The sequence below is a fragment of the Copadichromis virginalis genome, linkage group LG23 (assembly GCF_057382275.1).
Source record: "Copadichromis virginalis isolate Kocher_CV1m ecotype Utaka linkage group LG23, C_Virginalis_male_GT1.1, whole genome shotgun sequence".
Taxonomy (NCBI): domain Eukaryota; kingdom Metazoa; phylum Chordata; class Actinopteri; order Cichliformes; family Cichlidae; genus Copadichromis; species Copadichromis virginalis.
In genome coordinates this window covers 46,956,742-47,074,096 of record NC_140639.1, presented here as the reverse complement: position 1 = coordinate 47,074,096, position 117,355 = coordinate 46,956,742, and the positions used below count along the sequence as shown (strand labels likewise).

The 117,355-nt window shown below is 41.2% G+C and overlaps 1 protein-coding gene across 1 annotated transcript; it reads right to left on the bottom strand.

Annotated features, from left to right (window-relative positions):
• Positions 1-41,491: 41,491 nt before the first annotated feature.
• ptgfrnb (prostaglandin F2 receptor inhibitor b) lies at positions 41,492-116,755 on the bottom strand. Its single transcript, XM_085449468.1, has 15 exons — positions 116,489-116,755; positions 109,979-110,091; positions 109,275-109,533; positions 99,817-100,224; positions 94,477-94,887; positions 80,054-80,200; positions 79,815-79,975; positions 79,498-79,618; positions 78,352-78,571; positions 78,076-78,263; positions 70,343-70,450; positions 47,217-47,403; positions 46,992-47,110; positions 46,815-46,865; positions 41,492-44,747 (listed from the first exon to the last, which is right to left on the bottom strand). The coding sequence occupies exons 1-15, from the start codon at positions 116,532-116,534 to the stop codon at positions 44,635-44,637; spliced, it is 2,652 nt and encodes an 883-aa protein (XP_085305594.1). The 5' UTR covers positions 116,535-116,755; the 3' UTR covers positions 41,492-44,634.
• Between the last annotated feature and the right edge of the window lie 600 nt (positions 116,756-117,355).

The window sequence follows — 117,355 nt, the reverse complement described above, 5'->3', positions numbered from 1 at the left end:
TTACTTGGAAGAACCAACAAGCAGCTGTGTAATGGTCTATCAAAGATCTCGAGTGCACTCTTGCTGGCCATGTGATGCTAACTTTATAGTACAGCAGAGGTATTTGCCTACAGAGAGAGTACAGAGAGGGGTTTTCAATCTGTGCACAGGTGTTCCTGTGGAGTTCACAAAACCACTGGAACAGTGAAGGGACCAACAATAAGGTTCTCCAGGACAGAGAGAAGTGCAAAAAACCCATCAAAGATAAAATATACAGTGGACACTTCTCTTTTTTTTTTCACTTCAACTTGTATGTTAGAACTTGATAAATGGATCAATGGATGAACAGCAGCACATGCAAGAGTGACCCACAGACCAGTGTACCACATATTTTTGACTGCCAACAGAATGCCAGCGCCCTACCACATCTGAACCATAATTTTCCCATCATCTTTCAAGGTGAGATAACTTTAAAGGTCTTACTGTAAGATGAAGACAAATGAGCGAGTCACTACATCGTGCATGTCTGCATGTATATTGTTTTGTGCATATTTGTGTATGTGTGTGGTTTGCAGATACTCGTTCAACTTTGCATTTGTACCTACATTTTTAAATTTTATTTTCCGTGCATGCAAAGTATTTCAGTCGCACCATTATCTCTGTGTTTGTGTGTGCATGGGTGAGGTGAGGTGTAAGGCTACTTGTCGGATCGCATGACGATAAAGTTATTGCAGGTAAAATCAGCAACACTGATGGGAATTTGATGCTTGTGTCAAAATCTCCTCCTATAACTACTATTCTAAATGATCCATTGATACACTGGAAATCTCAACCACTGTGTTGTTTTCTCATGATCTGCGCATAAGAATCACCATCGCTCCCAAGATCTACACACTTGACTGAAGTTTTTGATTTCAATTTCATCACAAATTATATATTACCGGTACATGAATATGATAATTCTATATTCCCAACTTTTTTATGTTATCCATGGTTCCCAAAGGTTCTGCCATCCCACAAAAAGTCCGGTCCATAACTGACAGTTGCAAATCAGCTCTATAAACCCACTGATATTCAGCTGTTTTTTGTTAGGTCTGCATATGCTTTTTCCCACGTTTACTGTAAACCTTCTTAACTTAGTTGCTTTTAGTTAGTCACTTCATTAGGTACATAGTGCAGGACCTTGGCTGAATCCCCTTTCAGCATCAGAACTGCCTCCATTCTTCATATTATAGATTCATCAATTGCTGGAAAAACTCAGTATCTGCAGATGTGAGTCTTCCATTCTATCACATCCCAGAGGTGCTCTACTGAGTTGCGATCTGGTGATTGTGGAGTAAACTGAACTCATTGTCATTTTCAAAAAAAAACAGTTGGAGATGACATTGTGCTTTGTGACATGTTGTGTTGTCCAGCTGTAAGCAGCTATCACAAGATGTGGACACTTTCGGTATAAAGGAATAGACATGTTCAGCAGCAGGTAGGCTGGCAGGCTGTGGTATTTAAACGATGCTCAGATGGTACTAAGGAGCCAAAATGAAATCCCCAACACCATTACACCACCAGCACCCTGAGCTTTAAATACAAGACAAATTCTGATCCCAGCTGCTGCAAAAATCAGACCAGACAACACATTTTTCCAATCTTCTGTTATCCAGTTTTGGTAAGACTATGATAATTGTAGCCTCAGATTCCAGTTCTTACCTGCAGCACCTGTTGTGATCTTCTGCTGCTGCAGCCCATGCTACAGAGATGCTCTGAAGCACCGTAAATAACCTTTTCTTCCTCATTTTGACACTTGGTTTGAACTTCAGCCGGTCATCTTGACCATGTCTACATGTTTGAATGAACTGATTTGCTGCCATGTGATTGGCTGATTAGATATTTGTGTTAAGGAGCAGCTGAACATTTGTATCTAATGAGTGCATTTATATCTTCAGCATTATTTATGAAGCTTCACTCTTTTACCTCCACCATCTTTTAAATATATTTTCAGCACTGCCACAGTCAATTATGTATATTTTAGCATACTATTATACTTTTCCATAATAGATGATTAGAAAGCACTTCTGTCATCTCCAGTGTTTTTTAATGTGCTATATAAATAAAATATATTTTTTAACAAAACGACTGTCACTGATTTGTCAGTATTGTAGTTTCTTCCTCCTAGATCCAATCATAAATGTGAGTCTGTAAACCATTTACTGGATTTTTAGCCAGCATTTTTCCTATTAATGTTTTTATCCCTGATGTTTTCTGACCACAGAAATTACTTGGGAGAAATAGCTAATGGTTGAAACACAATTTGAATATGATGTCTGTAATAACTGTAGTTCAGGTTGGCTCTACTGTAATGTATTTGTGGCACATTATACAGCTGGGAGGCCTTAAAGCTCAGTAGGCAATACTCAGAAGTTGAGCCTTCCTCTCCTTTATTTAATTCTCTTTAGACAGACTAAAGAGGCTTCAAATCACAAGGATCCCAACCTCTGAAATGCTGATATGTTTGATTCTGTGGGAAAATGCAATATGTAACCAAATCCTATGGTACATGTGAGAGAAATGTGTTGATCGTGCAGCTATTCAAGACTTATAGCAAAAGCAAAATGTATTTTATGGTTGCCCCCGAAAGTTCAAACACACTGCAACCTAAATAAACCCACCAGTCAATAGAAAAATACTGCAAAAGTTATCAAAAAATAACAAATAAGCCCACAAAACAACAGTTGTGGAAGTAACAAGAGAACAGTAGCAAAGATTTATCTACATTATTGTATGAATCATGTGATTAAAACATATGCTGCCTTTCATCTTTTTCTCCCTCACAACACGTGAATTCTTCGCTTCTTTTCATGGCGCCTCAGTGCAACACTTCACATCAGTTCCTGTCACATTATAGTCTCATAAAAAACAACTTCTGTTGTGTTTTGTGAAGTGTTTTTGGTTTTAGGTGTTGGGGTTTTTGTGCCTTTTTGCAGCATTTTTCTGTTTGCCGTCGTTTTCTCAGGTTGCTGTGTGTAGCATTTTTACTCTGAATAAACGTCCTTATAGTCTTCAAAATACAACAAAAGAAATATAAAATGTAACAAACTGATAAACCTTATGATATAATTATAATTATAAATTTTATTAGAGTGCATTGCTGCTGTCGCTCATCACATAGTGCTAATTTACTGCAGACTCAGCAGCATTACAAAAGCCCATGTACTGGCTGTGCAGGTCACTGAACAAGGAGGGCAGTATAATAAGCAAATCCCCACGTCTTAGTTTCATTTAGAAATATAACAATGCAAAAAAAGAGATACTTCTCTATTTCTCGTCAACACGTTGAAAATGGTTTGAACGCTCATTTGTTTTGCAAATTTACATGCAAACAATACAGGACTGCAAGGTATGCAAAATCTGCACATTTTGTCTCTGTTTGAAAGCAGCTCCTGGAAAAAAACCCCCACGTGTGACAAGAAACTGATGCAGAGTCGAAGCTGTGATGCTTTGATCACAATTTGGAAAGGTAATCTGTGGTTGCAGCCAAAGCAGAAGGCTATGTTAAAAAGCTCTCTCTGTCACACACACAGAGGACACAGAACAGAGCTTGCATGATAGTAATCTGCTTAAATGAAGAAAGTTGTTAAAATGTAGAATGATAAGTAGTCATTTTTAATTAAGTCATAAGGAAGTGCAGCTGCCCCCCCCAGTTAATTAAAAAAGTCCACATTACTTTCTAATAATATCTGCTAAATGTGACACATAACACCTTTTACTTCACAGACCAGTGAGCATCGTCCTCCGAAGGGCACAAAGTGCAACATGTAATCTGAACATCATCCACGATGCATGTGTCTGTGGACACACAAATCCTGAGCCCAACACAAACAGCCACTTTCAAGGACATAAAGCACATCACATGTTGCCACTTACCAGCACAACCAGAGAAGCAGAGCTACATGCACAGAGATGAGGAGGTGAGGTGTGTTGGACTCACTTAATCTGCTATTATGAAGCTGCTGTACATGGGATCAAAGTACTGAATAACCTCATAGAACAATTTTTTGTTTGCTTTGTTTGCTTTGTTTTACTCTTTGCTTCGAGCGCTATGTACATGAGCTGCATGCTAAAAGCTCTTTTGTTAAAAGGGTTGGCATAACAAGCATATTCAGCCAATACCCTTTGATTAGCCTTGTCTCGTGCTCTCTTGCTTTGTGGTAAATCTTTATTCTGTATTCACTGAGATATTTGATTGCTAATCAATAAAATCTATCAATCACTCAATCAAAGATGCCACCTTTACTTGGCTTGTCACACAATCACCTGATGTCCATCAACATGTATCCAGTCAGACCTTGATGTGAAGCATTTGTGCTTGCACTATCCAGGTAGGAAAGAGGTTTTACAAGCTGACATTTAACACATTACAATCCACACTAATTTATTTGATGCACAGAAAGGCTGATCTGTAGGCACTGACTTATTTACATTAAAAACTTTTGATCCATTTTTGATAAAGTGGGTCCTCAATTTTAGAAGAAAAAATAAGCAGGCCTCGAATTTGTAATTATCTCCAGTTTTTGCAATTAAAACAATGATTGTAAGAAGATTTCCTGAGCTGCAATCTAATTGCTGCTGCTTTGTGTGAGTTGGTTGAAAACTCCTCAAATGACTTTTTGATGACCTTATTTTAACACATAACATGAGTCTTCATTAGAGTCGCACTATTAGACTGAGGCGAAAGCAAATAGCCATAGCTATTACTGAATATCAATATTTGGGGTTTTTTTTTTAAGTATTATGAATTTATAAAAAGAATAATAATTGAAGTAGAAAGAAAGATAATATTATTTGTTCTAGCATCACTGTTGTTGAGATTTTCTGGGTGATGTTTATACAGCTGTCTTTAAGGATAATGCTTCTGATGCTCCTACCACTGATTGCTTTGTAACAGAGAAAAAGAGCCTCAAAATGAGACCAATCAATTATCTGAATACACAAAACTCTTCACTGCACTTGCTCAGATCCCAGATAACACAACCACTAAATTTGGTTGTTGAGGTCAGTGAAGGTAAGCTTCACAGGTGTGGTCTTCTACTAAGACTCTTATTTACACAATAAGTGCAATGTGGGTCCTCGTGGCTTTGTTATAATAGCAGGCTTGTGGAGGCTGGGTTGATTTCTTTTATTTTGTATTGAAACAATCTGACTGATGTAAAATAAATAAATAAATAAATAAATAAATAAATAAATAAATAAGAAGAAAAATCTGATTATTTGTTTTTACAAGTATATGTTCAGCCACACTCCTTACACACCCTATGAAACAACAACAATTCTGAGTAAAATGCAACAAAAATGTATAAAATCAAAGGTTTTATTTAAATTCTTAAATATTACTGTCACGGTTTGGCAGGGCAGACCGTGGGGATGTGGGGAAAGGAGGACCCAGTCGCGGTACTCTGTGTCTAAGCAGTGCGTTTATTTATAGTGAATGAAACAATAACAGTAAATCCCCGTGACTCCCGTGTTGTGTCTTCTCAAAAAGTCCGTGCTCCGTGTTCTCCACTCTCGTGTGTCCACACACACCCCGTGCCTGCTGCCCTCTGATGCTCCACGATCCTCCTGAGGGGAAAATAACAGAGGCAGCCGTCAAGACACTGTATTCCAGTAGGCATACACTCACAGACTTTAACTGAGCTAAGACTGCCGTGAAGTCTCACGCAATGATCCCGCACCGGTGGGCGCTCCATCGGTCTCCTAAATAGCTCCCCCGACGAGCCTGATCAGCAGCAGGTGTGTGTGTGGCTTCAGGCGTGGCCAATCCTCTAACAGGACCACGCCCATCAGGTCTGCAGGTGCTTGGCATCCACACACACATATATACGCACACATACCTACACATACAATAAGTGGAACACCGAACAGAAGCATAGACTTACAAATACATATCACAATAACAAGTCCATAACTGTTCAGGGGTCCTGGGTTACAATTACGAAAGTTTTGGTTTTATACATTCAGTTTACACCAATAAACTGAATTTCATTTGACCAGATTCCATTTAATTTAATATTTTACATCGTACTCAAATGAAAAGAAAAATTACATGCAAGACTTACATGTAATTAAATCGGTTAAAGCCAGCGTTTTGTTTTTGAGTGCAGCTTTAGTAACACTGGTTTTAATTGGATTAGATTGTTGAGCATGTGTTTTGTATTTAACTGTTGTTTTTCACTGAAGGAAAAAAAACTTACTTCTTAAAGTCAATATTATGTCTGCTGTAAGTTATGAGATAAATACAACCGGGAAAAAGTTTTGCTTATTTTTTTTATTGTCCTTTACTTAGATAATTTTTAATACTTTGCATTAAGATATTGACATTAGATAATGTACAATTATGAGAGTATGCAAGAGAAACAAACAAACAAGAATAAATACATTAATATTGTTACAACATCTGGAAAAATGTAAAACATGGAACTAAAACAATCAGGACACCAGATGCAAAATAAGGAAAATAAACTTGGACTGTGACACCTCTCTGTGTTTCCTGTACTACACTGTGTTGCTGGAAGAAAGTTTGGAATAAAACCTGGAAGTAAAATATTTTGGATATTTTGGATTTTTTAATGACGGGTCTAAAGATTTGAATAGTCAATACAAAGAAGAACTGCAGCTGTTCTAGAGGCGCCTTTTATGGAGCTGTCAAACACTCGATCAACATGAAGAGTCTTGATACTTATTTATTTATTTACCTTTTTATGTTGGGTGTTATTTGCAGTCCATTTGCACATAATGTGTTCAATTTTAGACTGTAGATGGCGCCATGCTCACACTGGATAAACAGCACAGCCGGCTCTCTGCGTTCAGCTCTCTTCTTTTATTTATCTGAGCTCTCTTTGCTGCCTGTTTTAGTGTCACAGTCACTGTTATAAAAGAGCCACGAAGCCACCGTTTTAGGGTTATTTCAGTTTTTCTTCTGGGATAGGACGCAAACTGGAAATTATTACCAGATTTACAGCAGAATGAAATTTGTGAATTCTTCATCTCGGTCTCCTTAAAATGTTTTTCTGTTTTTCCACTTTGGTTCAGACTCAAACACACTCTTCAAAAAGACTAAGAAAGAGATGAGCGGCTCTTTTCTTCAGCCATCAAATATTAATAGGCCACTTTTTGTGGTGAAATACTGACTTGAAATTTAAAAAAAAAAAACACACACTGTCAGTCAAAGACACACAAACAGGGATCCCTGCTGTGGAAAACCAAAACATCATATAAAAGACAGCTTTTTTACAGACTATATTTAATCGCGTCCTCCAGCGTTCCCATGAGTCCACGACAGTTCTGCCTTCCAGTGTTTAGCTAACTGGCAGACGGAGACAAACAGCTAAAAGACTTTCTTGGCTTCAGTTCAGCAGCTATACAATTTGCTGTTCAGGTTAAACAAAGATTGTAAATTCAAAAGCAATTCTAACACCACAGATGTTAAATACTGATACGAAAACAATATATGCTCTAATCAACCAATCGTATGGCAGCGATCCGTGCATTTAGAGATGTAGACACGGTCAAGACGACCTGCTGAAGTTCAAGCTGAGCATCAGAATGGTGAAGAAACATGATGTAAGTGACTCTGAACCTGACATGGCTGTTGGTGCAAGACAGGATTTACATACAACCAGCTCAGGTCAGACCAGATCAGAGGTCAGCTAAGAACAGAAAAGCACACTTGGGGTCACCAAAATTGCACTACACATAATTTGAAAAGCATTGCCTGGTCTCATGAGTCCCGAGTCCCGCTGTGACATTTGGGTGGAGTAAATAACATCACAGCATTGATCCATCCTGCCTTCTATCAACAGGTCAGACTGGTGGTGCTGTAATGGTGTGAAGGATATTTTCCTGGCACACTTTGAGACCTTCAAATGCCACAACATACTTGATTATTGTTGTAGGCCATGCCCATCCCTTTACAACAACAGTGCACGCATCTTCTGGTGGATGCCTTCAGTAGTATAACACCATGTCACAAAGCTCAGATAATCTAAATCTGGATCCTTGAATGATCGCATGGCCCCCACATCCACCAGATCTCAAACCATCAGAGCACATTTGGTATGTGGTGGAACAGCATTAAGGCAGTCCCGAAGGTCAAAGCAGGGCCAACACAGTACCAAGCCTACAGTGTACTTAACAAGTGAGTATATGTTTTTCCTTTTTATTCAACAAGAGGCTGAATTTTATTAGTTCCCACTGAATTTCATATTCCACAAGGGATCATCTATCAGACACTGGCTTGACCAGATAATCATCAGAAAATATTTTTGGCAAAGGAACCAGAGTTAACAGAGTTAAATGACGACAGAAAGACTTTAAAGGTACCCCACAATCCCCTAAAGATAAAGAGGCATTGTATGAATAGTCATAACAGTGGTCATGCTAACAGGCTTTCTACCTTGATCTCACCTTCTGAAGATCAAGGTGACTGCAGATTTAATCTTATAGCAATTTGTTCAAGTTATCAGCTAACCAGGTAGCTTCTTTAGCAAAGAAGATAAACAGACAACTGGTAATTAGTGTTGTTATTACAATTAAGCACAAAGCATGCTATTATTCACATAGTTTAACTGAAAGTACAAACACAGCCAAGAGATCTAGTTCTGTTGCTCAAATTAGCCGAGGTAAAGCTAACAGACAGCTAGCAGCTTAGCTGGCATGCATCTGTCAATTCAAACCACCACACCCTTAATCATATAATTTTTTAGGCTTAATAAGTTTTAAATGGGTGAGTTACAATTAACCACCTATACATGCTGTAGACATGTTTATTTCTACTACAATGGTAGCATGCTAAGACTGCTAACACTGAAGCTAACAGGAGAATTAGCCTCAAGTGGCAAAACAAGGAACAGCTGGGATTTTTTTTCCGCTTTGTTATGTTGCATGCATTTGTTTGTTCAATTCTGCATTGGCTTTATTTCAGCCCTGAGGTTTCTGAAGTTGGACTCCAGGGTAGTATTTATTTTATTGTCACAATTTCAGTATTTAAAAGCTAATTTAGGGACACAGAATTTAGGGGCGGATCCAGAGTGGTGGAATGGGGTGGCATGTGCCATCCTAGCTTTGCATATGACAATGTTGTTTATTAAAATAAGCTAGCATTTGAGCCTAGGTACAATAACATGGAATATAATTTTTAAAACAAAATATATTGTACAGTCTATCTCCCCCACATTAAAAAATGGGGCAGCACATAGCATCCAAAATTATTTTATTTCTTGTTTTCAGTAGCAACTGACACCAATGATTATTCGAGAGTATATTTTGAATCAATACCAACTCAGCTTTCAACAATGGTGGTTGATTGTTACACTCTGGAAAAGCCATGAAGTGTTATTAACTCAATAAATGTTTAAATGTTTGGTGAAAAACACATTCATTTGTTTATGACGGTGCAGATTTCTGATATTTTGTGTAAATTTCAGCATGTGCCAATGTGATTAGTTCTAAAACTAAAAAAAAAGATCTGAAACTCAATTGTTGCTACTGCCAGACATCGTCTGTTGCAAACTCAATTATATTATTAATTATTTTATAGGCTATACAGTACTTAAAATAGAAATTTACATTTTTTTATGTAACTGAAATGTTTAATTATTTGGACTAAAGCCAATAAGAAAGTTACATACTATGTTTATACAAAATGTGTATACTTGCTGCATTTTAACCAATCATACATATTACAGAATGTACCACCTGCATATGTGTAAAGAAAGCGCTCTAATTTTGCCACCCCATCTGATTTCCATGCCATCCTAGGAAAAAGTCTCTAGATCCACCCCCGAGGGGATTCAAACTGTACCCTTGCTCCTGGACAAATATACATAAAAAATATACTCATATAAACACACTAAACATGTGTGTATTATCAAATATGTCAAATAATTTAGCTGTTGTTAGCATGACCAGCTGTGACATTTCTGAAGATCATATCAAGAACACTTAGAGATAATATTTAGATAGAGCCTTTAAGGCTCTATCATTCTCAAGCATGTTGTCTCCGGCAGCTGGACAGCAAAAGGGAACCTGTGTCATTATATCAGATGATATAATGATATCACTCTGGAGGGTGAAAGTAGATATGTTTCTACAGTGAAGCTCGAGGATGAGGACGATGAGGAGGAGGAGAGGAGGAGAGCACTATTCTTCTAACACAAACAGAGCTGAAGCCTTCAGAGTTGCTGGCGATGGCAGATGGCAGATGGAATGAAAGGCAGATGGAAAAATCACTTCCAACATGTTTATCATCATCAAGAAGTGTGCATGTGTGTATGCATGTGTGGGCGGGGGAGGATTCCCCGAGGGTTAATGAAAAATGTGATTGAATTTGAAAAACGCTGGAGCTAACAGTCACGGTGGTGCAGGAGGAGGCTTTAAATTTTGTGTGTATGGCGATGGTGCATCTTGTGTATGTTTTTTCGTAGATAAAGTCTTTACAGGCACCCATGAACAGGGCGGAGGACCTGACAGCAGGAGAGTGCACTGTTGTGTTACAGCCTCTTTGCTTTAACACTATAGGGCACTTTTGTATAAGCATAGTACTTTTGTTATTAATTTAAGGGAATATGATTAAACTGAGATTATAATTTCTTGCATAAAGAAAACATGTTTCCAGCTAAAACCAGTCATTGCATGAGAGTGAATCTGCAGCTCTATAAAAGTTTAGAAGGCACTATAGAGTGCTCATTACAGCTTTGCAGGGGGCTAAGCCCCCAAATATTCAACTGGGTGAGAGAAACAACAACAAAAGCTATTAATAACTGGTGTGAAACCGCATTTCTATTTATTTTCTTTCTTTGTAATTTGCAGTAAAGCACTTATTACTTTAATTTCCTGTTCATTTCTTCACGAATAGTTGCTCCTTCCATAAAATATCTGCACAGCAATCAATTCAACCCACTTGAAAAAATACTCACCAATGTCAAAAACAGATTTTATCCAGTCATTAAATATTGATGTGGTTTTTCTCTGACCTATAGCGCCATTTATCCACCCAGATGGTTTTGGTGTGAACTTCTCAGTTTTGATGGCAGCTGTGAAAACTGACTTTTGTTTTGTGTTCAAATGAACAAAAAAGACGAAATGTGATTTAAAAAAAAACCCAACTAATACTCAGCAGAAATGTCTCATTCCACGAATCACTGACTCAGAAATACACATAGACATTTTTGTGTATGATATGAGCTTCACCCACCCTGGGCATGTGATAGCGTGCGTGACACGGAGAAAGAGAGACGACTGAGAAACTTGAGAAACTCAAATGACTTTGCGACCTCAGCAAACACACCCCTGACAGCAGGAAGCTGACAGTGTCAGAGTCTCATGTTGTGTGTCTGTCAGAAAGAGAATTAAAGAGCAAAAAAAGCCATTTCACTGCTGTTAGCGAACACGCTTATTAGCTGTAAATTCAGCTGCGCTCTACCATCTGTTGCCGTCATCCAGATATTGATACCGTGGAGCATATCCTAAGTTAGGTCAACTTTCTTCTACCTTAACTAACTCAGCATGAGATTGAGTGCTGATTTCCCTCTTATGAACACATACTGCTCGCCATAAAAGCTTATAAATCTTCTCATGAATCTAGAAACATTTGTTAAAAATCCCAGAACGCTGCTAAAAGCCTGCTAATATATCAGAAGTTAAATATTACAACATCTCATCAAACACAGCAGAAGTGTTTTGGGGGATCAACGTGAAAGAACAGCTGTGGAAGTGATGCAGGTGCAGGTAATATGTGTGTTATTTAAATCATACTATTGATACATGTTTGCTATTAGCCGTTTATTGTTAGCTTGGCGCTCCTGCACCTGCGCTGTCACATGATTGTCTCACCAGGAACTTTTTTGTGAGGATTTTTGTTTTGTGAGCTTTTGGATTTCATCCAGATAGACCTTGATTACCACCCAAACAGATAAGATGGAATGAAATTTAATATGATCTAAAGATCTAACCTGTATCTTTATGACCTATCCAGAACTTTTCTTGTTCCTTTTGAACCAAATGCCCTGATATGAAAACCCGTGCACAGACTGGATGACATGCACAGTGGAAACCTGCTTGCGTAGGAATGCTTTAAGTACATAACTCCAAATAGGGAATGCTGTAAGAAAAGGATTTCAAGGAAGCACTCTGAAAGTTACCGGTAGTGCTTTGGTCATATAAACAGGGGAAAGTATAGGCTACAAATGAAAGTTTGCACAAAGAAACCCTTAATCTTCATCTGTCTGGACACAGAAACCGTGATTGCGGGCAAATATTTAGCTGAGTGTGGGCGAGGGAGTACCATGTGAATAAAAATGCTTTAAGCATTCAGTAGTGTACCAGCTAGCCCTGCCAGTAGCCACCATTTCAAAGAAGTGAACAGAAAAAGGAGGGCAGTATTTTGGCATTATTTTGACTTTGTAGTTGGGGTAGGAAAAAAATGTGATCAGTTGTGAAAATGCATTTCTTTCAAATATTTTTCAGTCATTTGCCCAGAATTTGGAGGAGAGAGCCAGAGAAAGCGAGAGGCGGACTTCATTCCAACATTTCTTTCTCTATTTCCACTCTGTTTTATTCCTTAGTTGTCCCCCCCACACCCCCCTTTCTCTCAGTTATTTTAAATAAGGGCGTCTTATTGTCTGGGGGACATCTGATCCCCTCACACACACATACATATTGGCCCTCTCACACATAACTCGAAAATATGCTGACACCAAATGCTTGCTCAGCTTTTTTTAGGTTACAGAGAGAAGCAGAGAGAACTTGACAGATGAATGAGGAGGTATAAACCCAATCCTCTCCCTGCCTCGTTCTTTTGTTTTTCCCCCCATTCTTTGAAGTAACTGATGCAGTGAACCAGCACTCAGAGCTGTTATGTAACTTGTGAGACTGTGTGTGCGTGCTTACATGTATTTGACTTGGTAATATTTTTCTTGGAGGGCTTTGTGATTCATTAAAAGCAGATTATAAATCCAATTGAATAAGAAATAAACGCTTCCAGCATCGGTCATACTATTTGAAGATAAGTGTTGCATTCTGAGCTTCATGTTTGTGCTATACCAAAAAAAAAAAGAAAGAAAAGAAAAAAGCAATGCAGCTGGAGTGGAGTTTTAAAATTTGCAGCAAAGTGTGATAGCAGGGCCAGAACTTCTTTTTCAAGAGGCTTAACTAGAAGGAAGAAGCCTTAACCCAGAAAAAAACAGTGAGAATTGTCCGACATGGATGTAATTCCAAGGGATTGAGGCAGATCTGGACTAGTTACATTGTTGGACACGACATCTCCAGAGAGCATCCAGTAGCCCAGATAAGAGGGCGCAAACATCTGGATAAGAATCACAGCTACCCACAGCACAATGGATATTTGCAACATCTCACATGTAAGCTTGTCTTGAATATCACATGAGAGGGAGCCAAAACTAACTCAGTGTCATCAGCATAGCAGAGATAGATGTATGATAGTATGATACCACCAGGTTTCCTGGGGGCCTTATGTAGAGAAATGTAACTACAAATGGAGGGATGTCTTACTCCTCTAAGAGTCCGTAGTTTACATCCTCAATTTACGACACCTGCCTTGCAAATCCCCATTTTCCATAATGCAGCACGACTGATGAGTTAGTCAAGTACAGACGTAGATCAGCAGATAAGATTTTTTAGAAAATACAGTTATGATAATAGGCAAACAAGCCAGGCAACACAAATTATTCCGATGACTAATAAGTGGGAAGTCAAATGTAGTCAAATATTCAGCTTAAGAGCATGCCACTGCTAGAGGGAAGGAAGGTGGAGCAGAAATGCAGAAATGTGGCTCCATCCCTGACACCAATACTCTTTCATAACTAGAAGAAACTCACTTCTGTCAAATCTACTCATTTCTAAGTCAAAGTAGAGTTTTGTAAATAATTAGATAATGCAGAATCTGGAGATTGTTGCTACTGCCAGACATCGTCTGTTGCATATTCTATCGTGGTTTGGGGTTTAAAAAATAGTCATTGTTATGGTCTTTGCATTGTTGTTTGTTGAACTTGTCTGTTGTTTGTCTTTGAAAAGTTGAACCAATTGGCTAAAAAAGTAAAAACATTTGTATGGTAAAAAACACTGTTCTTATTTTGGAAATCTGCCACCTTAAGGATAAGAAAGCTTTTGAAAATCAGAGGGATTTCTGAGCATCATGTTTTTCATTTTCAAAAAATAACTCTGTATTTTTATCTTGAAAGTTTCACAGGATTAAGGCATCTTCATAAAATTTAATAAGTAATCTGAGGATTTTATTTTTGGAAAAAGTTAGAAAAGAAAAATTTTCCAAAAATAAAAGAAATTATGTTAAATTAAATTAAATGTTACATTAAAGTGATCCGCAGAATAACTTCGTGTGGAACTGAGGGTTTTATATGGAATAGTTATACAAAATTTGAAAACATATTAATCTTCCCGTTAAGAAAGTAATAGCTTTTACTTTGAAAATCTGACCTTTCACCAGATGTGTCTAATGTTTGGTGCAGGTTGTGTGAACTACAACAACAAAGTTCAGCAGGGCTGCTTAATAATGAGTTCAAATGTAAGCTACAGAGTGAACCATATGTTCATATCCAGTTTAAGTCCATCCTCAGAATGTTGGTTATGTGTGTGTCCACGCATGGATTAATATTATGGCAATTTAATTAGAAATGAAAACCTAAACTAATAAAATAAAACTCAATGACATTTCTACACAGCAGTTCTCATTTGCTCCCTGCTTCTGTGCCTGCTGGAAACAAATTTGGTTGTATAAACTATCGTTTTAATGACTCAGGAGCTCAAATTTTTAGGATATAAAATCACCCAGAGGGAAAATTAATAGAGAGATACTAAAAAATAGTTAGTTCATCCTTATTAATATGGGAATATTATGAGTATAGTTCAATGAATTCAGAGAAATTGGAAAAGGAATAAGTGAAATTATAGTTGTTGCTATAAAATTGCAATTAAGTTTGAACTTTTAAAACTTAAATAACTTTTAATATTTGGTAAATATTTGAAATTAAAAATCAATCAAAGTTGTGGGTAGTTGTGTCCTCATTCAGCTGTCCTCAGCTCATTGTTTTAGTTTCAAAACTTCTAAATTCATAATTTCAGGCATGAAAATCTGACTAGATGCTACAACGTTACCCTACATTTATCTGAGACAGAAACATGCTTGGCAGTACATTCTTTTCTCTGTGGACTTGATGTTAAAACATGCAACAGTGCAGCAAAATGGTAAGTGGACTAGCACTTTTGTATTCAGAGCACTCAAAGCACTTTTGTACTACAAGCCTCATTCACACAGTCACACACATGTTCATAAAAGGGCTTTTTTCTATATCTTATCGCCCCTCCCCATACACAGCATACATATTATGTCATATTATGCTCTTTTCTGTGCACCCAAGTACCCAAAAAGCTAAATCATCTCAAAAAAGAAAAGTTCAAATGAAAATATAAAGCTGTGCTTTTGTATCTCTAGAGCAGATTATTAGCTGTGAATGAGCTTAGTGGTAAAGAAACAGAAAACAGTGCTTGGTGGCTCGACAGCAGTGAATCCGCTTGCTCTTTGGAGACGGTCCATGGGAGGATCGGAGCTGAACTGCACCCCCAGCAGCCCTCCATCTCACTCTCTGTGTGAGTCTAATCCTGGGTGCAGACAGTCATTCGGACCATCTGAGTGATGAAGGGCAGTCAGCTGCTAAATGCAGAGAACCTGACCTCAGTTACCCTGAATGCTTGTGGACTTGAAGAGCCTCGTGGTTCAGTCACACTTGTGCTCTGGATGCATGTACCACGACACGAAGAGGAAGTGAAACCTGAAGGCTGCAAATCAGAGCAGAATTGATTTTTTTCACAGCTTAACACACACACACACACACACACACACACACACACACACACACACACACACACACACAATGGCATTACTATCTATAATATGAATGTCATTAAAGGGGAACATTGTGACATGAATACATCATTTATTACTTTCAGTGACTTCCCCAGAACCTGATTTAGACGCCACTGTAAATGCAATAACGTTAGACAAATAAATAAGGGAAAAGTTGTAAATAATGAAACATCTTAAAGTTAACCACTTTAGTTTAATCCAAAACCTTAAATATTAAAATGTATTTCTTAAATATTATCTTAACCATCTTCATTGTTGTTGTGCTGAATAAAAACTAACAAATGAATGAATGATTTCAAAATTAAAGGTGTTTTCCTCTGCCCGTGGTCCACCTCTCCACCACTTTGGTGGTTTTGCGTAATTGGAAGAATATGTAAGTATATTCAAAGACATTATAAAAAGGTCTTTGATATGATCTTGGAGTAAAGTGTTTGCATCTTGTTCTGTTGCAAATCATAAATTTTAAAGAGCTAATGATAGTTCGAAACATCGCTGTAACCTGTGAATGAACGACTATCTCAGAAGTTACAGAATTCTGCTGGAAACCAAACTCAATGTTGGAATTTTTTTCTCCATTGCATTTATTTAAAAGCTATGTTTGCATTTCACATTAAGATTCTACATTTTTGACGACACAAAAACCACTCCTATATATTTTATTCTGCATTGCAACATTATTCTGCAAAATCAAAATGCTGTCTGCAAGTTATTACATTAGTAATCAGAACCAATACCAACAATGAGCTAACTTGGGTATTCATCCTTTTCAAACATGTATGTCTCAAAAGATCCATCACTGATGTAACCTGGGATCATTGGTTGTTTCGGGTGTTTTGGGTGTGTCAGCATCAAAAACCCTTTCTGAGGCAACCCAGCCAGGGTTGATCAGACCTCATTTTGCTTTCCAGTGGTAGCTATTCGTGGCTTTCACTGCAGCATCAGTACTTGATCTAATGGCCCTCTGTTGATCCAAGCACTTTGCATAGTGAATGTCCAGCAAATCCTCAGCAGCACATCTCGACCCTTTCCTTCTGCCTGGGTTCTCAATTTTTTAAAAACATTCAAAGTCATTTTACACAGTCATTGGTCCTGATACTTGGCACACTTTTTTGTTTTTACCTCATCTATGTGCTCTTTCCAGAGCACAGTTTATTCCAGCACCATCAATTTCTGGTATAGTGATCATGTCAGGCAGCAGCCATGATGGTTTTGTCTGGGCTGGAAACTTTAGTTGCTTGCTAGAGTCCTCCTCTGAGTTGATGCAGTGATGAGGAGGCCATCCTTTGCTTTAGCTTGGTTTCTCTCCAGCAATTGCAAGTCTTTGGGTGATGGCACTCATTGATGTTTTTAATGGCTGCCATCAGCCATTGCCTTGAGTGCCTGATCATGGGGCCAACAACAGCACAGTCTTTGTTGCTAAGAAGGTGATCCAAGGACTCTTTTCCACAGCAAAGAGGGCAGAGATCTGATTTCCTTCAGCCCCAAATGTGGAAGTTTGCTGGACTGGGTATGACACTGTATACAGCTTGGACCAAGAACATTATACATTGGTATTTTGTTACCAGATGTTAGACACTAGATTTCTCATCTCATCCAAGGTCCTTGTTGTCCCATTCCCTACATCCAGCTAGTTCCTAATAAGCCATTCACAGTCTTTGCCCTTCGTTTACGCTGGTCTTACTGAAGTCGTTGGTGAAGTCGTTGGTGTACCCCACCAACGACTTCTGCTGTAGACGTGACTTCGACTACCTCCGACTCCGACTACCTGTGTTTGCCATTTTGGGTCTGTGGATTCCCTGTGCTGCAAATATTCCTGTTTCTGTGACTCTGTGAACTCATCAGTGAGGCTGCTGACTGGAAAAATATGTTTGCTCCATAATTAAAAATGTGAATGTACTTTGTGGCATTTCTACCTTTGTTTTGACATTCTTTTGTTTCTGAGGAACCTTTCAGTGCACGACCTGGAGGGTAATTGTTAATGATTCATACCACAGGGAGGGAGATATAAAAAAAACAGCTTTTAGCGTCTGAATGATTCATAACCAGTAAAAAGCTGCAGCTGGTGGGAATTCTTTTAGAAAACTGCTCAGGTTTGATCCCTGAAGTTACAGTTGTATTTACAGCATATCCTCTGGTCATTTAAGCAACTGGTTGAATTGCAGCAAACCTCCAACTCAATCCAGACTGGTTACACTGGGGAGACTGTGTGCTTCTATTGCCCCAGGATATTGCTGTAAATACACGCCTGGTTAAAGAGGGTCAGAAAAAAAGGAACTAGAGATGTGTATCTGGCTCTTTTTATTGTGAACCGCATGTAGAATTTGAACGGAGAGCAGAACAGAAGGTACTGGATGTACCTACAGTGTGTGTACCTATACCTTTGTCCGTACCAGTAAAAATTCCCCATGTCCCTCCAGCAACACAGACCTGGTGGATCTGTTCATAGTGGGAATGAGCATTGTGGCGTCTCACTATCAGTAATCAGAAAGTGTCAGTGCTGAGGTAATGGAAGGATGGTGCGACTAGTTACAACAGGCAGCAGTATCATCAACCATGTCTGATCAAAGTAAAAAAAAAAAAAAGTGAACTTAATTAACACCGCTCCGAAACACTGCCCACATGTGTGATGTTGCTACAACAGGAAACTGAAAAGCAGAAAAATATTGCCAGAAATGGCGCTTACCTTACACGGTTTTGTGCGTCAAGAAATAAAAAATAATCCGGTCTTCAGCAGGTCTTAAAATTAGGCATCAGATGAAAAACAGCACGTGCTTAACTAACTGAAGCCTTTCATTGAACTACCAAATAAACAAATTGATACTCTCTTTCCGCCCAGACACGTGGCAGCACTTCTGCTAGAAATTTTTTCTTATTAAAAAAAATAAAAATCCAGACATACGAATCCTACCTAACAAAAAATGTAACTTCAAGGGCCAAACTTCATTATATTTCTTCACATCAAGTAGAGGTGACTTGGGCCGCAAGTGGCCCCCGGGCCGCGAGTTTGAGACCCCTGGGTTATAAGACTATTTCTAAACAATCTGAAGACCATCATTCTTGAGTGGGAGAAGTAATTTTCCCACTCAAGAATCTACACGCCTGCAGGCATCACTCACAATGTTAAATGTTAAAGTTCATGACAGCACAATGAGAAAAACACTGAACAAGTTTGGCTCGTTTGGAAGATTTGCCAAGAGTAAGACTTGTCTTCATCAAGACTAAGACTCGTCTTTAAAAAGTTGCATCTGAACAAACCAAGACTTCGGGAACAATGTCCTTTGGACAGATGAGATTAAAGTGGAGATGTTTGGTCATAATGATCGGCAGCACATTAAGATCAAAACCTAGCACAGCATATCAGCACAAACACCTCATGCACGCTGTGAAGCACGGTGGTGGAGGAGTGATGATTTTGGCTTGTTTTGCAGCCAGGACCTGGGGACCCTGCAGTCATTAAGTCAACCATGAACTCCTCTATTTACCAAAGTATCCAACAGCTAAAGCCTGGGCCAAACTGGGTCACACAACAGGACAAAGATCCCAAACACAGCAGAAAGTTAACAACAGAGTTGCTGCAAAAGAAAAGGTCTTACAATGATCTCAATCTGATTAAAAGGATGTGGAGAGTTTTGTATAAACAAATGGAACAAATCTCAATGGACTGAAACAGCATAAAGAAGAGTGGCCCAAAAATCCTCCACAATGATGTGAGAGACTGATAAAGTCACACAGAAAACAATAACTTCAAATCATTGTTCTTAGAAGTGATTCTACAAGTTATTGAATTGTGGGGTGCACTTAGTTTTCCACACTGAAATTTTAGAAGAGACCTAGGACACAGTTGTCATGTTTCCCTGTTTAAGAAACCAATATGTGCACAAACTGGAAGACAAGGGAGAGACTGACATACTGAACAGGCTGGTGGAAAAGCTGTTGCACTGAAGCAAGGGGCAGCTTTTATTTACAGACCAAAAATCAGTATCGGGTATAGTCAGGTTATACTCATGTAGACACAAATTTTTAGGAGAATAGCATAGCATCTCCCAAAAAACAAACAAAACAACAATTATAAGTGTCCTGCATTAATGAATAGGGTGTTTGAAAATCATTTGTAGGCATTGTTGGTGCAGAGCTGGAGGGAATGACCGGGGAGAAGTGGAAAACATCAAGCAGCACAGACAAAGAGAGCACGTACTGTGCGCTGGCAGAAGAGAAGAGGTCGATCTAGCTTACACCCTAAGGCATAATCTGACTTTTATTTTGATATGAGCAGTGGCCCAAGGCAAAGCAAAATTACTCAGTCAGTTACCATAGATGCAATGCAATACAAGAGGATTTAATACAATCACTTGTAATTTTGTCAAGCTTTATATTTATCAGCGTGCATAATATTAACACACATATAGCAGCACTTACATACCGACAGGAGAGTTCTTTTGTAATATTTAACGTGCATTCTCATCACACATTCCCCAGAAAAGGGAAAAATCTAGACCATAAGCACATACAGTTCTTCAAACGCCCCTTTGGAGCGATTCAGCAGAGGATGACTGCAAGCTGTGCTATTAAAATGTAATATCACCCAGCTGCCATCTAATGTCTCTGAGGTTATTTTAATGGAAGATTCTAAATTGCTCACTGCTTTTTGGTTTGTCAGAGGAGAAAGTGAGAACATTTTGAATTCCCGTTTTTTGTTTTTTTTTAGACTCTTTAATTCCGACCTTTGGCTTTCGTTGAGCTAACGTTATTGAACCGTTGTAACCTTCCTCTTTGCAGAGAGAGGAGTGCGAAACTGCAACTCCAAAATGTGCTTATTGATTTGTGCAGCAGATACTCCAGCTCACAGAACAAGTGCTCTCAGTTACTTTCACACATGGGCAAAGTGCATCTTAGGCAGCCAAAAAAAAGTTTAAGGTTTACACCACTCACCTTAGCTGGTCACGTGAAGGCTAAAAATGCTGAAGAAGTTTGATGTTTTGGGCACTGCTGTGTCTCAGCAAGCTATAAAAGATTGCTTTCTCCAGTATTACATGAATGTTGATGTGATGCCTGCTTACAATACATGTGATGCACACTGGGAAAAAACTGTAAAGATATTTCCATTTAACATTTTTGAAATGCAGGATTTTTCCATCCATCTCAACTCTATTTGTGAGTTTTTGAAACCTCATCAGTGTGATTTTCTTCCACTCAAAAAATGTAAATAAATTGCACAACTTCCACTGAAAAAACAGATGATGTACTAGCAGAAAATAACCAGGACATTTTAAGTTTTTTTTTTTTTAAAAAGGGGTTTTTGTGGGTAAAGTCAGCGGCTTCACTTAGAATCACTGGTGAAATTATGGTTCAGCGGTGAAAACATGTTGGTCTTCCATTGGCAGCTTTGGGTTCCACATCTGCCTGCAGAGAAATTCATATAGTTAGTTTTGTATTTTTTACTTAACTTGTATTTTTTTTATTTATTTCATTTTCACCTTTTGCTTTTTTTGTCAGTTTAGTTTTAGTTAGTTTCCAGACTGGTGGATGGATGGATGGATGGATGGATGGATGGATGGATAGTTTTAGTTAGTTTCCAGACTGGTGGATGGATGGATGGATGGATGGATGGATGGATGGATAGTTTCCACACTGGATTTTCTTGTTTCGTTTTAGTTTTTTTCTATTTGAAAATGTTTAGTTTTAATCTAGTTTTATTTAGTTTTAGTAAGCCTATTCTATAATTATATTTAGTAGTACTCTATACAAGTAATACAATAAAAACACAGTACTTTTGAATCACAGTGTTATTCTTGTAGACATGCAGAGTTTCAATAAACATGTCCATCAACTTTTACCGAACAAACAAATACTAAAACTAAAGACATTTATTTTATTTTATTTTTCCAATTTCCCAAAATCATTTCAATTGGTTTAAATTTTTTAAGTCTGGTTTTTGTCTTCATTTAATTCAAATGTTTTCAGTTTAGTGTTAGTTAAATATAATATCCTTGCAGAAAGTGTCTGTTGCCAGAAGGGGGCAGTGTCAAAAATATGTGGTACAACAGGTCTGTGGGCCATGCTTGCTCCAGTTAGCATTCGAGTGACACACACTGTTATCCAACAACTCGAGCGACGTGTAGTAGGAATTTGAGAACTTCACGGGGACACATTCAGTGGACAAAAACCTTTCTTTGTTGGCAAGTACCTCCATAACTGGACACAAAAATTGTGGCGTATATTTATCATAATACAACACTCGCGGAATAAATCTTCACTTAAGTTTTTATTTAAATTTCACTAAATCATCTTTAATGATAATTTGGGACGACTTAGATGTCATGGTGCACTTTACAGAGAGCTGTATCTGTTATGAGCCGACTATCATTGATATAAATGGGATGGGCAAAACAACAAAAATAGCTGTGGGTGTAAAACAATACGATTCATTATGCTTTACGATGACTGAAAACCTAATGTGCTACTAAACGTGCAAGCCAATAACAGGGTTAATGATCACTGTGCAGCTTGATAGCATGCTACCTTTATTTTGAAAACATACATAAACAGGAAGATGGCTGCACTCAAGCGCGGCACGCTGATATTCACTGTTAACCACACTCTTCATTATGTGAAGGCCAAAGACCGGGTCAGACTCTGAAGCCGTCCTTTTCTCCCAGTGGAAAAGAGGTTAATGTAAGAAGGCCTCGGGAAGTGTGTGAGCACTCACAGAGCATCATAACAGGCGGAGTAATGAAGGGTCAGCGTGGTAATGATGAGCTCTGACACTTTATGTGTATAATAGATTTACACTGGCTGTTCTGTGAGATGTAAAATGGAGCGGATGAAGGAAGTGGCTGAGCTGCCTTGTTAAATATTCACAAGAGAATGATAATAAGATCAGTGCTCTGTATACACGCACACACCATATATGTATATAGTTATAATCAGCCTGTATCAGCCGATTCATAAAAAGAATAGAAAGTAACTCCAATAATATGACACGTCACTTAAATTCAGCCAAGCTTCCACACTCACTCACCTGCCTGCCTACCTTTTTCAAGGTCCAGTCTATTTAACATTCACTTGTTTTGTGCCGTTTAATTTAGAGGAATAATAAAAGCACAAAGATCAAAGACTCTTATAATCAGTCATAATCATAATTAGTCTGCTCCACTGTAAAATTCCCTTTACTCCAATTAGGACCATCTTCTTTCCTGATCTAAACAAACACGCTCCATTTGCTTGCTTAGTAGGAACCGTACATGTAAAAAATACTCAGTTAATCTTTCAGAAAAAGAGCTCAGTGGTTCCACACGGCTTAAATATTGCACAATCGTCATAAAATGAAGTAAAGACCTACTGAAATGAATTTTGCAATAAACACCAGGGGCTCAGTTTAACTAGTTGCGACAATAAAATTACTTGAATGTTATGTTTTCCTCCATGCTTGGATCCATTACAGCGAGCAGCGAGTGTGTGTATTTTCTGTAATGAGATGCATTATTTAAAGATTGGTGACCGCGAAGTGTGACAAGTTTTCTCCTCGCTCACCATCAGGGTTTGTGTGACTGTGAACTCGCTGATGACGCGTCGACTAACTTTGCACACAAGCACCGCATCACATTTTAAAGATGACTTGACCCACATCCTCGCTGTGCTGCCTCAACCTGGCAGGAGAAGCAGAGTTACGGAGTGTTACGTATCGCGTTACTGGGCGTTAATCTGCAGAACAGCAGACGTCATTGTCTGACATCAACCATTCAGCCCTCGTTGAAAGTCACACTGGTAGTCGCAGCTTTTATGTAATGCCACATCATGGCTGGTTCAGTTCACCAAAATGACCACGAGAAGAAATTTTAAAACTCATGAAAATTTGGGTTATAAATTTCAAACAGCCCTGTGCAAAAGTCCCGAGCCACGCCGCATTTCATTATATTTGGTTCCAGTGAGCAGAACTTTTTTCTTACTCCTTACAATGTCTAGAACAACAGTTCTCCAGGCTGAAGTCACTCTAAAGGTTTTCTTTGGACACTGGCTTTCGCTCATTTTCAATCCAATCCTTGCACCTGACCATTTTTTGATCTTCTCTTTGTTAAAGCACTGAACTCTGACCTATGAATCATTCAAGCATTAAAAAGGCGCCTAACTCAAGTAATGAACCTGTGTTGTGTCTACAAAGACAACTTAGCAAAGAACTAATTTATGATTATATCTTTAGGCACTTTGCTACTAGCAGCCTGTTGCAAAAACACATCATTTTTTTCAATTTCTTAAGTTAGTTTTTAGAATAAATTGTGTTTTTGTTGCAACAAAGTGATTCCAAAGAGCTATTAGCTGAAAACTTTGCATATCTCAGCATGGTGTGCAGTCTCTCCTTAAAAAAAGGGGAAAAAAGAGGAAGTGTCAGACCTAAAAATTAATCTACAGCAGATAAACAGTATCTAAAAGTCATGTTCTTAAGAAACAAACAAAAAAAAGAAAACCCAGTGAAGACCTGGTTCATTGAAGCCTCATCAGAAATGGCGGAAATAATCTCAGTGGAAGGGTGACTATCAAGAAGTCATTGTTAAAGAAGAGAAATGGAGAAAATGCTGAGGTATACCACATTGCACAAGAACTGGACTGAAAATCAGTGGCAACAGGTTTCAAGGAATAATGAATCCAGAATTGTGGTTCATATGATCATCAACAGGTACAGAGGAGGTCAGGAGAAAGATATGACACGTTTCAAAGCAATCTGTAGAACGTGGTGGATGCTGTGTAATGTTATGGGGCTACAAAACACACTGTCAGTGCAGTGAAAGCAAACAGTGGAACATTATCGGTCATGGACTGGCCTCCCCACAGCTCAGACCTCAACGTTACTGAAGCAGCATGTTGAAGGAGAACAGAACAAAAGGCAGAAACATCCAAAGAAGAGCTTCGAATGTCCTTCAAGAAGCCTGGAGAACTATTCCTGAAGACTGCTTAAAGACATGACAAGACAGCTGCTTAAGAGAGTTCAGACTATGATGAAGAATAAAGGTGGTCATACTAAATATTCACTTTCAAGCTCATTAGAATTGTACAAACTCTGTTTTTACCTTATATACTGTATTTCTATCTGTGTTTGCACATATTTTAATAAATTGCTACACATATTTCCCAGTTTCTTAGCAAAATAGGTAATTAATGGTACTGTATATGAACTTAAGGCTAATTCTGAAAATGATCAAACACCATACCAATAATGTAAAAGTCCCACAGTCATCATTTGCTTCCCCTCACTTGTGAGCAGTGCTGGTATTTTGAAGCTGTAAGGCCCAAAGCAGCCAATGGTGTCTTGAGTTTAAGCCCACATGCTTAACTAAGTGCAGCAGTTCTGCCTTTACCCTCATGGACAAGATCCAGTAAAGCAGAGAATTTCCCGTAAAAAAATAAAGTTAAAATAAAAAATCCAACCTTCTGTGTAAATCCTTGCGAAGACGTGCTGTTCGATGGACTGTGAGCCTTTTAAAGTAGCTATGTCTGAGAGAGGGATTACAGAGCTCACTTTTATGAGGACGTTTACTACTCAGTAAGATGATACAGACGCAGTTTCCCTTTGAGCTTCCTCATTTAATTTGCTTATACTGCTTTCATTTTCTGCTTCGTTGATCTTAAAAACAGGAGTGATGGATACGATGATAGGATGTGACGATCTAACTCGATTCAGCCTGAGGTTACGTCCCAGCGATCAAATTATCATCGTACTTGAAATTCACTTGTAGCTATTTTTAAACAGCGTACATATTTTTTCTATTAATTCCTGTAAATTAACATTAGAACCTGAGATTATGTTTGTTATGTTCACGCTCTGGAACGTGAACTTCACGGGCTCATAAGTTGATCAGGAGCAACCAGAGTCTGCAGAAAACAGCAGTTGCAGAGTCGCAGCGGCTTCAGACGACTTCAAACAGACATGTCGAAGTCGGTCTGACTCCCCTCATCACTTCTGCCTTAATGCCTTCTTCATGGAGCATTAGCTTACATCCCTGCAGCCGTGGAATTACAGCTATGATGTCAATACACATTGTGCACCATCATCAGTGTCTGTGTGTGTCCACAGTGCTCTGTATTCACCATTTTGTGGCTATTTTTAAGAAATGTAATCGTTGATTCTTGAGTCCATTTCTGGGAAGACTGGAGATGATGTTTAGGGTTTAACCCTTTAAGACCTACCATAGAACCAAGTCTGCCAGAGCTTATATTATATTTTTACATGTTGTAGAGCCATTTCTGGGAGCATTTCAAGTTGATATACATCAATACAACCATTATATCCCAAATTTTAATAATATGTCTGCATTAAGTGCATAGTAATTACATAAATTGCAAAAAAGTGCAATAAACTACAAAAAAATTGAAAATCGTTTTGTTTTTTAAACATATATTTCTAGTTAGAGAAATTTAAGAGGCTTATCCCTCAAAACTGTAAATACAAAAAAGTTGCACAAACTAGTTTCCCATCACAGGAAATTTATTTTGAGTGTCTTCATAGTTTTATTTTTTGAAATACACCAATTTTTATATACTGCAGGAAAAACGAAAATAAATATTATAATGCAAATTTGCAAAAAAACAGCATATGCATCAAAATAAACTATTTCCAGCAGTGCAATATGACTTCTAAGCATCCCAGAAACGACACAGAAAGTTAGAAAGTCAAACATAACTTTTAAAAACACCAGTACAGGCTCATAAGGCCCTGATGGTAAAAAACTACATTTGACGTCACTTCCGGTTTCGGGCAGGTCATGGCGAACATGCGATAGTTCGTGCTGATGGATGTAGGAAGTGTTACAAACAGCTGATCGGATCGGCAAAGCGTGTTTCTGGAATATTATGTTTTTGTTGCTGCAAGTGCTTTTTATGCAGTTTTTGCAAAGCTTTATGTGGAAGGAAACCGTGACCTAGGACAAGCTGATGGCCGGTTTCATATGCAAAAAAAATTATTGCGCTAGCTCACATGGTTGCAGTGCTACCGGGATTTTAAAAAAGTTACGCAAAACGGAGCGTGCCCGCTCCGACCAGCTTTAAAGGGTTAAAGCAGACACGGGGCCATTCTTCGAGGTTAATGGCTCTTCTCTTAAGTTGTTTGTTATGGATTGTGCCAGTTATACTGTAACTGTATCACCTGCAGTTCCTGGATCCATAGATGGTAGAGGTTAAATACCAGACAAGATAAACAAAGTTATCAGTTTACAATACATCCAGTTTAACCATGAACAGAGAGAAGGTTCACTGGATCAAATCATTTGCAAGAGTTGTCGAGGCTTTCCAACACGTAAGTGAGTCTAAGGGAAGACTGCTGTACAAGACTGAGATACACAACATTGGTGTTGAAATCTGTATGTGCACCAGCTTCACATCTTATCCAACAGTAATTCCAAATATGGAGAGAAATTTAAATGAAGGCAGGGATTACAGTGGGGCAAAAAAGTATTTAGTCAGCCCCCGATTGTGCAAGTTCCCCCACCTAAAATGATGACAGAGGTCAGTAATTTGCACCAGAGGTACACTTCAACTGTGAGAGACAGAATGTGAAAAAAAAATCCATGAATTCACATGGTAGGATTTGTAAAGAATTTATTCGTAAATCAGGGTGGAAAATAAGTATTTGGTCACCTCAAACAAGGAAAATCTCTGGCTCTCACAGACCTGTAACGTCTTCTGTAAGAAGCTTTTCTGTCCCCCACTCGTTACCTGTATGAATGGCACCTGTTTGAACTCATCATCTGTATAAAAGACACCTGTCCACAGCCTCAAACAGTCAGACTCCAAACTCCGCCATGGCCAAGACCAAAGAGCTTTCGAAGGACACCAGGAAAAGTATTGTAGACCTGCACCAGACTGGGAAGAGTGAATCTACAATAGGCAAGCAGCTTGGTGTGAAAAAATCAACTGTGGGAGCAATCATCAGAAAATGGAAGACATACAAGACCACTGATAATCTCCCTCGATCTGGGGCTCCACGCAAGATCTCATCCCGTGGGGTCAAAATGATCATGAGAACGGTGAGCAAAGATCCCAGAACCACACGGGGGGACCTGGTGAATGACCTGCAGAGAGCTGGGACCAAAGTAACAAAGGTCACCATCAGTAACACACTACAACGGCAGGGAATCAAATCCCGCAGTGCCAGACGTGTTCCGCTGCTGAAGCCAGTGCATGTCCAGGCCCGTCTGAAGTTTGCCAGAGAGCACATGGATGATACAGCAGAGGATTGGGAGAATGTCATGTGGTCAGATGAAACCAAAGTAGAACTTTTTGGTATAAACTCAACTCGTCGTGTTTGGAGGAAGAAGAATACTGAGTTGCATCCCAAGAACACCATACCTACTGTGAAGCATGGGGGTGGAAACATCATGCTATGGGGCTGTTTTTCTGCCAAGGGGACAGGACGACTGATCCGTGTTAAGGACAGAATGAATGGGGCCATGTATCGTGAGATTTTGAGCCAAAACCTTCTTCCATCAGTGAGAACTTTGAAGATGAAACGAGGCTGGGTCTTCCAACATGACAATGATCCAAAACACACCGCCCGGGCAACAAAGGAGTGGCTCCGTAAGAAGCATTTGAAAGTCCTGGAGTGGCCTAGCCAGTCTCCAGACCTCAACCCCATAGGAAATCTGTGGCGGGAGTTGAAAGTCCGTGTTGCTCGGCGACAGCCCCAAAACATCACTGCTCTCGAGAAGATCTGCATGGAGGAATGGGCCAAAATACCAGCTACTGTGTGTGCAAACCTGGTAAAGACCTATAGTAAACGTTTGACCTCTGTTATTGCCAACAAAGGTTATGTTACAAAGTATTGAGTTGTATTTTTGTTATTGACCAAATACTTATTTTCCACCCTGATTTACGAATAAATTCTTTACAAATCCTACCATGTGGATTCATGGATTTTTTTTTTCACATTCTGTCTCTCACAGTTGAAGTGTACCTCTGGTGCAAATTACTGACCTCTGTCATCATTTTAGGTGGGGGAACTTGCACAATCGGTGGCTGACTAAATACTTTTTTGCCCCACTGTATGTTCAAGTGAGTATCTTCAGGTAAGTAACTAGGCCCAGTCACTATAATGCAGGCAGAGTTAGAATGGGTCAGGCAGGCTTTCCAGCAGGTTTCCCAAGAAGAGGGAGGAGACAGGTGAGCAAGTGCAAGACACAAGGAAATTCAAGCAAGGTGGTAAGTGAATGAAGTGGTGCAAAAGGCCTGCGCTATAGCCCCACAGGTAGAACAACCACCTGGCAAAGAATGGAGGTCAGCACAAGGTTTAACTATAACTAATTGTAGATCGAGAGCAGATACACCTGCAGGAGACTTCCTTAGACCACCCACAGCCACTGAAGAAGTCTGATTAGTAACACTCACATTCTAACAGAGAGGAAGGGAGGAAGCAGATCTACCACTGGTACAATAACACAAGTAAGAATCATTCAACGTTAAAACCAACTGTTTATATTCTGACCCATTAAGACTTCGTGGTAAGAGGTCTTGGTGACTGTGGTATCCAGTGTTGGGTATAACACATTCAAAGAAATGACTGTACATTAATGTACTAAATTCAGTAATTGTATTACAATATATTATAGTTATGTTGTTACTTGCATTACAAAGTTATTCACACAGTGAGTGGATAGAAAAGAGAAAAAATCAAACGTGGCTTTTTCCTTCGCACGTTGCAGCTGACGTCACTTTGTGTGCAGGAGGAGGAAAATGGTGGCGCAGTCTACAGCTGTTGTTCAGGAGTGGAAAGATGAACGTTACATTTATTTTGAATGCACAAAAGAACAAGAGCATGATAGTGGAGTGCAACCTGCCTCCAAGACAAAAACAATTGCATTAAACCTCGACTCTTTGCAAGCATCTGCACAGATAGCATGCTAACATAAAGCTAGCCAAGATCCTAGATGATGTTACAGCTGAGTGTATGCTGACCCCAGCCCAGCACCCAGAGCCTGAACTTCACCAGGTAACAAAGGCAACTTGCAGTAGCCTTCATTTCTACCTGTAGAAACAGCTACAGTAGAATCACTTGCGCTCACTAGGATAGGGATTTGTGTTGGTGTGTGTTTCAGGTCCTTTACAGAGTAAAAGTGAAAGTAATGTAACAAGTAGTGTAACAAATTAATTTCTCTACTGAGTAATTAAGTAAAATACTGTGTTACTTTCCTATAATAAGTAATAAGCATCATGTAATGCACTACTTTTTTTAATAACAAATCCAACGCTGGTTGTGTCAGCACCGAGGCAGCAGATCATGATCATGTCCTAGAAGTTCTGTTTTGGCTCACACCTGTTACTCCTGCTTTGTTTTTTTTTACTTCTTATCTCTGAAATGTTCTCCACTATAATTACAACCATTGTTTAGAACAGGGGTGCCCAATCCCGGTCCTCGAGAGCTACCGTCCTGCAGCTTTTAGATGCATCCCTACTCCAACACAGCTGAATCAAATGAATGGCTTGTTATCAGGCCTTTGCCAAACATGATGGCATGCTGAAGAGGTAATCAAACCATTTGATTCAGCTGTGTTGGAGTAGGGATGCATCTAAAAGCTGCAGGACGGTAGCTCTCGAGGACCGGGATTGGGCACCCCTGGTTTAGAACAACACATTGCCTCTGGAGGCTTTCCATGGTTCAGCCTGCTGCCCGTGCACCTGGCTGCCCACCTAATGTAAAAGAAAATGGGAGTCATCAGAGGAGATATTCATGCATATACATGTGTGTTCTCACAGCTTTCTATAGTAGTGAGCATTATGTTTGAGCAGTTTGGACCAAATGCACCAGATTATCCAGATTTCCTTCCCACATACAACTCCAGGTGTCCAGTCATAAATCTTTGGACCACTTTTGAGCCCTGTCATCTTGGAGATACTTTGACCAAGCCCTTGTTACTTACTTACCGTTGCTAATTTTTTCTGCCTGTAACACATAAATCAAGGGCTGCTTCCTCACATGCTTCCTAATATAGCCCACCCCTTGACAGGTGCCATTATAATGAGGCAATCAATCTTATTCAATTCACCTGTCAGCTGGCTGCTAATGTCGCGGTACATCGAAGTATTCTAACTTGTACATTACTGGAATATTTCTTTTCCATGATACTTTATGCTTCAACTTATGAGGGAAATATTGTCGTTTTCACCCCACCACATGTACCGGTCATCTAATTGCTGTGGGTTATTATACAGTTTTAGTCGTTGATCATTCACAAGATAATTTCAGATCTTTTTTCCTTCTAGTTTTTTCTAAAGCTTTGCAGGGATTTATGTGTAGGTCACTAACCTCCATAGTCAAATCTTTTAGCTTCATCTACAAAAGGGATGTCGAACTCATTTTACATCATGGGCTGCATACTGACCATAAGTGTGCTGGAGCACTGACAGTGTAAGGAAATGTAACCATGCAGTTATCTATATAAGAAAAAGTACAATTTCAACTGTATGTCTCAGTTTTTCTACAAGAAATGCTACATATGCTATGTATTAAATATAAGACATTTGCCAGCACAACTATTTGGGACTAAATTATAAGTAACAGGGGTGTAAAATTACTAAAATGAATCATCGCACAAACTGTCCTGTTGTAATAAAACTGTTGTGGTTTTTTTTGTTTGCTTGTTTTTGGTTGTTTTTTTTTTTATTGTGGACTCATAAGGACATTTTTTTTAATAGTGAAAATTTAATTGTTTAACTATTAGTTACCTTGGTGCAGTGTGAATGGCCATGGAGGTCAAATGAAAGCTGGAATACTGTTAAAAATCCCATATTTATGCCCTCATTCACATTTTTTTTCCAAACCAGTTCAGTGGGCCGGATTGTTGTCATCAGTGGGCCATTTCTGATCCCCGGGCCACATGTTTGAAACCCCTGATCTATAATTAAATTAATGGGAGAGTAAGAGAAATGTCAAACCCAGTCTGAAAATCTGCATGTAGTGAACCATCCTACATTAGCTGCAGCTCACACATTAAAATGCTCGTTAATATTTAGCTGTCGACCTGTCGCTGATGCACAGCTCATTGTGGATGGGGAATGTGGAGGACATATTTAGCACATCTTATTGATATTTTTACAAGACCCTCTTAGTGACTCTTGGTTTTTGGCAGCCTAAGATGGTTTCCTACCTTTCCCTCAAAGCCATCATCAAACCCTGAGTTTTATTTACCATCTGGGCACTGAGGTAAACAGTATTTGCAGCATCGGAGCAGTTGCTGCAGCCCTGTCTTTCAGCGAGATATTAGCTGGCCTCACGCCACGGAGAGAGAGAGAAAAGGAGAGACAATGTGGAGTCATACTTATAGTACTTGTGGCATTTATTTGTGTATACTTGGATGTGTATGCATTATGAGGATGTGTGCCTGGTGACGAGCTGGAGCTGTGCCAGGCTGAAGACACAACGCCATACAAGGACAAGTCATGCTGGAGGTTCAGGCTGCCTGCAGGGTGGTACTCCTGCAGGGTGAGAGTACCGCAGCTCTGAGAGCTCCAACCAGATGGAGTTCAGAAGCCTGATGTTTTAGAATGACAGATATTTGCTGGCATCGGATGCACTGGAAAATACATTTGCTTTCTTCAAAGCTTAACCAGCATAAAAAGACACACAACTAATTACACGTTGCCATCTCAAATAACAGATTTGAGATTTTTCCTCTATCTGACAGCTCAATCAGCAGCCTATCAACACCTCTGTAAATGCCCTGTAGATTAAACTACTCGCTCAAGGTTAGGGCGAGATGGAGCGATGTGAACAGCAGTGCCCTGCATCAAAGACAAAAGATTCTGATGTCTTCATGGTGCAAATTGTGTTTTTTTGTTATCTTAAAAACATTTAAAAAAATTAAAATAATCAATAGAAAATGAAAAACTAACAGGTGGTGGTGGTTCCAGAGCTATTGACTGGTTGCTGATGAGTTAGCATAATGTAAATGTTGCATCATGGCTTGGAAGAATTAGCCCTCCGAAAAGATCTGGGTTTTCTTCTGAGAGGTTTCTTTGCATAGCGCTTGCAATATTACATGCTCAGCCTTGGTATCATGGATATTTTTATGGTGTATAGCAGCGTCTGGCAATAGTTGGTACGCACCCAAATTTACTGGCAAATATTACATCACTTGGGATTCATAGTAGCCAAAAAACAGCAACTGCTAGAGTAAGAATAAAGTAAATTTACATGTTGCACTTTTAAATGTGTTGTTCGAACAAGCGTTTTCCCTCTGACTCAAGTCCTTGTGCTAGGGTAAGGTAAGCTAGGTGAAACAAAAAGATATGGACGTAGCTAGCATTATCATGGTCTTGGGTCATTGGAAAAAGGCTTGTGAAGACATTTCAGTTCTCATCTTAGAAGTGTCTTCAGCTCTGTATGATGGAGTGTCCGAGGCTACGTCCACACTAATGTGTTTTTGTTTGAAAACTCCGTTTTGGCCTCCCCTCCACACTGAGACGGCGTTTTCCCCAAGAAAAAACGCAGCATTTTGAAAACACTCTCAAAAACGCATGTATTTCAAAACGGAGCTGTCCCGTTGCAGTGTGGACACTCGAAAACGCAGACTTTCGAAAACGATGACACACGTTGGTCATATGATGTAGTCATGTGACCACTTAAACCAAGAATTCGGTGCTTTGTCTTGCCATTTCGCCGCCACGTTTCAAAGAGCCGGAATGTAAATAAACGGCAGAGGGAAATGACGCGGGTCAAGTCGTCTTGCGTTTCACGCACGCACGGAACTGCAACGTCAGCATTTTCGGCCGTTATAGTGTGGACGCGCAACCCTTTGAAAACGACTGAAAACTCTAGTGTGGACGCAGAGCGTTTTCAGATGAAAACGCTGTTTTCAAATCTATCCGGGCCAGTGTGAACGTAGCCTGAAGGAGAGTCCCAGTAGCCCCAGTAGGCAATCCCTGGAGGGCCTGTCCCCATGGGGGATTCCTGTGGGTCACTATTAATCATGTGAGTCATTAAAGGGTCACATGAGACCATGAAATTCAGTTGTAAGTGTTTACAGAGATCAAGTCATAAAGCTGTTTTCTGATCGGACCGGAAGACATTTTGAAGCCGCAGCTATCGCCCTCTGGTGGCCTTTAAAAGAATGCAAATTTTAGTCCCTCGGCATTGGCTTCCTTTTCCAGACCCGGAAGCCATCATTGTCCATGTCCATCATTTGTGCTGTCTATGGATTAAACACATGCTACAGAAGACAACTAGCACAAGGACTCTCCATTCAATTTCAGGTACATTTGAAATGCTGAGAATCCAAAACTCTGAAAACACATTTGATAAAGTGCCTTTTTCATCTGTTTGTGTGGACTCTGCAGTGAAGAACAAATAAAGCTGCGGCACACTGATTATATCTGAGGCATCGCAGACTGGAACTCGTGCAATTTGTAACACAAGTATAACCCTGGCACCGCGTGTGTGTTTCTTTTTTTCCTGAGTGTGCTCGTAACATGTTCGCATTTAAATGTTTCATACATCAGCTGAGTGAAGCTCTACAGATGAAAGTGACTCTGAAAAGGATCTAACTGCTGTGAAGTTCGTGTGTGTGTGTGTGCAAGTGAGAGTGAAAGCACAAGAGAGATTTATGGAGAAGTAAGGTCAAATATCTTCAGCCTAATAATAAATCACACACACACTCTGCCACCCTCCCGTCTGGTATACCCTCTTTCTCTCTTTCCATCCCCCACTTGTGTGTTGACATAGTTTCCATGGTGAGGGGAAGGTGTTGAGAGCCATCGCTGCATTCCTGGGAGCACACACACACACACACACACACACACACACACACACACACACACACACACACACTCTAACATTTACTCTGGGGGGTCAGTTAACACTGTCTCACAGCTCTCCCGGGCCAATATTTGACCGCTGCTGTCCCAATAAAAAAAAAAGAGAAGAAAAACAGAAAACAGCCCAGAGATTTCCGATGTCCTGTAGGTAAAACGTGCCATGCGTGATTCAGTCTGTTTTCTCTTCTTGCTTGTCATTGCCTCTGTCCTTCACATTTCAAAGCTAACTTGCAGTCAGCGTGCATGCTGAAACCTCTTTGTAGTGTAAAGCCTTACTCCAGGCCCAAGAGGATGTAGCATTCACGGATTCCTGTTGCTTTTGGACTGTTTTGCTGTTTCTTTGGCCTTAGCACAGTGTTCAGAGTGAATTACAGGAGAAACAACAAAAAGCAGCAACAGTGTCAAAACTGTAGCACTACCATTCTTTGTGATATAAAGGAATAGGTTCGCTTGTACCTTAAACCCTTTACAGGCTGGGTGAGGCCATGCTTGCTGCAGAGACATATGAAGATTACAGTCATGGTAAAAACAGAGTGCATCCTCTGTCAATTCTAAAAAACTGACCTTAAAAAAATCTAGTTTTTAATTTATATACAACATATGACACATTAGACTGTTTTAATATTTATTTGACAAAAACAAAACCAAAACGCAGACACAGCGTGTAAAACACTGAGTACAGCCCAGAATCAACTATATTTAGCTTGCAGTTTTCTGTGTGACCTCATCAGTCTCTCAAATCCTTGTGGAGGATTTTTTGCGGATTCTTCGTTGCAGCGTTCCTTCAGTTCGTTGAAATTGGGCATGCACAGCAGCTTTACTTGCTGCTGCACCAACCAGTTTCAGCAAGCTTTAGCTGTCAAACACATGGCCTCACAGTTGACTCTAGGATACTTTGGTATACAGATGGGTTCATGGTCGACCCAATGACTGCAGGTGCTCAAGTCCTGTGGCTACAAAATACACCAAAATAATGACCCACTGTGCTTGACAGCTGGTATGAGGTATATATGCTGACATGCTGTTTCCTCCAAATGTAGCACAATATGATCAGTCATTTCCACTTTTTTTCCAGATGCAGCTTTACAAAACTAATCAATGCTGACATGTTCTTTTAAGAGGGAAGAGACTTTTCTCTTGGCAAACCAAATCCAATCAAGCCGTACTTACTCCGTCTTTTTAGAACGGTGCAGTCGTAAACTTTAACACTTAACATGCTAGCCCACACCTGTAGACACTGAGATGTAGCTCTTGTGTTTTTTGCGTGATAATGTGTCCCGACTGTTTGGATCTTTCTTTTGGGGAAATGTCATTGGGTTGAAATGGTTTATCCTTACAGAAGCACAGATGGTTTGGCCTGATGAGTACAAAAGGGTCACAAAAACCATGACATGAATTCTCTGGAGACAGTAAAACAGCAGGTTTTATGGACACTTTAAAACCTTGTTCATGGACATGTGTATGAGGAGGTGTTAGAAGAGAACTCACTGGGTTTCATGAATGCATCCAATTAATTGAAGTTGTTGGATATCTGAAACCTTTTGAATTTCAGCACATATATTCTGATTAAACACGTTCGTGTGCTTGTTTTAATAAAAACTATTTGGTTTTCTGGCCCTGGAGGTTTGCAGGCCCAGACTAAGCTTGCAGTTTGCTTTGGGGGCCTTCTTTTCCTGCAGCAATAATTGATAAGCATGAAGCAACGAGTTTGGGCCTGCAAATGAAAAAAAAAAAGATGCATGTTGAGTGGGCTCAGTTTTGATTGTTTGTGTGTTTTGTTACTTTGGATATTGGATGATAAAAGACAGGCTGCAGGCACACCTTGTGCAAGCTTCTGACATTCACATGCAGAGACACACACACCAGTTAACCACAATAATCCAATGCAAAGCTTAACAGCTGATGGGTGTTAACTTGAATAAATACTTCATTATTATCTTGAAGACTCTACTATAGCACCACAGGACTTGGAGCTACTGTGGAAGCATTGTGGGTACAGTCTAGGTAAACCCTCAGCCAATCACTGCCAGGATGGAAGGTGTGGTAGCCCCCGTGGATTACAGAAGAAACGCAAGTTGGTGAGACGAGGCAGAGCATCTGTTTCGCCTCCGTATGTTGCAGTGCTGTAACGTCGACACAGTCAGCGAGATCTCACCCCGGGCAGACTAGCAGATCTGCTCCTCCAGCCTGCAATCAGCTTTCACAGGCTTATCAGCAAGAGCTCAGTTATGGAGGGAGTTTGAATTTGGGTTTAATTCATCACATAGTGTTAATGAACTGTAGACACACCCGTGTTCCTGTAGGGAAAACAGCTGCTGAGCTTTATTGTCTGAGCGGACTTGTGTTCTGGGAAGTAGCATGAGCGCATGAGGGGTCGTGGCTGATAAATCAATCTGATGGAGCAAAAAGAAGAAGAAAAGAAAAATTCACTGGATGGTTTGAACTCCTTCAGGTTTCCTATTTTGAAAAACACCCCAACAATTGCACAAAAAGGCAGAAGTTGACAAGAATTTCCAGGAAATGTTAGGATCTGAAATCCTTAGCACAGCAGACCCACGCAGTCGCTGTTGAAATCTTTTCCCGTTCTTTGCGATATCATGAACTAGGTTCTGTTGTATCTTTGTTGTTTTACAGTCTGAGTAACAGAAACATATGAAAGTAATGATTTTAATCTAGGATAGTGTCCAAATAGTTAATAACCTAATAAATAATAAATAAATATGCTTATTTATTCCTAATATTGTCACAGTTTGTTGTTGTCACCACAGTAGACATCCAACACGACCGTCTCCAGACAGCTGACAACAAGCCAGCTAAACAACAACAGCTTGTTAGAAGCTAACGTTATACCAGCTAATGTCTGGCTTGAGTATCCTAAAAATCAGACTATGCGTCTGATAACCAGCGCCATTGTATTCTGATTATATTGATTATATTATATATTCAGCATATCCTCAACAACTCACCGCAGTATAGCTAACATCAGTCAGCCAGTTTTACAGCCTCCTCCAGAGTAGATAGACATAAAGACCCAGAGTAGAGGTAAATAGCAGACTGACAGCCTACACTCACTACAGATGAACGGCTGGAAAAGTTGTTTGTCCTACAGCGGCCACCATAGCTAGGATTATCCATTAGAAATGTGGGGGGTTGGGATGTGATGTAAGAATTCAATGAACTGCGATCAGCAATCTACTGACATCTAGTGGTGACATTTTACACACTGTACCTTTAAAGGTAACTGTAACCCCATCAAACTCATTTTTGGCAATAGCTCAGTATTCCCCCTCTTCCACAAGTACCTACTCAGCGTGGTTTTGGTCGTTTTGCCTAATCAGCTAATATGCTTGGGGTCATTGTAGCAACGAGGCATTTGAATGCGACAAGAAAGCCACAACAAAGGTCGACATCGAGACGATGGTGTACCTGCTGCCCGATGTCTGGCTTTTTGTCACACTCAGCGACCACGGTGTTTTTTTGCCTCGTTGTTGGTTTTTAAACATGCTGGTTTTGATTTTCGAGAAGGAGACACTCTCATGAGCCAACTGGTGACATGCAGTCTGCTGACGTCACGATTTTGGATAGCCTCGGATCGCTTGGAACTCCAACTGAGTAGGTACTAAAAAAGTACTTCTAACAGACACTACCACCTAGTAAAAAACCCTAAAAACGGAGTCAAACCAGCCTAACCACATTAGGTACTGGTGGACAAGGACTATATGTGTTAGTAATACTTTATATCAATGAGCTCAAAGCTTTGCTTCACTGGGACACGATAAACAATTTTCTGGTTGTTATTAAACAGCATAGCAGATGATGAGATTTCACGCCCTATGCCGATATTTTTGAGTGAGAACCTTGAAACTGGATTGATGTGTACTCCCCTGGTCCCAAAACAATAAGGGCATTATGGATAACTTTCTACATCTGCATCAAATCTGTATAATTTAGGGTTGAAATGATTTGCAAATGATTGTACAGAATGTCTGAACCTTTGGAGATATTCATGTGCCAAGCCAAAGGATCTAGTGTGTCTTTCAAACTCCTATAAATCTTTTCCAAGTCTGTAGTACATATAGCAAGAAAGTTTCAGCAGACATGGTTTCAAATCTGCAACCTGACTGATCTCCAAAGGTTCCCAAAAGCAAGGCTAATTTGAGCTTTAACACAGCAGGAAACCCCATGTTCTGGAGCAAAAACAAAACAGAATTAAAATCAGTTTTATAAACTGCAACCAAAGTATTGTTTTGGGCGGAGGTTCAGAGGGGTGGGGGTGTAGAGAAGGGAAACGGGACATTAACAGACAGCAGACTGGTGTGATGGAGCTGAGGCTGTTTGGAGCTGCTGGAGACATCAGCGCTGATTACAATGAAGACAAGAAAACGTCGCCTCTGGTAGACTCTGGGGATAACAGGCTGCTTACTTTGCTCCACGCGCTGCTACAGTTTTCTGTCTGAATTCTTTGTTATGTGGAGCAACCCTTAAGCTGTGACACGTTCGAGTCGGTGCCAGGGCTCACGCCATGAAATGTGTCATCTCCAAAACGGCAGGAGTTTACAGCAGTGAACAAGAGCTAAATAATAATAAAAAAAAAAAAACTATACCAAGGGAAGCTTTTATTTTTTTACAGTCACACACCCACACATATACACCACTGATCAAACTGGGAACAGAATGCTTTAAGTTGTGACAAGGCCACATTATCAATGATCCATAGGCGACATAGATGCAAAAATACAGGAACTGGAAAATGGGTCAAATGGACCCTGAGAGAGAACAAGAGCATGTTAGCAAAACCACAGACAGCTCCAGAGCCACTCAATATGTCTTTCTTCTCTGCCCTCTCCACACGAGATGGAGATGAGAGAAAGAGTGGTGGTGAAAGAGGGAGAGAGATGGAACGAGAGATTGGCGTTAAAGAGGTGTAAAAGCCCCAGAGAGCGGCTGAGGTTCCAGCTCATCTGCATTTCTAATGAAGAGGGGGAGTGAAAGAGGGATCGGTGTGACGAGGAGAAATTAAGAGAAAGGGATGGAGAAGTGGTTAAAACAGCAGCAGCAGAGAGAGATGGGTGACAAATAGAGGAAAAAGTACAAACAGATGAATCCCATATAACAAGCCGATTGGAGACACACAAAGAACAACATGGAGGGAAGAGGGAGAGATATAGCCGTGGTCTAATGTTGAATTATAAAACATTTATTCTGCTAGAAGTTTTTATAGTTGCCTTTTTGGTTGTTTTTTTTTAAAACCATGTTTTTGGGAGCACAGAAAAATCTGATTGATGGCTTGCCCACAGACGGAAAAGAAAACTAAATTGGCCCACATTTGTCACAAAGCTCGTAGCGGGAACGCTGATCACGACCACATCAGATCATCTGGAAAAAATTCAGCAGCCATTTAAAAGAAAGAGGGTAAATGTGGGCCAGCCAGGGACAACTGCAGGAAGTGTTGGCTTATTCATACACAATAAATCAACTCCAGCATGCAGCAACAGACGATACAAACACTGAAATGTGAGCAGCTTTAGGAAGAGGCACTCGCTGATCAAGAAGGTGGTTCTCAGTTGGGTTACTCATCCAGTACTGTACTAAAGTCTCTGGTCAAGCAGCCAGACTTTGTTATTATTGAAAAATGATCTTGAGCAACAGTTTCTGAGGCTTTCTGAAGGTTTTCTTGGAAACTGGCTGATTTTTCACTCATTTTCAATGCGGTCCCTCTATCTGACCATTTTCAGAAGCGCTGCCAATGCAGTGAACGCAAACTTGGATAGAAAAACACACATTGGAACACCATCAGTCATGGATTGGCCTCCACAGAGCCTGGACCTCGACATTATTGGAGCAGTGTGGGATCATGTTGAAGGAGAACAGAACAAAAGGCACAAACATCCAAAGAGCTTTGAATGTCCCTCAAGAAGCCAGGAGAACTATTCCTGAAGACTACTTAAATAAAGCTGCCGGCGAGAGTTCAGACTGTGCAGAAGAATAAAGGTGGTCACACCAAATATTGACCGACTCCGTTTGTGCCTTACATACTGTATTTCCATGTATGTTTACATATTTCAACAAATTCCTCCCATTTCCTTGGCAAAACATACAAGTATGTATCATAAACATAATCTATATCCATATACCATAAGAAGAAGGGCACAAACCTTTTGCACAGTACCATATTTATGAATTAATAGCTTGTAATGGCAAACTCACTTCTTAGATGAATATTTAATTGAATGGTGGGAAACGGGGGACTGTAACTGACAACATGGTCGATTTTCCATTTGACAGACTGTGAGTCACTAGTGTCGTTTACAGGTGAGCCGCTCATGCTCTGCTTTTGTCTGAGTTTCAGACACACAGAAACAACCACATTTTGTCAGTATACACCCAACACTGCATCTGATTGGCAGTGACCCAGACTTTTTCTTTTTTTGTCTAGCCAGTGACAGAAAATGTATCCAATGCCGATGTGCCAAAATCGTAGGTTTAATGGCCACTTAAGACTGCTTCCAACAAATAGCTGATCGTCCAGACTCCCAGGTTAAAATGCCATTTTTCCAGCATTAAAAACCGTTTTGGCTCCAATGGATAGTTCCCCCCCTTCGTAAACAACTTTAGTTGGGGTTAAACCTTAAAATAGTCATGATAGTCATGTCTGTGCTCATAAAGAGCTGGAGTGAAGACAAGGGTAACCTAGGTGACAGATGGAACTGACCAATACCGAAATCATCCTCATGAAGCACCACACAATAAAATGAGACGATACAGAAACAACTGTCAGAATGAATACATCTTACAAATCTGTTTATTAAAAAACATCATCATGAGTCATCATACTAATTGCAATAAAATGACAAAATAAAAAGACACTGGGGAGGTCTTGCAGTGATGTAATCACATGATCAGGGATGTGTACTGATGCTACTTTTCTTGTTTAGGTCTTGTTCACTGGCACGGAGTGATATTGTTTACCTGTGAATATGTAGGTGTGTGTATGTTAATGATAGTGGAAGAAATTGTTCTGAATACTGCACCAGTATAATCATGGAGAGGATTTAAGGAACCACACTGGAAGTTTCTGAAATAACCAGCCTCCTTAAGCCAAGCCAAAACACTCACCAGTGTTTTTCTAATTCCGGGAAGATGCATGTGGAAATGATGCAGACCACTGGTTTCGGTTTCAGTTAAAAGAAAAAATGTGATATGAAAACATTAACTCAGAAACACGGTGATGGGCATCTGTTTATTGTGACTGGATAATGGCTCTGCACTGGCTGCCTGAGTTAACAGTGTTTTAGTTCTGATTAAGAGTGAATAATAGAAGTTTAGCTTTCTGGGAGCTGTGACCCGACTACAGCCTCATATTGCTCGTAAAGTTGCTTAAAACTCTCTTTAAAACACATCAAACAAAGCCTGATTCAACCCCAGCCAGTTCAGGAGAAAACCGGCTGGCACATCATGCTAAAAACCCAACAGGCCCACTTGGATCCTGCTGGGTTTGGACACAAACTTCCTCATTTTCTGTGTGTGTGGTTGCTTCAAGTATGTGTGTGTTCCCACAGCAGTCGGCACGACACACCCGTCATTGCAAGTTCATTCACTTGCGATAAAAACTCCACAGAGACTAAACAGATGTCAGCTGATGCGAGTTGGACACAGCTAACTTTGCCAGTTGGCTGATTATTGCAGATTATTGCAGGTTTCTTTTTGTTGTTGTTTATAGAAATACATTTTAGAGTTTTATCAAGCAGATGCAAGGAAAACAGCAGGACTGTTGAAAAATCAGAACCTAAACATATCAAAGGGAAAATAATGCACGCGTTGGTTGTTGACATGTCTTGAACAACTGGAAGTTTACTGGTCTGTTTTTTAGCTACACTGTAGCTTCTTCATGGTGTGTAAAGGAACCACAAACAGCATAAAACATGGATGTAGCTGTTAGCTGTCCGTTTGGAAAAAGTGCCTTAAACCGGCATTCTATCTGAAGGCCACCAGATGGCGATAGATGTAGCTGCAAAATTGATTAATTAAAATTTAAAAATTATATTTTGTAACTTCTGGTCATGCTGTGTTTCATGGAACATTATCTGTGGAATGAACCACACGTCTCTTAGCTAATAAGTTGCCGCTCCCAAGTTGTTAGCCAATAACGGTACAGGTTCATAGTTGGCCCCACCCTTCTTTGTCTCAACTATTTCTTCTTTTTTTTTTTTTTGCAATGAACACAGCAACAGTAGAAATGCTCATCTCAAGGCTTCAAAATGGGATTCCAGAAACCAGTGGATGACATAGTAGCTACGTCCATATTTTATATTGTTTGTGAGGAGAACTGCTATCTTAGCTAAACCAAAAGTGACATAAAATGCTTAGCAACAATATCAGAGTCTCATTTATGTTGGTTATGCAAAATGGTTGGAAATGTTAAATATAGAGGGAAGAGTAAGTTCTTTCAGAGCAAACTGCTTCACTTCTGAACAAGCTAGGCTAGCATTTCCCCTCCTTTAGCCTTTATGCTAAGCTAACCAAGCTAAGCACGTTTCCCAAGTTATTCGACTATTCCTTTTATACCCAAAGCTAAGAAACATGCATCACTTTATTGAAAACTTCAAACCATGGAAGAAACCAAGTTCCTTACGTCACCCAAACTATTTTTGTCATTTTGTTCACAGTACGAACAAACTTGAGTCTGCCATAGCGAGGTGACAGCTAGCTTTTCAAATCTAGATGTAGGAAGCTTTGATGTGATCAAAATGTAACCGTGGGGGAGAAAAAAACCAAAAAAAAACCAAACAAACGCCTTGTGTTGCTCATGAATGACATCATACTGTTATTACAAAACAGTACATGCAACTCTTTGTCTCACATACTGTAGCACAGCACTCACACAGTGTACGAAACACACACAAGACCCGGGCAAAAATAACAGCTGGATACATTTTTGAATATTTATAAAAGAAGAGTGCTTGCTGTTGCCGCTCTGAGCAGCAGTTCAAGTGTTGATGTGGCAATACGAACCAAGCACGCCTCCATTAGTTCAAAATATTGGCACCATGTACAGTATATCTCACACACAAACACACTGCATATCTCTGTGTAAAGCTTAAAAATGTCTCATTTCTTTTAAATCTCTGAATTTTCAAAAAACTAGAGTTGAGAATAAAGGTAAATATAGTCCAGGTGTTAAGGTGGGAATACTTTGGGGTGGTAGCGCAATGCCAGAACACCTTCAGCAGATGTTTCCCATGTGACTTAAGTAGGGATATATTATGTCTTTTAACCTTGTGCAGATTCATAGTAAGTAATGGCACTCCAGTCTCGCCAACCCCAAAGAACCCATGAATTTTACGTGCGTCCCCAAAAAGAGATTATAGTGGGATTCACTGGTACGTTGCTTACTGGTTGCCTTGGCATCAGGATAAGTAAAAAAAAGAAAACCTAAAAAAGCATTTAGTCAGGCCTGAGCACTTCATTTGTTATCCCTAGTGGTTATAGAGGCAGCAGATCTGTTTACTGATCCCTTATTCCCAAGTGGCAGTGATGTCTCAGAAGTCTCCTGTTCCTCGGATATTAAGCTCTGGATCCCTCAGAGCTTCTTGTACGGCGGTGGTGTCGGCAGGGCACAAATTTATCTGCATAAAATTCTCTAGAAGTGCCACAAGATTTCTTCATAGAAACAGAAGTCTGAAAGGCTATTTTTTCCCCATTGGTGAGCGTGAAAGTCCCCTGCTCCTACACTGCAGAGTTGAAAAAAACAACAGTCCTGAGCACCTTTTAAAGCACTGCGAAAATGCGTTTTAATCCCAACGCCCGTCGCCCGGGAACAACTGGGTGTCCCAGAAATCGTCTATGGGCGTGTGTCTGTTATGCGTGTGGTGCTTCCTGTGAGCGCTGCAGTGTGAGGGCGCGGGGGAAAGTGTTTGTCAGTCCATCTCCAGGTCCATGAGTTTGTTGCGTGAGCGTGGAAGGTGTGCGGTGTTGCGGCAGCAGCACTGGGCGCAAACCAGACCCAGGACCAGAGAGAAGAGGCCGACACCTGGAAAAACCAGAACAGGCACCATGTTACCGACACCAATAAAACCATTCCAATCCAACGATTCTTAATGCTACCATTTCTATCGATGCATTTATTCATGAGTACCATTTTAACTAGTAATACAATAAAAGCGAATAACTTTAGCAACCTTCTAAAAACAGTGTCTTTAATGTTTTGGCCCTGTTCAGTGGCTAATATTAGTCTTCACACACTTCAAATTTACAGAAGAATAAGGTACTTTTGGTTGCTCCTTTATTTCACAAGGTACTGACTGATTTGCTACACATTTTATACCCTTTGTAAGTCCTTCCAGACACAGACTTCCCATTTTATCCAGGATTGAGTTTGGCCATTGAACAGGGACCTTTTGCATGCAAGCTGAATGCGTTAACCACTAAACCACAGCCCTGTACAAATCTGACAAAAGAATTTCTTGGCCAGTGCTGGGAAAAGGGACCGACTTCCAGAGGTAGAGAGCACATGACAGATAGCTTTAACTCTGATTAAGGTCTCATTACTCCAATCTTCTCTTGTCTGTTTAAGGCACTGGTTCAAGCGCCTAAAAGTTGACATGCAGGGATTCCCTCGTCTCCAGCTCATGTGGCACCGAGAAGACTACGGCTACGTCAGGACTATAATCACTTCTGTGGCAAAGCTGCTGCTAGCATTGCTGCAACAATCACTAATAAAAACACAGATTTTTATGTGAAGAGCAAACACAAAAGCCCATCCTTGCTTTCCAAAATCCCCATCAGTGCTAATTAAGGCAAATTAAATTGTACTCTACTGACTATTTTGATTAAACTCTTGTCCGCAGTGCACGGACAACGCCAGCTATCAGAAATGTGTCCTAAATAGAGACGAACACCGTCAGCAAGCGAAGTGCAGTGCAGCACAAAAGAAAACACAAAAGAGTCTGTCGGCCAGCACTTTTCGCAAGGACGCCCTCGCTGACAGCAAGCATCAGTGAGCCGAGCTTTTCTCACTTTCCAGAGACATTTTTCTGCTGCGCTTGGCTACATTTAACATTTTCTTCATGCTAAGTCAACATTTTAGTTAGCCCTCTTTCAGAATCAGACAACAACAGCTTGTCATTCAGCACTGCAACAGCAACACAACACACTTTCATAAATGTCTACACACAATCCTATACACATAACACAAGAGGACGCTTTATAGAACAGTACAGGAGAACAAGGAAACCAGAAAGCTGTGATGTACTGTTTAGGTGCACAGCTAGTCAGCTGTCAAAGTCGAAGAAATACCGAATTGCACTCAGGAGTTGGTGATTTCTGCGTTTTTCCTCGTTTTCTGGCATAAACATACAGTCACAACAGTGGTTACTCATACTCAACACAAGCAAAGTGTAGAAGTAATTCCCATGGGCTAAAAGGCCAGGCTTTAGACTGGTCTAAACATTTTTTTCTACTTTTGGCTCTCAATGATATCATAGAGAGTGGCCTTCTGTTTGCAAAGGGTAGCCAATCAGAAGAAGGTTATCTTAAAAGAAGGCCAAATGTCACTAAAACACCTTGCTTTAGAGAGGATAGATTGAGGCGCTGCACCAGGGCTCGGTATAAAATACATAAGGATTATTTTCTACTGTGAATCAAAGCTTCTCTGCTTGAGTCACAAATTAAAAAAAAAAAGTTTCCAGTGCTACCCCTCAGCTTTCTAGAAGATTTAGTGACCTCCCAGGTCTTGAGATCATCTTGAGGTCAAGGTCACTGGGACTCAAACTCGTCCGAGCCTTTTAAGAGATGCATCTATGGTATCAATTTGAATATCCTACGTCGCCTCATTATCGAATCGCAAAAACTTGGGTGTCCGCGTTGCCTGTGACCTGACAACAATACCCCATCAGCCTTTTGCGGCCGAGCGGTAAAAAGTACAAGTTCACTTAGAGGACTTGGAGATAATCAGGCATTACTGTGGAAAAATGAATCCATAATTAAATCTTAAATCCCTAAAAATATGTCATCTAGATGAAAGAAAAGGATATAGACAATTAAAGATTGCCTAAAGCAAAGTCTCTGAAGTACAACAAACATATAATGACTATATTACCCAGTGAGGCTGATGCACCATATAAGAGAGGTAACTTTAGGGAGTCCCAAACTGCAGAAGGAGAGAGGAAACAAGAGAATTGGTGTTACGTATAACAAAATAACGCACATATATCATAGACTTTTATGTTTCAATGTGTTCATGTTATAACGTAACTGCGTGTCTTTTGCACCACACCTGCAAATTTGACAGCGAGGAAGACTTTGGATGATGTCAGCTCTTGAGCTTCTGTCCAGGCTCCCGTTGAGGCCGACAGGTACCAGGGAGTGACGGAGCAGAAATACTCCCCACTGTCACTGGAAACCACAGAGGACACAGGCTGTTGTGATGACGGTCATGGTGCTGTGCAAGTCTCTCAGCCAAAAAGGGATTAAACAGACAAATCATTCGTTTGCACCTCACCTGTCCTGAGTGCCAAATATGTTGAGCAGGTAGGTGTGTGTGTCTTTGCGCTCTATTGTAACGTCGCTGGATGAATTACGGTTGATTTTTCTCACAACGCCAAAGCGGTCAACGCTGGCCACCTGGACCGACGCGGGTCCGCCGCGCAGCCGGGTGAAAAACCATTTCACCTCGTACGCCAGGTCGTCTGAGAGACACACAGAAACAAATTTAAGTGAAGCTGTGATGGACTTTTAAGATGTTTAGAGTGGTGATGATTTTAACTAATAGACATCAATATATACGTTTTTTAGTATCTAAATAGTCTTGATGCATTCTCAATCATCCAAGTAAATCCCAAAAGGTTGATTCTGTTCATCTGGACGCAGCGTTTTCAGAAAAAGCCGCGTCCAGATGAACAGAATCAACCTTTTGGGATTTTAAATAGTTGAAGATACAAAATACGAACTTAAGGATAAAACCAGGTTCAAAGATCTTCATTTTCTGGCATATTAGATCCAAAAGTTCTGTGCATTCGATTCAACCCCCCCGCCTGTGTGTAAATATATTCAAAATACAGACAGAAGAAAATATACAAATGAGATATTAACTAATCATTCATACATATATTAGGAATGTGCAGTGCAGTGTAGTTTCTGACATTCAGTAACTGCACTATTAGCTAAGTGTTGAACCTCTGAACACCTTTAAAACCATTTTTTTAAACCTATGCTGAAATTTGTGTAACTCGTTTGGTCTGTTTAGATGGGACACAGCTGGACTGCCAAACAAGGCTAAACCCACTATGGACACACTTTGTACAACCTGAACACAGATCAGTATTATACAGGTTTTCTTTGGTGGTAATGTTTCAGTGAGTACTTCCATTCAATACAAAACTGAGCGTTTATTTAACAATATCCGCACGTCGTGTTAACGTGCTTATACCAACCAATCCCATCGTCTCTCAAATACCTTCAACCTGAACCTTACAAACTACAAAAGAAAGCTCAAAGGCAAAATACTGTATGTGTCAGTTAATAAAGAACATTAGAAGTGCCATTAAAAGATAGCGTTACTGCAGCGATGTGACATATTTGAAGCCAGTAAGAGATCAAGCGCAAACCAACGAGCCGTTTAGGAGAACAAAGTCGCTTTATTTGACAGAAGAGTCAGAGAAGGCACGGCAGCTGAAGTGTGTGTTACTGCCGCTGATCACGACACCCCAGCTCAGTTTTAAGTATTTCTTTAAGCCTTTAAGTCACTAACACTGGCTAACATCGACTTTAACCAGCCTAACACTTACAGAGAAGCGCTACTGTACCGACTTCATTGTAGAAACTGAGTGTTTTCTGAGGTCCAGCACAGCCCTAATTTCACTACGATAACAAACAGAAGAGAGGAGGAAATCTAGAAAGCAGAATAAATCCATTATCACCACATTATAAACGCCGGCGTTCCTTTTCCCACATTAAGATAAAAAGACAGGGAGACGGACACGCATCATAAAAGGGCGACAGCGATGACAAAAGAAATAAAAACGGGGACGAGAGTTTGATAGAATTCGTGATAATAGATGCAATCTTTGGAAAAGGGGGCGAGCGAGCTAATTATTTCAGAGAGAGCGAGAGAGAGAGGGAGAGAGAAGGGGAGAGAGAGCGAGCGTGAGAGACAGAAGCACAAACTAGTCATTAGTCTGTCAGAGAGAGAGAGAGCGAGCGAGACTATTAGCACTCTACCTCCCACACACACACACACACACACACACACACACAATAAAAACCCCATGGAGTCTTAGTCATCCTCTGTCATTTAGGAGACAAATAGAGGATACAGATGAAAAAATAAAAGGAACATTTGCAGGGTAAAAAAAGAAAAAAGAAAGAATAAGATAAATGATGATGAAAAACAATTATGAAAAAAGAGTGAAAGAAACAGACATGGGGAGGAAGAAAGAGGTGGGGAGAATGGATGCAGCGAATATAATGAAGAGAAGGAAAAAAACTGAGAAGAGGAGTGAACTCAGCCAGAGCAGAGAAATGAATCACATCTCAATTTCTCTCTCCCTCTCTTCCCTAATGGCTTTAATATTCAAGTGCTACATCATTAAAAATCAGTAGTAGCGTGAGCAGCAGCGGCGATAGTAATAACACCGACCTTGGTATCAAGTTTAGCACCCCCAGGTCTCAATATTGGTCATCACCTGAAAACTGTTTGCCCTCCTGTGTGTGACACTAAGCTGAAATTTCATAAAGTTTTGCTGTAGATAGTCAAGGTTTTGTGTGACTGAACGCCACACCAGAAGATGACCAGAGGGCCCCCCAAAAAGTACAGTATGTACAGTACAGCAAGACCAGAACATTTCAAAAAGAATCTCGATTTAGCAGGAAATCTCATCACCCCTTCCAATATCACACCATAAACCACTTTTTGAAATTAACCTCCTATTTTGGGTTATTTAGACCAAAATACTCAATTTGGTCTGATATCCACTTACGAGGACATTATACTGCTACTGTTCTATCAAAATTTTAAACGGATATCCTCATATGTGGCTCTGATTTTTCATAAAAACAAAAATAAGGTTAAAAAAAAATCTGGTAATTCTTTGTTTTTACATTTATCGGGCCCCAATGTGCCTAAATATCAAAGAGAAATTAAAAATGCATGCCGTGGAAGAGTTCGGGTCTTAGGAGGTTAAAGCAGCATTCAAAGACGAGCCCTAAAGCGTGTACCTTTTTCTTTTGAAGTTTTAGCTCCACTGACGGCAAAATGTCACCTTATCCCACACGTAGTCAGACTGATGTAAAGTTTTTGAGGCAAATGCTGCCGTTTATATTTTCATTAAAACATTTCTGACCATGTTCTGAAGAGTGGTCTGTGCGGAAGAGACTAAAACCTGGATTCTTACTAATAACCATCATCCCAGGAGCGGATGTCCTGCAAACTCCCATCAAGGTCAGACAGGGCAATGCACAGGGAAACATCTCAGACTCTCAGTATGTTAAATGGCAAAGTTGTTGACGATACAATTAGAAGAAAGCTGAAAAAGTATGTGTTTGCTAAAATGTAACAAAGCGTAGCAACCTACGGAAACCATTCTTTAGATAGAAAAGTGGAGATGCTTGGACATAATTCACAAACACCTCATACCAACTGCCGGGCACGGTGGTGGAGGCGCGATGGTTTGAGCTTGTTCTGCAGCCACAGGGCCTGCACGCCCTGCAGTCATTGTGTCGACCATGATTTCCTCTATATATCAAAGTAGTCTACAATCAAATGTGAGGCCACCTGTCTGACAACTAAAGCTTGGCTTAAACTGATCGTGCAGCAGGTAAATGATCCCAAGTCCAGCAACAAATCTACAACAGAATGGCTGAAAAAGTGCAGATCTGCACCCCGATTACATGCTGTAATCTTTTAAAGCGGAGTGGATCAAAACTCCTTCACCATGATGTGACTGACAAAGTCACACAGGAAATAAACACTTCATGCTATTGCTGCTAAAGGTGGTTCTACAAACTACTGAATAATGAGGGGCTGGTTCTGTATTAAGGCTTAATTCTTATTAAATAAATAATAAAGTATAATATGTCATATGTTGTTGTTCATCTGAAGGTGAATTAACCTCATTTCACAGTCCGATTTATAAAACCTTAAAACCTGACATAATGTGTACTTTCTTTTTAGCATGATTGTATCCGATCGTCCGATGGTCCAATTTAGAAATATTTTTAAGTGTAAGCTGCTTTTATTTGTCAAAACTATATTGATTTATCAACATAAACCCAATAAAAATTACCATTTGTAAGCGCGTGTTTTTACGCACCGCTGTACAGCTTGATGAGTATCATCATTTTTCTGCCTCCATATTCTCTGGATTTATTCTGCTTTTATGAACTTACAAATTCTACTTTAAACCTTCTTGAATGGTAACGCAACCACACTAAACATGCAGATTTTATTCATGAGAATTTAAATTTAATGCTGAAATAACAACAGCAGAACTTCAGCAAACTGCACTTTTATTCTGAGGTGCTGCTTTTCCAAGAGCACAAGATTAGAAGTCGCAGCGCGCTTCCTCCCCGGCCGTCCTCTCTCCAAAGTCTAAATCAATCACTTCCTGTTAGTGGAGAAGTGGACACACTGGACACTAGGATGTAATTTTGGCAAATCAACTCTACTGCTTCTCATTTAGAGGAGAGGAGCCGCTTTTGTCGTGTGCAGAGCCTGATTTCAGTGGAGTTAGCCACATTTGTACTGGTTAAATTATCGTTATTGTGTAATATGCAGTTGTTTTATGTAAACAATGTACAATAATGTGCAAATCATTTCTTTTCAACTTTCAATTATCAGAAGAATCTTTGATATCAAGGTAAAGAAATCAGTTAAGATTTGGTCATTTTTAAAGAGTTAATGCGACGCTCACATAAAGTCATAAAGCTTCCCTTCACACTGTTAAATCTGACTCAATTGATGGCGGCGATGATGAAGGTGATGATGAAGATGCACTGAGACAGCCTAGAGGGAGGGCACTGATATTTTTGCACAAAGACAAGTAGCCGAGCGCTCCATCCAACCAAAGAGGAGGAAACAGGAGGTGACACCGCGGGTCGACTGACCTCACACACATCAGACACACACACACACACACACACACACACACACACACACACACACACACACACACCCTCCAGACTCACTGACCAGAATCGACCGAAGACTTCAAAGTTCTGACATGGAGACAGGGCCGAGTTACCCTGTAACATCCTCAAGAAAGCTACGTCTCCTCAAAGCTGCTACAGCGCAGATAAAAAATGCCAAAATTAAGGCTAAAATTATAATGTGACAATCTGGTCTGCTTGACTGTGAGAACTGGCTGCTGGTCCGTGTGTTTGTGATCTAGGATGGAGAAAAAAAAAAAATTGTGCTGGTGTTTAACAGGATAAATGATTAATCAAGAAAATAATCAAGTCCTTCCTCACTTCTGCCTCTCCTAGTAAAAAAAGTTAATGACAAAGAGTTACAGCTAATCAAACTTTAAAGACAAGATCACATTTCTTCAAGTTTATTCCAGGACACTTCAGGATGGTCGTACCCGTTTTGCCCCGATAAAACTTTCACCACTAACAGAAGGGTTGTAAGTATTTACGAACAATCACCACCATCACATTAAGTGTTTCAAGCTGTTTTCCCCTCTCAAACCTAATGTACCTCGAGGCTTGCCTAAAAGTAAGCCAATACTCCTCTGAGACTCTGGAGCACAGGCGTGGTGAAATACACCGAGGCCTGCTCCTCCAAACCTGATCCCCACCAGCACACGCTTCAGTCAAAGAAAAACATGGAAAGAGTTCCTGTGCAAGATGAATGATGAGTATGATATGAATGATGGTCTCCTGGGCGGTGGACTCAAAGTGACCTGAAGAATCACGCCCTGCGCTCAGAACTGGTTTAAATGAAGGAAAAGGAGGAGTGAAAGAAAAGTTCAAATTAAGTTTTCTAGTTGTTTAGAGAAAAAAAAAGTGGTCACTCATAATTTATAGAACAGAGGACCCATCATGCTATTTACTGTATAAATAGTGTTAGAGGCGGCGGACTCATCAGACACCTCTAAATGACTAGTTTCGAGCACTTTTCTCTAGTCTTGGATCTTTATGATGTCATCAAATGAGCTATAATAATCTCAGGCACAGGCATATTTCATACAGAGACTTCAGCTTAAAGAGATTAGGAAGATTTATTTTGCTGTTCCTTTTATTTCATTATATCCTGCTACAATGGTAGGTGCTCCTATTAGAAATGTGTGGTTGGTTTTTTTAAATGTATCATTATTACTGCATGTCAGATACACCAACTTTTAGTTTAACTTTTCAAAAGTGGTAGAATTTGGTTGGGTTACCATTTGATTGCTAATGTTTGTGTAAATCGCGCCATTGTATTGATAAATCCCAGAAAGAAAGACTGCACACCCCAAGCAGCCACCTTGGTAATGGTATCTGGAAACTCCTATCTAAACACAACCACATAAAAACTACGAAGCATGGAGCCACCAGACAACTCTGATAACCAGAACACTGGTGACGCTGTAGCTCATCCAGCCCACGATCCACCGCAGTTCACTGGTTATTATAATGTGTGAAGCACAGAAAAAAAAGGTGAGAAGTTTCCCTGTCACTGGTTTGGCTGTTTTGCATAAACTAATGAGAATTAAAATCCACAGAGAATGACAAATATGACCTTGACCACAATATAATCAAAATCCATTAGGTGATCCTTGCATTTCAATAAAAGCTGACCAACACTCCAGGAAGAGTAGTTATTCTTGTGAACAATGGACAGACAGGATGACAGACGCCTCCCTATAGCGTGACCACGTCAATCCTTTGACCGGATGATCTAAAAAGCTCAGAAACAGCCTGGGGACTTTAAAACAACCCCACCGCCTCAGCAAGTTCATACTCGCACTAGACATGTGCAAACACGATAATATAAGTTAACCCTTTAAGACCTACCATAGAACCAAGTCCGCCAGAGCTCATATTATATTTTTACATGCTGTAGTGCCATTTTTGGGAGCATTTCAAGTTGCTATACATCAATACAACCATTATAGCCCAAATTTTAATAATATGTCTGCATTAAGTGCATAGTAATTACATAAATTGCAAAAAATGCAATAAACTACAAAAAAATTGAAAATCGTTTTTGTTTTTTAACATACATTTCTAGTTAGAGAAATTTAAGAGGCTTATCCCTCAAAACTGTAAATACAAAAAAGTTGCACAAAATAGTTTCCCACCACAGGAAATTTAGTTTGAGTGTTTTCATAGTTTTATTTTTGAAATACACCAATTTTTATATACTGCAGGAAAAATGAAAATAAATATTATACTGCAAATTTGCACAAAAACAGCATATGCATCAAAATAAACTATTTCCAGTGCAATATGACTTCTAAGCATCCCAGAAACGTGTTTCTGGAATATCATGTTTTTGTTGGTGCAAGTGCTTTTTATGCAGCTTTTGCAAAGCTATATGTGGAAGGAAACTGTGACCTAGGACAAGCTGATGGCATCAGATGTAAGTACAACTCCTCCGGTTTCATATGCAAAAAAAATTATTGTGCTAGCTTACGTGGTTGCAGTGCTACCGGGATTTAAAAATAGTTACGCAAAATGGAGCGTGCTGCTCTGACCGGCTTTAAAGGGTTAATTACCAACTCAACTCAAAGTGCTGATACATTTGACGTGTCTGTGTCAACCCAACAGAGCACTAAACAAATGCCATGATAGTCCACGATATAGCTTCAGTCACCCATTAAAGATGATTAGTACATTTGCTTCATCTTTACTATGATATCATGTCTGCCTGTCGTGCAGCTCTGCTGTTCCTGCGGACCAGGGAAACAGCTCAGGTTTGACTCTTTGGGCACAGTGACTGAGACAGCGACCATGGGTTTCTATTCTTTGAGTGCCACCTTTCTCTGGTATGTCCTGGTTATATGTTCAACAAAGTGATTCCATTCAATGTTACATTAATTTGTTGGCCAAACACACTTTTCCTGAATACCTGCGAGGAAAAAAAAAAAAAAAAGAGTAAAAATAGCACATTTCGGTATGTGAAAAGATTTTTAAAAAGACGTTAATCCACTGCATAATGACTACAGCTACACTCTTATATAATGACATCATTTAAAAAGTGGCTAGCTGACAGTCAGAAGATAGGCATTTCTCTGACGCTGTGATAGCACCAGGTTACAGTCTGACATTGCCGTGAGTGATCAAAGACGCGCTTTGCATAATTCTGATGCATAAACTCCGGTTGCTTGTTTCAGCGACGACACCGCTACTCGAGGAACGGAGCTATAATTAGAAAGCCTCCGCTTTCTCAGTTAGCCTCCTTCCTTTATTTCTTTGTTCTTGATGGTGGAGCGGACGGAGAACGAGGGGAAGGAAGGAGGGAAGGAGGTAGGAAGAGAGGGGATTTAAAATACTTAGTGACTGAGAAGATTATTTTGTTTATTACACAGCCATAAATAAACGGCAGAAAAAGGCACTCGGAAATGTGAACGCATCTCAAGCTGTGCCTTTGGAGAGGACGCGGTATCACCAGAGAGAGGCCTCCACCCACCCCCTCCTCACGAGAGGGGCTCTAGGAGTAACTGATCCCCCACTAGCAGGGTGACGCACAGCCTCTTGCCCACAGCTGTTCCTCCTCTGAATCTAGACCGCTGTCCAGACCTTCCTACCCCTCTTTTATGAACTCGTGAACTCTCTCAACAGTTACTTGACAAGCTTTAAACACTGCCTTTAAGCTTCCTGTGTACTACAAACAGAGCCAGCAGAAGAAACAGGGGAAAAAAAGAAGAAGAAGTGTGGATGTGCTGCTACATAAGCACGTGCACACAACTATTTCCATAATTTCACTGCATGTAAGCACGGCATCAAAAAAAAAGAAGAAAAAAAGAAAGCTGCTCTAAGGGTGATCTAACAGACTGTAAAATAAGCTAGTTTGTGTTTTTAATAAACAAAGATTTGGTCAAACTGTTTGCAACTAGGTAATGATCATCTGCAGGAAAAAAGCAGTAAGTGGCCCACGATGTATCATCTCAAAAGGGCTGCACAAAAGACGCTTAAAAAAAACGAAAAGCAAAAAGTAAAGTCTTTCTGGATTGTCAAACAGAATTTCAGCATCTCCCTTATGTCCTCATGTTTCTTTCTTCACACACCTACTTCAATCACGTTTCATGTACAGAAGGAGGGAAAAAGCCTTTGAGTCGAGCTGGGCCTGAAGTGTGTGGCGTTATCTCCATTTGTACAGTTGCACTGAGACACAGTGAGACGCAGCCTATGACGGCCGGCTTCTTGTGCCAGGTAGTCTGCTTTCAGACGTGGTCAGACGATCTGGCTTATTTCAGGCGTACTGAACTCTTAACCCTTTACTGGGCTTCCTGTGAAGCTGGCAGCAAAGCTCTGTGGTGTCTCTGCGTCATCTTAAGAATTGCAAAGGGATTAGAAACAAACTGTCTGATACCATTGCCATCTGGTTTGAGGACACTGTCCTACCTCAAAAGGGAAAAAAACAAAACAAATGGACATCTGGGTGACCGGGTGAATAAGCGCAAGTAAAACATGAGTTAAAGCCATGGACTGTAAAAGGGTATATTTGAACCCAAACCATGATCTATTATCGCAGCAGGCTGCTGCAGTTGTTCGTAGTTTGCATTGAAGATGTGAACCACAGATGGAAACATGTGAGTCTTTTCTAACATGTTGCTTATTGCTAAGGCAAATTACTGCTAGGCGAGTAGATGCAAGTGTTTGCAAGCAAGTAGGTATTTTCCATGCAAACTATGGGAAGCAGTGGCAACCTGCTAGTAACCAAAGTACTCACAAGTAGGTTTTAAATGCAATACCCACTTTGTGACTGACAGCTAGCAACCTCCAGCTACTACCTGTCAGCTGGTTGGGGAGTACACATTTTTCCACAACGACCAGAGGATGCAATGGCGATCATTGATCGTTTTCTTGGCCTGTTTAAATGAGGTCTCGGTGGCGAGACTTGGACTCCAGCCCCCTCGTCATTTGAGTGCAGTGCATAAAAATGGAAACTCATGTCAACTATGAGAAGAAAGAAAACAAATCAAACTCAAGTGATCATTTAATTGTAGCACTGAGTTATTTTGACGAATATTGTTCCCTAAAGCAGTGTGTCAACAACCTTAAGGGGGTAAAAATAAGCCATCTCTGAATTTCACTTATTAAATTTGAAGCGGGTTAACTTTGCTCGGGTCTAAGCTATAAATCCATGCACTTTAATCTCTCAGGCCTGTGAGGTGACAGATCGAGGTTTAAAAAGGAATCTATCGATTAATAACATAAATGATTAGACCAACACCACTACTGGTCCCTCTTTGCATGTTTAGGCTGCTTAATAATCTGATTTCATGCATTCTTGTTGTCACGTGAAGCTGACATGGCTACACATTAGGCAGCTTTGGTGTGCAGTGACTGGTATGGGGAAAATCACATCTGATAGAGTGGAAGCAACGCCACTGATATCCTGGTGTATCAGGAAGTGTGTGATAAAAATGGTATCCAAATCCCAGCCTGAGTTTTGGTGCTGCAGCAGCTTCATTAAGCAAAAAAGGGTCTTCTTCTCTGGTGATAGGATGGCAGAAACTAAACTACAGTGGATCTCTAATAGAATATCTGGCTCCTGTCTGAGCTAATAAAACTAAAATGGCTGTCGGTGGAAATGAAAACAGTCTGATTGGATTTCTCTGGGTTAATCCCTTGAGAAGAGTCCAAGGCGTAAACTGCCCGAAACACACACACACACGAACACAAAAGACTGACGATTACCACCAGTGCATCTAATGAAACTGTGTGTGCGCTCTCTGCTCCATAAAGCAGGACAGCACTGGTAGAGTGGAATACTAAACACTATAAAAACACCATTTAGCTTCACAGAAACAAAGCCACCGGGAGGCTCAGTTTCCCTCGTTACTCGCTGCATGTTTAATAAGAACACCAGTAAATGAAGGCAAATTGTACTTCTTATCTGACACACTGACATACAGCTGCCTTAAAACAAATGACCACACTGATATGGACTTCATAGGAAATATATTTTTAGGTCTGTTATTGCTTTTAGATGTTTACACTACAAAAGATAGATAAGCTGGGAAACCTACATTTATCCAGACTTCCATGAATTTACAGCACTATGCAAAAGCCATCCGTCATTTCCTTTTATTTGCTTCAAGGAGCCAGGCATGGTCTTTTTTTTAAAATTGCTCTTGAACACTAGTTCTCCTGACTTTCTGAATGTTTTAACATTTTTTTGGACACCGACTGCATTTTCCCCTCATTTTCAGTCCAGTCCTTGCACCTGACCAGTTTAACAGAAATGCTTTTTTTCTTAAGCCAGTTCGTACAGACCTATCAATCATTCAAGCATTAAAAAAGGCACTGAAGGGATAAACCAGTAAAGTGTCTACCTACACAAAGCAAATAAATGTGAAGGTACAAGAGTGAGTGTCTACACGGTGGAGGCTCTGTTATGGTTTAGGCTAGATTTCAACCAGTGGTGTTGGAGACGTCAAAACTGATGGAATTATGAAAGCAGAAAACATATTTGATCCACCATACAGTAGCATATGGAAAGAACAAGACTGACAACAGCTTCATTTTCCAGCATGACAATGATACCAGTGGAAACACCATCAGTCATGGACTGGCCTCCCCAGAGGCTGGACCTCCACATTATTGAAGCATAGTGGGATCATGTCGACAGAACAGAACAAAAGGCCGAAACATCCAAAGAAGAGCTTTGGATGTCCTTCAAGAAGCCTGGAGAACTATTCCTGAAGACTGCTTAAAGAAATAATGAGAAAGATGCCTAAGAGGGTTCAGCCTGTGCTGAAGAATAAAGGTGGTCACACGAAATATTGACTTTCACTTTCGTTAGCACCTTAAATACTGTATCTCCATGTAAGATTGCACGTTTCATTAAACCACTGAAATGAATATTCACTTCCACCTGCATCTTTGGTCTCAGCAGAGCTGCTAAATATTTTCTGCAGACATGTGTTTTACCAGAAAGCGAATAGAATTTTTAAGAGTTAACTGTTTCACAAGACTGCCCCATAGATTTCTGCAAGCAATCAACCTGACTAATGATGCAATCACATCACACATTGGCATCCACGAAACACTGCCTTCTATAGTCGGAAACATTGACACTCTCTTGTTGACTGGCACGCAGTGTAAGCCCAAACAGAAGAATCCCCCTGCGTGCGGTCACGATGTTTTATCTTTGCATGTGCGACGCTTCTGCTTGAAAACTGCTGCCTTAGCAGTCTGATGACACTGTGATCTGCTGTTTCCAAGGATTTCTTCAAAGCTGCATCTCTGTTCCTACTCCGGTTTAACTGTGGGACGTAATGGAGTGAAAATTATGGCACAGTGCAACTCTGTGCAACATTTTCAATTTGTGTTCGACTGTCAAACCCGTCCCTTCCCTTTTCCTCTTCTAGCGCTCGGTTTCCCGCTTTTTGATTGGCAACCATTTGCTCTACTTTTTCAATAAAGTAAAAAAAGGCAGAACGGCACCGCATTTGATGTTTTCAGTCAGTCATCTTTCATTTGAGCTGAAAACCTGAAACAGGTAGTTCTGACTTTTAGCAGTCATCTAGGGGACACAGAAATGTATTTTTTTTTTAAAGTCAAATGATTGCTGAATTTTTCTCAAGTTTTATGTACTTTAATTGTTGAAACAAGCTGCACTAAAATTTTTATTACAAGGCAATTTAAACATGATTCATGAGTCATCTGACTTTTTCCAGATGAGGTTTGGTTTATTAGACAAGAAATTAGACTTGCTCTACCTCAGACTGAGCACAACAGGAAATGAGGAACTGACTAACACCTGAGTCAAAAACAACTTGTAGGATTCAGGACTCTGTAATTCTGTTTTTTGCTTTAAAAAAAAGGTCAAATAAAGGTATCATCATATGGAAGCCCGTTTACGCCACTAAAAAAAAACAAAAACAAGTATCCATAACTTGAAATTTCAAGTTATTTTCTTGAAATTTCGACTTATTAACTCAAAATTTGGAGTTAGCTCTGCCAATCAGTAAACTACGTGAATGAGGTCACTTTCTTGTTACCCAGAAGCATATGGCGCAGAACGTGCACTCAAAAGCATTTCGAGAAAATAACTCGAAATTTCGAGTTATGGATCCTTTTTTTTTTCTTTTTGTGGCGGAAACGGGCTTCCATATCATCATGATGTGGATATAGTAAATATGAGTTAATAATTTAAAAAAAAAAAAAAAAAAAAAAAGTTGTCGTTTACACCTTTGTCCATCGGATATAAAATGCCATCCCGCTATGATTTTGTGCTTTTATAATTAGAAATGTGTGAAATTTTGCCTCGATAAGCTTAAAACTCAACTAATCTGCTCTACGTTGGCTCACCATGACCTTGAATAGCAAAATCTAATCACTTTGTCCTTGACTGTGAATGTCAACAAATCCCCTCACAATGTTTCTCATATACCGTGTACCGGACAACCCAAGTGTGTAATGCCTCAGGCCACTGGGCCGAGGATAAAAATTCAAAAAGAGGAGGAAAAAAAATACAGACCTATGAATCTCAGGCATCTGTAGTGCGTCTGTACAGTTTGAAACCGGGACAGGTAGAGCTGACAAGCTAAACCTGGTGTCCTGTTGATTGTGGGGTGGGTGGGTGGGGCTGGACTCTTTGTCCAAGCGCACACAAAGATGGACTTAATGGGCAAATCTGTCATCCTCAAACTGAGGGTGTCTAATAACTATACATATAAACTACAACTAACCTCAACTAACAGTTGTTGAATGGACTCTGTGTGTTGGCTGTGTTTTCTTTGGGTTTTTTGTTTTTAGTAGTAAAAATTATTAGTTCACCAGAAACATTAAATGGAGAATCATTTGGTCTTTCTGTCAGATCACCACTTCCTACACTTCCCCGTCTATCCACTCTTCATCCCTCTTTCTACTGAACTCTTTCTCTCGCCACTTTTAATTCCCTGCCTTCCTCTCGTCCTCATCTCTCTCTTTAGGAAACTTTGCATGGTGTTCTCCAACGACTCTCCCTCCATTTACTGCCTCCTCTATTCACTCTCTTCCACTCTCACTCACTTTAACAATCTGTTTAGCTCCCCACCACAACCCCCCCACCCTCAACCATTCACTCCCGCCATCTCTTCCCATCTCTCTCCAGCTCTGGGTCTATTCTTTCTCTACCTCGTTCTGTGTCCCCGGCCGGCTAACGGAGCGTGAGATTGGCTAATTAACGGCTGCCTGTCGGCCCTGCGAAGACAGCTGGGTTATTTGGTGAGAGTGGAGAGAAGAGAGGAGAGACTGAAGAGGAAATGAGGAGAGGAGCGAAAGAGAGTATCGTTGTGTATCTATCGCCCAACCTGATTTTAAAATAAAACTTCAAACTTGCAGTGCGCATTTTTTAGTTAGTTATCGTGTTCTACTATACACACACGAACTGGGTTAATTTGTTTAAACTATATCAATCAGTATTTTGTATCTCATGAGAAAGGCCACATGAGCAGTCTAACCAAATTAAGGCCAACGTCACATCTCCTTTTAGCGCCATTTTGGTTGCCACCACCTCCTCAGCAGTAATGTGGCACGAGCTTCCAGTGCACAGCGCTGCAGAGCATGGTTAAGTGAATATTTGTGCTTAATTTCATCTCTTGTTCCCATCACGGCAGCACTGACAAGTATAGCTGGTGTCAAGAAATGTAAACGCCACCCGACTAATGATTTAAAAAACTGTCAAAAACTAAAAAACTCAATTCTAACATAAACCACCGTCCTACACAGAGACACGCTGGAAACACTAGATGCGTTTCTGTGTTGCTCATGTGCGGCGCTCACTCATACGCTGGCACCCTAAATTGGCACTCAGTCGACAAAACCTTTGGAACCCTTCATCAGCAGGCAGTCATTTGTCCATCATGTGTCTGTCTGTGGGTTGGTGATTTGCAGGTGTGCAGTACTCAGTTTGTCAGAGGTTCTTGTCTCCAAACTGCAGAGCTGGGCGATACTTCTATGCGGATTTGTCCATACAATCATTTCTACATCATATAAACTCCAATCCTGTCTTTCTCTGGCCAGGAGACACTTTTGCAAAGGGAGGAGGTTTGGAGCGACTTTGTGGCCGTTGCTGTGGCTCCTAAATTCTTCTACTTTGCAATAATACCACTTACAGCTGATTGTTCCCTCCCAGATATTCCACAAATCTCACAAACTAAATGCAATGGTGAAGCCCTATTATAGCATCATGCTTGAATTCAGTGAGCTGTTTAGAACAATGCATTGCTTCACAAATGTTTGGAAAGGCAGACTGCACGGCTAGATGCTTGACTTTATACATCTGTGGTACTGGGACCTGCATGCAAAGATTTAGAGGTGTGACCCAATGCTTTTTCCCATACAGTGTATATTAAGTTGAAGTAAGCACCAACACCTGTATCGGCCAAACTACATAAATACATACACAAATAATCAGCTGCTGGCTACGGTAAATACCACCTATATTGATTAATTGATTGACCTACGGTCCGTACTTTCTATAAAATGTTTTGGCTGGGTCTTCTTCTAGTAAATTATACAAGCCAGTTATTAGCTTGGTAAACCTGCTATATGGTATATGCTAGAGGAGTTCATTTAAAGGAACAAACATAAATAAAAGAACTAAACACAATCAGATAATCAGGAAAAGACTGCCAGTACCGTGGTTTTATTCCAAACCGTGTTTTTAGGCCCTCGTTCTCTAAAAAAACAAAAAACAAAAAAAACTGTGGACCTGGAGGGATTGCTGGCAGACAAATGTAGGCATGATCGCTGTGCCAACAGGATTCAATATCATTTGTTTTTCCTCAGAATTACCCAAGAATTTTCACCAAAACCTTCTTGGAATAATGCAATGTTTACTTTTTACTATAAATATCTTTGTGCACTTCTATGAGACACACTACAGTAAACAGCAGTGATACAAACTACTTAGAGGAAAGCTGTTTCAAATGCAAATTTATTTTCCCAAGCTCACTGGTTAAGTTTAGTACCTTTAACAACCATCTTGGTTGGCATTTGCTAATTGTAGCCATCTAGCTTTCTTTTTGCTTGCATGCCTGATGCCTCATTTGGAAGGGGAAAGAACAGTGTGTGTCTGTACTAGTGAATCACTGAGGAATAAAGCTTTATGCCTTCCCCAGCAGGTACAGAGTGATATGCTGTTACTTAAACAATAGAATTTCAGGCTGTTAAAAACAGTGGTATCTTGTGAAAAGTGTCACATTTTTAGAGGCACTGCTTCAAAACACAAAGAAAACTATCTCTAATGGTGATGTCATCTCCCCTCCACTGACATCTAGCATGCAACATCTGACAAGTGCAGACTTCCACGAGTGCAACAACATGCCATTCATTCCTCGGGTAATGAAGGCTGCATATCCGCACGCAGCACGTCGAGTTAATGAAAAGCAAAACAACACAGGGTCAAAGACAGCGAGACAAACACACACATCAATCTTTGAGTTAGGGTAAGAAAAATCTTCCATAAACTTTAATTTACAAATGATTACACTGTCCAATTACTGTATGCCATGGAGGGTGGTACTCTTGCTTGATTAGTAAATTAGGTCTAAATTTAACTCTAAAAGAACAAAGGATCAAAGTAATCTCAGCGCGGGGTGGAAGAGAGCATCCGATCATTATGGAATAACATCCTGTAAACCTGACATATTTGTCCACAATTAATTCTCCTGTCATCACCGGGGTCGTGAAACTCCCCACGCAGAAGGTGATGAAAGCGGTGACGGTAATTGAAATGCGATTTGAACGCCAATAATCGTGTCTGAAGTTATCCCACGCACCATCAGATTTCTGAAAAATAATTACCTACAACTCCAGCGGCTGTGTGGAGGTATCGGTGTGTGGTACTGCTAAAAACTAATCAAACACGCACAAGTTAAAAACCAACTAAAAGCTGCCACTTTCACTGCATGCACACAAGTTCAACTTAGGACTTATTATGTATTCATGATGCTTTGAGCTAAATGCTAGAACCAACCATTGACCGATGCTGGCCATTTGCTAATGGCTGATAAATGAAAATAAAAATGTAAAGAAGAGACTGGAGCTTTAACACTTTTAACGCTTTAACCCTGTTATTAGTGTTGATATTGCATAGTTTGTCCATCAGAGGGCACTCTGCAACTTTTCTGCTGGTAACTGTTGTTTTTAAGCTTGTGAGCAAACCAAAATTATTTTTTAAACCACACAGCGAGATTATCTTAACACGAACTCCCAAATAACTACACGTAGCAAATGTTACAGAAACCTGTGGCTTCCTGTGTCTCTATCAAATATTTAAATCCCCAAATATTGATATCATATATCGGTTGGCCACTAATAAATGCTAACATGAACATTAGCACTAAAGATGAAGCGCAAATACATTTTTGTAGGTTTGGGTTTAAGAACAATTTAAATACCTTTGACATTAAAGGATGTTTGAGTAAGCATTTTATAGCAGTTCATCAAACTGTAAGAGAATGATATAAACCAGACAGACTCCATGTTTGAGTCATGTGGCAAGATGGTTGAAAATGTACCACATGGTGCAGGAAACAGGAATTACAGCATGTCCATCATTATGATTAGAAGGCATCTTCTCATAGATCAGGGGTGTCCAACTCCAGGCCTCGAGGGCCTGCAGGTTTTAGATGTGTCCTTGATCCATCACAGCTGATTCAAATGACTAAATTAGCTCCTCAACATGTCCTGAAGTTCTCCAGAGTAATGAACTAATCATTTGATTCAGGTGTGTTGACCCAGGGTGAGATCTAAAACCTGCAGGACACCGGCCCTCGAGGCCTGGAGGTGGACACCCCTGTCATAGATGCTTTGATGATGGTAGAAGAGAAGGGCTTGTGAATGAGGAGCAGGTTAAAGAATCACCTTTAATGGGATCGTGACAGATGCATTTCTTTCTTTTGCCACCTGAATACAGTTATCCATGCGTCTAACAGGGCATCCAGTACACCTCATAGGAAGTGATTATTCATTACGCAATAATTTTGACTCATAAACAGAATTCCTACTTGGGGCGATCGTGGCGCAAGAGTTGGGAGTTCATCTTGTAATCGGAAGGTTGCCAGTTTGAGCCCCGGCTTGGACAGTCTCGGTCGTTGTGTCCCTGGGCAAGACACTTCACCCGTTGCCTACTGCTGGTGGTCAGAGGGCCCGGTGGCGCCAGTGTCCGGCAGCCTCGCCTCTGTCAGTGCGTCCCAGGGTGGCTGTGGCTACAATGTAGCTGCCATCACCAGTGTGTGAATGTGTGTGTGAATGGGTGGATGACAGGTTGTGTAAAGTGCTTTGGGGTCCTTAGGGACTAGAAAAGTGCTATACAACTACAGGCCATTTACCATTTTACTGATCAGAATTCGTCATGCACCAAAGATCAACAATCTGCAATTGGGAAGTTATCCTGTTTGAACACAAGGGTCTCCTTGGCTAGCAATTCTTACCCTAAGCTTCCAATTGGGATAAAATCTACTATTAATTAGTTGCACAATTACAGTCCACTGTGGATGACATGATAACCGATTTCAATCCTGCTCATTTGTAAAAAAATATTAAAATATCTTAGACGACAGAGCGACATGATACAGGTTCCTTTGACTCATGTAATGTCGCTCCATAAATGTTGACGTAGCAACGCACTTACACGTATGGAGTCAGTAGTTTCACTAATAATGGGCTGAGTCAGCGTAACAGTGAATAGGAGCACTGAATGACTAAGCAGTGAGGAACAATGCGGGATGTTATGTACGCAATTGTGTTTCACCATGCCCGCTGTTAAAGCAAGCTCCGACAGGAGAGCCGTTTTTGGCCATCTCTAAGGAATGTACTGTTCTCTCTAACACGCACGCACACACAGACTGTTGCTCAACCTCTTCAGTAATTTCTTAGTTTCCTTCTTGTGTCACAACAATAAGCTTCAGAGTCAAGGCAGTAACAAATCACTTGTATTAGAACACACACAAACACGAGCTGTTATTATACAACTTGCTGTCGCACCCAAGAAAAAGCTTTGTGTGTTTGATGCAAGGACACCTGCATAAGCTGAGATTTGGCGGTTGTCCAAACTGGGGAAACCTACACGCCACACCTTTGCTGCTGCATGTCACTCGATTCCAGTTTCCTAATTGGTCCTTTAACTTGTGTGTAATCTGTTTGTTATGGATACTTGTCCCGCTTTCGACCACTTTCGCAGACTTAAACACACCTGCCTGTCACAGTCGTTTAACCCCTAAATATAAACAGTGTTTGTGGTTAGCTAGATCACAGAAGAACTCTGGTCACATGATCATCCGCAGCGATACGTACAATGATATAACTGCACGTGTTATTACCCAGAAAAATGCCTATTTATAGCAAGCGTTCAAAGATCAAACATGAACTGATACAGCTCGGTGTTTTGTCTGTGCATTTAAATCTGTCCAACTCTCTCTAACCTTCACAGAAACTAGTCTGAGAGGAAAACAAATCCAACCAGCATGGCCAAGCTGTCTCAAATATACATTTGTTATTGACAAATTGTGCAGAAGAGCATCTCTGAATGGACAGCGTGTCAAACCTGTAAGCAGATGGGCAAAATTGGAGATTGGAAAACTGGAAAAGCGCTGCCTGGTCTGATGAGCTCTAAACTCAACTAGATGTTAAGGTCAGAATTGTATACACAACATGAAATCATGATTCCAGCCGGATAATGTGTGATGTCCCAAAACGGGTTTCGTGGGTGTGACAATAACTCCACTGTACTCAGATGGCCTCCACAGTCACCAAATCTAAATCAAATAGAGCACCTTTGGGATGTGGTGAAACAGGAAATTCACATCGTGAATATGGACCAAACCTCCGTCACCTTCTTGAATCTGTGCCATGAAGAATTAAGACAGTTGTGAAGGTAGCTAGCTTAATTCTTCATGACAAAGTGTACTAAATAAAGTGACTGGTGGGTGTATACTTCCCCTGGATGTATATAACCTGTTAGTTCATTAATAAACATGTATTTCATATATGATAAAGAACCGCTCCAGCTGTGCTACGTTAATCCGCAGCCGTAAAACGCACTCCCCCCTTCACTCCTGTTTGAGTCACATCTGCTACAACCTGCCAGCTGTTTCACAAACCCACTGCGATCGTCAGAAAACAGAAATAAATAAAAGAGGGAACAAATGAAAGCCGATCAGGTGCTGAATGAGAGCGATTTTCAGACCAAATGTTACTTGCAGAGCAAAGTGTGACTCAAAGCGCCTTCATTCATGCACAAAGTGGAACCAGATGTTGCGCTGAGAGCATGATCACCGATACAGAAATGCCCAAGTAATTCAGCCGGTTCCTACTGCCGTAGCGTTGCACAGCACACACATGCTGAAGTGACAAATGATTTGCAATTAGCACTGAGCCCGTTAGTTACAGTTTAACTTAAACCCCGGCCACAGGAAGCACAAATCAGGAAACGTGCGCCATCGTGATGGCAGAAAAAAAGAAAAGAAAACGAGCTTAGAGACAGTTTTTTTTATCTCTGAAACTTCTGCCTCTTACTCTACTGAGATACTCATGATAAAAGTAAAAAAACTGAACTATTTTTACTCTGTGAAATGACAGATTTTTGCTAACTGAAGCTATTATCTAGCTAATTAGGCGTATGTTAGTTTGAAACGGTTGAAATGTCGTCACCAGCTGACTCCTTAGTGAATCCAGGTGACTTGCTTTAACGGAAAGAGACTTCTTGACTTGATGGCCACATACAGTATTTATTCTTAAACGTTAAAACTGCCTGTCTGAGGAAGGCTAACGGCCAACAGCAGAACATAAACCATTTTATGTGCACAACATGCTTTTCCTGACTCTCTCTCCTCCTACAATGAACACATCAATATCCACGTGTAGCATCTTTATCAGCTGTCATGGAGAGGAAGGCTCCGCTCCCTGGTGCAAACCCCCCACAATCCCTGCAGCTCTACACATCTGTGTTAATGCTTACACATATGCACACCTACAAGGACACAGGCGCAAAAATAATCATGGCTGTAAAAACTGGATTAAAAAAAAGAAAAGAAATTGTATTCATCTCTGTTTGTTAGCTCTGCTTGTTAAAACGCAGCATTAACTATCCATCTGTGCTTTATCAGCTCACTATGTGGATATAATATAGAAAACGCATGTTGGACGGGGCAGGAAGGACGCAAAGAGAAATCTGAGGGAAACAGTGACAGCTGGGCCGAGCGAGGTGGTGAGTTATGCGCACCGTCGTGTGATGTGTTCAAGTTAAAGAGTACAGAGTGAAGAGGAAGAGGAGGGCGTAAGATGAATGGATGTTTAGAGTGATGGAGAAAGAGAGACGGAGGAGGGGGGGGGGGGGGGGGGGGGGGCGAGGCAGACGGAGATATAGATGGACCGAGAGAAGAAAGAAGTAGTGTGTTATACTACAGATGGTTCCCACAGGAGGCATCCATTGGTGTGCTATGGGGACTTTCCAGTGTCACAGAACATTGTACATGTACAGTAATGGAAATAATAAATTCTATTTAACTTCTATTGCATATACTCATACGACCAGTTTACAGCTTAAAACATGCGACTAAAACATGTATAAATTAATAGTATGTTCAGTCTACTCTGCAGCTATCAAATGTATATTCTTAGAAATTTTAATAGTCTGCAAACAGCGTTTCAAAATAACTAAAGGGTTTGGTGTATTTACAGGCCACACAATAATCAGATTTAAAGAAAACACTTTTCTAAATGCAAAAATGAATAAATAAATAATGCACTAATCCACCCATCCATCCATTTTCATCCGCTTATCATTTTCAGAGTCGCTGGGGGGCTGGAGCCCATCCCAGATGTCACAGGGTGAGCGGCAGGGTACACCCTGGACAGGCTGCCAATGAAATGAAGTATACACACGAGCAAACTAAGGCATAAAATAGCCTTTAAGCTGTTTTCTTGGAAGGTTTTCTTACATGAGCAGGAGGCCAAAAAAAGACAGAAAAAAAACAAGACTTCTGACAGCACCTCCTGGATGAGGTAGATCTGATGTTCACGTGCAGGTGTCTTTGTGTGCGTGTGCTCAAGTGCAGTAGTGTATGAGTTAGTGTGTGTCTGTAAGCCTTTAAAGGAGCTGCACATCAACATTCTGCGGAAAAACAGACGTTATGATGGCGTCGAGTCTAATAATTAAGCTCACTGATTACTGGATTAATAATAAGACTACCAGCACTGTGTCAGTGGCTCAGAGTTTTATCATCCCAGGAATAATTTTACCGGTTCTCTCACACACACACACACACACACACACACACACACACAAAAACATCAAGTGCATCATGTGGAATATTTGTATATTATTATATTATATTTATAATTGGGCAGCATTTTTCAACCAGTGGTAGCGCACCCTGCTGGGCAAAAGCAGTAGTAAAGGTGTCCTCTTTAAGTCGGGATTACACTTTCTGCGAGTCTGTTAGTGTGCACTAGGGTCCACTAAGGACCCAATCATGGAAATTCCATCATCGGACAATAAGCCCGAGGGTTCTTGCGGATGTCCGTGTGACTGTTTGTCTGTGACCGTGTGGATTTTCTATGAGCACACACCAGGGAGACTCAAAGTTGACCTCAAAGAAGTATAACAGACTTACTCCTTCTCTGTGTCATGGAGCAATGGAGTATAATCTAGGCCTTACTTTTCAGGCCATCGTGTCCATTTTTTATATACAGTGTATGCTTTGTGTATGGCAATTTAATTAACCACAGCCAATTTAAGATAAGGTGCAGCTGCCACAGTGGGTGGAAAGTCCTCACACTTGAAGAGACTGGAAGAAGAGAACATAACAGTGTGTTGAAGCTGTTATTGATTCATGTTCTGCTGATTAAATAATTAACCTGCCCAACAATAATTGAATTTGTATGCATGAACTCAATGACAGTCTGTGTCACAGGATTACAGATTTTGACCTGATGGTAGGAAGGCTGGGCTGTTCTTTGCAAATTCAACAAACTTGGCAAGGTTGCTGCTTTGAGTCACAGCACTGGTTAGACCACCTAACTGAAAGCAAACCCTTCATTCTGGCGTTCTGATGTGACACAATATTGTTTACCGTTTCCCCCTTTTTAACCTGTGGTTTCTCATATCAGAAGAAACTGAAACCTAACAGTACGGACCTCAAAGTCTATATGAGTGAAAGCAGCATGGATAGAAATGTTAGTACAGTGCACCAAGTAACCAAGCCCCGAATATAAAACCACAAAGGAAAGAGAAAGAATGCAGAACTCTTAATCATCACATCATTCTTATTAAGGCTGCTGCTGACAGGTTGACAGGTGAAGAAGGCAAAGGAAATGTTTGTATGAATTTGCACATGTGGGAGCTGCAGCAGTGTCTCGATGCATGCGTGGAAAAAGATGAAAAGAGCTTGCAACAGTTGCAGATCGTGATTTATGAGTGCACGTGAGAAAACCTCACATACAGTACCTCCATATATGCTGTGTGTGTGTGTGTGCGCACTGTACCAGTCTTTGGCGAGGATCCGGAGACGCTGAGCGAGCACTCCATCTTTGCCGTTTCCCACGGATAAACGCTGCTATCGTCCGACTTGATGGCGATGGAGAAGGATGGGCCTGCAAACGCCAGCACATCGGTTCAAATGAGCTTTATTCAAGAGACATTTGACACAGACAACAAACATCAGAGAAACTCTGCTGAGATCAAAAGGGCTCGTTCAAACACAGGCTTGCTTTTAAACCTACATATACGATAATTCGGCATTCGGGTCCCTGAGGAAAGACAGTAGATGTGAGCTTGCGGGGAGAAAATATAGTTCAGCCCTCAGATGATAAATACTGCTTTAAAGTCACAGTCTGCGGGTTCTCTGATATGCTGAAATCAACAGCAGCACTGTAGCTAAAGCAGATGGTAGCTCAAAACCAGAGCTCGGCACCCGCTATAAATTTGTAAAAGGGAACCGCTGCTGCAAGGCTAACAAAGCCCTCAACTATAAAGATTTATAGCTACAATTTCAAGTGTGCCTTCAGTGTTGACACCTTAATGGCTTTATATTCTGCAACCCAATGAAGTTTTCAGGTTGGCTTTGGGCCGTTTCGTTAGAAAAAAGGAAAACGCTTGAGGCTCTTTCGGGTTATGTTTAAAATTAGTTTACTAACAAGTAATTTCTGCTTTTGCATGCTATGCGTCTAAGTGGAAGGAAGGAGTGAAAAGCCATTTTTTACATGTGAAACCTTTTGGAGCTGTAGATCAGGATCTCTCTCACATGGAGCAGAACGTAGTCTGCTTCAGAAACTGTGTCGAAGTGGAGACGGTGTTTTTCTGAAGCAGTTGGAGCGTGAATGATGCACCACACACAGCACGATTTGCAAATCGGACCAATCTGGCATCACACTGACTTTGTAATAGGGAGCTGGCAGGTTAAAGACCGGCTAATGTCTTAATAGACTGCGCAAGACGTGGGAATTCTCACCTGCACCTCAGTCAGGTAAGTCTTTAAATACAGTTCAGAGTGGCAGCTAATCTGTGAGAAAAACTCTCAGTCAGGGATGAGATAAAGAAAAATATGTGTCTGGGTCTTGAACCAGGATCTAGTTTCAGATTTCGAACGTTCATCGAGTCTTGAAATCTACGAGTAGGTTCAGCAGGTCAAGGTCCACGCTAGGCCTCGATGGAAGCCTCACACAGGAGCGCTTAACCTGACAGTCTGCCCGCCCCCTCACCGCTCCTCACTCTGTTCTGGATACTTTTAAAATATGTGCAGATGGTCTGCTGAATTATGAGGGTCCCTGCTGAGTTAATCCCCACAGACTCCCATGTTAAACTGCTTTGCAGCATTAAAAAGCAGTTTTAAAGCCAGGTACAAAAAATAAAAGTAAGAAAGTAAGAAAGCTACAGTCAATTTCCCCTTTTTCATGACAACTGTAAGATTTTACACAGCCTTAAGTTCTTCTTAGGCGTGTGTCCACTTTCAACGAAAGGTGGGTGCCAAGAAGAGTGTTACCTTTCTGTGCAGCTTCAAATCCAAGTTGCAATAATCTGACAAATAATACGAATTACTGTTTGGTTAATTGCCAATAAGAAGGTAAGTATATGTCCCAGAGATGCATTTACTAGCCTAGAGTGCGTTTAGCGACCATCTGCAACAATTGGTTTCAATAGCGAAACGTTTATTCCCTGACCAGCTGCCTGTACCCCACTGAGCTGTAATGAAACTTGGAAAAACAGCAAAGCAAACAGGAAACGTTGAACGCTCACCCTCAAAGTAAAAGCTGTGCCTTATTGCTGCTACCAATATTTTCCAAAAGGTAAAACTTTTATTTTGAAGGCAAAAAAAGTCTCTGCTTCCAGTTTTCATCATGCTTTTCACAGTTTAGCCACCACTCGACGAGCAGGACCTGGTGGTTACTGACCGGGCTCTATTCCTATGTGAACGGGGCTTTAGCAATCAATTTCATAGCAACCACTGGCAACCGGTCAGGAAATATAGATGTGTCCTTTGGGACCAGTTAACCCCAGATAGTTGGTAACCAGATCTAAGCCTGTGTGATTCTATGCCTGGAAACCAACACATGGAAGAATTGGGATCATCATAGAAAAAAAAAATAAGGATTCATTTGGATATTAGCAAACATGTAGATGGATAGAAATGATCCCTATCCTTGGACAACATAATTTGTGGTGAATTTGTGTCTTAAAGTGTAGTGCTGATTGGGTTGCAAAACAAGAAAAGTGACGTACAAATTAATTTGATCGTGTGGAGAAAAGGAAAAAAAAAAAAAAAAAAAAACTGCCCGGGAATAACTACAGTCGTGAGACCTTGGAGCCATTTCTCGTAAAATCTAAAATGTTCTGACAGTTTTCCCTCAGAAGTCTGCACTCCCCATGCTGTCATGAGTAGCATACTGTATAATGCATGCACTCCAGCTGCATAAACATTATGAAAATACTAAGACATGTTTAAGTCTTGCCACTGGTGATCTATATGCAAGTCCAAAGAACGCCTGGCCTTAAAATTCCTTCACGTCGCTGATGTTTGTATTAGGAAGCACGTGCTCATCACTCTGTGCCATGGATGGTCTTGTCATGAGAGGACAAATGATATGTTGGATGACACGGATTTAACTTAAAACCTTCTAATAAACGATGAATGATTGAGTTTAGGAATGTGTCCCAGTAAAGGTGGACATTAAAGTTCTCCTTTTAGCTCATTCCTCTATCTCACTCTGGGATCAGAGCCAGACTCTACTAATGAAGACTTTCACAAAAGAAAAGGTCCTGTCTGAAATGGGGACATTGTTTCTTATAGAGGCCTTACTCTTGGAAAAAGATACCACTTTTTTTTCGTATACTTATATACTTCTCACTTAATTTTAATGGTTAAAATCACTTAAAGGCTGAATTATTAAACAGTGACTGTGCTGTTGAGACGTTGCATTTCCATATACCTCCTCGCAGAAGATCCCCGTGCAAGGCAGAAATACCACAGCACGTCTGAAACATTGAAGATACAGCTGGAACAATGGGAGGCTTGCCAGTTTGTGGATGCACTCGACACACACACAACAACGACGAGTGCACAGCGCTTCCGTCCCCCAAGGCGAGTGTAAGGGGTTCTTGAAAACCACTCTGCTTGAAGCTTGATCGCTGTTAGTGTGGGAGTGTGTGCGTGTGTGTTGCTCTGTGTGGGGTCAACTCAAAATGTTCAACTCGGACACACGCGCTCGAACACTTGAAAGATTACACACGCACGCAAGCAGAGAGAGAAAAGGAAAGCAGTGGTGCAGATCTTTGCAGCTGGCTGATTGGCCAAAGGGCTTCACTTTGAAGTTGTCTCAGAGAGCGAGGGAGGGAGGGAGGGAGAGACAGCAGGGGTGAGAGAGGGAAGGGGTGGTGGAAGGAACGAAGAAGGTAAAAACAGTGTGATAGAAGAAAAAAAAAGGGAAGTAAAGCTCAAGGGTTCCTGCCCTCCCCAGAGAAAGACAGAAGACGGTCTTCAGTTCATCTTCTCCTTTCCAATTTGCTGTCATCTTTCACTTCTTCGCTCCTGCAGCCTCAGAGCATCTCTGCTGTCACCAAACGTCTCTCGCACACGATTAAAAATGTTTCATCCAGTCTTTTAACAAAGATGTGCGACTTACTCCAGGTGGTGGCGTCTGCTTTCAAACTAAATATTATGTCCCCTGAGAAGACTTCCTAATCTTTTTGCCCACAAACAGTAACTTGAAGTTGTCATCTAAACTGTGCTTTGGATTTCCATGCTCTAATTTCCTCACGGTAGCTCATTCACTCATAAATGTAATGGTTCCTAATTTCATGGCAGCATCTTTTATCTGTATTTTTTGCATAAGCAGGTTCTACGTGTGGTTACTTATTAGCTGTATATAAAAGATGGAAGTAGCCACCATAATGTGACCTATATTTGACTTTAGCATCAAAGCTACGATCATATTTCATTTATTTATTTATTTTTTAGAGGAAAATGTTGCTGCATGAGATGTTGGAGGACTTCGTGATCAGCTAATGCTAACAAGCAAGGTTAGCATGGTGCATTAAATGATATATGGGTGGATGACACAGACTGCTAATTAGTGCTAAGTAACATACAAATGACATACTAAAGCTTCACTCACCAAAACCGGAGAACAGACTTCTTGGACCATCTGCACCACAGAGCATATAACAGTGTTATGATGCTCCAAAAGGCATCAAAACCACAAACGCAGGCTGAGTTTACTCAGGAGAAATAGTGATGATGCTAAAGCTACTACTTTATGTTGTATACATTTATGGTTTTATCTTAATATGGGCATTTTACTTAGGAACTATGGAGACAGGCTGAGTTTTGGAAACATCCTCTAAGTGGCCATTAGACAAACTGGTGTTTTTCACATTTTTCAGCTGCGATGGTTAGCTTTTACACAGGGTTATCAATTCATATATGGAACATTACATCGCTAGATAGATACTTTATTGATCCCACGTGGGAAATCTCTGTGTTACAGATACGAAGGTTTCCAAATGATTGCTAAATTATAGATGCAGACAGATTGCCGACATGTTGCCATCAATCTGAATGAGCGTATCAATAAGCAGAACTCGAGGGGACTTAACTCAGCTGCTTGTATTCTGGTTATATAATATATGTTTCAGTCACCATATCACAAATGTTAAACCTGAAGTGAGAAGTATTGTGATAATATCACATCGCGAGGTGTCTGGTGATTCCCACCTCTAGCAACTACGTCACCATTTGTAGGGGAGTTCCTGAATTTCTCTTTCAGATCTGTGAGGTTCTGACTGGATTCTCAGTGTAAGCAGCTAATTTCTGTTTAACATGTATGCAGATAGAAATAGATTAGCAACAGACAGCCACACGTTTGTAATTTTCACTGATTTAACACAGTTAATCACTTTATTATCATTGTCCTTTCTCTAAAATTCTCCACCTTTTGTTATTGTTGACTTTCATCTTCCCTTCATCCTCTTTTTGGCAACTTTCCTTCTTCTGGTGATGCATACCTCCACGCCAACCCCCCAGCCGGCCCTGATACTGCCTCAGCTGCTCTCCACATTGTTTCCATTTCTATTTCTCTGCCTCACCCATTGCACTTTCCTCCTCCTCAGTCCACTTTACCACCTCTCTCACATTGTCTTCCTTGTTGCCTCCCTCCTTCCCTTTCTGACGCTCCTGTTTCTCCTGTCTCCTACTTCCCAGATCAAAGAAAGTTAAGTAGGCCAGTGGCTGTGGTGGGCGTCAAAGGGCTTAAGGTGTGTATCTGTGTGTGTGAGAGAGTATCTTTATCACCGCACATTTTTAGGGAATTTATGTTGCTCATTATTAACACTGTGTGGGAGGAGGATGTGTATTTATTTTGTGTAGAGGGATGTACAGAACACGGATGCTTACACATTTCTATAAATAGACAGCTACTTTGAGATTTCCAGGATAATTGCAAGGCCTTAATATTAATTTATTCGCTGGTATTTGTTCCCACTGTTATGAAAGTGAATAAGTGATCGAAAGACTAGACAACGGCTCTATTATTGATGAATTTCACTACAGTGCTTGGAAAATATTTTATCACCATTTAGCATTAAATTATGCACTTTGCATAAAGGCTGCTTTTAGGAGGTTTCATTAAATGAGACGGTGTCTTACAAAACAAATACAGCCTTAGGAGCAACACAAGTGAGAAAAAACCCACCTACGAGTAAAAGGGCGCAATTAGGGTGGAGGTTTAACATGAACTCTGTCATCCTGTGCTAAACAGAGGAGCAGCTGCTGGTTCTTTAGTGTTTTTTCGACTCTAAATTCACATGTAAAGTTTATCTCAAAGCATAAACTCAGGCCTCCTCAGCAAACACACAGTGACGTCCTCCAGGGTGACTGAAATGAAACTCTGCTGCTAAGTTTTAACAGCCGCTTTGAGCCCCTTCAGTCACCGCAGTGGCAGACGTACGCTTGAAATCAAGAGTTTTCTGTACAGGCAGCAATCAGAGTTATGTCTCACCTGCCATCTGATTGCCTGTTGTAAATCGCTCTCTAAGGGTCCTGTTCTGACCTCTTGCATTTTTGCCATTTCATCAAACTTGAGCATGAACTCCTGTTTCAAAATGATTCAGCTTTCACAACGAGAATCAGCTCTGGTAATAAGAGGTGGGTCTTCAGAATTTGAGACCAAATAGCAGGCGTCAGAGCCTTCAGCGTCCAAGCCAGGAGCATGCTCTTTGGGTTTTCTTCATCCTTGTTTATATTCACAGGGCTGTCCACAGTGAATCCATCCCGCAGGACAGATTTAATGTAGATCCTCTGCTGTAATGTTCTGAAGTAACTGAGGAAGGACATTTGACTGAGATGGCCAGAACTGTAGCGTGTGTCGGCACACAGCCCACTGAAAACAAAGGGCTTATTTTGGCCACACTAACACAGTCTTCCTTAGGGACTGCAGTTTCACTTGAAAAAGAGAAACCTGGATCCTAGTATGTTTCATAATTATCTAACATTATTCTAAAATCTTGCAATCAGACTTTTACAAACATCATAGCACAGAAAGCACCCTCCTGAAGATAACGGATACCAGCCTGAATACAGATTCAGGCAAACTGAGTACCCTGGTAATGTTAGCATTCAATACTGTACATCCTAACACACCATCTGACAGGTTAGAAAATTTGATTGGGTCCTACAGGGCGATCGTGGCTCAAGAGTTGGGAGGCCGCCTTGTAATCGGAAGGTTGCCGGTTTGAGCCCCGGCTTGGACAGTCTCGGTCGTTGTGTCCTTGGGCAAGACACTTCACCCGTTGCCTACTGGTGGTGGTCAGAGGGCCCGGTGGCACCAGCGTCCGGCAGCCTCGCCTCTGTCAGTGCGCCCCAGGGTGGCTGTGGCTACAATGTAGCTGCCATCACCAGTGTGTGAATGTGTGTGTGAATGGGTGGATGACTGGATATGTAAAGCGCTTTGGGGTCCTTAGGGACTAGTAAAGCGCTATACAAAATACAGACCATTTACCATTTACAGGGAGTGTTCATGCATGGTATACGATCATACTCTCAAGGTAGGGATTATTTATTCTGTCTCCATTGATGCTTATGAATCAGACAAAAACGTAACGCCATGTGGAGTCCAGCAGGGATCAATCCTTGGTCCCCTTTTGTTTGATCTTTTAGTGATACTTTCAGGTATACAAGGCAGGTTAACATATCTATGCAGATGATACCCTGATCTATCTGGCTCTCTACTAAATGATTCCTATTGATTCATTACATTTGTCTCTTGGGGCACTGAAGACTTCAACCTATGTGAAAAAACTTGGTATAATGATGGTTGACAACCTTAGTTTTGCTAACCATATTTTGGCTTTAGCTACATCTAGCTAAACTGATTAACTTAAGAAGTTATCATTTCATTTTTGTTCTTGGATTCGATCGTGTAAAGCTTGTTGACTGTAATGTTTAAAAACAGGCTATATAATTTATATAAACGCCTTTCATAGCCTAACCACATGGTCTACTCGCCAGATTTGGCTCCATATTACTTTAGCCTCTTCTCTAAAGAGAAAACAACTTTGGACATGCAGTGCGCATCGCAGACATACAGTACAAGGGTTAGAACAAGAGAAACCTACAACCAGCAGCCATTGTAAAAGTGTTGCAGGCTGCCCAATGACGCAACCTTGAAGGGGAGATCGTCAGAAAACCACTTCAGATAGAGGAGGGTGGAAATTTTGGAAAACTCACCATTTTCCAGGAAGTTTATCCTGATTTTATTTGATTCTGAGCTGCTGGCTTTAGTCCAAGCCTGTCCCGGCTGCTGTTTCGTCCATGCAGTGACGTCACACCAGTAGTAACCTCTGTCGGACAGCTGGACACCTGCCAGGCGAAACCGAAACTCTGTCGCACCCGACTTGGTCAGAACCAGATTGTCTCTGAGTAAGCAGTCAAAAGAAATTGTTTTATATGTCTCAATATAAAACAAGAAACTGCAGTTTGTTACTTAAATGTGTTCATGCGTACCTCCTGTTTGGGTCTGTGGCTCCTCCGTGCTGTACGACATTGTCCGGGCTGAGAGTCATGATGGTCCTCACGGTGCTGTCCAAGCTGTCCTGAGACTGGATGAGCACAGAGTACCCCGCATCACCAATGTTCTGAGTGGTGACACTGCAGCCCAATTCAAAGGTAGAGCCTCCTACTGATGCCTCACGGATGCGTTTAGCCACCACATTCACAATCGGACCTGGAAATAGAAGCGGCCGTTCAATCATTTAGTTCTAAGAAGAGCGTCATTCAAACCATCACAGACAGGGGGAAGTCCCCACCATTGACAGGGGTCAACGGGAAGTGATAAGTACTTAGACTATGAACTGTGACTCATTCAAAGCAGACCCATACACACATACACGCGCAGCACACTGCAATTACATCACAGCCCAATCAGCTAAATTATGGTCACCAAGTTCAACATGTAGATCTCAAATAGGGAGGAAGTGAATGTCTGTGTGTGTGTGTGTGTGTGTGTGTGTGTGTACTGTGACAGTGAAGCTGAGACAAAAGGAGGTCTGTTGTGGGATTCTTCTGTAAAGTCTATAAACGATATGGACACATTAACATTTATTCATGAAACTCAGCAGTGAAGCTACTGTGGCAGCCTGGCAGTGCATGAGTAGTTTTCTGAATCACGAATCTGAGTTTGGATTTTCTGTATTTCTTCCAAAAACACCTCATTAAGTATCTCACTGACCAGGCACATTTGTGCACGCACACAGGCAGGTATACTGTTAATTTTGCCAAAACACTGATACAAAGCTCAGTTTTTTTATCTGCATGTGACACAGAATCACATCCACAAAAGTGGAAGTCTCAGTTACAGAAAAGAAACTCGTTTCTGCTACTTTCATATGTTTTTGGTAAGTCACACTGAATTAAAAGGCAATTTGTTGTAATAATTTTGAGGCTGGTAAGCCTCGACTATATCACAACGGTTTATGATTCTTTTGTAATAGATGCGGCACAGCAATTTCTCCACATTCTTTTAATTAAAAATAATAACATTAGCCCCACTGACCAGCAGATAAAAGCTAGAAAGAATAAAGATCTACATGCTTTTTCTGATTACTAATGCCAGTGAATCAAGAATCTAAGTCATAATAAAAGCTTTCTTACGCTTGGTGTCCCATCGCACAGTCAGCGGCGAGCTTCTGTTCTCAGAGGTCTTCACCATGTCTCCCTGGCTGTTGACGCTCCAAGCAGACACACTGCAAACATACTGGCCCATGTCGATCTCCTGCAGAGCGAAAATGAATGCCCATTAATGCCTCCAAGTTCCTTTATCGACACCTGACTGCCATTTACTCTTTCCATCACTTTATACTCATTTAACCACAATTTAGCCTCATAGCACTTCATCGTTTTCAGGATTCCAATAAGACTTTAAAATTATTGCAGGGCAACGTTTAGCTGCACAGCATGTAAAACTGTACCTGTGTGCGGAGGATTCGCAGCTTGAACGTGTTGGGCTGGACTCTGCTCAGCGTTAACGCACCGCTCTTCATCCTTTCCATATAAATCGACCCCGGAAGCAGGTTGCCATTAGCATCCAAGGAACCAATGGGATGTGAGGTCTGAGGATCGCCCCCTAACCCTGCCGGTATCAGAACAATTTAAAAATTGAGTGATTCTGTGGAAAAACTTCTCTAAAGTAAATCTGAATTAAACATACCAGGAAGCGATGTGTGCTCCCAGCTGACGCCCAGTCGGCCTCCAAGAGGTAAGTTGGCAATGTTGGTGACGCGACAGGCGAGTTCTGTTGGCTCAGCTGTCGTCTGGGGGTTGACTTCAGCCACGAGGGTCAGCGTGAAGTTCGGCTCTGTGGTGAAAAAGCGAGGCAGCATAAAATTAAACTGGGTGTCAGTACGGAATAGAAAACTTTAAATGAGGTTGGGTGGTCTGATAACTCTGGTCCTTTTGGGTTTTAAACTCATTTGCAGTACTTTTTACCCAATTAATTTTTATCAGTTTGAACTGCCAAGCTTTCAATTTAACCTCAGGAAAGGCACAAGGAAAGAACCACAGCTTTATGGCAGCAGACTATAAGAAATAAGCAACTGCAAATGTGAAGTTCCATCCAAGCATCATTCAACCTGAACAAAAGCCTAGCCCATAAAGAAACAGATAAACCTGACTGGCCTGCACAGAGCTCTTGTGCTCATTTTAAAATATACACAAGCTTCTATGTCCATTACTTTAAAAAATATAGCTTCTTGAAATTGGATGATTCTTTTTGATGCACCCTGGTGAGATTATGTTTTTAGTAGCATTTGCATGTTTATCATTCTGTCTGTAAACGGGATAGCTCGAGAAGGTTTTACTGAATTCTGATAAAACTTGGTGTAAAATGGGACCACGTTAATAATCCATTAAAATTTGGCATCCATCCACCAAGGTCTTAAAGGTCAACTTCATGATTTATTACCTGAAAACTGACACAAAAAAAAAGCCTCAAAACTTAGAGACGTGATGTGGTATACATCGTCAAAGTGATAACAGAGCTATTTAAAACTGAAAACACAATACTATTGCCTTTAAAGTAAACGCTGTTCGGACAGTGAGCTGACTTTGCAGAGGTTTGCGCTTCTTGTTATATAAAATATATCCTGTCCTTGTTTTAAACTCGATACATAAAGTATGGTCGACTGAAAAGAAGCCTCAAGCCCAGATGCCCAGATGGTGCAACTGGCATAATTAAGTGGTCAGACTTAGAATGGCAATTAAGTTTACCGGCAAACAGCCTAGAAGGCGGCAGATTAATGGCCATGACCACATAACATACATCTAAGTGTACACATACAAAATCTACAGCAGGAGACGGGCTACGTGGAGTTTTTAATTATCCTCGTTGTCAGCAGGGTTGAAATGAGCACTTCTTTTAAGAAGAGAATCAGAACCCTGACGGCTGAACAGCTCCTCGATGATAATGCCAGAAATTGAGTTACTGTGCTGCCTCGAGAGACATTATTCCCAACCCAGCCGGGTATTGCTTTCATCAGTCAGTCCTAGGTCACATTAACAGTCTGACATCACCAGACACATGCAAAGTGAATCCTCCTTTTTTTTCTCTTTTAGGTGATTTCTTCCTTAAATAGAGTTAGGTGACTGAGCCAGATGACAGAAATAGAGCAGAAATAACACCGTTAACTGTGTGAGATGAGGTGGGTATCAAAGCATTAATAGTGTGTGTGTAGGTGGGGAGGCAGGTCCTCTCAGTCAGGCATCCAGATTGCACCTTTACGCGTCAGTGAACAGGAAACACACAACAAGATTTCCACCTGCTTAACCGTGAGAAATCACACACACACACACACACACACACACACACACACACACACACACACACAGTATATAAAAGTAGTTCCTGATACATCCCAAAGTGTGCCAGCATACCAATAGATGCCACTATACCACACACACACACAGACACACAAACACGCAGCCAAAAATGTAAGAAATCAAGTGCATGGGCTTGGGTGTGTTTGGCAAAGGAGTTGGTTTGCATGATGTCAGCTGGACGTCATACGCACACACACACTGACTCATGCACTGTCACCATCTGGTGTGAAACACACACACACACACACACACACACTTTGATCAATGAGAACGTGTGAAGCTCCTCTGCCAATTAGCCACGCTCCACGCTCTCTCCCACACCGAAATGTTGCCTCATTTAGTCGAGTAACATGACCACTCGTCGCCAGTTCAGGGGCTCCGATACTGTACAGCAGCTTGTGACACAAGGCTTTAAACGCAGTAGGTATACACTGAGCAGCCACAACATTAACACCACTGACAGATATAGTGGATGATATTGATCCACAGTGAAATGTTTGCTTGTGGCATTTCACTGGCCAGTACTCTGACAAAGCACCCCATCATGTGCCAAACACCTAAAAATAATAGCACACCTAGAACAATCACCCATGCCGATGGCACAGATACCAAGGAGAAAGCATGCCGCCACACTGCAAAGATGGCTCAGGACCACGACGGCAAGTTAGAAACCCGACCTCCAAACTTCAAACTCTTCAGTTTTTATTATCTAATGGATGCGCCTCAACACACCCAAACTGTAAAGTGGGAATATCAAACTTAAGGCCCAGGAGTCACAATCGGACTACAAAAGACACCAATCTGACCCGATGAACGCCTTTGGAGAATATGAAGGACATATTTTGGACTTGTAGCATTATTTTCATTAGTTTTACAGCGTTTTCTGTTTAAGCCCACAGAGCCACGCTGACAGATTTCTTTCATTTACTGCAACAATTAAGATTTCCCCAGACTTCTAAAACATGGCTGAAACTCATGCTTCAGCTAAGGAAACATCCAGCCATCCATCTATTTTCTTACCCACTATTCAAACTTAGTTTCCCCTTGGAGGTACTGAAGCCTATCCAAAAGGCGGGGTTCACAAGTCCATCACAGGGCTGAGGGGATATCAGTTTCCTACTCCGCTGACTATATAAGTAATGCAAACTAATTTAATCAATAGTCTTAAAACACTGTGGTTAAACCACTAACTCTCCGTGTCATCTCACCCACATGACAAAAATTGCCCAACAACAGTTTTCCAACTATGAAAAAGCTTTAAATATGGAAAACCGATGCAGTGTGCATGAAACTGAGCATCAATTCACAGTCATCCTGCAGTTTGTTTCAATGCAAGAAGAGCAAAGAAAAAATAGATTTCATGTTAAAGAGGCTTTTCACACTTCTGACCTGAAGTCATGTCCTCAAAGCTGAGTCTGACTGGCAGCCTAAATTGCTCCTTTCTGTTATCCTGCGTTCTGCAGAGTTAAGCAGGGAAGAAAATTGTGTAAAACAAGCTTTAAGAAGAAGAAAATGGCTCCATTAGTGTGTGGATCTGGGAGGCAGAGCGAGGAAAAATAGGTCATTGTCAATAACACAACAAACTGCTTTCATCACACAGCATGTGTTCACATCGAGAAGTTACTCTTTGGATTTCAGTGAGAGCAACGGTGACAGATTCACAAACCACTAAGTGCTGTTTTTTTTTTTAATTTTACACATCAATTGTTATTTTTCAGCTCACATAAAACTAACAACTGATTTTAATATGAACAAATAGATTCATTTTTATTAGTAGAGCTATCAGCCATAACATTACTGACGGACAAAGTAAATTCACTGAGACCAGGAGCTGTGGGACAGCAGTATCCTTCAGTGGGACAAATGACCACCGTACTAAAAAACCTCCCCAGGAACAGATCAAGGAACATGACAGTCAAGCCCAGACACAGGTAACTGCTTGGGCCCTTTGCTCATAACGAGGCTCTTACTCAGTGGCTGTACATAGCTTTAGTTTTAGCCAGGTGACAGTAACTGAAAGGTCTGATTAGGTCTGTTACGGATGTTTTCGTGGTCCCCCCTTTGCAGTTGGCTTTGACTAACTTTGTGTCTTCACTCACAGTGAGGAGAATCCAGCAGAATCATCTCTAGAACTGACCGAACGATTTCCCAGGAAAGGATCAGACATTTCTCCTACCTGCCCTGAAATCTTCACATCCTGCTGCTTTCAGAAAGCAACAAACATCTTTAAGGACTCGCTCACTGCTCACCATCCTTTTGAACTTCTGCCATTGGGCAGACGATACAGGACATTAAGAACGCACATGACTAGACTTCAGAACATTTTTTGTAATATTTACATGTTTTATCTACCTTCTTATAAATTTCTATTTTTATCTATACTATGAGGAGATCCTGTGTTGAGCAGCAGTTTCCTGTCTAATTTATTGTACAACACAAATAAAGGAGCCTTAGATCTTGATTTGCGACAGGAGAATGCAGAGACCAAAAACATGAGCACAAAAAAGACTTAAGAGATACAATATGCTGTAAACTTTGTTCTCACATCTTAAACTGTAATATGGCTTTAAGTCCCTCTCTTAAGGTGGCTCCTGCGTCTAAGTTTAGACTTAACGTTATATGTGTGATGTCGAGGAATCAGGTGGGAGCCAGCACAGAGATTCACCTCCAGTTAACGCACAAGCACACGCATATAGTGTTACAGGCTGTTACAAAGTTTTCAGTTTGTGAAAATGTATCCGAGAATCCATTAAAGTGAAGCTTTGCTCAAACAAGGAAGTGCAGCCATCAGCAGAGGTTTCATTGGAGCTCAGAAGTGCTGCGTGTTGTTCTTTCGATGAGCTGGGCTTTAACTGGAATGCGTCTGGTCACCGTTTCCTGCTTCAGCTCAGTTACAGGTGGGCCGTGAGCCACGATAAAGCCGCGGTGACTAGCGGAGGTTAGCTGGGGAAGTTTGGCGGTGACTGTGCCATTAAACTCTCAACCAGAGCAGATTCAGCAGTTTCACCGAACGGGAGTGTTTCTATGATGTCAAAACAACCAGAGGCATGTGAGTCGCCCTTGTTGCGCTGGAGCGTGCGCACACAGTGTGTGTGTGTGTGTGTGTGTGTGTGTGTGTGTGTGTGTGTGTGTGTGTGAGTGTGTGAGTGTGTGAGAGAGAGAGAGAGAGAGAGAGACGGGAAAAGCAGATATGAACGGGGGGGGGGGGGGGGGGGGGGGGACCACTTGAGCCATTCCCTCCTTCTGTCAACACAGCGCACTGAACAGATGTGCTTTTGATATCACGTTTACAGCTCAAACAACTACTAATCTAATGTCGGATAAGACACTCGTATTAAGACACTGAATCTCTAAGAGGGCTTACATTACTTTGGACAAATACACCTGAAACTGATGGCGAGGTGAAAATCATGCCAGGGCACAATAAACCTGCAGGGGTTCAGAGAATGAACATTCAAGCTCTGCAGCTAGAAAGACAGACACTTAACTCTATAGATGCTAAACATCACAAAACCACAGAGTGGAGCTTCTTGCAGCCCGTGGCCATGCACAACCTCCTTAATTTAGCTGCTTTTCATTTTACTGAAGGATAAATTTTCACTGAGTGTAGGAAACTGCCGGAAAGCAGCAGGAAGCATCTTAAACACTTTCCTTAGGGGAGAAAAAGTCATACAGTTAATCCTGTACGAAACAAAGTTTACCAAGCTTAACTCTCTTATTCACGCAACCCTTACACACAAAGTAGAGACTAATTACAGTTTTCAGATCCTTAAAATGAATCTGGAACATTACTCGTTTAAAATTACTTACTTTTTCTCCAATTTAAACATATGCTGGAAACAACTGGGGATTTAGTGTCTTGCTTATCAGCTTCAACATGTGGGCAGGAATTAAAACCACCATCCCCAAGAATGATAGCCAACCCTACTTCCCTAAGCTACGGACACCCACAACACAAACACTCGGCAGCATCAACACGGTTTGAGGAAACACAACGTCCTCTTTATTTGCATTTCTTTTTTCCAAATGAATCACATACATGTTTTAATTCCTGCAATTTTACAATAAAGTTAAACGTTAAAGGAAAATTTGAAAAAGATTGGCAGAGGACAGCCTGCTTTAAAACATCCATGGAAATTGATAGAACATCGACCAAGAGCTAATTATTTAATCAGGTTTCTGGCGTGATGTCAGGTGTCCAGCGTGTTGAATGTCATGCAACCTCTGGTCACGATGAAAAAAAAAAAAAGGTGTGTATTCCCTGACTGGCTGGTGAGTTCGTTCCTGGAGTTTGTCGGCAGTCGCTAGGTAAAACTAATCGGAAAGAAGGCGGTGCACCAACAAAACTCATTGTGGTTCCTTTGGTTGCTAGGAAATTGCTGTAGTTTATGCAGACTTGTTTGAAAACACTATTTGCTATACTAGTAGTAGTAGTACAAGTTGGTCCAAGTGCTAACGCAAACACATCTGAAAATATTTCACTTTTTATCTTTAATCTGTTGCACTTTCAATAGCAACCAGCGTGTAACAAGTGAGAGTTTATAGACAAGTCCAGGCATGTAATTCCTTGCAAACTGTGGGCAGCTGTGGCAGACTGAAAGCAACAAAAGCAGTTGTAGGATTTCGGCCAGCTGATCGCAGATACACATAGGTGCCAGGGGTTCACTGACTAGTCTTGAGCCTTTTGTGACTGGGACACACCTAGTTGGGAGTGGCTGGAGCTTAAGTGGTATAAGGTTGGTGGTTCCTTTCATCGCCGCTCCAGTCCCCAGTTTAAATGCCTTGCATACCTAAATATCCGTGGGCAAGATACTGAACCGCAAGTATGAATGTGTGTGAATGTCAGATAGAAAGCAATGCCTGTGTGAGTGGGGCGTGTTATAAATGTTGTATAAAGTGCTTTTCATGCTCAAGTAGAGCACCAGTTCATCCATCAACTTCAGCAATCGACTATCCAGCAATTGCAATTAACCTGGCAAACACTCGCCAACCGGTCAGTGAATGCTCATTTTTCCCCTCACAACTGGTGGATGGCAGATGCTCCATGCACATGTGGTCTGGCCCTTTTTCACTTGACTCTGCCACCATGATTGTCACACAGCCAAGTGGCGGACAAGTTAACAGTCACGTGTCTGCAAAACCTCAAAATACACAACCTTGCAAATTAATGCACAGAATCAGTAGGTGAGGGAGATTTTAGAGCTTCTTTGAGAGCTAGTGAGGAGTCAGTTTGGTTGTTGTTGTTAGCAAAGGGTTAAACAACTCTTTCCAAATCTTACAAAAACGTTCATGACAACTATGGAAGGTAACTACTTTCAATAAAACTTGGTTATCAGATAGACAATTTATCATTGGCACATCTAAAGCACATCCATCTTTTATTGCAAGTAGATCCTATAGCACAGGCCTGATCTCTTGCAAATCTTATAAGAATGAAGCTGCCTTACACGGTAATTACAACAAATGAGGCTCCAGTATTTTACAAGCTAACAATGATGTATTAATGCAGCTTCACAGGAATCCCGTGTGCAAAGTATTGACTGTTCCTACATTCAGCACACACAGAGAAAGATACTCGAATCCAGAATCCTCGTTTCCAGCAGTTTCTCTTTTAATCTGCGTTTTGTTGCTGGAAGAAGATCTGCCCCTTTAGCTGCTAAATGCTCCGGTATGTTTATCAGCTGGTTGATAACAGCTTGTTTGGTGCCAGTACAGTTGGATGATCAGAGCTTTTTCCATTGCAAATGACACCACCTGACATTCACATCTCAGCCGGAAGGCTGAGCCTCTCCATCCTGTCTGCAGAGAGGTCTCACTGTCTCCTCTCAGTCATACATCCAATTGAGTGGGTCTGTGACCTCCCCAAGTGGTTCAACTACCTCCACTGACTCCTCTCAGTGTGGAGTGGCAGCTGAAACACACAGAGGTTCACACATAATACTGAATTCCTCATTGTGCCGTGGCACGAGGCCAGGCAGGCAGCAGAGAAATGAGATTTCAGCTGCTCATTTTCTGTCCTGTGCTCAGAGACTGACTGCAGAAGAAGAAGAAAAAAAAGATCAAGTGGTTAACGAACAGCTCACATCTCTGTTCTCCAACACCAGAGATGTGTGAGTGCTAATCTTTATTTTGAGATCACAACCCAATAACGCCCGATCATCCCTCATTAAATCGCAATGAACAAAGCTTTTTTTTCATGATGCAAGTGCGTGCAGGAAAACCACAACAGCTCGACTGTTTGGCTTATTGCAATAAAATGCTGGGAAAAGCATAGACATCTTCCATTTACCCTCTATGTGAGAAATCCACTGGCTCAAGCTCAAGATGGAGATAAAAATCAAAACTAGTGACAAGAATCAAAGCTCTGAGCTGCTCCTTTAGTTCAGCTTGAGATCAGATGCCTTTGACTCATATGCATATACTGGATTTTCCATGTATGCATGCAGCCAGTACATGTTGCTCTACCGGATTTTTGCTACAAATTGACAGCAAACAGCCACACACGACTAGAGCCACCTGTCTTTGCTCCTCCCAACAGTGTCATATGACACTGTATAAAGGGTGAACATGTTCCTTTAGCTATAGGATCCGTGAGGCGCACTGTAAGGGTTACATGAAGACTACTAAAACCCTTTTTGTAGCAGAAATTTACTGATAATGTTTTTTAGTCTACTCTTTCATCTTTATATTGATTCTTCCACTAAAAGAGGTGATATGAAGCAAAGAGGTCAAGCAGACACGTTACTGCACAGGACTGACCAAACTGTCTCAGTTTCATGGTGTATACGTGCCACAGCTGTGTGCACAAACCCTTTGAGTTTACCTTCAAATGAAGTGGTTTAGATAATCTGGAAACAGCAGCTTAGAGACCAAAATGATTCACAGATTCAAAGCGAATGTGCACAGGTCCGTATCTGCGTGGTACGCAGACATGACTGCTGCGCATATTCATAAAATACACAAAATTGAATACTTTGCATGAACTACAAGATGTCTTTTTTCCAGTAAAGTGGCTCTACTGACAGTAACTCCAGCTGACACGACAACGCGCGCACACATAGGGGAAGTGTAGCCAAGGGTGAGACAAATTACACCCTCTTTAACTCCGTGTGTATCTGTGTGTGTGTCTGTGCGTGTTCCTGCCGTGGGGAAACTCCTAAACAAGTTCTCCAACTCTGTTTTTTTTTTTGCACTTCGTGGTAGGGTGAGCCTGTAGCAAAGCATCGTGGGAAGAAGGGGCAATCCTCAAGGCCGCACATCAGTTGAATAGGAGCTGACTGGCTGACAACACACAGAGAGACACACCAACGTGCACGCACAAAAAAAACTTGAGAGGAACGGGTTTGGAATATATGAGCTTCTGTATAGTCAATTAGAAATGTTAGTGTGTGTGTTTCAGCAGACGCAGTATGAAGGAATGTTTACCCCCAGGCCAGCATGTAAGAGTTCCACCAGTGAGAACCGCCTCATACCCTCAGTATGTGGGACACACAAACACACTGAAGACAGTGTTTGAAGCGTGCGTGTGCATGTGGCACTTACTTCTCCAGAGAGCGCCTTCAACAAACCTACTTTCATTCTCATACACTTGTAAACCACTCAGCAGACACACACATGCAGAGGAAGCATGCAGATAAATCTGAGTGCTATCACACACACGTAAACACAAACACATGCAAACGGTTAAGTTGGAAAGCGAGACGATGTCCTTGATGGTGCCGTTCGATACTGTGCCCTTATGCGGGCTGACTTTGATATGCGTGTGACCGCAAAGCTTTGCTGATATTTGCAGATGTAACACGGATCCTCCGGGCTTGAGGAATCTTTTGAGTTTGGAAAAGAGATGGCTGTTGGTTTAACTAAAGGCTGCCTTTGACATACTTTACAGGATGTCCTGCAGCTAGCAGAGGCGCACTGTACCGTCCACTGAGACTGACCGGCTGTCGTTTAGATATATTGTAGTTTAATAGCTGGACCACACCATAAGACTGCTCACTATGTGTTTTACACTAAATACATATAAAGAAATCCTGCTAAACTGCTCCATGTGCATGTACATTAGACCTGCCTTCGTCTAAACAAAGCCATTAGCTGTTTTTTAACATGCTGGACGTCACCAGCTCTGATCACTTGCTCGCACCGTCGACTCAGGCCAACCTTTGACAATAACTTCTCTTTAAAACAAAGATGTGCCCGGTGCTGAACATGTGTAGCTGGAACAAATCTGCCTGTTTGCTTTTTGTTTTCGTAACAGTACAATTTGTCTAAAGATTTTGAAGGAGGGCACTGCAATCGGGAGGGGGGGTGCTCAGTGGTTCCAAAGCAAACAACAGGCACCCTGCGCCTTTATAATTCATGCGCGGCTAGAGTAAACAGGAACAACACACATTCAAAGTCACATTCTGAAGCCGGGCTGGTTGATATACTGTTAGATTTTACGCTAACAGTAATGACACCCTGTAGCTTTTATTATCCAGCTTCTGCACATTGTTAGCAAAGCTAAATGAACCTGCTTCTCCAGTTGTTTAAAGCACACCAGGATATGGATTCCACATTCTCTCTCTGATCCACACGCTGGATACGGGAAAGGAAAGCCCAGCTAAATTCTCCAAAGGCCGGCTATAAAACTGGGTGCAAACCAAGAAGTGATAAAGCAAAGGTGGCTGTTAACGCTGAGTCACCCATGGAGCACTAGCTGACTACTTCTTTTCACTCTCTTTGCATTCATTAGTAATTATTAATCTCTGGCTCTCTTTCACAGTGTGTCTTTTGTCACGTCTCCCTCCCGTCATCTCCAACCAGTCGCAGCAGATGGCCCCGCCCCTCCCTGAGCCTGGTTCTGCTGGACGTTTCTTCCTGTTAAAAGGGAGTTTTCCCTTCCCACTGTCACCAAGTGCTTGCTCATAGGGGGTCGTCTGATTGTTGGGGGTTTTCCCTCCATTATTGTAGGGCCTTTTCCTTACAGTATAAAGCACCTTGAGGGGACCGTTGTTCTGATTTGGAGCTGTGTCTACAAATCGGGCAAGTAGACTGAAGAATCCAGCAACAGCATGAACCTCTTGTGGCAAATCCATCGCAATGTTCAGGGATTTATGGGTTATTAACTTGTTAGTTGAACGTCCAGTAAATGCTGAAATGTTTCCGATTTCCTTTTGATGTAAGTATTTTCTGGCAACCACGTCCCCCAAACTCCGTAGAGGGATTATGGGACTACGAGGTGCTTTTGATCCTTGCTGACAATATTACAGCCAAGAAGCACCAAAGCAAACTGGACTCCATGAATATCATTAAGGGTTTTATGCTTTTATGCTCTCCGAAAACGAAATGGGGACAAAAAGACTAATTGCCTTATTCCTGAAATAAACCAACACTTGGGCTTTTCAAACTTTTAGCCAGTCGATCTGCCAAAGCACTTCCTGGGAATTCCCCAAACCATTAAATATAGTACAGTAGATGAAATAAGAGCGCTTATGTAACAAATTTTTATTTATTCATTATAGTCCGTTTCTTTCATTGAGATCTGGGATTTGGGGAATTTGTGAGAAATTCAGCTGTTCTTATGATCAGTTATAACAGGACTTTTACATCAGTATTGAATACCGGAGACGCCACAATAGAGCAGGATGGCTTGGTTAACAAACCAAAGATTTAGCCATTGGTGTAGATGTTAATACACTAAACTTTCTTTTGGCTGATCCCTCAGTTCCCAAGAGGCAAAGATTTTACATCTTCCTGACGCGCCCATTGCTTCTTACCCCCAAACCTTGAACCCTACTTGAGGTTGGTTGGTGTCTCCTACTGGAGTCAAACTGCGGATTTCTTAAACGCAAATGTTAACCACTACACAACAAAGCCCCTATTAGACAGTATTTAGAAAAAAAAAGTCAGCACCAAATATTATGGATGGGAAGTTAATTTTATTTAATTTTATTCTAAATTCTGTTTTTGGCTTTGATCCATTATCAAAACAGTAATTCTGTTTCCTGCATGACACTGTTGTTGTGTCTTGCTTTTATAAAATTCTGAGTGGTTGACCTTGCAGGAAAGACTATTTGGGTCAACAAGATCAATTTAGAAGAAGTACAACATGCATAAACCCTCATTCGCTTTTCCCATTGATTATGTAAAATTTTCCAGGTTGGTTCTGCCTGGACCACCCAAGTCTGCACCAAACAGACTTTTAGTGGTAAAACCTGCATCTGCCCTTGAAAGACGGCCTTTGCGGCTTTTAATTAAAAAAAAAGAAAAAAAGAAAAAGAAAAAAGTCAAAAGTCACCTTCAATCCCTAGTTGATAAAGTCAAAAAAAGAAAAAACAATCTCAAACATGGTGTAGAATGTGCAGGCCCCCTGCTGTTTCAGTTCTGACTGACGATGTTCTGCTCTCAAGGTCCCTCCACCTTGAGAGCAGAACATCAGTGTCAGCGACCTATCAGTCTGGACATTGACTGGACCATTACAACACCTTCATTCTTTTGATTTTAAGCCATTCTGTTACAGGTTTTCTGCTGTGCTTTAGCTGTCAGACAGATGGCCTCACATTTGAACCTAGAATATTTTGGTATTCTAGCAGTTCATGGTCAAGTCAATGACTTCGAGGTGCACGGGTCCAGTGTGGACCTGTGTGCACCAAATGTGGTGCTGTGCATCATGGCCAAACACCTACACTTTGGTCTCGTCCATCCAAAGAACATTATTCCAAAATTCTTGTGGTTTGTTCAGATGCAGCTTTATAAACTGGTAGTAATGCTGTCATGTTCTTTTGAGAGAGAAGAAGCTGTGGAACTGTTTCCGTGAGTATTGCACGATCTTTGGGGCGAATTTGATGGGACGTCCACTCCCAGAAGCATCGACCAGTAGAAGGATGAACTTTGGATTGTTTGGAAATTTCCTTATAACCTTTTATTATGATGCTTCTCTAAGATCACTGATGACTTCTTTCCTTCTTGGCACTTTGTTAAAACAAACCTGAATTCTCCAGAGCTGCAAACTGTAGTAATGGTGTGCGTACTACAGTACATCCTTCTGCACTTTGGCTTCTGCATTTTGCTTCTGCATTTTGATTTGCTTCTACATTTTGATTTGCTTCTGCATTTTGGCTTAATTTTTGTTAAATAAATAAATAAAAGTGTCATATGTCATGTTTGTAGTTCCACTGAAGATTTATTCACCTCATTTTAAGAGCTTCTGAGCGTAAGATGAGTTTTTATTATTATTTACTGATATGTATATATACACTTACCATGACTTCAGCTATGTATATTAAGGATGAAACAAAGAAACCAATTCCATGACTAACTGCATGACACAGATAACCTTCCCAGCATGCCAGCTATATCTAAATACAACATGAAGTGAAATTCAAACACAGCGAGAGCAGGATGGAAATAGAGAAGGGAAAGACGGATAGACAGAGAGACCACCCACCACGCCAGTAATTGATTGCTGTGTCAACTGTGTTTGACATCACTGCTCTTTAGAAGCAGGATCAGAGCATCGTGCACATGTACCCAGGCACACTAACAGAATACCCAGGGGTACACGGAGCAGGACAGGCATGACTAATCAATCCTCTTCGCAGCAGGAGTCGACAGGCTGATGAGGGGATTAAAGAGCTACCCCCCTTAAGACTCAAGATTCATCTCTAGCAGCACTGTTACACATCCACACCTCATGAAATCATACATGAGAAACGTGCACATGGCTTCTTACTGTTACTTCCCCCAACTACTCCTTTAAGAAAAATTAGCCAACCACAGCCAAGGAGATGCACACACACCTTCCTGAGAGTGCGTTTGTCGAGAGTAGGAACATTTAAAGTTTGCTGATAAGGTGAAAATTGAGAAAGAGACAGTCATTATTGGTTTTATGCAAAAATCAATAAGCCAACAGACAGAGCCCCACATCTGCTGTGTCACAATTTAAACTGTTTACTAAAAAAAACAAAGCATCATAGCTCAGAACACGTCCAAAAGCAATTCAAATCCATCATAGGAACTGAAGCTGTAATTAAAAAAAAACAGCCAACAAGATCACTCAACGAGAAGAGGATTTAGACAGTGAAACGTTTAAAATAACTAATAAATTGCTGATTGTTTTAGTTGCCACCCTGATGGGTGGCATTTCCCAGCTTTACTCACAGCAGAGCAGAACGGGGCGTTTCACCTTTTTCTTCTCTAAACCAATGTGCTGGAAAGAAATCCTGATCCCAGGCGCACACAATGCTACAAGCAGAAAGAAGTCCCAGTCTTCCCAGTAAAGAGGCTGTTATTACAAATAAATTAAATTACTTGAGGAACTTAAATAAGACCTATGTTCATTTCAATATTTTTACCTTTCATCTCTAACAGTGTTTGCATGAGTTACACTAAAAAAATGATTTGTCTTTATTCGTCCCTCGCTCTCCTGCTTTTTGCAAACATTCTTCTGATTGGCTGACCTTGGCAAACAGAAGGTAGGTGGGGCTTCTCCACTCAAGGACAGACCCATGTGCTGGAGATGATACACACTCTCTGACATCACACAGAGCCGAGAATAGAAAAGCACTTGGTACCCGAGAGCTTTTTATGGACAAGCACAAACATTTCTGCAGTGTAACAATAATGGAAACCACAATAGGACCACTCTAAAAAGATTATTTAATGTTTTCTTCTCATTACTGATTTGGTCCTTTAAGCTCAACTCATTCATTTGAAACATTATACGAGATGAGACATAGTGTGGCAACAAAGAAGAAGAACACTGTGGAAAACACTCACGGATCTCAGAGACCTTCACAGTCACAGGGTTGGATGTCTTCTCCGCTGTCATGTACCACCTCCGTCCTTCTATATTGATGAACGCTCTGATGCGGCAGGTGTAGTTCCCTCCATTTTCAATGGTCACCCCCCTCACCCCCAACCTGTAGTCGCCGGTTTCTGTTCGCCCCAGGCTCGCCTCCCCCTTTTTTCCTTGCGCTCCGCTGGAGGATGTGTTTGAGATCACCACCCCGCTGCGATCCATGGTGATGATTTCACGGCCGTCGGCCAGCCAGGACACTTCCAGGGAGAGGGCGGGCAGGTTGTCGGCGGTGACGCCGCACATCAGGGTCAGCGAGTTGCCAGGAGAGAGGACGAGAGAGGTGGAGGAGGGAGAGGAGGAGGGTGAGGCCTTCACGTTGAGGGAACGACCTTGAGAGGACAGACATGGCATCAGTCAATGAATCCTAAGAAAACACTGCATGAAGACAATAAAATGCTTCAAGTCTCTGTCCTCGCACTGACCCAACCCACCAAAAAACACATCTCATGACTCTTTTTATGAATTGAGACTTCATGTACTGAAGCATAATGAGCATTTTCATGTTAACAATTAGTCAGAGAAAACAGGAAAAGGCACAGATTCTGTCAAATGAGGTGTTTCCTACATCCACACATCTACTCAGGTAGCCTTGTTTTTTCATAGATCAACGATGCGATTGATCGACTGGTTTTCCTCCAACAGCTGGATGACTAATTTGTGAAGATCTGCTTTCATGTGTCACTACACTGAGCTTGCCGATGCTGCAGGGCAGAACAACCGTCTGCAACTGCACGTCAAGGTGGTAATGTGAGCCGGGGCAACTCGCAGCAGAGGCAGCTAATTAATGCGCAGTTATTTCTTTAAAGAGTACGCATAGTATTATTCCTTTAAGTAAACAAGGTGCCCATGCCTGCATGCCCACCAATCAAACTGTGGGAAACACTTCCTTTATGTACACAAACCAGCTGGGCGGTGACAGCACACGTAAGCACAAAGTCCCATTCAAAGCCAAAAACACTACACCTGTGACTCATTTAGCACGACAGACATATGAATAAGCAAATTGGCCAACTGGCTGATTCGAATCTTACCGAAAGCGGGAAGTGCTATTATAGTTCGGGATAAAACGGGATGTAACAGCACAGTCTGTACATCCTCGTCATATCAGTCATGAGATAACAAAAAAACATTTAGAGCAGTGCATGGGTGTATGCGATTGCTCCTACAGCATTGTTACGCAGAGGTGCTCAAGAAACCTTCCTGCAGGTCTCTTTACTAATTTAAAAAAAAAAAAAAAAGGGGGGGGGGGGGGGTTTAGCCAATTACAAATGGCTGTCAGCCTACTTCTCCTTTTTCTAAAAAAATGTATCTTTAAACCCAAAGATTGGATCGGGCTTGTAAATATCATCTCCAGTGACAACATAAACAGCAGTATGGGGGAGAGAAAAAAGTCTGTATGGTGTCTGGAAACGGACAAAAGAGACAAAGCTCACTCTGTTTGACTTTTCTCATCCTCTTTACTCAAGTCAGTAAGTCAATATAAAGAGACTGGGACACAATGGACCTGAGACCGAGACCTGTTTGTGTGTCTGTGTGCGTGTGTGTGCACTGCTCATCACTGGTTTCATTACAAACCCCTTAAGAGGATATGGTAACCTGGAAAGATATAAGATATGGTGACCAGAGCAACCACACCGATGAGCGTGAGAGACAGACAGAGAAAGTGTGTGTGTCTGAGTGTGTGTCTGTGCACATAGGGGCCTCTATGGTCAGCCAATGAGGGTCGTGAACCTCCTGGGAGAGAGCGAGGCAGGCAGAGAGAATGAAAAGACGAGCGGTTCACAGAGGAGGAGATTCCTTTAAAATGAAGACAGCCACACAACAGAGGGAGAACTCTCCCATGTCCCCTCCCTCCCCGCCCCTCTCATCCTTGACTTTCTTCCAATTTCACTCCGGGCATTGTCGCAAGCTGCTTGCACACAGGGAATCGTGGGGATCCTCTCTACACTTTGCTGAGCATTGTGTCCCAAGACGACCGCTGCTGCGAACTGCCGTTAAACATCCAACAGCAGCTCACAGATCTGCACATTAAGTATGCATATACTAAATATCTTTTATCCCAAATCAGGAAGCAGATTTGAGGATTATGTACTGATCCCTCCCCTGCTGGGGATGTGCAGAGAACCTGTGCGCGCAGACTCACGTGGAAGCGGCGCACTGCACTGCTACTGATGACCCTCGGCTTTTTTTCAAAGGATCTTTTGAAGCCTGAATAACCACCGGCCAGCTTCCTTTTCAATTATCCCAGAAAAGATATTTAAATTTTGTCCAAGGGAAGGACAAACGCACGAAGCTGAGGCCGGGCAGCAAATCACTAACCGCTGTGGCTGAAAAAAGGAGACAAAAAAAAAAAAAAAAAAGAAAGAAAGAGTTGAGTAAGTAATAAGTAAGCAGATTTAGTGTTAAGAATCATTCACTTCAATCATTTCACCTCAGAAACACCTCACAGGTGTGAGGACTGTTAAAAAAATTAGTTGCCCATAATTAGTTGATAAACCTGATCAGACTTCACACAGCTCAGTGTATAAAGCCCCATAATGCGTTTATATCACAGGCGTCAAACATAAGGCCCGGGGGCCAAAATTGGTCCCCGGAGCAAAGACTTCAATCCGGCCACTGGAGCACTTTGGATAAATTTCAGACTTTATCAACGGGAAAAGCAAGTTCCCATTTAAAGGTGTTCAGAGTTTAATGTTCGGTTCTTTAAAGACTGCATGAAGAAATCTGATAAACTGTTCACTTGTGTGGCCCTCTTTTAATTAACTGCTACTCTCCGACAGCTGTTCGATATAAGGATATATATCGGATAACGATATAAAAACATCTATCGTTTCATTTTACGCTATCGCTTGTTTCGTGGTGTCGCAAAAATAAACTGTTTATAGCAACATTTTTTCATCGTTTTGATGGTCACTGTAGTGGCTATATTCATTCCTTAAAGTTCTCTTTCTCTTATATTTAATATAACCACACTACAGACGGACAAGCGCCTGTTTTTATGTGTTGTCGTTAGCAACAAGGACGGTAAAACCATTGCGTGTCCGCTTGTTTATTTCCCACATAAACCTTTCACAATAAAGCTCAAGATCCTGTTGAGACTTTTCAAAATAAACTGAATCACATGAAAGAGTATGCAGAGTATTTACGGATAAGAATTAAAAAAGAGCCGTCAGGTGCTAAAAAAAAATAAACCTTAGACTCAAACGTTAGAACGGGCTTTTCCCTGCAGCACGCCGTGTAATAAATACTCAAAGAAAACGCCGGCTGTTACAACTTATGTCTAAAAATGTATCGTTTCATGCATCGGTTAAAACACTCGACTCCAGCTACATGACAAACACTTCACGGAAGACGAGCTGCCCGAGATTCACAGAACTTACAGAAAATGTTACATTTTTGTGATTTATATCGTTATTGGACGATAGAATTCTTATATCGGGATATGAGATTTTGGTCATATCGCACAGCCCTAGGCATGATTCTATAGTTTTTCGGTAATGTGAATTAAAGCAGACCACGCAGGTCAGAGTCACAAGTCTGTGTCAACAGCAATAAGCTCGAGCATTAGTGCGGTATGCCTGGGTTGCATACAAGCTGCCTGTGTGTGTGGACTGCTGGAGACAAAGAAATGCATGTTGTCCAGAAACATCTTATTTTGAAGTCTTTAAACATGTAGAAATATATGTTACTGTATCTCATTAGTTAATCCTCTTCTTGTTTTCACTGCTGCCACAGAAGATCATCTGCCTCCATCTCCAACCATCCCTGTGGTCCCATCCAAACTATTCAACCTGCCTCCTCCAGCTTCACCACCTGTCCTTTATTTCAGTTGCACCATCTCACCTGCATCTTTTAAACCTTCGCTCTTGCATCTGATATTGATAAGCATCATATCTGTATGAATAAACCTCTCTGTTAAAATTAGCGTCCACTTGATCTATCACTCCTCAACATTATGCAATCCCAGTCGAGCCAACATTGTCACAGCCTGGCTCCAAAGTCAGAGAGATGCAGACTGAAGCCAGGAATGATTAAATGTGACAAAATTATGAAAGTAAGAAAAACAAAAAAGAGAAAACCACGAAGTGTGAACGTCGGTATTATTAGCAGTGAGGGTGTATGGATGGATGGATGCGTGAACAGTGTAGTGGGAAATACTGAGAGGCACACAGCAATGACGAAGCTGAAGACACGCTCTCAAAGGTCTGAGGAAGGGTGTGGTTTACATCTTAGAAGCACAGCCTGGCTTTTCTGTGACTTTTGGCCGGGTTAGGAGACAATCCACCAGAGCGAGGCTGCAGGCCCTGAATGCGTCAGCCCCGAGGTTCAGCTGTTAGCGATCCTGAGTCACATTTACAACCTCAGCCTGAAACAGGGGAACACATCGGTTTTATGGAAACCGTCCCGTCTGGTTCCTGTACCATCACAGCTTAACGGTTATTAACTAATTGCCTTCACATCACATGTGACGGAGGTGACGCAGAGACCAGTCTTGACCTGCTGCAGTTTGCATACAGACTGAATGTGAGACACTACATGCTGCAGACAGCTGCACGGTGAGGATCGCCTCCTTTGATTCCTCGAGAGTGTTTAGAGAGAGAAGCTACAGGAAATGTCAGTAAACACACATCCACCATCTCCACAGTCCCGTGCATTACTCTGTGCAGCACTGGAGCTCCACAGGGAACTGTGCTGTCTCCCTTTGTGCCCACCTCACATGAGCCACCCACAAACACAATGCCGCGCACCATCTGATCAGCCAATCAGACTAAATGAAGTAATAAGGAAGGCCATCTCTGTCTGTGAGAGGAGGTCAGCGAACAATCGTGTAAAATCCTGACCGCCCTCTTCACCACTTACTGCACAGGCAGCAGAGCATCTTCTCTAACAGAGTGATTCAGCTCCACTGGCAGAAGGACAGATACAGGACATCTTTCATAACACATTTCAAAGTCTGTTTATTTATACAGCACCAAAGCACAACAACAGTCGCCTCAAGGCAGTTTATAATGTAAGAAAAAGACCAATAAGACAGAAAACACCAACCGTGAGCAAGCACTTGACAACAGTGGGAAGGAAAAACTCCCTTTTAACAGGAAGTGACCTCCTTCAGAACCAGGCTCAGCTAGGGGCAGCATGCATCCACTACAGTGAAATGCAATGCATCTGTCTGGCAAAAGCATGTTTTAGGGTTTTTTTCTATAGTTAGGTTAACCAAAACAAAGCATCAGCTGTGCAAGTAACAGTGAAACTCTTACCTGTAGGAGTAACTGCAACAGTTCCCATCTCTTTGGTACTCTCCACGATTTTTATCCAATTTCCTCCACTTTCGTGCGTCCACTCCGTCCCGTTGCATTCATAATTCCCTTCATCGGACGTCGTCATTCTGGAAATCACCAGTTCAAACACTCCGTTCCTGCCAGGGACCAATCGGATGCCTCCTTCTGCATAACGCCGGGCAAACCTGGACCCCGTGACCACATCCCCCTGAGGACCATACGTCAAAATCTCCTCTGACGTCGTCCCCTTCTTCACCGACCAGGTGACAGACAGGTAGGTGGGGTGGATGAGCTCCCGGGTGACGTTGCAGGAGAGAGTTAGGTCACTTCCCTCTGAGATGACTGGGGGTGGGGTCTTGGGGGAGACCTTGAGGGTGTTGGGAATGACTGACGGGAAAACAAACCAAAAGAAAATGTTTTGAGTGAATCAATCACACAGCAACAAACTGGGAGGTGCTGGAAATTATCCACACATGCTGCCCCCCCCAACACACACACACACACACACACACACACACACACACACACAGTTATGTCATGCAACATTTATCACAAGGAAATATAGGATGTATATTTAGAATTAACTTTCTGTTAAATATTTTTCACCCACATCTATTTTATATTTCACACCTTCTGCTCTGGCTGCCAGGATACGTTCAAGAACCCTAACAGATGTTTTTTCCTTTTTCAAACCACAGTTGAGTGTTTCCAGATTACATTTAAGGAGCCCTATTTTCATCAATGCGCTCCCCGGTTTACCTGCAAGTGTCAAAAACCTGCTTGAACACAACAGCCCAATAAAACTTGGACTACAACCAGACAGAACAAACAGAAACCAGAAAGCTTTGTGCACCAGTCATCTTTCCCTTTGCCTACAGATTCATAAGCAGATACACGATTCCTCATACGGCAGCTAATCGGCAGCATATCTGCATTTTCCTTCACTTGTCTTCGTCGTCTATCACTTGAGGCCTATTTGTGTGTCGCTGTGAGCGAAAAGGTCTTGTTTACTTCGAGGATCTGTTTAAACTAATTCCCAGGTTTAAAAAGCAGCGTATTTGAGCTGGAAATTGTAGGTAAAACGATGACATAATAGCTCAAGGCAAGCAAAGGCTTTTCCCTGTTGTCTAATATTAGACAGTTTGCAGGTGCATATGATAAAAAAATGAACAATTCGACATTTAGCATCTATTTATTGGGTGGAGTGACAGAATCTTAATCTTACTTCAGTGTCACACCTTTGTTTACCACACCTCAAAGCGGCCCGTCTGTCAGGTCATCCGGCTTAAACTAAAAGGCAAAAGCAGGGCTAGTGTAAACTCCTAGTGATTCATGTAATCCAACATAATATTTCGCATACACTCGTGCCAAGGTCATTGGTTGAAGGACAAACAAACAGACGCAGATAAAGCTGCAAAAAAAACCTCAACACGCCCAGAGGAGTGCTTCTGAAGGTCACCGTCTTAACCAAGTAAACTCTCAACACTCTCACGCAACCACTTTCACCTCCACTCTTTCATCTCAGGCTCGTTTACGTATTAAAAATGAAACTAAATGTATCATCCAGAAGGTCTTTACAGAGCAGATTTCACCGCTCATTCCTTTCTTGTTATGACACACGAAGGAGGATGATGAGTCACTGCTGGAGAGAAAAAAATAAAATAAAGTGAAAGGCCTATAACTCCTGGGTTTCCTGATGGGAGCATGGCTTTGCTTTTAAATGCATGCACGGCGAGAGCTATGAAAATAAGTTTTTACCTCTGCTCCTCGCAACGGGAAGAGTGCGGGGAAAAGACAGATGCTGAGATGCAGTGAAGACACGGGGGGTTAATAACAAAGCTGAGAGGCAATATCAGGGTGGGGTTGGCGTGTCTGCTAAGCAAAAATTACAGGCTCTGTTTTATCATCGCAATCAAGTCATTTGAACTTTGTATATTAAAAAAAAGAAGGAAATCTGTGCTCTGTGTATGTTTGTGTGCACACATTACCATTCCTCACACTTTAAAGCAACAGTAGCTCCAAACTCTGAGATTTATCACTGAAATGCTTTAGATAAATGATGAACTGTGTATTTTGGAAGGCAGCTCTAGTCGCGTTACAAATGAATCCAAGAAGCGGCAGATGGCCGGGAATGAGAAGTACGTGGCTATGCATTATGGGAATTAGAGAAATGCCACGTTTACATCCTGTGGGAAAGACTGCTTTGTAAGCAGTTAGGAATAAAAAGTTCGCTCCAACTTCAGACGCAAACTTAAAAACAACGGATCAACACGTCCGGGTGTAGACAACGATGCACAGCGCTGCTTCAACCGTCTATTGTCCTGCGAGTGAAAATGTCCCGGCTCTTTATTAAAATTCGATCGCTTTCCAATGAATAAATCATTAACATTAATTACTACTGTGCACTTACAAGTGTTGTAGCAGGTTTGACTGTCTTCGTGAATACTGTTCTGTGCGATTAACGCTGGCGTTGATATAAATTGACATGGCATTGCAATATTTTGCGTCGTGATATTGTTATCATCTATGTAAATTAAAATATTCTGGGAATACCGTGAAGAAGAGGGCTCCTCTCATGCACCAACATCCTGAGGTAACGTTAGCCGAGCAAACTTACATTAATGAAACCAAACTGACAGACCATCCAAGGCTGGAGGCTAATGGCTCAGTCACACGAGTAGAAATATGACAGCCAACTCCTTACAGCTACCAACAACTACAAAATAAATACTAGTCTGCCTGGTTATTTGATTTTTGTTCATCATTCTTGCAACTTGTGCTGACTAAATGGTTGTCCAAAGCTGGAGGTAAAAGGCAACCTTTCTGCAAACAGTTGCAGTCTGACTTGGACTGACTCCAATCAGTCTCAGAGAGATTGTTGAAGGTTTGTTTAAAAACAAAAAGTTGCCATCAGTGTTAATGGGGATTTCTGAATGAGCGCAACTCAAGGGGATTCAACTCAGCTGCCTGTATTCTGATTATATTCCTATAGAAGACCAGAAGGATGCGGAGCACAACTGTAATAGTCCAATGTGAATTTCTTTCCATGTAGACAGCAACAGCTATGTGATTTTTTACAGTTAATTTCTGCATTATCAGAAGCAGAGTGCTTTTAACTGCCAACTTGACTCCATTCAATCACAGACTGATATCAGACTGACTGTCTTATAGTAACATTTATAGCAGGTTTTAGTGACAGTGATCGTATGCTCAAAATTTCATTTTGCATCAAAAAGATAACTGATGTATCTGTTTTATCCAATAAAATTAAGTTATTGACTAAGTCTGAGGACTTAATCTGCAGTTGGAAAAAGGCAATTTTAGTCACAATATGTTACTGCAATACTGCAATATTGGGTCAGCCACTAATCAGAAGGTCGGTGGTTCGATCCCAGGCTGCAGGCCAAATATCCTTGGGCAAGATACTAACCCCGTGTTTACCTACTGGTGGTGGTCAGAGGGCCCGGTGGCGCCAGTGTCCGGCAGCCTCGCCTCTGTCAGCGCGCCCCAGGGCAGCTGTGGCTACAATGTAGCTTGCTATCGCCAGTGTGTGAATGTGTGTGTGAATGGGTGAATGACTGAATGTAGTGTAAAGCGCTTTGGGGTCCTATGGACTAGAAAAGCGCTATACAAATGCAGGCCATTTACCATTTACTCAAAGTATCACAAAATTTAAGAAAACCAATAAATTTATATTGTGATAATGTCGTATCACGAGGTTTCCCATCTCTAATAAACATGTTCACTGGAAAGTGTGAGCAAACACATGAAAATGGACAGAATCTGTTGAGAGGTAACAATATGATGTTATCCATGTTCAGAAGAATTTTTGTACCTTTTTTGTCTGATTTCAATTCCTGTCATGTAGGAGTCTGTACACATTTTAAACTCAGGGCATACGTCCGCACAAGTATTGATGGAAGAGAGCAGGATATGAAGTGAATATTTAAGTGAAGGACATACCAACACCTGCATGTATAACATAAGTAAATCAAAATAGATCTATAGCAGAGGTTTGGGATTCTAGTCTCAATCATAATTATCACATTTCAGCTTGTATGTGCATGAAATACACTCAGATGATTGTTTCTAAAGGTTCATTCATTACATATTTCTTGACAGTGTCTAGAAAAGGTGTCCTGTAAGTTGTCCTCTCTCACAGTTGCACACAACGGGAGATTTTCTTGAGCAGCCATGCAGGAGATGGGACATAACTTCCACTCGTCCGGTGTGAATCCTTTGGACAGCTACCTGGTGTATATCCTCACACGGGCACGCTCGAACATCGCAGGACCCATTCCAGACGAGCTGGATAAAAGACTCAAAGTCTTTTCTGTGAACTGCTACATAGACATACGACCTCTGTAGTCTAAATGTCACTCTTTATCTATCGATCAGCTCAACACAAACCAGGCTGTCAAATTAAAACATGACGATCAGGCTACAACATGCTGCTGATAGCGACGAATACAGCAGATATGCATGGGTGTTGCTGGTGCTTTGTTGATTCGGCATCAACAGAACTCCTCCTCTCGGGCTTTGGTTCTTTGTATGATTTTGGGTGATTTGCATCATGATGTCTCTGTTCGTTTAACAATATTCTATCCATAGGAAAAACTGTGCTTATTGCAGGATTTAAAGCACTTATTTGAATCCTTGAGGCATTCTTAAACCGTGGACATAAACAGGACTGCAACAGACACCAGTCAGACCTGGCAGTGGAGGTCAGAGCAGCCTGCAGGCCTGCTGATGCTGCTGTGCTGCAGTGCTGTCTGTGGCAGATGACAAAGGCAGAGCAAATAATATGCGTTTTGCTCTATCAATTAAAATTAGCCTGAAAGGAGTTCTCAAACCCTCAGCGACCTGTACTTCACTTGTTTCTTACATAACCAATCAGCCTCAGTGGGCTGAAAGAGGCAGCGCACGTTTGTGTGTGTGTGTAAGAAATGTGGCACACATATGACTCAAATGGTATAAATCTAGCTCATCATCTGCGTTAAAGACCGTCTCGGTCAGAAATATGTTGTCCTTTACATGCTGCAAAACGAAGCGCTCACTGATACATATGCTCTACATATACACGACAATCTCTTGCTCACAAACAGCGCTGCCTAGTTAATTCAGGTCTAAATTTAACAAGGTGTCTGGGGAGCCGTGCTGGGAAGCAGAGAGCAGCTGAACATGATGGTGCATTATGGAGCTAACTAACCTGCTGTCAGACATTGCTCTTTGTGAGTTCATTTCTTAAAACCTCCTCAGGTAAAATCTTACTCAAATTACCACTTATAAAAAAGAAATCCTTTCTGGAGGACAGAATTGTCCTGAGAAGGATGGGTTGGACACGGGTAAACACCAGATTAAACCAATGCGGAGAGTACAGCTTTAATTGCCAACTAGAAAAAGAGAAACCCAATTAAATTCAAAGGAAAATGCTGAATACATGTTTCTTTGTCAGGAAGTAGTTCAAATTAAATCTTCACACTGTGAATGTAGTAGATGATCTGAGTAATGGAAAGCGTATCTCTTTCAACAGTGTGTCTACAAAAGATCTAGGGGCCCATTAGCTCTTCAAAGGATAGAGTCGGTTTGAAATAGCCGGCTTTTAGATAAAATAACATCGGCAAAAACCTGGAACTTTTAAGCTGCAATTAAGCAAGCTTAACTGCATTTCCTTTAATGGCCACTTGTTCAAAAAAGTCTGTGCCTACACACTCTTGGTAAAAAGTTTAATGTTAGAGCAAAAATAAACACGGTTCATATCTGATTTTCAGCTCTAAAGTTTATTTTTCTCTTCATAACAACTGTGCAAAGGATGATTTCTGAGGATGATGACTCATTTAAAATGCTTGGATGCTGACAATTATGCAGAGTCAGGCACGGAAAGGCTGCTCTTTGTGACAGGTGGGTGCTGTCATACATGGGTGTAGCTGCCAGCTGTCCTCGAGGCTTCACCTCTGCTAAACTTGTGTCTCTGAACTTGACCTCGTCTCATAAACTCTCCTGTGATATTTATTTTGCATCCTTGGTTATTCAAATGAATGATTAATATATTAATATAAATCTATACAGATTTGTCCACACTGGATATGACAGTAAGAGTTAGTAAAGCTCTGTTAACGTGTCCCTCTACAGCCTGTTGTTTCTTAGTTTCACCAGTGAAACTGAATTAAAAACAAAACATAGATGACATATTGTCGCCTAGGCAACCACCAAGCTCCCAGTGCCTACAGGCATTCACTAAAACATGCTGGTCATTGGATCGTTTGAATAAATACCTTTAACTAAATATCAATGTTTTCGACATGTCTTAGTTTACATTATTACACAGTTATTATGAGTGAGCATGTCTAATATTTTTCCACTAAACAGTCGTCTTCTCCTTTGGTTTGTTTGTAACAACCATTTATAAAAACTTGTGTTTTGCTTTTGTTTTATTTTTAACTGCAATTCTGGTCGAGTAGCTTTTATAGTGTTAATTCAACATATACTACAAAATAAAATGACTTTTTAAAAGTACATTTGTGGGCAGTTTATTTTCAAATTATCCAATCACAGAATCAAATGCACAAAACTTGTGATGTCATCACATTCTGTCATTGGAAGGAGAAATTCAGTCAACTGTTGCAACTCTTTGGTGGCAGAACTACGAAACAACCTGTTTGTTAAAACCAAGATAAGGAAGACACAGAGACGCAGAAGCAGACGCAGACGCTGAAGCAGACGCATATAAAATGGCAGAAGCACAGATGGAAGTGGTCGTGAGCCCAAATATAACAGTTTTGCAAAGATCGGAAAATGACCTCAAAAAACCCCAAACACCAAATCCTGAAACACGTCCTCTGGCACAAGTTGAAACCGAAGTGGTCGTGAAAGGCAAGAAAAAAAGGGGGCAAAAACAGAAAAGAGTGGCTGAAGAACCCAGACGACCGATTACTCGGGCTCTTCTAGAAGCCCAAAACAACGTGGCTGATGGAAGCAACCCGAGAAATGAAGAAGTGTCAGGAAACCCTGAAGGAACCTCTGAAAGGGAAAACCCTGGATCCCTCCCTATGTCAGAACCAAAGGACGACGTGAATATGGAGACAGAGGCAAACACGAATAACGCCAGTGGACAAAACCCTGGGCCAAATGGAGGGACGTGGCAACATCAGCCAAATCCCAGATTTATACCCCATCATGGCAGAGTCCAGTATGATTCATGTTGTGAGATTGCTGCTCTCAGGCATCAACTACAAGCTTCCCAAAACCACCAGAATGAGCTTTACTGGAAACTGGTAGCTGCTAATAAGAGGGCTTCTTATTACCAGTCTAAGGTGACCAAACTTCATGCACAGATGATCGCCGACAAAAAACAGCACGAAGAAACAATTAAAGAGCTCATAGAGCAACTGGAGGAGGCTAATGATAATAATAAGCCTGATACGAGCAAAACAGAGGTTCAAGCAAAGGACAACCAAGCAGTTGTCATGCTGGATGACATGATTCGTGTCCTGCACGAAGACGTCAGCGACCCTACCACAGAGCAGTGTGTGGATTCTTCTACACAAACCACAGAGGCTTCACACACGGACTGTGTAGGTCTGAAGGAGGCTCAATTTGAAGCCCAATACAAGACTCAACAAGAGCAAATAGGAACACTCCAACAACAGCTCCTAGAAGCTCAACACCAACTCAAGGAACAGGAAGATAAACATAGGCAGGACCAGGAGACACTGAACATGGAAATCAGTGAGCTTAAATCCCAGCTCTGCTCCAACAAGGAGCTTCATGACATGAAAGCAGAGACTCTTTATCAAGAGTTGACAGAAGTCAAAGCGTCCTACATTAACATCACACAGGAGCAAAATGAACAAAATTCCAACACAGCAAATGGAAAATCTGAGCTTCTGGTGGAAAAAGACACCAAAGAACAGGACAAGGAAGAAGAAGGAGAAGACTCCCTGACATCAACTGAGATGTCTCTGCATGACTCTCTACAACAAACAGAAGACAGAGAGAAAACGATAACTACCAATCCAGCTGAACTCGAAACTGAAGCTAAGACTGTGCCAGAGAAAAAACCCAAGAAGAAGACGAAGAGGAACTGGCTGCGTCGGCTTTTCAGCTGTACCAGTCCACAGACAGACTGATTTACACAACTGTGGAAAAACTAAATAAATACAAAAAAAAAAAAAAAAAAAAAAAAAAAAAAAAAAAAAGGAAAACATAGATGTGTCATTATTTCATATAGATTTCAAATAACATACCATTTGATGTCAACATGTTTTAGTTGCATTTGCAGTGCTCGTGCTGTTATATTCTTATGATTCTGTTCATTTTATGAGTGTATCCTTCAGCCTTGCTTCACATATTTACTGCTGCTTGATCAGCTTTAGTCCTGCTAGCATCAGCACAGGTAGAAACAGATCACACATCAGAGAATCGGCCGTGCATCTAAATGCAAATGGAAACTAAAAATGAAAACATAGATAACTTAGCTGAACTTCATAGATCTGAAAGTTGACCAATGCATACATAGTGCTAAAAATCAGGTATCGGGAAAACACATTATTTTATATTATGCTGAAGTCAATTGTTATCCTTTTTTAAAACTATATCATATAATAAAGTCTGTTTTGAAGTTTACTATGGTAAAAAAAAAATATTTTAAGGCTCTTCAGATATACTGTAACTTCATAGGTATGAACCATCAAAGCATTTTCATCATAAATATAAAACTTCATTAGGTAGATCTGTTCAAATACTCATTAATGCAAATATCTGATCAGCCAATCACATGGCAGCAACTCAATGCAGGTGTAAAAGGTGAGGTCTAAAAAAAACCTTTAAGAAAATATGAATCCATCTTAATCAGTCTTTAATTATGAAGCAATCGCCTAACTCCCTCTGACAAACAGACCTGTGGCCAAATTTATAAACCACTTTTGACTTTTTCCAAGGTGAATATTGTCTGGCAGCAGGTGCCCTTCCCCTCCCAGAACACGTCAAGGACAGTTACAGCAGCTATTACAAACATTATAAGCAGAATAAACCATGAAACTAAACATTTCTCCTCCTTGATATTCTTCATCCAAATCCGTGCCTCCCTGGTCCTCATTTGACATAAGCCAAGTACTCCCACCTGACATCTGCTCCCCACGCGTGTGACACTGTGTCGAGGTACGCGTGTCTATGCAAAAACCAAATTATACGCCAGTGATTGTCTGAAACCAGCAGGGGTGTTCATGTGCAAGAGGACACATCCATGGTCAGCAGAGCATTAGTAAGTTGTGGGGGATAGCTGTTAAATGGACCAGCATAACCAAATAGCCTCAAACACAAAGTAAAAACACAGCTACTCTGCATCAGAAGCTTTGTATCCTGAAAGGACAAAATTGGCAAATACACACACACAGACACACAAAGGCACACGTGAGCACGCACACACACTTTCATACCTGTGAGTTGGACCTGAGCCATATAATTTCCACTGATGACGTAGTCGGTGCTCGGTGTTTGACACTCGTAGAAGCCAGCATCCGTCAACTTCACCTCAGCAATCTTCAGCTCCACCTCGTTGTCTTGGAGACGCACCACTGAAATGTCGCCGGACGCCACGCGCTTGCTGTAAGTCTGGTCGGAGTAGCGAGAGTCGAAAGAGGAGATTATCTTTGTCTTCTGCCCTTTCGCGTCCTTTAACATATTCCATTCAAAATCCTGCAGAGGAGGGATACAAACAATCCGAGTGTTAAGTGGATGCACACACATAAATATAGGCGGAGTAAATTAGAAACACTGGGCCGGAGCAATGGGGTCACCAACCAAAATAATATTCAGCTTAATGGGAGTACAGTCATTAGTGGCTTGTGAGCCAATAATGTAAGAGACTCTGATTCCATTACAAAGTGCCTTAAAAGTATACTTCCATTCACTTTTTCCTGTATATGCAAGAAACCCAGAGGACAAAATCTGACCCTTAGTGACAGTGCTATTAGCAGCTGCAAATAAACAGAATATGCAGTTCAATTAATAATCTATTGGCCACAAGTAATACACTAAATACTCATACTCTCCAGAGGATCAACTCTTTCAATTCAAGGGTGTGTGTGTGTGTGTGTGTGTGTGTGTGTGTGTGTGTGTGTGTGTGTGTTGGGGAAATGACCTGCTCACTAGGTCCTGTGTATTCTTTGACATCACATCTGATGGAGACTGGCTGGCCCTCCACCCGGATTAATGGACCAGGAGGCACCGTCACCACACGGGCCGAGCACCCACCTTGAAGGACAGAGAAAACATTTTAAAAGATTAAAAGTCTATAACAGGAAACAATAATATTTGGAGGCTTAGTTGGAATCCAAAACCTCTAAGATGAAAGAAGATTCACCCTTATGTGAAGTAAAATAGAATTTACATGAAGAATAAGCCGTATTCGCATAAATTCGGCAAGAAAAATGTTTAAGAGGGAGCAAGCTACAAGTCTGACAACCAATTAACAAACTCTACTGAGTTAAAGAAGAAAGATTTTACCAATTGAAGTTGCCTTTTTAAAGACAAACAAAACAGAGACCAAGGCACAGACACAGGTCTTGTTGGAACTTGAGTGAAGTGCTGACGTTATTGACGATGACGGTGCTGAAACCTGAATTGCACTCTCTCCACACACACTTGTTTCTATACACGCTCACACCCACATCATTTTCTCTGGCATGAACACCAACCGCTGGTTATGACAGCCCTCCAGCAGCTTTCAGAGAAGGAAGAAAACAACAGCGAGAGGCTGAGACTTATATGCGCCTCTTTAATTTAGCTTCAATTGCGTACCAGATCATTAGTGCTGTTTGGTTACATTGTAAGACCTCTCGTATCAAATCAAACCATCTGCATTTCATTCCTCCTTCGGCAAAGTGTTCGACTCTTGAATTCCAGCTGGGTAAGAGCATGTAGCAACACAGCCGAACTGACGGAGACATGTACAGTTACGCGATACTGTGCTTTCTGGTCGGTGAGGCGCGGTCCACACCAATTAATGCCGGCATCATCAAGCTAGTTTTAATGAGCCACACCAAACTCATCCGCACATTATCTTCAATGTAGGGTAATAATAATATGGTAAAGTAAGTAGTTTTTGGTAAGTGACACCCAGATATGAAAGCTGATACTGAACATGCAGTCAGATTAGTCTATTTGTACTACAGTGTCAATTTAATGTCGACTCTCCTTTTGGAAATTCCATTTTTGCCTCGTGCCAGGTGTCAGACAAATACGACCAACACGACAACAATACAGACATCACAGTTACAGGCATTAAAGACGGCTCAAACACAACACCCACGTCTTATCATATTTCAACTTGGTTTGTTCAGAGTTATACTACAAGCTATAAAAGACCTCAGGGCACGAGATGTTCACAAAGGAGGTGTGCCTCCGTCCTGATGGTAGTAAAGTGTAATCACCATAAAGCAAGTGCGATACGTCACTGAGGATGTCTCGCCACCTTCACACCACTCATGTCTACTGAAGCTATCACATGTAGTGTCTGCCCCTGCTCACAATCCTATTGAGTGTTGTTCTTCTTCTCTACAGATGGTGAAAACACCATGAAAAACATCGTGTACCATACAGGTAAGAACATCCCAGGAAGTTAGTGCTGTTCATCAGAAGAGTCCAGACTGAAGAAGTCACTTTGATGACTGATGAAACATTTCTCCCACTAGAAACGCTCCATCCAGATGCAGAGAATCAATTTATGGGGACAATTAAAAATACCAATAAAATACAATTTATGAGGCCTTATGTAGGAAAAGTTCTTCAATCCCTGTTGCGCTCAGTTCAGCGCACTGAAACGCCCTTATCAGCTGTAATGAGTCCTGTAGGCATCATCAGTAGGCGCCCGCTTTCACTTACTACCAAGCTCAGTATTCAGTTATCCTCCATTGTAACCGCTGATAAACCAGAAGCTATCTAAATTACAAAGGAGACAGCTAGCCTTTCTGTGTGCTTTGTAAAACGTGATTTATAATCAGGATCTTTTCTTAATCTTAACCAAGCAGTTTTGACGCTTTCGCCTACTGAAACTAAAGTGAACAGGATGTGGAAAGCAAATCAAACAAAACCTAAAACATCAGACTCTTGTTTGGTTTAATCTGAAGAACTTAGCCTATTATCTCCATTCAGAAAGACACAATGACAGCCAATGAGGAGTGTCTATACCTGCTGACTAAACAGTACAGGAAACATTGGACTGATAATGAGGAACGGCAATTCAATAGGCTAAGGTTTGCAACGGGTGTCTGTTTAACATCCTCCGTTTTATTCTTAAACTCAGGTTTGCTGAAGTCAGGTTCCAATTAACTGCTTTTACCATCCGTTTTGTCAGCAGGTGTACTATGAGAACAGCAGCACTGCAAAGTGTGTCTGTGCATTGAATATTCTTGAAGGCCAAGAAACTTAAGCAGTCATGTCATGGCCTTTCAATCGGAGCATTTCCACTCTGTTCGAAGCCAGATTAATAAAAATAAGGAGAACAACCACGCAGATCGTCAAACAGTTTGGGAAATAATCTAATAATTAGTTCTGTATAGACTTCACAGAACAGGTCTCAGAAATTATTAAGTTTCAGCCGTCATCAGGACCTACCTGGTCAGACTGTTGTTTGGCAACATATATTGTAATTTCAAAAGCAACCCCAAGTTTAATTTGGTATTTTTAGGTCTATATACACCAATCAACACATCACCAAAACCTCTATACTGAGAGGTCTGCAAGCAAAGGAGGATTTTTACAGCAAAAGTCATGTCTTCTATCTTTAAACCCTTAAACCTATAAATGGATCAGGAAAAAAAACACAGTACTTCAAGAAAAAGCCCTGTGCTTGCATGAGCCATCAATATTTGTGAGAGGTTCAATTCTTATGTTTTGGCAGTTGGCCTGGCGGTGTGAGTGCATGTGTGAGCCTGCTGAGTGTGGGCTTTTTTCTGCTTTGCAAGTAACATGGAAGTAAGAAGCATATGAAACCTACTGTTCCAGTTCACTGTCTGTCTACAGTGGTCTACAGTTTAATCTGTCTCCATCTTCACATCAGACATGCATGGTTGACAGTTTGGTCTCAAATGACAATGTGATGCTAACAGTGAACATCCACTACAAGGAGCACCTGAGGCTCACTGAGGTTTTCTGCACCACCAAGGCGAAGCCAGCAGCAAGCAGATCTCCTCCACATGCCATTTAAATTACTTCCTTACGATCACGTGATGCAACCAAAAACTTTGCTTCCCTTTTAATTTTAAGGTACATTAACACAAAAAGGGTCAAACAGCATGAGGGCCATTAATCACCAAGAGGAAAAACGTTGTTGAGATTTATGTTCAAACTTAGTTTCCAGCCTGTATGACTTTTGGTCTCTTGTGAAAATAAAAGATTGGAACCAGCGGAGCCCGAAAATTCCCACAAGATACGATTTTGTAAAAAAAGGGATGTCTGGATATTTTTACGTCACTGTGTTGGAATGAGCGAGCACGTCTGGATCACCATCTGGACGCTCAGTTGGCTTTTTATGTTGAGGTGATGCTGACTGTCAATCTTATCAGCAAAAACCCTGAAACCTGTCTCTTCTGTCTTATAGCTGAGGTTTTATTTCTGCTTCATTAGAGGCAGTTATGCTATTGCTAACAGACAGGTGGCAAGAGTCAGCAATTTTACAATTTAAGCTTGTACCCCTTTTTTGACCTCGTTTGATTTTTCTGCTTCCAGCTGAGTTTTCTTATCTGAAAAAGAAAAAAACCCTTCCTATATAAAATAAGGCATCAGACTGTGACACCAAGTCTCTAATTTCCTGTTTTCCTTGTAATTCATGACTATGTGTCGAAACATTGCAATGAGTCACCACAAACAGCACTGGTTTGGGGGCCCTGAGTCACGATCAGGTTCAACAGTTTCTTCCAATAAAAGATGATTGCAAAAGCTTTGATGGGATTATTTAACCTAGCTATATTAATAAGTACGATAGCTAATCTAAATCTATAGTTTGGGCAGTACTATAATAGATACTGTCTGGTATTATAGGTGTTCTTCTCATTTCAGACTTCTGATTCACCACAGCTTTCAGAAAATCCCATGATTTATATGGACGAACACTATAAAAAAAACAAACTGGTTGGTTTTCAGTGAGCTTCACCATAAACATTTCTGTTGGCCTGACCTGAGAGTCATTAAATAAGCATAAAGGTCACCAAACTGGGGCTGAAAATCTTCTGCATGATAAAAACAAAATACATAAAACATGATCAGTTATCTGGCAGAACTGCACAGTAACAACAGCATTTAGGGTACATTATACAATCATGAGAAAAAGCTTTTTCAAAGGGACTCTATGCTATGAACAAAATAAGATCCCATGAATTAGTAGCTTTTAGAAAATAATAACTTAAAGTACTGGTTTTCATTAAGGAGAAAGTTTGGCACAGTCTTTTTTTCTTTGTTTTCTTACAATGTTGCTTCAAGTCATTGCAGTTTTTTGGGTACTTCTTTATGCACAGCTCTCTAAGGTCCCTCATGGCATTTCAGTGTAGTTAGTCCGAAGTTTAACTGGGCCACTGCAACACCTTGATTCTTTTCCAGCCATTCTGTTGTAGATTTGCTGCTGTGCTCTGGATCATTTGCTGTTGACTGATGGTCTCAAATTTAAGTCTAGAAGACTTTGGTATATAGAGAAATCCATGGGCAACTCAATGACTGCAATGTGCCCGGGGCCATGGCTGCAAACAATCCCAAATCATCGTGCTGACAGTTGGTATGGGGTGTTTGGCTTTTCAACAAACGTGCTGTGTATTATGTTTGAGAAGTCTTGCAGTTCGCTCAGATTAAACTTTGCAAACCTAAGCTGTTCTGTTCTTTTACAGAGAAAAGGCTTTCTCCCACCAACTTTTCCAAACAAGCCATACTTGGCTACATAACATTCCCTAATTCTTTGGGAAGCAGTAAGGGTCTACTTAGTTTTGTGACATGTGACAACTCTCTTTTGCACATGTATGCAGTGCTTCTTTGATTTTAATGTGTGATCTCTGACTGAATGCTCTCTTAAAGTAATACATCATCTTAAAAAGAAAAGAAAACTCTTTGAGGTTGAGTTTGCAAAGATCGAGGAGATTGAAGAACTCATCCCCAGCTCCAGGGTGAAACACTGGATCTGGATTCATCCAGTGTCAGGGTTAAGACTTTCTAAACTTTCATCGATGACTGTTAATTAAACACTAACAGATGGATCAGTTGTCCCGTTATCCTAGATTTAATTTTGATGGATTTGCACTTAAGAGGCTTCCTCCTCTTTATGGGTATGGCTGTACATGGGACATTTGGGAAACCTACGATGGGACCAGGCTCTGTAGGGACTACCTGAGGTCACACAGCAAGTGATCTTTAAGCCCTGCAACCAGAAACAGATCAATAGTCGGTTATGTGATGTTGTGTTACCTGAAGCCTGACAGTATTTTGCATATTATAGTCGCTTTCTCCTTGTGTGGAGTCAGAATACACACAGCATGAGCGCTGGCAGCATCTGATCATCTTACACTGCACTAATTTAAGCCAAGTCCCCAACTCTCTCTCTCACACACACACATATACTGGAGAAACCCTGTGGCAGTCATGGTTATGCTCATAAACATATGGCAACTGCAGTATCCAGGTATGCCAGTGAACAGGCCCTGGTTTGTCCCTGTGGAGAAAACCAGCCGAACACCGGCTTGGTCTGGCTTGGCACTTTGGCTCAGACCAGTCTGATGTGATTATAATAATACAGCTCATCATTATGGCCGGGCCGTGACTTCTCAGCAGGCTAATGGGACCATGTCAACTCATGTTGGCTAATTGGTCTTAATGGGAGCACAGTTTGCTAGGCTAATGAGAAGCTGAACAGGAGAGAGAGACTGAGAGACAGAAGAACACCCGAAACTTGAATTTTTTCCTTTTTAGTCCCTTTTTTCTCCTAAGCCCTACCGTTAAATAGAATAAAGTATTTATAACACGTTTACATAATTTTATTTAAAAAAAATACACACCAAATAAATTATCACTGGTGGAAATGACTTCAAAACGTTCGCTTAACACACCTGTATGAGAAGGTCGACACTGAAAAAAAAAATTTTATGGAGGAAGTAGGTGCAAATTTTTACCGTGACGAGCTTCATTTAAAAACAATACATTTTTACGTAACTCTATCAGTCACACCCAGCCGCGTCTCAGATAACAACTCGGTCATTGATTTTCAATCTCTTGGATTGACTTTTCAATTCGGCCTAACCCAATACACCAACCGACACTTCTGTTTCACTGAAATTTCAAGTTTTTAAGGAGGCTAGCTTGCTGCCCTCGCAAACTTATTCCATCCAAATCCACAGCACTAGCAGCGGGAGCCAATTGCAAAGTTACAAATCCATTAAAAATAAGTGATAGTTGATGGGTTGGCTATATGCCGAATTATATAGGTGGTGTTAAATATGCGGAAAATGGTTTAAATGATGTTTTAAAATGGATGTTCGCTGATAGACAACCGAAACATATTAAATCGTCAGATTTCAAAACGGAGTACAACACTGGCTTCTCGCGACCAGAGAATGCCGACATCTATCGGAGTTAATTGACCATCAATATAGTCAAGCAAAGAAAGGTCTCTTACCGAGCATCAAAAGCCCGAAAGCGAATGCGAAAAGACACTTATCCATGTTCCCTCCTCTCTTATTCCACTCTTATCCTTTTTCCTTAATTTCCCCCCGCTTTCTTTGTCCCGCGTTGGGGGTAAGACCAGTCCTCTCCCGCCGCTGTCGGGCAATCCAATAAAACTCTCAGATGTGTGCAGTCAGTCCGCACCGCACACCGGGCGGAGCCGCTACGCAAAACGGATGCACACACCGCGGTTTCTGATCCAGCGAGCCGAAAGTCCGGGTCCGGGTCCGGGGGGAGAGCGTTTACATGGCACTTACACTGAACCGGTGTAATGTGTGTCTCTGTGTGTGGGAACTGGGACGAGCTACATAGAGAGGGGGGTGAGGCTGATAGAGGTGAGAGAGAGCGAGAGAGAGAGTGGCCGGAAGTTAGGTGACGGTCTGGAGGAGGGGTGGAGGGAAACAGGGAGGTCCCAGGTGGAGAGAGAGATTCCCACATCATTCTTGCTGTGCCACAAGTTTTAATAGCGAAGATCGCAGTCTGTGTTACACGTCGGGCACAGTCCAGTGATGATATGATGGATTTCTCCATCACAGAGCTTCAATTACAGCAGCTCAATCTCCAGCGATTATCCTTTAATATCGACCTACCAGCCCAGGCTAATACAGCAGCTCCTTGTGTATAATAATTGATACATTTGATTGATTTCTCTCTACAGTAATGTTGCTTTCATGATGTGTTGAAATTGATACTTTGATACCCAGGATGCTTTATGATAATAATAATAATAAAGCTTATTTGGAAAATAACTATAAACATTTGAAAATCGGCAGTGATAAAGGGCCAGTACACTAAATTAGGAGTACAGAGAAAGGTTGGG

Bases quoted from the DNA above. Each gene is read 5' to 3' on its own strand.
- ptgfrnb (XM_085449468.1), bottom strand. From the start codon at position 116,534: ATGGATAAGTGTCTTTTCGCATTCGCTTTCGGGCTTTTGATGCTCG. The intron at 94,888-99,816 runs GTAAGAGTTTCA...TGTCCTCTCAAG, and splicing joins TGTTGCAGTTACTCCTACAG to GTCGTTCCCTCAACGTGAAG. The intron at 47,111-47,216 runs GTGAGGTGCAAA...TGTGGTTTCCAG, and splicing joins ATATTTGGCACTCAGGACAG to TGACAGTGGGGAGTATTTCT.